Source organism: Triturus cristatus, chromosome 5_1 (genome assembly GCF_964204655.1).
Source record: "Triturus cristatus chromosome 5_1, aTriCri1.1, whole genome shotgun sequence".
In the NCBI taxonomy this organism is placed as follows: domain Eukaryota; kingdom Metazoa; phylum Chordata; class Amphibia; order Caudata; family Salamandridae; genus Triturus; species Triturus cristatus.
The window spans coordinates 707,004,201-707,148,379 of NC_140587.1; positions in this window are offsets into that span (position 1 = coordinate 707,004,201).

Genomic DNA, 144,179 nt, shown 5'->3' on the forward strand with positions numbered 1-144,179 from the left:
CCAGATTTCTTTAGGTTTTTCAGCAAAGCTGTTACCACAGAAACTCAGTGGAGTTAAAGGTCATCCACTTGACACAGAGAGCTTTCTTGCTAAGCTAACAGGTGCAAGGCTAAGTGATAGAGACCAGCTCATGGCTTCTACTTCTCAGTCTTAAAGTGTGAATTTTTAATTATCTTCCTGCTGGAAGATCAGTAGAAAGGAGAGGGTGTACTATTAGCATATTGAAAAATCTGACAATGAATCTCAGGAGAAAGAAATATCAATAAGAAAAACTGTTGCCAACGTTGTATCACTTGTTCTTTTGTGATACCAAATAAACTAGAGTTCTCAGTTTAGCTCTTGACACTTATGGCCTTTTTGTTTTGAGGAGGATCACATTTCAGAGTGATACACATCTCACTGGTCCACTGTTGATGCAGCTAGAATATGACCTGAGAATAATCTAGTACATTGTTTTGCTGAAGGGAATGTTTGTTATATATCCTAGAAATTTGTTTGTCTTTGGTGAAATTAAACTAGCATTTTCCTGCTCTTGCAAAATAAATGAAAGTGTAATAGAGGAAGAATTTAGAATAGAATAAGAATAGATAAGAGGATACATCTGGCAGACGAGACTTATTTGGAAATAGTGAATTCCTAAATTTATGTAGGTCAAAGTAAATAGGAAATAGTTTCCCTTGACAGTTATTGTCATTTACATTTATGTTAAAGTATGTTAATCCTGCATGGAATGAGTACAAAGGTAAACAAAGAACAAGATTATTCACCTGAAGTCTCAGTGAGAAAGTCCACAAATAATTTTCATTTTTTGCTGCATTAATATTTTTAATGCTTCACCTAATAGTTCATGACATGATGACTGAAGCCTGTCTACCTGAGAGCCATTGTGGGGACAGGGATCCTGTGCCATCCTCTAAGCAGCAGGGGGTCCTGAGTACACTTGGTATGAAGACAAGAATGTACATGTACTCACGAGAACCACAGTTACAGACATCAAGGAAGAAAACAAAACTTCCTCCTTCTTTTTTCCCATTTCTAAAACCAGCCAGAACTATTGCCTTAGTCAACGGTTGATAGCTGTTTATAGTAAATGAATAACAAAAATGGTTTGGTTGTAAATAATTAACATTGAAGATTTTTCCATTTTGAAATTGTGAGACCGTAAATTAAGCAATACTTAGATCTGTGGAGAGTATCTCAATCACTCCTTTTATAGTCACTGTATGTTAGACAGGTGCACCTTACCTTCTTTCTCTCCACATCTCGTTCATCTGCCTATTTTACACCTCATCTCTTCCTCTGCAGCATCTTCTTTTCACTCTTTCTTTTTTTTAATCAATTTTTATTGAGGTTTTTTATTAATACACTGGTTACCGCATGCCAAGTGGAATAAAAAGAGAAATAACCAACTGTCATGTTACAGCATTAGACAAGTGGATACCAGATGGATGTATACACACAATGAGCAGCTGAGATGATGATAAACATTGTCTCAGTTTAGAGAATGGCATGGTTTGAGTAATGTGTCCTAGGACATTCATTCGTTTGAATATTAGCAATTGAGAACCTAAAGTTTGGCATCTCTGATGCCCTGTAGGGACAGATACAATATGGAGGAAAGGAAAGAAAAAACCTCTGTCATCAGCATAGGAAACAAGGGCATAATATGAGGTAAAAGAAACAACGAAGGGGGAGCAGCATGAACGAGATCGTCAAGTGAGTATATAGGAGCAAGGAAGCAGGTGTGGACTGGGATTAGCAAGAGATGGGGTGAATGAGGTGGCGACTGCAGGATTGGCCCGAACACCACCTCTTGGCACCTCAGGAGGGGAACACCATCCCAATATAGGAGGATTTTGTCAAATCAATGGAGGCAGGGGATGGAAACAGCCATTTCATCTATGGTTGAGTCCGCCCTGGCGGTACCATCTTACCAGGATGTAGATGGGCGCTGATGATGAAGCATGTCACGATAAGTGAGCGAGGCATCTGCTCCAATATCTTTAGATACTCCAATGTCTTTGGATACTGCAGAGGTGATAACCAACATCTTGAAATAGAGGGGATTTCTTTTTCTTCCACGGTTAGAATCCTTGATTAATCAGTTGCTCTTGTGTGTGAGTATCGTCAGTGGGGAGTGCAACTGGTTTGATTGTCACTCGCTCTCCGTTGTGATAACGAACAGCCATGACTTAACAGTATCTCAGGGGCTAGAGGAGGGAGAGTCTGCCCTAACCAACTCCATAAATTGGGTAAGCAAGGTATCCCAGGCTGCTGCTCTGGGGCGATCTTTGGAGGTGCCTGGCTTTCTCCCAATGTAATGTAGTGCTCTCCGCCTCACGCCAATGAAGAAGTGCCCTGTGTCACTGGGAAGATGTTGGGGACAGTTGGACTCCCCAATGTATAGTGAGAAGAGAAGAAGCTTAGCCAACAGGAGGGCAAGATTGGCAAAATGTACCCGTACTTTATGATTCTTCCTCCACAGGGAAGATACCCAGGACTGTGGCCTCCCAGGAATTCTGCGACACAAGTTCTGTGAGGGTGGACAAGGTGGTGTGTATGGCAAGCCAATAACTAGCAATCTGGGCCATGGCCAGAGCATGTTCTGGAGGTCGGCTGCCTGAACCTGGCATCTGGGGCATGTGAGCCTGGCTGGAGGGAACATGTGGTCCAGCTGAGATGGTGTGAGATACACCCTTTGTAACACCATGTATTGGATATTTTTTAATCTTGCATTACAGAAAATAGTCTGGGGGACTCCAGGGATCTGGACCACTCAGCATCTTGTTGGGAGCATGCCAAAACCTCCTCTCAAAGTTGGTGAAGGTGTATTAGAGGGATCCCTGTGTGCTTTGTGATTGCTTTGTTTAACAATGTTACGAGGTGACGCCCTCCCCCTTAATGTCTAAGGTATTATGGCATGATTGGGGGCTCTTTGCCCACAGTTTGCCAAAGTGTCTGATTTGCCACCAGCAGCTGCCCGTGTAGCAGGAGTTAGCCTGGGGGGATTTCATGACCCTGCCATAATTGGTCACATGTAATAAAATGATAATTTTGGAAGAGACCACCCACCGTTTCAAGGAAACGTTTGTGCCACGCTATCAATTGGTCAGCTGTAAAGTGTCCCAAGGGTTCTGGGAGACCCTGGAGAGGTATAAAGGGGGAGTACCTGTCTGGTCAGTTGAGTGATCCTGGTGCGGCACTTCTGAGACACCCAAACATGATGGGACCAGGAGCAATGCATCTTTATTGTGAGGTAGAGCAGCTGTCGAAGAATATGTAAGAGTAGGGGCCCTCCCCAGTTCCAGTTTCGTATAGATGTGTGCCTGTCAACCACCACGCTACCCACTGGAGCTGCACTGCAAGGTAATAGGACTCAAAAGATTGAGCACCCAGCCTAGAATGTACTACCAGAGGTTGGAATTTATTGAGGGCCACCCATAGTCATTTACCATCCCATAGTAAATCCCCCAGCATCTGATCCAAGTCCTGGAAGAACTCCCAGTAGGGGAACAACGGTACATTCATAAGGTAGTGTAAGAGGTGAGGGAGGACAATCATTTTGGAAAGAGAAATCTTGCACCTGAGGGCAAGTGGTAGCCGCTGTCAGAATCACATTTGGGACTTGAGGGCAGTAAATGCCCTCCGTACGTTGCCCTAGACCAGATCCTGTCACAAGTGGTATAAACTGATACCGAGGTATCGGCTCACTGCTGTCATCCATGCTAACCACTCAACACCCGGGTGTATGGCCTGAGAGGGTGTGTCCTGCAGGAATGGGAAGGCACATGACTTTCCCCAATTCATCTGAAGGCCTGCTGCCTCCTCAAAGTCCCAGAAGGTTATGAAGACCAACTCTATGTCTGCTGCAGTATTCCAAAGGTTGAGTAACAGGTCGTCTGTGTATACTGACAAAACATGAGTGGTATCGTCTAGTGAAAGGCTCCAGGGTCAGTCCTGCAGTCAGAAATGGTGGGCCAATGGCTGCATAGCAATTGCAAAAAAGATTGGGAATCATGGCATGCACCATGGCCGATAGGGAAGGTGGTGAAATCAGGTGACCTACGCATGCTCAAGAGATTGGATTAATGTATAGCAACCTGGTGTACACCAAGAGGCACCTGCCAAGGCCGGCAGAAGCTCAAAAAGGTAATCTCAAGAAAAGGAATCAAGGTCTTCCTAGAGGTCTAATATGTGGCATGCCTGTGGATAGCGCAGTGACGCATGGTCCACAACATGGAAGAGCTGTCTGATGTTATTACCCGTGCTATGGCCTGGACAAATCCATTCTAATCTGGCTGGGCAATGGTGGGAACACCTGTAAACACCGCTCTGCAAGTACCTTGCCAAGTATCTTGTAGTCTGCACCCAAGATGGCTATAAGGCGATATGAGTAGAGATGTGAATGATCCCCATCCAGTTTCAATAGTTAGATGAGGAGGTACTCCTAAAAAGGAAGTGGGCAGCACACCAGTGGTAAGTGCCTCATTATAAATCTCAATGATTTTTAGTGCAAGGTGTGCCGAGAAGCGGTCATAGTACTCCATTGGGAGGCAATCTATCCCAGGGCTAGATGAAATATGAGTTTCTTCACTTCGGCTACTGTAATCAGCTCATCATGCTCTTTGCTTTCAATGGCATTAATGGTAAGTAAGGGGAGAGGGGCAAGGAAGCATTCAATTACACCAGGAGGAGGAGCAGGAGGTGCCCTATGTAGTTTATAGTAAAAGGAGCTGAACGTCTGCAGTATGTCTGATTGGGAACGCAAGACAGGACCTGAGTCCAAGGTTATTTTCTTTTTTGGGGGGATATGAGTCTCCTGGGGGGCTAGCCATGCTAGCAAGCAGGCAGGTTTATCCCCACGGTGTGGAGATGGGCTGTGTATTCTGAAAAATTACAACAGCGAAGGTGCTCCATCAGAGCAGATTGCTTCACTTTGGCGTCAGTCAATGTTTGGTGTGTGGTGTCACCTGGAATGGCACAATTATCAAGAGTGGTTAGTGTCACCTCTGTGTCTTGAAGAGCCTTGGTTAGTTCTTGGTGAACCCTGGCTATATTCTGAATCTAGTAACCCCTAGTGACAACTTTAAAGAAGTCCCAATCAACAGCACTGGTGATAGCTGTGGAGTGGTTCTCACTGAAATTCTGACTATTGTGGGCCATATGTGCATCACAAAATATTGGATTGTCTAGCTTTTCCCTGGGCAACCACCAGATGACAACCAGGTTGTGGCGCTCCCCATTGCCTGTCTACTATATGGGCGGCATGGTCAGAGAGGACATGGCCCTGGTAGTCCGAGTGTGTGCATCATGAGACTCTGGCTGGTAAGCACAAAAAGCAGTCCAGATAGACATGTAAGTCCAAACATGTAACTCCGAACAAAGTGGCCGAAATGCTGCCTGTTCTGTGTTTGGGGCATACATGAACCAACACAGGAGAATGGAATCACCGTGTAACTGGCCCTCCACAAAAGCATATCTAGCCTCTTAATCAATGACAGTGTTGTGAGCTTGGAAGCGCATTTCAGGATGGATACTGAGTAAGGTACCCTGAGTGTAGGTAGAGTATGTTGTGCCATAGATCGTGCCCCTCCAGCACTTACCAAGTCACTGGAGTTGACCACCAGTGAGATGAGTTTTCTGCAGGAAGATAATGTGGACCTGTTGTTGTTTAATGTCGGAGTAAACCAAATGACAGCAGCATCTCAAATGCATCCTGCACAAGTTTAGTTTTAGGAATCTGGTGGTTGGTCCGGATGCCATAGGGTGATGTCAAGTGCGTGTGCCAGAGGCTGCAGGGCCAAAAAAGGGCAACCCAGCCCAAGCATCCTCTCAAGCCTGCAGGGGGGGAGTGTTCTGTTTGTGCTATGTACAAAACTAACATGGTTAACAAATAATAGAACTCAAAGCAGAACATGAGCCTGTAGCTGGTAGTTGCAGGCCCAAACAGTTTCTCAAAAACCAAGCCATCGTTCAGTGGGACAAAGACGAACCATACATGGCCTGCACTAGTGTAGGGTGTTGGTGTCTTAATGTCCAAAGAGGGAGGTGGCGTGGAGGGGGGAGGCTGGAGCCCCCCAATCAGGGGCTAGAGGTGGTGGTTGGTCACCAAAGCCAACTCCCTCTGTAGTGCACAGCTACACCAGAGTGAAGGGGTGTTAAAGTAGGTCATCCACTGATTGTGGTGTGACCAAGATGCGGACAACAGCCACACGTTCCCTGAGGTGCCTGATGCTCTGCTGTCTTCGCTCATGGCTGAGCTGGAGTCAGTATCTAGAGCGGACGAGGATCGACAAAGGGCAAATGCTGTTGCAATAGCTGATTGCTTACTCTGCCTCAGTTCCTGTTGTGTGGGTGCCCCAGGAGTTCCCCCAGTCTTGTTGCACTGCTGACCTCGCTGACCCCATCTGCCAACTCGGTTGAGACATATTGTACCTATCCGGCAGGGGGCAATGGCTTCCCTCAAAATGAGTTTCCACCCAGTCACGAACCGCGGCTCGCTCTGTGAAGAACTGGGTCTGTTGTTCGTGAACGACCTTCAGTCTCGCTGGGTAGAGCAAGGAATATTTAATGTCGAGGTCTTGAAGGTATCGTTTCACATGAGAAAAGAGGAGCAATGATATAATTAGGGAAGACTGAAATCTGGAAATTTTCATATTCGAGTAGGACTGCCTGCCTATCCGCTTGCAGGATAGCATCTCTATCTTTATAATGGAGTCCTTTGACGACCACAGGGTGAGGGGATGCTCCCAGTGGGGGGCAGTGGGCTGGTACCCGGTGTGCCCTTTCCATGGAGAAGTGTGGGGAGAGGGTCTGGGCTGCCGTGAAGGATTTCCCCCATTCCTCCGGGAACTCGATCATGGATCAGGAGCCCTCAGCACTCTCTGGTAGACCAACCACACATATATTGTTCCATCGGGCCCTACCTTCGGCATCACCAGCGTAATGTTCCAGTCACTGCACCCAGTTGAGGAGGTCCTCCGTGCATTATTTTTGATTTGCTAACCATGGTTGAGTATGTCCTCATTGTTGCGTTACCCTACCGGACAGATTCCGCTGGTCATCGCGTAGTGTTCCGAACTCTACTCAAGGCTCCTCTGTTCACAGAGGTACGCAATGTCGCATTTGTGTGCAGGATAGGGTTTGGCTGAGGAGCCTTGGGACTGGACGGGGAGCAGGTCATCCAATGCCTGGTGGTCTGGAGGTCGTGGTACAGGTGAGGGGGCCATGACTGACCTTTGCCACCTAGTTCAAATCAAGACAGTAATTGCCACCACCTGCTCAAGCAGGTGATCCACCAGGGGATCAGAAAAGGCCAGTGTGTGCAGTTTGTCATGCATGGAGCAAGTCAACTGAGGTGCTGGGTGTCTGCTGGGCCCTTACACGTTCCCAGGGCTCAAGGTGCTGCGGCTTACAGAGGGATGTTAAAGAGCGCCACGGGACAGCAATGGTAGCTGACCAGCGACAGTGAAAACCAAACCCTGGTCGAGGTCCACTCAAAAGGATGGGAAGGGGTGAGTGACTCCCATGCACACCACCAGTCTCCTGATGTGTTCTACCATCCCCAGCGCAGTTTCTCCCCTATTGGGTCTGAGGTTGCCAGCCAGGACACCGGTGTCTCAACCTGCTCTGGGGTCACAGCACGGCCCCAGCGGCGGTAAGCCCAGGTGTGGCAGCGGAGCAGTGCACGGTGACAGGGGAAGCCAGATCACACCGAAATGGGCCAGGAGGGCTCCAGGGGAATCACACCACTTCGCCCACAAGCGGAGGACCCAGTGCTCTGGCCTGTATGCCAACAGCACACTGATTCGGCCCTTCTGTGGACCCAGAAGGGCCAAGAAAGATGAGCCCCACTGGTGATGAGCGACTGGGGCAGTTGAGAAACGCCTAGACAGGTCACGGAGGTACCAGATTAATTGTTGTGCTCTGCAGCTCCAACAAACTGGGGACGAGGCGCTCTGCCCCGCTTGCTGACTGCACACCGAATGGGGCCTATCGTGGCTCTGGGCACAGTAGCAGGATGATCCCCACAGGTGGCGAGCCCAGCCACAGAGTCATGAGCCGCAGCTACAGGCGGTCCTGTCATTGGGGCACAGCGGCCCAGCCGGTTCACGCAGACCCTCTTGCAGGGAATTAAAGGTGGTGTACGGTGCCTCTTCCTTGTGAGCTTTGGACCACAGAAGGCTTGTCCAGCAGAGAAAATGTGAGGGGAGGGCCGCCTGGGTGGCAGTCAGTCAGGCGGGGCAGTCCCTGCAGACCGGCAAGAAGGAGCATGAGCTTGCATGTCAATCACACTGCCAGCAGTGGAGCAGGGCCACCCACGCAGGCAAGCCCCAGGAGTAATCAGCGTGGCCACGGGGAGGTAGGCCCGGCATGCACGATAACCTTTTAGTCTCAGCTGGTCCACACAGCCACCAGCCCTCTTTAGGGATCCATCAGCAGTGTATGGACAGCAAAAGAGGCCCTGGTCGGCAGGATTCTGCTGGAATTTGCTGTCTGCTGGCCCGGAGCTCTCTCTGAAGACGTCTGCCATCTTCAGCGGCTAAGCCACGCCGTCTTTTCACTTTGTCTTGAATGCACTTCCTCGTATCTCCTTCTCTTCATCACACGCCAGATGCACAATACTCCCACTCACTGTATTTTCTTTTATTTTCACTTTGTCAATATTTTGCCAAAAGTGTACGTTCATGCAAATTTTCACAGAATCACAATTGCAACTGGAATATGTGACCATTGCCCTTTATGTTCTGAAGATAGACCAAGGACTGGGTGACCATGTATTCTGATAACCTTCCTGACCCATTGACAGGCACTGTGAGAAACTCTCTTATGCCTTCAGCCTCTGCTTTAGAGCTCTCAAGTGTGGTCTGTTAAAAGACACTTGGAACCAACTCAGTTCAAAGTATGCACTATACAATAATAATATGTTACACACAAAAACACAGAAACACAACACCCTGGAAATAGCTAACATAAATAAATATAGGGACCCGTTTTAATATTCTTTTATAACGCTTACCAGGTCTACCACCTGGAGGGACCCAACCTACTAAAAGCCTTTGGATTAGTTATACAATCTACAGGGATTAAATTTATTTCTCCATCCTAAACTCATAAAGAGGAGTCCCTTGATTCTACTGGATACTCTATTTCTGAATTTTGGTGCACTTGTAGTTAATGATCTAGACCAGGTGTCTCCACCCTCTTCTATAATAAGAGTTACTTATGTTCAATTAATAAGAGCTACTAATATTATTAGTTTTATAATAGTGACCACATCAGACAAGATTACATTAGTGTCCACCATATGCAAGATTACTACCAGCAGTCACCTCAGTCCAGCTGGCATGGTTGCAAGCTGCAACACATAAAAAGCTTTACCAATACTTATTGTCTTTACACGGGTATACATAACAGCTATAGCTGCAATGCCTCTGGCACCAAGGTAAAAAGATTTGCAAAACCTTTTCCCAATATCACATGTCTCCAAATTTCATTTTATGAGTTCTGAAAATAAACCCATTTTTGTCTAATCTATACAATCATAGGGGCTCATTGGTATGGCGGGCCGACTTCGCCAGCCCGCCATAGGCCCGGGAAATGGGACTGCCCGCTATGCATGCGGCGGTCCCGCATTGGGCATTAGGATGCCCCCGCCATACTGGCGGGCGCATCCTGCATTCCTCACATTGCAGCGGGCGGTGCTTTCAGCAGCACCCTCCGCAATGTCAGAAATGCATGTTGAGCATGTGCATTCACAACGTGGCAGGCACCGCGCGGTGCCTGCCATGTTGTGCATGCACATGCAGGGGAGTACCATAGGTACCGCCCATGTGCCCCCCCCCCCTTTGACTGGCATAGGCCACAATGTATCTCTGAGCAATCAGATGACCATTATGTTGAGCAAGGTTTCCCCCCAGGAGCACCGGGCTCGCATCCACTGTATTCTCAGTATGTAACTTGGCTTAAAATAGACCATTTTGGTTGCATTCCCAATCACATTTTTTATTCTTTTGAGGCTTTATCACATTCAGCATACCACTGGAAAGGGATATTTTATTTTGTCAAGTCTCTCAATAGGGCACCCACAGAAGTCACAATGTACCTTGAGAAATAACTGGCCATGCTTATAAATGATTGCAGCATGGTGACATCTTGTTGGGGGTATGTAGCAGACAGTGCTGGCACTTTATCTGGGTCAGGCATCATTCCCCTATCAGAGAATATGTGCCAAAAAAATGTAAGTTTGGTCTTGTGAAACTTACACTGCATCAGCAAGTAGCTGGGACACTTGTGTAAGAGCCTTGTCATGCTTCTTTTGCATTACTACAAATACCTGTATGTCATCATTGTAACTAAAAGCATGCCTGACAGGTTGAATTATTTTACGTATAACATCTTGAAATATTTCTGCACCTGACAACACTTCAAAACTCAACCTTTTGTATCTGAACAAACCAACATGACTCGAAAAAGTAGTAATGCACCTACAGTTCTCTCAACTCAAGTTGATGTTATTCAGGTCAAGATGGGAGACAATTTTAGCCCCATTCAGTTGCATGATCATGTCCGCTATGTGTGGACCACAATGTCTTTCTCTCTCAATTGCTTTCTTGGCCTGGCACATATCAACACAGATGCACACTGTACCTCTAATGTCTGTTTTTGGCACCACCGTTATGGGCAAATATCAAGCCGTGGAACATGTGGAGCGCTCAAATATGTCATGCTTGAACAGAGTTGCTAGTTCTTTCTCAATGGCTTCTTGCAAGTGAAAAGCAACTCTGAATTGCCACTGTGCAACATGGCGAATGTCCCCATTAATAATAAGTCCCACTTTGATTGTCTTGAGCCTTCCTAGGCCATGAAACAACAACAGGAACTGACTCACAATTTCAGATTGAGTGTGGAGGTTGTAATTGAGGATATGTTCCATGCCAGCAGCAGTTGCAGAACTGAGTAGGCATGCACTGGAAGAAGTTCCTTGAAGAACGTGAATTGGCACTTGCACTGATACTGCTTTATGTCACATTGTCGCTGTGAATGACACTTGACTCTGCAAAAGTTTAGAAGCAACCCATGTGTATATCTTTGTGTTTGACGGGTTGAGGCGTGGCACAGGAAACATGCTATTGAACTTTTCAGTTGGCATGATGTTAATCGATGCACCACTGTCTACAGTAAAGGATATGGGGCAACCGTTGCCCTTTACTGTAATCTTGGGGCAGTGTCCAAATTAATTTTAGTGTTTCGTTTAGTGGTTAGCCTTTGTCTTTTGTTCTTTCTTGTAAGCAGCTAAACCTACATGTGCCTGTTGTTCCCTGGATGGTAACATCTTTGCACATCCATCTTCTTTACTGGCGCTTGATAATGACGTTGAAGAGCCTTTGTAGAGTGAACTTGAAGATGATCAACTTTGTTTGGTTTCAACTTGTCGTAACTGATGTTGCTTTTTAGTCTTGTGGGCATGGCGAGAATGCCTCTGGAACCTTCTGGCATCCATTTTCTCTTCTCACTGTGACGTATTTGGTTTCTCCTTTGCAAACTGTTAAGAAAAGATTTTCTTTCCCGCATCCTTTTCACGTCTGTCCTATGGCTGGACATTTGCCTTCATGGAGAATTGAAAACCCACACTGGAAACACAACTTTTTCTTCTCTGTACATGTCAATTGCATGCATCTAACTTGTGCTTGCTTTTGATGACCAATGCTGATTCATTTTTTGCTGTCCCAGATTCCAAAGCAGCAGCTTGTCAATCTGCTCTTTCATTGGCCCTCGCAGCCATTTGTACTTTCTCTAAACTAAGCATCTCTCTCAATCTGGGTCTTCTAAAGGAGTCTGAAAGACAGCCATCGATGACTCTGACATGTTTGACTTCATCATTAAATTCAGTAAACTTACAGTGTTGGATAGGCACATCAAGTCTTTCAACAAACTCATCCATTATTTCACCAGCTTGCTGTTTTGCAGATTGAAAATGTATCTTGCATATTCGACATTAGGCATCGGATTGAACTTGGTGCCCAATGCTTCCTTTATCTGATGGTATGATATTGCATCAGACTGCAAGATTTTCTTCAGCACTTCTTTTACTCCATTTCAAGCAAGGTTCTTTAAATACCTAATGATTTTCTTAATATCTAATTTTTCTAGGGCATCTATGAAGTCATCGAATGTCATGGTCCATGCAGTCCACCTGGCGCCAATATTCTGCTTCATGGCGGTGGAGGTTTCATAAACACAGCTGCATTGTACTTTGCGCTCTGTTCTGCAGCCATTGAAAATATTCACTATTCTGATGCTTTAGTTGCACTAGATGCCACTTGCGTCTGCGCACGCATCGGCCTCTCACTGGGCTTGGCCGCCACACTCGATTCAAGATTGTGTGTCACTTCCCTCGCTCATGCTGCTAATAAGTTTTGTACTTTCATACCTGGTTATCACTGCCTTCAGCATTTGCTTTGCATGGATAATGGCTCTGTGTCATGATGTGGCACAGTATCTCTTCTTTTGGCCTTACCAGTGGGTTTCTGGCGTGCTTTCGAAGATACTCCTTCGTAGGGCCCACAATTTCATCAACGGCCGTGTCTAGGCTGGAGCAGGGCGTCGACTCCACACACAACTTCAAACTACTACATCGATTTGGACATGTGGTATGCACAAGCAGTTTGCTGTATTGTTGCACACTCTCAGGGAGAGCAGTCTCACATTTTTGGGGCATGTATCCCCCACTTGTCGCCAGCAGTAGCGTCCTTCCCAGCCCAGAAATATGCAAATGAATACTCCGCACATGGAGCTCTGTAACAGACGTCTTTATTCCTCAGCATATGGTCACTCACTGAACTCTGATTACATCATAACTGTGAATAACCACACCTTAAGACCTCCTAGCAAGTTATGTAATTCCTCTGTTGGGTCCACCCTGAACTGCAACCACCTGCTGTTTCACAATCAACTAATGCCAAAGGGGTATATTTCCTCATTTCATGGGGCTTAAATGGATGCAGTAAGTAGATTCTGTGAAGACAATTGAAGTGCAGTGTTTTGAGCCTGCTATTATGCGAAAGTGGCGCTATCTGTGCACAACACAATTTCCAATCTACTACAGATGTCTAGCTTAGTCAATCAAGGCTCCACTTATCTTTCGAAGAGGGATTTGTCACATCGGCCACCTTTTGCACTGATTTATATAAAATTGTTATAATGCCTTTATTATTTCATGTGGTGAGCAGTATGGACAGTGTTTGAAATACTGGTGGCTCTTGAGAGAAAATGGGAAACTTAGGCATGCATGCCGTCCACAGTGTAAAGAACAGAAACATCTCTACTGGAATATGATTAGGTTCATCAGGTAAGGCTAGAGGTGCCCTTCCTGGATCAAAGCACCTTATGTTGTCAGATGAAGGGCTTGTAAAAATGCATCTGACTTCTTTTTGCATGTTAGTAGCTGTTTTTGTGGTTAAATATCGAAATATATGGATGGTATACTATAGCCAGTTAGCTCTACTGTACAACTTAACTTATACACAACAGTACACACAATCGTATTGATACCCATAGTTGAACAGGTCAGCAAATGGCATACTATGGTCATAAGGGGAATGGGGAATCCATTGTCTTTTCTGTTGCTAAGTGTGACATAAATGGTGCGGCAGGGGGTAATACCAATAATGAGAAAAATGAGCTTGTGCACATAAGTAATATGTTGTATTCATGACATATGTTAGAATGCTGTATTGGTTGGTTCCTTTAGAAATGCTTGAAGAGTGGGATTCTAGTAATTTCATCTGAGAGTTATGGCTGGCACTGGGAAGTCATGCAGAGGCAGGTTGACTAAAGCTTTAACTTAAAATCAATATATGGTGGTCTGAGTGACCATTATCACATTATTTGGCAACAAGTTGCCAGGCCATATTCAATGAGCCGGGTGACATTGCACGCATCGGAAGTAGATGGACTTGGTGAGAATCTGAGCCTATTAAAGACGGCGTGGGATTGCTGTGGATCAGGGCAGCCTATCTCAGTGACAATTTGGTGGATTTACAACATGACCACCCACTCTCTTACAAAGTACTGTAACAGCATTATTGGTGACTGCTGTGAGTGTTGGTGGTGATTGCTGCCAGCAAGGCAGCTTTTCTCTTCATTGGTAGAAACTATTGTGCAGCTTGAGGTCACCTAACCATAGAGGCTTAGGTGTTTATATCAAGCACTGAACCAGTATTAGCAAATTGACAGCGGTAGTTCAAAGACCCATGTGTCTCCGCAAGCGTGAGGATTATGTTCTAATGTGAAATCCAAGATACGTGCCACACGCCAGTGCATGACCCTCGCATCAAGCCAGAGCATCTTCACCTCATTGCTGGTTGTGTGGGCACCTCTTGGAAGTTTTGGCAAAAGCACGGTGACGCACACATCTCAAAGTGTAAACATCTCTTTGAAAGACTATTAGGACTATGGTGACGTGCACACCCCTGCCTCCTGGGGATAGTACCTTATGAGATGAACTTCTGTCATTTTTATTAAAGTTTGTAAGACTATTTAGAGCACAGTGATGTGCACACCATCGAGGAAAACACTGGGCGATTTGCTCTTCAGCCATTGTAGTAAAGGCTAAATCTGAAGCGAGGTGACGCGCACCCGAATCGCTATGGAGAAAGATGTGATCGCTACAATACCACCATTTCTACCTAATCAAGGAGCTCCAATCATTCAGTGGGAAGACTGGATTTACATATTTGATAATCACATGTTGGTGTTGGATGGCCAAAGCTTTAGTCCTGATAGAAAAATCTATCTTGTTGAGCTCATTGGGGTGTGAGCGCCAACATTTATTTGAGTTTCTTCCTGCAGTATTACATCAAAATGGGTTAAGAAGACCTGATGTATATAAAGAGGCAAAAATGAGACTTGAGAATAGATTTGCCAAGGAAGTAAATGTAGTAATGGCCCGATATAAGTTTTGTACACAACCACAACATTCTGGTGAATCAATTGATTAATTTGTCTCAAGACTGCAAGAGTTTTCTATGAAATGTCAATTTTGCGACATGGGAGATGAATTAAAATGTGATCAACTATTTTTTTAATGTACAAGTAGGAAAACCCAGGAAGGATTGTGGGAGGCAAAGAAAAACACCTTTGAAGGATGCTATTGATATAGCGTAAGTAGTGGAGGAATCGGAATACTGTATGAAGGAGATGAGGTGGTTCTGTGTTAGGGACAAGGAAGAGATATTGGCTGTTTATGGTGTAGAGAAGACAAACAATAGTGTGGGTTCTGTGACCAGAGGTTTTGTTAAATCACAAAAACCTACAGGAACTAAGCAGAGCACGAAAAGTCTGCCACAGGTGTTAGCAATTTTCATGGAAGTGATTTAAAATCTTGTTACGCTATAAGTAAAGAGTGTAGGAAGTGCAGGCGCAAGGGGCATTTTGCATGCATGTGTAAAGATTTGCCTAAATCGAGGGTGGCTGTCATGGAGCATACTTTGGGGGAAACAATGGACCCGATTCACAGAACTAACTTAAGACATAATCCTAAACTTACTACTTTTGGTATTCACAGAAGTTAGGATTTTGTCTTAAGTTTGTCTTAAGACAAACTTAAGACAGACTTAAGACAAACTTAAGACAGACTTAAGACAGACTTAAGACAGACTTAAGTTAGGATTTTGTCTTAAGTCTGTCTTAAGTTTGTCTTAAGTCTGCCTTAAGTCTGTCTTAAGTCTGTCTTAAGTTTGTCTTAAGACAAACTTAAGACAAAATCCTAACTTCTGTGAATACCAAAAGTAGTAAGGTTAAGGATTTTGTCTTAAGTTAGTTTTGTGAATCGGCCCCACTGTGTGATTGTGTGTTGAATCTAGTGAGGCTGGAGGGTGGGAGAGAAGGAAAAACAGGCCCAAAGCTTTGTTGATTATGTTGGGAAGAGATAAAGAGCTGATGGTGGATATAGGTTCTAAGTACGCCATCAGCTCCAGAGGATATGTTTAAGAAAGAATGGACTAATGTTAATCTCCTACCCAAGGACATTTGCCCAAGGGGATAGCAAGGGGAAGACATCAATAGTGTAGGATATTTTCTTACCACTAATAAGTTCTTGATTTGAGAAACTGAAGGAAAAGTGTATGTTGCAGAGAGGGGACCACAAATTCCCAGATGGATGCATCAGTATGACTTGCATATAATTGTGAATCCCAGGGCCCCTAAACAGGTGATGATTGTGGAGGAAATATTTATGAAGTTTTGGAGAATTTCAAGGGTATGTACATGCGATCAGGGTTAAACCAGGGGCGGTACCAATGAAACACAAAGTCAGAAAGGTTCCTTTGGTGGTCAGGGATGAATTCAAACTAAAGGTAGATGAAATTATGAAAGAGGGAGTTATAGAACAGGTGGAGGCTTCTAATCAGATGTTAGCTGTAGTCATAATACAAAAAAGATGGTTGGTTGGGAGTCTGTTTCGACTTGCGTAGTGTGAAGTAGAATACTGTCACTGACAACTTTCCCTTACCCAACATACATGAAGTGTTATTCGTTTTGAATTAAGGTTCTTTTCAAAGTTAGATCTGAAGAGTGCTTACTATCAGATTCGACGACACAAGAACTCCAAGAATCTTACGGCATGCATTACAATTGAGTGTACAAACGCAATGGACCGCACTCCGCTAGCTCCTCCTCCGGGTCGTCCCAAGGGAAGCTGGTACATGAAGTTCTTGAGTGGTTCACCCCAGTGGGTGCAAGTAAGTACTTGTTGAACTGATGCTCTCTGATGAAGTTCTTGAGTGGTTCACCCCAGTGGGTGCAAGTAAGTACTTGTTGAACTGATGCTCTCTGATGAAGTTCTTGAGTGGTTCACCCCAGTGGGTGCAAGTAAGTACTTGTTGAACTGATGATCTCTAGACCCGATACATGTCCCGAGTTTTAAAATATCGCCCGAGACATGGCTCGGGTTTCGGGATAACTTCCCTCCTCAGTAGAGGAAATAGTCAGGGGTAGAAGAGAGAGCCGCCAAGCAACCGTCAAGGGCCTCAGTGCCCGCACAGGCACGCAGGTGTGTCGTCCAGGAGCTCGTCAGCTCAAAGCTCGAAGGAGCCATTTTATAAACAAACGCAATGGACCGCACTCCGCTAGCTCCTCCTCCGGGTCGCCCCAAGGGAAGCTGGTACATGAAGTTCTTGAGTGGTTCACCCCAGTGGGTGCAAGTAAGTACTTGTTGAACTGATGCTCTCTGATGGAGTTCTTGAGTGGTTCACCCCAGTGGGTGCAAGTAAGTACTTATTGAACTGATGATCTCTAGACCCGATACATGTCCCGGGTTTTAAAATATCGCCCGAGACATGGCTCGGGTTTCGGGACAATTTCCCTCCTTAGTAGAGAAAATAGTCAGGGGTAGAAGAGAGAGCCGCCAAGCAACCGTCAAGGGCCTCAGTGCCCGCACAGGCACGCAGGTGCGTCGTCCAGGAGCTCGTCTGCTCAAAGCTCGAAGGAGCCATTTTATAAACAAACGCAATGGACCGCATTCCGCTAGCTCCTCCTCCGGGTCGCCCCAAGGGAAGCTGGAACATGAAGTTCTTGAGTGGTTCACCCCAGTGGGTGCAAGTAAGTACTTGTTGAACTCATGCTCTCTGATGGAGTTCTTGAGTGGTTCACCCCAGTGGGTGCAAGTAAGTACTTGTTGAACTGATGATCTCTGTACCCGATACATGTCCCGGGTTTTAAAATATCGCCCGAGACATGGCTCGGGTTTCGGGATAACTTCCCTCCTCAGTAGAGAAAATAGTCAGGGGTAGAAGAGAGAGCCGCCAAGCAACCGTCAAGGGCCTCAGTGCCCGCACAGGCACGCAGGTGCGTCGTCCAGGAGCTCGTCAGCTCAAAGCTCGAAGGAGCCATTTTATAAACAAACGCAATGGACCGCACTCCGCTAGCTCCTCCTCCGGGTCGCCCCAAGGGAAGCTGGTACATGAAGTTCTTGAGTGGTTCACCCCAGTGGGTGCAAGTAAGTACTTGTTGAACTGATGCTCTCTGATGGAGTTCTTGAGTGGTTCACCCCAGTGGGTGCAAGTAAGTACTTGTTGAACTGATGATCTCTAGACCCGATACATGTCCCAGGTTTTAAAATATCGCCCGAGACATGGCTCGGGTTTCGGGATAACTTCCCTCCTCAGTAGAGAAAATAGTTAGGGGTGGAAGAGAGGGCCGCCAAGCAACCGTCAAGGGCCTCAGTGCCCGCACAGGCACGCAGGTGCGTCGTCCAGAAGCTCGTCAGCTCAAAGCTCAAGGGAGCCATTTTATAAACAAACGCAATGGACCGCACTCCGCTAGCTCCTCCTCCGGGTCGCCCCAAGGGAAGCTGGTACATGAAGTTCTTGAGTGGTTCACCCCAGTGGGTGCAAGTAAGTACTTGTTGAACTGATGATCTCTGATGGAGTTCTTGAGTGGTTCACCCCAGTGGGTGCAAGTAAGTACTTGTTGAACTCATGATCTCTAGACCCGATACATGTCCCAGGTTTTAAAATATCGCCAGAGACATGGCTCGGGTTTCGGGATAATTTCCCTCCTCAGTAGAGAAAATAGTTAGGGGTGGAAGAGAGGGCCGCCTAGCAACCGTCAAGGGCCTCAGTGCCCGCACAGGCACGCAGGTGCGTCGTCCAGGAGCTCGTCAGCTCAAAGCTCGAGGGAGCCATTTTATAAACAAACGCAATGGACCGCACTCCGATAGCTCCTCCTCCGGGTCGCCCCAAGGGAAGCTGGTACATGAAGTTCTTGAGTGGTTCACCCTAGTGGGTGCAAGTAAGTACTTGTTGAACTGATGCTCTCTGATGGAGTTCTTGAGTGGTTCACCCCAGTGGGTGCAAGTAAGTACTTGTTGAACTGATGATCTCTAGACCCGATACATGTCCCGGGTTTTAAAATATCGCCCGAGACATGGCTCGGGTTTCGGGATAACTTCCCTCCTCAGTAGAGAAAATAGTCAGGGATAGAAGAGAGAGCCGCCAAGCAACCGTCAAGGGCCTCAGTGCCCGCACAGGCACGCAGGTGTGTCGTCCAGGAGCTCGTCAGCTCAAAGCTCGAAGGAGCCAATTTATAAACAAACGCAATGGACCGCACTCCGCTAGCTCCTCCTCCGGGTCGCCCCAAGGGAAGCTGGTACATGAAGTTCTTGAGTGGTTCACCCCAGTGGGTGCAAGTAAGTACTTGTTGAACTGATGCTCTCTGATGGAGTTCTTGAGTGCTTCACCCCAGTGGGTGCAAGTAAGTACTTGTTGAACTGATGATCTCTAGACCCGATACATGTCCCGGGTTTTAAAATATCGCCCGAGACATGGCTCGGGTTTCGGGATAACTTCCCTCCTCAGTAGAGCAAATAGTCAGGGGTAGAAGAGAGAGCCGCCAAGCAACCGTCAAGGGCCTCAGTGCCCGCACAGGCACGCAGGTGCGTCGTCCAGGAGCTCGTCAGCTCAAAGCTCGAAGGAGCCATTTTATGAACAAATGCAATGGACCGCACTCTGCTAGCTCCTCCTCCGGGTCGCCCCAAGGGAAGCTGGTACATGAAGTTCTTGAGTGGTTCACCCCAGTGGGTGCAAGTAAGTACTTGTTGAACTGATGCTCTCTGATGGAGTTCTTGAGTGGTTCACCCCAGTGGGTGCAAGTAAGTACTTGTTGAACTGATGATCTCTAGACCCGATACATGTCCCGGGTTTTAAAATATCGCCCGAGACATGGCTCGGGTTTCGGGATAACTTCCCTCCTCAGTAGAGAAAATAGTCGGGGGTAGAAGAGAGAGCCGCCAAGCAACCGTCAAGGGCCTCAGTGCCCGCACAGCCACGCGGGTGCGTCGTCCAGGAGCTCGTCAGCTCAAAGCTCGAAGGAGCCATTTTTAAACAAACGCAATGGACCGCACTCCGCTAGCTCCTCCTCCGGGTCGCCCCAAGGGAAGCTGGTACATGAAGTTCTTGAGTGGTTCACCCCAGTGGGTGCAAGTAAGTACTTGTTGAACTGATGCTCTCTGATGGAGTTCTTGAGTGGTTCACCCCAGTGGGTGCAAGTAAGTACTTGTTGAACTGATGATCTCTAGACCCGATACATGTCCCGGGTTTTAAAATATCGCCCAAGACATGGCTCGGGTTTCGGGATAACTTCCCTCCTCAGTAGAGAAAATAGTCAGGGGTAGAAGAGAGAGCCGCCAAGCAACCGTCAAGGGCCTCAGTGCCCGCACAGGCACGCAGGTGCGTCGTCCAGGAGCTCGTCAGCTCAAAGCTCGAAGGAGCCATTTTATAAACAAACGCAATGGACCGCACTCCGCTAGCTCCTCCTCCGGGTCGCCCCAAGGGAAGCTGGTACATGAAGTTCTTGAGTGGTTCACCCCAGTGGGTGCAAGTAAGTACTTGTTGAACTGATGCTCTCTGATGGAGTTCTTGAGTGGTTCACCCCAGTGGGTGCAAGTAAGTACTTGTTGAACTGATGATCTCTAGACCCGATACATGTCCCGGGTTTTAAAATATCGCCCGAGACATGGCTCGGGTTTCGGGATAACTTCCCTCCTCAGTAGAGAAAATAGTCAGGGGTAGAAGAGAGAGCCGCCAAGCAACCGTCAAGGGCCTCAGTGCCCGCACAGGCACTTAGGTGCGTCGTCCAGGAGCTCGTCAGCTCAAAGCTCGAAGGAGCCATTTTATAAACAAACGCAATGGACCACACTCCGCTAGCTCCTCCTCCGGGTCGCCCCAAGGGAAGCTGGTACATGAAGTTCTTGAGTGGTTCACCCCAGTGGGTGCAAGTAAGTACTTGTTGACCTGATGCTCTCTGATGGAGTTCTTGAGTGGTTCACCCCAGTGGGTGCAAGTAAGTACTTGTTGAACTGATGATCTCTAGACCCGATACATGTCCCGGGTTTTAAAATATCGCCCGAAACATGGCTCGGGTTTCGGGATAACTTCCCTCCTCAGTAGAGAAAATAGTCAGGGGTAGAAGAGAGAGCCGCCAAGCAACCGTCAAGGGCCTCAGTGCCCGCACAGGCACTTAGGTGCGTCGTCCAGGAGCTCGTCAGCTCAAAGCTCGAAGGAGCCATTTTATAAACAAACGCAATGGACCACACTCCGCTAGCTCCTCCTCCGGGTCGCCCCAAGGGAAGCTGGTACATGAAGTTCTTGAGTGGTTCACCCCAATGGGTGCAAGTAAGTACTTGTTGACCTGATGCTCTCTGATGGAGTTCTTGAGTGGTTCACCCCAGTGGGTGCAAGTAAGTACTTGTTGAACTGATGATCTCTAGACCCGATACATGTCCCGGGTTTTAAAATATCGCCCGAGACATGGCTCGGGTTTCGGGATAACTTCCCTCCTCAGTAGAGAAAATAGTCAGGGGTAGAAGAGAGAGCCGCCAAGCAACCGTCAAGGGCCTCAGTGCCCGCACAGGCACGCAGGTGCGTCGTCCAGGAGCTCGTCAGCTCAAAGCTCGAAGGAGCCATTTTATAAACAAACGCAATGGACCGCACTCCGCTAGCTCCTCCTCCGGGTCGCCCCAAGGGAAGCTGGTACATGAAGTTCTTGAGTGGTTCACCCCAGTGGGTGCAAGTAAGTACTTGTTGAACTGATGCTCTCTGATGGAGTTCTTGAGTGGTTCACCCCAGTGGGTGCAAGTAAGTACTTGTTGAACTGATGATCTCTAGACCCGATACATGTCCCTGGTTTTAAAATATCGCCCGAGACATGGCTCGGGTTTCGGGATAACTTCCCTCCTCAGTAAAGAAAATAGTCAGGGGTAGAAGAGAGAGCCGCCAAGCAACCGTCAAGGGCCTCAGTGCCCGCACAGGCACGCAGGTGCGTCGTCCAGGAGCTCGTCAGCTCAACGCTCGAAGGAGCCATTTTATAAACAAACGCAATGGACCGAACTCCGCTAGCTCCTCCTCCGGGTCGCCCCAAGGGAAGCTGGTACATGAAGTTCTTGAGTGGTTCACCCCAGTGGGTGCAAGTAAGTACTTGTTGAACTGATGCTCTCTGATGGAGTTCTTGAGTGGTTCACCCCAGTGGGTGCAAGTAAGTACTTGTTGAACTGATGATCTCTAGACCCGATTCATGTCCCGGGTTTTAAAATATCGCCCGAGACATGGCTCGGGTTTCGGGATAACTTCCCTCCTCAGTAGAGAAAATAGTCAGGGGTAGAAGAGAGAGCCGCCAAGCAACCGTCAAGGGCCTCAGTGCCCGCACAGGCACGCAGGTGCGTCGTCCAGGAGCTCGTCAGCTCAAAGCTCGAAGGAGCCATTTTATAAACAAACGCAATGGACCGCACTCCGCTAGCTCCTCCTCCGGGTCTCCCCAAGGGAAGCTGGTACATAAAGTTCTTGAGTGGTTCACCCCAGTGGGTGCAAGTAAGTACTTGTTGAACTGATGCTCTCTGATGGAGTTCTTGAGTGGTTCACCCCAGTGGGTGCAAGTAAGTACTTGTTGAACTGATGATCTCTAGACCCGATACATTTCCCGGGTTTTAAAATATCGCCCGAGACATGGCTCGGGTTTCGGGATAACTTCCCTCCTCAGTAGAGAAAATAGTCAGGGGTAGAAGAGAGAGCCGCCAAGCAACCGTCAAGGGCCTCAGTGCCTGCACAGGCGCGCAGGTGCGTCGTCCAGGAGCTCGTCAGCTCAAAGGAGCCATTTTATAAACAAACGCAATGGACCGCACTCCGCTAGCTCCTCCTCCGGGTCGCCCCAAGGGAAGCTGGCACATGAAGTTCTTGAGTGGTTCACCCCAGTGGGTGCAAGTAAGTACTTGTTGAACTGATGCTCTCTGATGGAGTTCTTGAGTGGTTCACCCCACTGGGTGCAAGTAAGTACTTGTTGAACTGATGATCTCTAGACCCGATACATGTCCCGGGTTTTAAAATATCGCCCGAGACATGGCTCGGGTTTCGGGATAACTTCCCTCCTCAGTAGAGAAAATAGTCAGTGGTAGAAGAGAGAGCTGCCAAGCAACCGTCAAGGGCCTCAGTGCCCGCACAGGCACGCAGGTGCGTCGTCCAGGAGCTCGTCAGCTCAAAGCTCGAAGGAGCCATTTTATAAACAAACGCAATGGACCGCACTCCGCTAGCTCCTCCTCCGGGTCGTCCCAAGGGAAGCTGGTACATGAAGTTCTTGAGTGGTTCACCCCAGTGGGTGCAAGTAAGTACTTGTTGAACTGATGATCTCTGATGGAGTTCTTGAGTGGTTCACCCCAGTGGGTGCAAGTAAGTACTTGTTGAACTGATGATCTCTAGACCCGATACATGTCCCGGGTTTTAAAATATCGCCCGAGACATGGCTCGGGTTTCGGGATAACTTCCCTCCTCAGTAGAGAAAATAGTCAGGGGTAGAAGAGAGAGCCGCCAAGCAACCGTCAAGGGCCTCAGTGCCCGCACAGGCACGCAGGTGCGTCGTCCAGGAGCTCGTCAGCTCAAAGCTCGAAGGAGCCATTTTATAAACAAACGCAATGGACCGCACACCGCTAGCTCCTCCTCCGGGTTGCCCCAAGGAAGCTGGTACATGAAGTTTGTTTATAAAATGGCTCCCTCGAGCTTTGAGCTGATGAGCTCCAGGACGACGCACCTGCGTGCCTGTGCGGGCACTGAGGCCCTTGACGGTTGCTTGGCGGCCCTCTCTTCCACCCCTAACTATTTTTTATACTGAGGAGGGAAGTTATCCCGAAACCCGAGCCATGTCTCGGGTGATATTTTAAAACCTGGGACATGTATCGGGTCTAGAGATCATCAGTTCAACAAGTACTTACTTACACCCACTGGGGTGAACCACTCAAGAACTCCATCAGAGATCATCAGTTCAACAAGTACTTACTTGCACCCACTGGGGTGAACCACTCAAGAACTTCATGTACCAGCTTCACTTGGGGCGACCCGGAGGAGGAGCTAGCGGAGTGCGGTCCAGTGCGTTTGTTTATAAAATGGCTCCCTCGAGCTTTGAGCTGACGAGCTCCTGGACGACGCACCTGCGTGCCTGTGCGGGCACTGAGGCCCTTGACGGTTGCTTGGTGGCCCTGTGTTCCACCCCTAACTATTTTCTCTACTGAGGAGGGAAGTTATCCCGAAACCCGAGCCATGTCTCGGGCGATATTTTAAAACCTGGGACATGTATCGGGTCTAGAGATCATCAGTTCAACAAGTACTTACTTGCACCCACTGGGGTGAACCACTCAAGAACTCCATCAGAGATCATCAGTTCAACAAGTACTTACTTGCACCCACTGGGTGAACCACTGAAGAACTTCATGTACCAGCTTCCCTTGGGGCGACCCGGAGGAGGAGCTATCGGAGTGCGGTCCATTGCGTTTGGTTATAAAATGGCTCCCTCGAGCTTTGAGCTGACGAGCTCCTGGACGACGCACCTGCGTGCCTGTGCGGGCACTGAGGCCCTTGACGGTTGCTAGGCGGCCCTCTCTTCCACCCCTAACTATTTTCTCTACTGAGGAGGGAAATTATCCCGAAACCCGAGCCATGTCTCGGGCGATATTTTAAAACCTGGGACATGTATCGGGTCTAGAGATCATCAGTTCAACAAGTACTTACTTGCACCCACTGGGGTGAACCACTCAAGAACTCCATCAGAGATCATCAGTTCAACAAGTACTTACTTGCACCCATTGGGGTGAACCACTCAAGAACTTCATGTACCAGCTTCCCTTGGGGCAACCCGGAGGAGGAGCTAGCGGAGTGCGGTCCATTGCGTTTGTTTTATAAAATGGCTCCTTCGAGCTTTGAGCTGACGAGCTCCTGGATGACGCACCTGCGTGCCTGTGCGGGCACTGAGGCCCTTGACGGTTGCTTGGCGGCCCTCTCTTCCACCCCTAACTATTTTCTCTACTGAGGAGGGAAGTTATCCCGAAACCCGAGCCATGTCTCGGGCGATATTTTAAAACCTGGGACATGTATCGGGTCTAGAGATCATCAGTTCAACTAGTACTTACTTGCACCCACTGGGGTGAACCACTCAAGAACTCCATCAGAGATCATCAGTTCAACAAGTACTTACTTGCACCCACTGGGGTGAACCACTCAAGAACTTCATGTACCAGCTTCCCTTGGGGCGACCCGGAGGAGGAGCTAGCGGAGTGCGGTCCATTGCGTTTGTTTATAAAATGGCTCCCTTGAGCTTTGAGCTGACGAGCTTCTGGACGACGCACCTGCGTGCCTGTGCGGGCACTGAGGCCCTTGACGGTTGCTTGGCGGCCCTCTCTTCCACCCCTAACTATTTTCTCTACTGAGGAGGGAAGTTATCCCGAAACCCGAGCCATGTCTCGGGCGATATTTTAAAACCTGGGACATGTATCGGGTCTAGAGATCATCAGTTCAACAAGTACTTACTTGCACCCACTGGGGTGAACCACTCAAGAACTCCATCAGAGATCATCAGTTCAACAAGTACTTACTTGCACCCACTGGGGTGAACCACTCAAGAACTTCATGTACCAGCTTCACTTGGGGCGACCCGGAGGAGGAGCTAGCGGAGTGCGGTCCATTGCGTTTGTTTATAAAATGGCTCCCTCGAGCTTTGAGCTGACGAGCTCCTGGACGACGCACCTGCGTGCCTGTGCGGGCACTGAGGCCCTTGATGGTTGCTTGGCGGCCCTGTGTTCCACCCCTAACTATTTTCTCTACTGAGGAGGGAAGTTATCCCGAAACCCGAGCCATGTCTCGGGCGATATTTTAAAACCTGGGACATGTATCGGGTCTAGCAATCATCAGTTCAACAAGTACTTACTTGCACCCACTGGGGTGAACCACTCAAGAACTCCATCAGAGATCATCAGTTCAACAAGTACTTACTTGCACCCACTGGGGTGAACCACTCAAGAACTTCATGTACCAGCTTCCCTTGGGGCGACCCGGAGGAGGAGCCAGCGGAGTGCGGTCCATTGCGTTTGTTTATAAAATGGCTCCCTCGAGCTTTGAGCTGACGAGCTCCTGGACGACGCACCTGCGTGCCTGTGCGGGCACTGAGGCCCTTGACGGTTGCTTGGCTGCCCTCTCTTCCACCCCTAACTATTTTCTCTACTGAGGAGGGAAGTTATCCCGAAACCCGAGCCATGTCTCGGGCGATATTTTAAAACCTGGGACATGTTTCGGGACTAGAGATCATCAGTTCAACAAGTACTTACTTGCACCCACTGGGGTGAACCACTCAAGAACTCCATCAGAGATCATCAGTTCAACAAGTACTTACTTGCACCCATTGGGGTGAACCACTCAAGAACTTCATGTACCAGCTTCCCTTGGGGCGACCCGGAGGAGGAGCTAGCGGAGTGCGGTCCATTGCGTTTGTTTTATAAAATGGCTCCCTCGAGCTTTGAGCTGACGAGCTCCTGGATGACGCACCTGCGTGCCTTTGAGGGCACTGAGGCCCTTGACGGTTGCTTGGCAGCCCTCTCTTCCACCCCTAACTATTTTCTCTACTGAGGAGGGAAGTTATCCCGAAACTTGAGCCATGTCTCGGGCGATATTTTAAAACCTGGGACATGTATCGGGTCTAGAGATCATCAGTTCAACAAGTACTTACTTGCACCCACTGGGGTGAACCACTCAAGAACTCCATCAGAGATCATCAGTTCAACAAGTACTTACTTGCACCCACTGGGGTGAACCACTCAAGAACTTCATGTACCAGCTTCACTTGGGGCGACCCGGAGGAGGAGCTAGCGGAGTGCGGTCCATTGCGTTTGTTTATAAAATGGCTCCCTCGAGCTTTGAGCTGACGAGCTCCTGGACGACGCACCTGCGTGCCTGTGCGGGCACTGAGGCCCTTGATGGTTGCTTGGCGGCCCTGTGTTCCACCCCTAACTATTTTCTCTACTGAGGAGGGAAGTTATCCCGAAACCCGAGCCATGTCTCGGGCGATATTTTAAAACCTGGGACATGTATCGGGTCTAGCAATCATCAGTTCAACAAGTACTTACTTGCACCCACTGGGGTGAACCACTCAAGAACTCCATCAGAGATCATCAGTTCAACAAGTACTTACTTGCACCCACTGGGGTGAACCACTCAAGAACTTCATGTACCAGCTTCCCTTGGGGCGACCCGGAGGAGGAGCCAGCGGAGTGCGGTCCATTGCGTTTGTTTATAAAATGGCTCCCTCGAGCTTTGAGCTGACGAGCTCCTGGACGACGCACCTGCGTGCCTGTGCGGGCACTGAGGCCCTTGACGGTTGCTTGGCTGCCCTCTCTTCCACCCCTAACTATTTTCTCTACTGAGGAGGGAAGTTATCCCGAAACCCGAGCCATGTCTCGGGCGATATTTTAAAACCTGGGACATGTTTCGGGACTAGAGATCATCAGTTCAACAAGTACTTACTTGCACCCACTGGGGTGAACCACTCAAGAACTCCATCAGAGATCATCAGTTCAACAAGTACTTACTTGCACCCATTGGGGTGAACCACTCAAGAACTTCATGTACCAGCTTCCCTTGGGGTGACCCGGAGGAGGAGCTAGCGGAGTGCGGTCCATTGCGTTTGTTCATAAAATGGCTCCCTTGAGCTTTGAGCTGACGAGCTCCTGGACGACGCACCTGCGTGCCTGTGCGGGCACTGAGGCCCTTGACGGTTGCTTGGCGGCCCTCTCTTCCACCCCTAACTATTTTCTCTACTGAGGAGGGAAGTTATCCCGAAACCCGAGCCATGTCTCGGGCGATATTTTAAAACCTGGGACATGTATCGGGTCTAAAGATCATCAGTTCAACAAGTACTTACTTGCACCCACTGGGGTGAACCACTCAAGAACTCCATCAGAGATCATCAGTTCAACAAGTACTTACTTGCACCCACTGGGGTGAACCACTCAAGAACTTCATGTACCAGCTTCCCTTGGGGCGACCCGGAGGAGGAGCTAGCGGAGTGCGGTCCATTGCGTTTATTACAATTGAGTGTACTTTTCATTTTACTAGAATGCCATTTGGATTTTCGTCGGAAGCTATCGTCTTTCAGTGAATGATGTCTCAGCTGTTTAAGAGGCCTACCAAATGTTATATATTTTCAAGATGACATTCTTGCCTTTGGAGCAACGGTGGAACAACACAATGAAGTTATGAAACAAATTTTGGATAGGTTGTTAAAGGCAGGTTTCATGCTGCGCAAAGGAAAATGTGTTTTTCTCTACAAAGAGATTGATTATTTGGGTCACACAATCACAGGTGAAGGGGTGAAACAAAACCCAGAGTTAAAGAATAATTAAGACAAATGAAGGTAATTTATGGATTTGATCGAATACTACGCCAAGTTCATAGAGAACTTTGCTGTTAAGGCAGGGGAATTGAATACGTTACTGAGGAAAGGATGTGCATTCAGATGGGGTGAGGAGCACCAAATGTGTTTTGATACTTTCAAAAAAGAAATATGTTCAGCAATAATTTTGGTTCCTTTTGATGTGAAATTGAGTCCCATTTTGACAGTTGATGCCAGCACCACAGGGATGGATGCTGTTTTGTCTCAGTAACACAAAACTGTGGAGAAAACAGTAGCATTTGCTTCACCTTCATTGATGGATACAGAGCAAAATGATTCCATCATTGAGGGTGAGGTGTTAGCAGCAGCTTGGAGTGCTGAATATTTTAGGACTTGCTTGTGGGGTGTGCGTTTTTCAAATTACTGATTGACCATAAACCACTACTTAATGTTATGACACCAGGGGGGGGGCATGGCAAGGGCTCTGCGAGATTGGCCAGGCTGGCGGCTTTGCTGCAAGAATTTCAGTACACTCGTGGATAAATTCTTGGCTGGCGCATTGCTCAAGGGATAGTCTTTCTCAGTTGCTTTAGATTGGCATGTAGCGGACAAGGAAGCAGTGATAGCCAAAGATAAGGAAGCTGAGGTGGCATGGTTAGATGGTGTGGTTGAGAGTAGTGTTCGGATATTTTCAAAAGAGAAATTGGTGCATGAGCTGGAAATGGATGAAGTACTGAAGAAGGTGTGCCATATGGTGGTAGAGAGTGAATGCAGGGAGAGTGCTGTTGTTTCATAGGTAAGAACCTATTTATGTTAAAAGTTTGGATGAGTTATCTTTGAATGGGAAGAGTATTTTGATGAGGGTCAACAGATATATTCCACCAGAGAATTTGAGGAGAAGAATCATTCAACTAGCACACAAGGGGAATTTAGGCCAAACTATGACAGAGAGTAGGGTCAAAGAACATTTTTGGTGGCCAGAGATTGAGATTCAAATGACACAATGGGTAGAGAGATGTTTGGAGTGTAAGGAGAGTGAGAAGAGACTCAAAGTTGGCTTGAAGTCTGTGATGAGCAAGATAAGCATGTCATAGTGTCTGAATGGATTTTATTGGTCCATTAGCAGGATTTGACATGGATTTAAGATTTGCCATTATGTTTCTTCGAAATGGGTGGAAGTCAAATTATGTGTGAAATCTCCACAAGGAGCACTTCTGTTTTGCAAGAGATTTTCAGGACGGAGGGTTCTCCCAATACTTTAATCATTGATACTGGCATTCAACTTATGTCAGTGGTCAGGGATACATTTTTAAGTGGGAATGTCATTAAGCATCATTGCACTGCTCTATATAATCCACAAGCCAATGGTACTGCTGAAGGGACGAGCCATTTGGTGAAAATTACAATTCAAATAGCAGTGGAGAATTGTTCTAAAGTGCACAGTGCTGTTAATGAATTAATTTAGGCACATTGCACTACAGTAAATAGGGTGCTGCTACTTTCAACATTTAAGGTCATGTGAGGTCAGAAACCTAGGACCAAATTGGTACCAAGTTGGTTGGAGAATAGTGATGAGCGCATTTATCTACGCCAGCAGGTTTAAAGTCAGGTAACATTGAATCAGGATATTAGGTAAATGTGAAGGATGAGCGCATAAAGAGAGGTCTATCGAAGTTCAGAGCTCCTTTTAAGGTCAAGGAGGTGAACGAATGACATGTGATGTTGGTGAATGAGGATAAATGGAACAAACATAGAGTAGCTCTGTATCAGAAAGTAGGGGAGTGTGAAACTGCCAATGCAGAAGGAAGTGGATGCAGTGGACTTATGCTAATGGGGGATGAGGAGCTGAGTATTGGTTTGAGATGTAGTTCCCATTATGTAAGGGAAGTTGATACTAATTGGGCATCTGGTTCTGGAGGAGGGGGTTGTGGAGAAGTAAGAAGTAGGTATGTGGAAGATGGAGAGAGGAGAGAGGGTCATGCAAGGAGAGAACCGAATCCACCCACATATCCGGAGGATTATGTTCAAGAATGAATTCCATAACTTGTTTTTGCAACCTCTTGTGCTTGTTTTCCATGATCTTTAGTTTAAAATGAATGCCATAAATTGTTTGTGCAACCTCTTGTGCTTGTATTCCTTCCCTTCCCTTTATTTATTTTTGTTTGGTCGCTATTGCATTGTATTTTATTTCTTCTTTATTGGGTTAGTTTTTATGTAAATGGGGAAGGATATGTTGTATTCATGACATTTGTTAGAATTCTGTATTATTGGGTTCATTTAGGCTTGTTTGAGTTGTGGCATTCTAGAAATGTCAGTTGAGAGTTGTGGCTGGAACTGGGAAGTCACGCTGTGGCAGGTTGAATAAAGCTTCAACCTAAAATCAACATATAGTCATCTAGACTACTTTATTACCACATAATACAACTTGAAATATGCTACTGATAATCCCCTCTGCTTATAAGGGAGAAGTCAAAATGTCTGATCTAAGTTTGGGTTGCATACTGGCTCATGCTAGCCATATCATTAAGGTTCTTAGTATGTGAAAAATGTGCTTAAGTTGAGAAACGGGTTTATTCAGAGCAATACCTATTTTCATTAGCATAGTTCAACCTGCTATTGATGGGGGAGAGAATACCATTGTTTTACAAGGTCCTCTTTCTTAGAGATCTCCCTATGTTGAAAATTGAAACAACGATGTGATTAAGCATTCACTAAAGACATGAATTCCCCTTTAGGACCGAGTTTCTTCCGTTATGTTGACTAAAGTCTGGACTCCATTTTGTATTGTCATGTCTCCACGTGCTCAGCACGAGAAGAGTCCTATCTTCGTGTTAGTTGCTCTTGTAATCTTCCTAGTAACAGTCTATAAATAGCTCCTTTGTCCGTCTGGCGCATGCCCAGGCTTGACCACATCTGTTATCAGTTAATCCTCGCTTGACCATGTTTTCGCGGGCTTAGAGATGTGCTAACTCCGCCCACATATTGATTCTGTATCGAAAATGTCCATAAAAGGTAATGTTCTTCGTCTCATGTTGTATCCACCCACTTATGAGCCCCTCTGTTGTGTATAAAAGGGGACTGTGTTCGCAAGTTCTGCGTGCTACTCTATGCAATACCGAAGGGTGTTGTATGGATTGTAGGACCACCCTTAAGGGTTAATAAACTTTGTCTTTGTACTTTGCAGTTTCCGTGCCAACTTCCTTGTAGATTCCATTACAGGAGAGCGAACCCTTGTGTCCTGCGGGCCTAGCTGGGGCCTGTATTCATCAATTGGCGCCCGTCACGTGGGGCTCATCGGCGACTCGGATGCTCGAAGGACTGGTCGTGACGAAGGTGAGGAATTTGGCCGGGGATGTGATCACTGCCAGAGGCATTTTAGTCCTGGCATCCCGAGGTTTTCTTCCTTCCCTTCCGAACTGACCATCTGGGTGGCGCCGGTCCTCGACTGAGACCTCTTCTGTCGGTTCTGCCGTGACAGCCGTTTGGGCGAATTTTGGAGCTTGGCAGTTGGAATCTGGACACTCTTGATTGGTAAGAACCGTTGTACGGTACTTGCTCCGAGTTTTTGAAGCCTGGGTTGGCTATTTGAGTTTGATTTGTGATGACCGGTCATATCTTGTATTGATTACTGTGGGAATATATGCGTTGCAACATATATAGGCAGGTAATGTGGAGATATTTCTCCGGAGCTGTGTAAATTTGAACGGCGCAAAGTTTAAGTGCCATTTTTTTGATAAAACTGCATATTTTGCATTATTTTTGGACATGCCTGCTTTTAGCGCACTCCGTAAGTGGTGCTGCTGCTTTGGAAACCGGTTAAACCTCGAGGAACCTGCTCCAGCCCCCCCAGAGGGGACTCCTAATAGGGATATGTATGTGAAGCTTGGTCTTTCTTCCATAATGTACAGCACAGTATGGAGGAAATACACCAAAAAGGATCCTAAGTTGCGCTGGCCTTTGTATGGATCATTTGATATGCGTAAGATTGAGTATGTGGAACAGTGTATGTGTAAACGGCGTGCTCGTCAAGATATGTTTGAGTGGGTGCGATTATGGGTGAAGGAAGTGCGTGAGCGAGAAAAACGTGAGAAAGCGCTGTTTGATAAAGAGCAGCGGAAGAATGATCATGTGCGAGCGCAGGAAGCGAAGCGTCGGGAGGAAAGAGAACAGACGGAGAGACAAGAGAAAGAGCGTAGGCTGCAAGTGTCGGGTCAATATGCTGTTCGGCAGCCTCTTTATCCTGTCCTTACTAATCTTGATGATGATTTTTTCCTATTAGATCGTTCCCCGCCACCTTATGTGGGTGCGTCTGCTCCGACAGTTCAGGATTCTGGATCGGGTAAAGATAAGATAGACACGCGATCCATGTTATCTCTTGAACGCTCGGGTGAGCTTCGGAAACTTTCTTATCGTGCAGTTTCAAATAAGATGTCTTCTGCAGAGTTATTACCGGTTCTGGAAGGATGGCAGGATAGGGAGAAATTGTATTTTGCTGCCGTTTTCTCTGATGAAGTGGTTGCTGCCTTTCGAAAATATTCTGATGTTTTTGAGCCACAGGAGATAGTGTCGGATTCTAAAGCACTGCGTAATGGTACTTTCTCTCCCTCTCAGGTGCCTGATGCGGTCCGACGTCTGTTTGCGCTATGGGATGAGATGCTTCAACTGCGGGACAAAGCGCGCCGGAACAAGGAGGAGGAGAGCTTGACCTTGCAGGCGGACGACCAGCAGCCGTCTTCCTCCCAGTCAGATAAGGGCGAACTAGTGCATGCTAAACCCATGCGAGAGGCGGCACCTTTGTATGTTCCTCCTAAAGGAGCGGGAACTGGTGCGGATATTACTTCTGCCGATGCTAAGGGATATTTTGTGTACAATTGGGTTTATACTCCCTGGCATAGGGCTGATGTTATGGCATTAAAGAATGCATTGCCTGACCCCCGCAAGAATCCAGCGGCCTTTTACGAAGAAGTCGAAGGAGCCTTGAATTCTTGTACTATGACCTTTGCAGATATAGATCTGTTCTTTGGGCTTATCTTACCACCGGATATGTGGCGATCTGTACGGAAGGTGGATGATCAAGCCGCTTTTAAGGCTAGGTGGTCTGAGATTGAGGATGAGGATAGGGAGAGGAAGCCCGTGCAGAAACCGCCTCAGATTATCTTAGATCTCCCCGCTGCTATTTTGACCAAGTTGAAAACAATTATTCCCCCTAAAAAGATTGACTGGAACATGTTAGCCTCGTGTAAACAGAAAGTTGATGAATCAGTTGCAGATTTCTTTACGCGCTTTGAGGAGACATTTCATGATTTTAGTGGTCAGTCACTTACGGATGATACGGGCCGACACCTTTTTGCTGATAAATATGTGGCGAATTTATTACCGGAAATAGCAGCTCGTTTAAAAGCGAGTGAAAGTTCTTGGTCCACCGCGTCTCCGACATCCCTCCTGACTATAGCTCAGTATTATGAGCGTCAGGAACAAGAAGCGAAGGGGCAGGAGGAGAAGAAATCGAAAGATTTAAAAACGAAGGTGATGTTAGCGCAAGTGTATGGTCCGCCTCGTCGGGGTGTCAGTAGAGGTAGGGGAGGATTCTATGGTCCCCCTTCGGGTCGATCAGATTTAAACAGGAATCAATGTGCGTATTGTGAACAGTCGGGTCATTGGGCCAGAGATTGTCCGGCGTTGTATGCATCTCGCCAGGGGCATAATCAAGGTCCACCGAGAGGTAGAGGGGGTTTCCCGAATCTCAGAGGGAATTCTAATGATCGTGCTCGCTTTGAACCTACCGTGCAGCAGCGAGATAGACCTAATGTCTTTGATCGACAGCACCAGTATCAAGTGTCAGGGACGGACCGCTCTGGGTACCATGATTCGCAGCATGCTTAGGAATGCGTTGGATGGGGGTTAGAATCAGTTGAAGTGCCGGTTGATCAGAAGGGTCCTTATGTCTCAGCGAAGGTTTTGGGTTCTACTGATCGGTTCCTAGTAGATACAGGAGCGACTCGTAGCGCGCTGTCTAAACAATTGGTTCCGAGGGCTCCCCCATCTGGCTTAATGGTTACATCGGTAGGGTTTGATGGTACACTCTCTCGAAGCCCTCTTTCTCGACCCCTTGCATTCCAGGTTGATCCCTTTTCTGCACCCTGTCCGTTTTTGCTTGCCCCGAACACGCCTGACAACATTATGGGTCTTGATATGCTCAAGCACTTCAGAGCTACGATCCGCTGCTCCCCCGCTGGAGTACGTGTGATATTAAACGAAAATCACCCTCTGACAGAACGGATGTGTGTGGTTGCAGAGGATACTGTGTTAGCTTCTCTCCCTCGTACTTTGTGGGCCATTTCGGATACCGATGTGGGACAGATGGTGATTCCGCCTGTCCATATTAGTGTCCAGGAGGGGGCGGTGTTACCACGCCTCCCTCAGTATCGTATTTCCCAGGATTTGATTAAGGTGGGAGTAGTGGAGGAAGTTCCCTACAACGTCTGTAACAGTCCGATTTTACCCATCTTGAAGAAAGATACGGATGCCAAAGTTTATCGGTTTATCATTGATTTGAGGGAGGTGAACAAGATCGTGATACCTCAGTATCCAGTGGTTTCTGATATCACGACGTTGCTCACTTTGGTCCCGCCAACGGCGACCACGTTTTCGGATATTGATTTGAAAAATGCCTTTTTTTCGATCCCTATTCATCCTGATAGCCGATACCTTTTTGGTTTCACTCTGAATAATAGGTCTTATCGATTTTGTAGAGTTCCTCAGGGCTACACAGAAAGCCCTAGCATTTACAGTCAAGCATTGAAAAGGCAATTGGATTCTTTTGTTCTGCCTGAGGGTGTCGCCCTTATACAATATGTCGATGACATCTTGTTGGCGGCTGACACTCCTGAGCTGTGTGAGAAGAGTACGTTATCCCTGCTTTCCTTTTTGGCATTTCATAATCACAAAGTATCGAGGAAGAAATTGCAATTCTGTAGACCAAAGCTGACTTATTTGGGTCACCTTTTGTCTAAGGAGGGGCGTGCACTCACACCAGATCGTATTCAAGCAATTTTGGACACGCCAGTGCCTTCCACACAGAAGGACGTGCATGCATTTTTGGGTCTTGTTTCTTTTTGTAGGCAATGGATATTAGGGTTTTCACACATAGCCAAGCCATTATTAGCCCTTTTGACAAAAGACACACCTATTCCGCTTCCCTGGTCAAATGAGTGTGACATTGCCTTCCAGCAATTGCGACAGGCCCTTTGTTCAGCACCAGTGTTAGGGACCCCTGATTATACAAAACCCTTTTCGCTGTATGTGCATGAGAAAGATGGATGTGCATTATCAGTTTTAGTGCAGATGCACGGCGGCAAGCAGCGCCCTTGTGCATATTTTTCGGCTGTACTTGATCCTGTTGCCCGAGCATTGCTTGGTTGTTTTCGCTCGGTTGCGGCGACAGCTGTGTCAATACGCCAAAGCGAGGGAATTGTTTTATCTCACAAACTGTTGGTATTAGTCCCCCATGCTGTTGATGCCCTGCTTAATCAGACAAAAACGCAGCATTTGACCAGTGCCCGTTTAACGGGATATGAGTTGACGCTTTTGGCTCCTCATATTACGTTAAAGAGGTGTGTAACGTTAAATCCGGCTACATTGTTGCCGTTTCCGGAAACTCAGTCTGAAGCACGAAAAGCACATGATTGTATTCTTGTGACTGAGGAACAGACAAAGGGTCGTATTGATCTCCAAGATACGCCCTTTCCAGATGTTGATGGAGAATTGTGGGTGGACGGATCATGCCTGAAGCTACCAGATGGTACGACTTCAGCAGCGTATGCAATTACCACACTGCAAACAATAGTGGAGACAGCACGCATACCACAGAAATCAGCTCAAGGAGCGGAACTTATAGCATTAACACGAGCATGTGAGCTCAGTACAGGATTGTGTGTGAATGTTTATACAGATAGTCGCTATGCCTTCGGAGTAGCGCATGATTTCGGCCTACTCTGGAAGGAGAGAGGGTTTCTAACGTCGCATGGAGTACAGATAATGCATGGAGAGTTAGTTCACAACCTTTTGACCGCATTGACATATCCGAAGAAGATTGCTATAATTAAATGTAATGCCCATAAGAAAGTGGTTGATAAAGTTGGAGAAGGGAATGCTTTGGCAGACCGGGTGGCACGGGAGACTGCAATGCAGCCTGGTGCTACTGCCATGTACGTAGTGAAGTCGCAGGTAGAAAGATGGCACGATGCAAAGAGAGAAGTGCTGGAAATACAGAGGACCGCTTCTGACAAGGAACGGGAGCAATGGTCCAATGATGGAGAATTGGATGATGAGGGTTGTTGGAGAAATAAGCAGATGGATAGATGGAAGTTACCCACAGCTTTTGTACAACCTATGGTTCAGATGGCACATGGGCTAGCACATGTTGGAGCTTCCGCAATTGTAAAATTGCTTACTCAAGTCCGGGAGCATCCAGAGATTGCTAGCACGGCAAAGAGGGTAGTGCAGACCTGTATGATTTGTCTGAGGTATAACCCAGGAAAGGGTACTCGAACTCCAGCAGGAGGATTTGTGACACCTACTGCACCCTTTGAGGTTTTGCAGATGGATTACATCCAGCTTGAACGCTGTAACAATTTGAAGTATGTTCTAGTAGTGGTTTGTGCCTTCAGTAAATGGGTTGAGGCATACCCTACGAAAGATAATACTGCAATGACTACAGCCAAGATGCTATTGAAGGAGTTCTTCCCTCGATATGGCGTTTGTAGACTGCTGTGGAGTGATAACGGACCTCACTTTATAGCGGATGTTATAAAGTATGTCCTGAAGGGTCTAGGCATTACCCAGAAGTTTCATGCAGTGTTTCACCCTCAGTCTGCAGGACTGGTTGAGAAGTATAATGGTACGCTGAAGCTCAAGATCGCTAAGATCCAAGCTTCAACTTCTTTGACTTGGCCAGATGCTTTACCGCTGGCATTATTGTCAATTAGATCGATACCACATTCTCGAACCGGTCTCACGCCTTATGAGATCGTTTTTGGACGCCCAATGAATATTTGGGGTCCACCAAGGCCTAAGGCTGTGTATGATGTACCTTGTGTAATGATGAATGATTATCTGGCACAGTTAACGGATAACTTGGTTTCTATTCATCAACAGGTCCGAGAGGCGCTCCCTGATCGGTCCACAGGCGAAGGTCATAGTCTCCGACCTGGAGACTATGTTATGCTGAAGATTTTTGAAAGGACGAACAGCTTGGAGCCAAGATGGGTTGGTCCTGAGCAAGTCTTACTTGCAACGAGGACGGCTGTGCGGGTTTCCAACCGAAAGAACTGGATCCATTCCCTACACTGTCGTAAAGTGCCGCCTGGATTGGTGGAGCCTGCTGTATTGACCGACCATCGAGAAATTCTGACTGCAGAGAAAGGCCGTGCTGTGGAACCGAACGACACTGAGGAGCTCTTTCCGGACCACGTGATTCCTGGAGGAAGAAGATATCATCTCAGACCAAGGAAGTGAATTCTCCAGTATCAGGACAAGTTGTCAGAACGGCCCTTAGGTTAGTGAAACGGAGAGCCAATGTGGCAAGGGGGGGGGATCAGCCCTGCATTAGTGTAGCGACACCCGTCTTGGCCCGCTGGTGAAGAAATCAACCGCTGCCTAAGGGGAAGAGTTCTGACAACCTTTTAGTTTCAGGAAGATATTGGTTTTTTCATTCTAAAATGGAGAAAAAGAAAATCCTTTGTGCAACAGGTTTTATTCTTACAGTAGCTATTGTTGGGATAACCACATGGTTTGTTGAGGATGTGACTCCTGCTCGAGAGTTGCTTGTTTTGACTACTCCAGTGCCTGAGGAGCACTACTTTTATACCCTTCCGTATCAAGAGTTGAAGCATCGCCAGTCTTATTTGAATAACACTTTCATCCAGATGTTGCATCATACCCATGTTGCCACTAATGCTACGAACTGTTGGATATGTGGCATGATGCCAGCTCACCAGAAGAAAGGAGGAACTCCGTTCATACCTCTTCCTTTTTCTCATAATGGCTCTTGTAGAGCATGGTACACTTTGCTTTTTGCTACTCGGAAACCTACAGTGGGACGGTTACTCTTCAGACTTAATAGGGAATGTCATCAGGATAAAGATGGTTATCCACAAGCGAATGGGACAATTTGGGAATGGGAAGAGTATCGACCAGACAATGAATCGATTCCCTATATTTTCACGAACACTAGGGACACTGTGGGGAAAGACCGATTCGTGATTCAAGTGGCACAAGCTCAAGCGGACCTGTGTGTCCAGAGTGTGGGTTATATTCCTGTTGGTGTTAGTGATTGTATCACTATCTTGAACATCGACGGGTTGAATAACAGTACCTTCTTAGCATCCCATAATACATACTTCGTATGTGGAAATAAAGGTTATTATCGTTTGCCAGCCGGTTGGTCTGGAGTATGTTACGTAGCATTCCTATTACCTCCTGTATTCTTGGCACCTGCATCTTATCATAAAGATTTAAAGTTGTTGAATAATGTGACTGTAAATAGGTATAAACGTACTCTATCTATTGATGATGTTGACCAAACCGATACTAGCCTGCAGCAGTATATTGATTTTAATTTAGGATTGTTCTTCATTGTTGGAGCTGCCCTAAATAGTAGGAAAGTTCGAAGGTTAACAAGAGTTGTAGAGGCTGTGACAAATCAAACCGCTGCTGCTCTTGGGAATCTTACGGAAGAATTACAAATTACTAGAATTGTTGCATTGCAGAATCGTATGGTGTTAGATGTTATGTTAGCTGACCGAGGTGGAGCATGTAAAGTTATCGGAAGTAGCTGTTGTGTGTTTATTCCTGACCACACGCCATCAGTCTATAATGCTATCAACAAGTTGCATAAAATTGCAGCTGAAATCCATACAGAAAATGGCACTTGGACCTTTTCTGGATGGTTTTGGGCATTGATCACCACATGGGGGTGGAAGGTTTTAACTGGTCTCTGTATTATCGTAGCAATTCTGTTTTCCTGTTGCATTTGTATCCAATGTGGTCCTTTACTCTGTTCCCTATGTATGTCACTCTGTATTCCTGATAAGAAAGCTATTGCCAATGTCACTTACCAGAAACATTTAACTAAAGAAATAGAAGAAATGATGAAAATTGACATATACGATGATTATTCTAATAAACCGGATGTCTTCAGTAAATGCTGAAAGGGTCGTCTGTTGAAAATTGAAACAACGATGTGATTAAGCATTCACTAAAGACATGAATTCCCCTTTAGGACAGAGTTTCTTCCGTTATGTTGACTAAAGTCTGGACTCCATTTTGTATTGTCATGTCTCCACGTGCTCAGCACGAGAAGAGTCCTATCTTCGTGTTAGTTGCTCTTGTAATCTTCCTAGTAACAGTCTATAAATAGCTCCTTTGTCCGTCTGGCGCATGCCCAGGCTTGACCACATCTGTTATCAGTTAATCCTCGCTTGACCATGTTTTTGCGGGCTTAGAGATGTGCTAACTCCGCCCACATATTGATTCTGTATCGAAAATGTCCATAAAAGGTAATGTTCTTCGTCTCATGTTGTATCCACCCACTTATGAGCCCCTCTGTTGTGTATAAAAGGGGACTGTGTTCGCAAGTTCTGCGTGCTACTCTATGCAATACCGAAGGGTGTTGTATGGATTGTAGGACCACCCTTAAGGGTTAATAAACTTTGTCTTTGTACTTTGCAGTTTCCGAGCCAACTTCCTTGTAGATTCCATTACAGGAGCGCGAACCCTTGTGTCCTGCGGGCCTAGCTGGGGCCTGTATTCATCACCTAGTTTGTTAATTCTATCTCTCAATGCACTCAAACGTTCAAAATGTTTAGAGATGCATGTCTCTTATATTCAAGCCTTAAAAGCCTCCCATGCCTGGACACCATGCCAAACATTAAATCACAAATATTCTGTGATAGCTCGTTACACTTCTTTTTTAGTAAGGCCTCTTATTAAAAGCACCACTCATGCCATTGCCTGCCCCTGTCAGGTATCTGCACTTTTAGGTTATGGGAGAGTGATCGGGTAGCTTTTCGGGTTAGTATGTCTGCCCTTATCATTCATGTATATGCGTCTCATGCCGGCAGCCAATAGTGACTGTGTGACATGGCCTGAAAGGTTTAGCATTACTTCCCTAATTGTAGGGTGTCTGTATCACCAACCATCAATAAAATCATGTTGGGCAATGATTCTAGAGAGTGTGCAATCAGCTGATGCCAAAGAGCATGCATCTCCTTTTGATCTCTATAATGACAATTCAAGAACTATATTGAAGTCATCTCCCCGAAAATATGGTGCGGGCATCTCCTCCCCAACAAATAGTGTGGGATCTACTACTTTCATTTAGATTGCCATAAGTTGTTAAAAAATCACAGGTCATTTATATTAGGCCCACATTTGTTAATTAATGTGACAGTATGGCACAAGGTACTCCCTGAAGAATTAAATATTGGACCTGTGTTTAATGCATCATCTAAATGTGCCTAAAATCCATCTCTGTATGTATCATTATCTTCACTTCACTTGAGTGTGAATTATAAGAGAAATAACTTTGGTGTGTCTCCTACAGGAACACTATACTGGTTGATGTTGAGACAGAAGTGTAAGAACATTTCTCCATTTTCTGATTCTCTCACTCATTGGATGCAATCACCTTCCCATTACCTTAATATGGTCAATATTTGTTGCATTTTTCAAATGGACAAGCAAAAATCCTGAATGCTAACCAAATGTTGCCCTAAGTGTCTGGAGTTTGGCAATATCGAATAAACTGGGACTATAGATCGCACCAACAAGTATAGAATGATGTAACATTATCACAGACCACTATATTGTGGCAGAATCACTATTGATAGTGAATGGTTCATTTGATGAATGATATCAAACTCAGGACCGTGCAAAATGTATAAAAAACATATATTTTCTAATCATGTATGACCCAAAGGAACTATTGGAAAATGCCACACCTTTCTTGCCTTGGCAGGAACTTATTCCTGCCTAGATTTGCCATCCATCTGTGTTCTTCTGTGTCATTTGAGTGTGAGGGTATCAGACATGTATGGATTTTTTATGGGTTTATCACACAGACAATAAAGTGGGTGCATTGCATTCGATAAATTTGGAAAGCAACTAAATGTAAAATGCTGGTTTAGGATACCTGCCTTTTGATCTCTTGTAGCACCCGAGGGCTATCAGGAAACATGCCGTAATAAAACATTCTGAGGTTTTTTTCACTGCATTCCAGCCATCTCTCACCCTAGTAGGCTGGCTGGAAGATCACAATGACATTGCCAGATAGTTAGCATTTGCTTTTCAAAATGATGTAATTCCCCCCAGTTCCCTCAGGCAGGAGCATATCCTAGTCAATGCTTCACCCACATCGGTGTTCCACTTGGTGTTCCACCTGGTCTCCTGAGTGTGGTGATACCAAAGGTGTAGGTTTTCAAAGGGTTAAAACCAGTAGCGGCTGTCAGGGAATGAGGGTGGAGGAGCGGGGGAAACGGGGTGCAGAGATAAGGGAAGGGGTGACAAAATAATTTAAAACAAAAACACTTACCTCCTCCGCCGACCGCAGCTCTCCTCCACTTCTCTGGCAGTCTCGGAACAAGGAAGCACCCAGGATCCCTATAGACAATCACAATGCTGCAATGCAGCATTATGATTAGCTTCCCTAAGCCAATCACAACGCTGCAATGCAGCATTGTGATTGGTCTGAGTGCTGTGGATCGGTGCTCATATTGGGATTGGGGGCATGGGCATGTTCCCCACCAGCCTAAGGCCTGGTGGGGAATATTCAAAGTGAGCATGACTGTTTGGACGGGCCAAGAAATCCAGCCAAGCAGTCATGTGCACTTGGAGTGTGCAAACCACTCCTCTCCCTTTGCCTCATGACCAATCCCGATCTAACCCAGCCCCGAACCTGCGAAAAATGAAATGATTATAAAGTTATTATCATTTTATTTTTCCTGCTCAAAGAGCAGTGGGGTGACGCTCCTCCTACTTAGCTCGGAAGCTGCTCCTGGTTTGATCAGAGAGCCACGCACTAGACACCAAGTGCCCTATTATATATAGAGCGCACTTTCCCTATTTGCACCGGGAGCACCTTAAAAAAGATGTGTGGAGGGCAAACAAGGAAAGTGCACTCTATTACTTAGAATGCGCTGCCCCCAGAGCAGCCGTGAACTTGTGCTGCCCTGGGGGCAGCGCATTCAGGTGAAAAACAGAGCGGCTTTGAAGCAGCTGCTCCGTGTCTCACTGTGCAGACGGCAACCTGCCTGCACTTTTAAAGGGGAATAGAGATCCCCTTACAGGCGGGTGCAGGGAGTGGCTGCACCCACCTGCAAGGGTATGTCTGGGGGTCCATAGGACAAGCGTCTGCATAACAAAGTGCCCCAGGGGTGCGCAAGGTGGGTGCAAGTGCCTGCTGTGCCCTCGGGGCACTTTGTGTAATACAGCCCCAGATATGTTTTTTAATAACCCATTTATATTGTTTACAGCACACAAAACAGGTACAGCACATGTAGTCAGGAAGGCTGTTAAAAATAAGGCATTGCACATATTTTTTTTCCATTTGGTTCACTCCGTTTCCTGCGCTCACCCACTAAGGTCAAGCACTGTTCAGCAGAGAATCTTGAATTCAGTACTCCTACGCCATTCCCTCAGTGTGAGAGGGTCTGCACTCCTTTATTTCTGCTTTCCCACTACAAATCCTACTCTCACAAGAGGTATTTAGCTTGGTTTAGCTTCTGAGCAATCCATGGACCCCAAAATGGCTACTTTGGGATTTAGCTCCACTGGCTGACCCACCATTGCCACTTGCTCTTTAGGAACTTGTTGCCAAAATGTAACAATGCTCGGGAATGCCCAATTGTACCCCTTCTATGAGCACATCTCAAACAGTTACAGTTAGAGAAGGGCGCTCTACCCATATCCCATAGTTGGCCAGATAATAATAAATCGGATGAAAGAATTTCAACTGGATAGGTTTTAAGCAGGACGTGATGGCCAACGCACATGAGATCAACTTAGAATCCACCCATTCTTCAGTTTCAAGTTTGCAAAGATTCTGTTCCCATTTTTCTCCTAATTGAGTGGATTGGGCTACCCAGCGATGCGACGGCATCTGCTTCGACGTCTATCCTCTCCCCTGGCGATGCTAGTTGCTTCCACAACGATGCGAGCCATGACAGGCCTTGCGACACGCTTCCCAGTGATGCAGCGGCGTCTGTTGCAACGTCGATCCTCTCTCCTGGCGTTCCGAGACGCTTCGGTGGACCTGCGATGACTCAACGATTCTTCTGCGACACGCTTCCCGGTGATGCGTCGGCGTCTGTTGCGATATCGATCCTCTTCTCTGGCAATGCGAGGAGCTTCGTGTTGTGAAGCGGCAGCGGCAGTGCGGTGACACGCTTCTTGCTCGTGAGTCGCGCTTCCAGCTCCTTGCGACACACAGTCCCTCAGAAAGCCTTGCAAAACAGCAGGCACTTCCAAAGAACTCTTGGGGAGCTGGTGGGTGAAGTCTGTTGTCCCTGACACTTCAGCAGGAGGCAAGCTCTTTTCCAAAGCCCTTGGAGATCCTCCACAAGTTGAATAAAGTACACAAAGTTCCTTTTCTCCTATCTTTGGCAGTCAGGCAACCACTGCAGGCCAATCCCTCAAGCTTACGGATAGTCTCTCCTCAGTCTCTCTGGTTCCACTCCTCAGCAAAGGTTTCTTCTTGTTTCCCAAAGTGATCTAAAGTTCTTGGGTTTGGGTCTCAATATTTATACACAATTTCTCTTTGTTCTCTGAAGGCAGAGATGCCTTTGCCTAGTCCAAACCAGTTCTGGTCAGTCCTGGAGCACTTTGTTGACAAGACTCCTTCTTTCCTTGCAGAGTGCAGGGCAGAGACATCAGACGCACCACAGGAGGTGGAGCCAGCATTGTGGAGGGAAGGCATAGCCCTATTCAGGTCCCAGGTGCAACTCCCCCCACCCATCTAGATGCAGATCTCTCTATTCAGCCCTGTGCTGATTTGCCCTGTCTCCTGGAATCCCCCAGCCCCTGTCATTCAAACTCCAGACAAGGAATACACTGCCTAGCAGAGGCAGGTTTGGATGGTTAGACAAGAAAATACCTACTTTCTAAAAGTGGTATTTTCAAACACAGAATGTTAAAACCAACTTCACTAAAAGATATATTTTATCATTCTGAGTTCAGGCATACTAAACTCGAATTTCTACCATGTTCCTTGAGTCAGTTAGGATTATAAAATGTAATAATAATCAAACTGCCCATTGTGGCCTATGGGGAACAGGTAGCCTTGCAATAGTGAAAAACGAAAATGGCTGTAATTCACTATTAGGACATGCCACAAACACCAGGGCATGTCCTACCTTATACTTACAATGCACCCTGCCCTTGGGCCTACCAGAGTCGTGTCAGATATGAAGAAAAGGGAAGGTTTAGGGACTGGCAAGTGGGTGCACTTGCCCAGTCAGCATGGCAGTACCAGACTGCACACAGGCTCTGCAATGGCAGACCTGAGACACACTTTTACAGGCTGCTTCTGTGGGTGGCACAACCAGTGCTGCAAGCCACCAGCAGCTTTTGGTTTACAAGCCCTGGGCACTGCTGGTGCACTGTACTAGGGTCTGACAGGTAAACCAAACTAGCCACTCATGGAATCACTAATCCATACATCAATTTACAATAGGGAGAGCATATGCACTTTAGTACTGATCAGCATTGGTAAAGTGCCCAGAGTCATAAAACAGCCAACAACAGGTCAGAACAAATACAGGAGGAAGGGAAAACGTTCAGGGATGACCCTGCAAAAAAGGGCCAAGTCCAACACCCTTCCACATCATTTTAGGTCTTAATGGATACATCATGGCATAGTCCAAATTTAATTATTGTAGCTTCCTCTTCACTGTTGCGCAAGCCCTCCTGGCCACCTGGACCAACAATGTGAAGCCTGGAAAAAAGCACAATCATTCCCATATATGTGATATTCCATTTTTCTCTGGCTACACAGAGCAGTACATCTTGACCACATTAGTTCAGTAGGTATGCTGGTATAGGTATGAGAGGTTACCACATGCAGGGCATGGTGCCAACAGGCAGTGCACTCTTTCAAAAAAGAACATTGCTGAAAACCAGTGTTCTTTCATGCACTTTAACAAGAAACTCCTCAACATACTTCACCATTTTACCAATATAGGATGATTCTGAGACAGCAATGATTTGTACATTATTCAGTTGGGATCTAGCTTCCAAATCCTCATTCATGCCCTAGATCACTTCAAGAACATTTCCCATTTAGAGACGTGTCTGGTTGCATCATTCTGAACATCTAAAATTTGGTACAGTCTAATCATGCAAACACTAGTTTGCTAAAAGGCTAAGTCTGACCAGTTGCTATCATGCATGCTGAACTCACTCTATCTCCAAGCATTAGTTCTATGGCAGTATTTCAATTCCACTACTGGGTAGTGGCAATGTCTCTGGCTACTACCAGTGATCTCCTGTAGATTCACAAGTGACCAGTGAGTAATTACGTGATGCCTTTCCTATTTATGCAGCCACTGGTGGAGGAATCAAGTAAACATTTGCCAGGCTATAGAGGATTCTGCATACCAAACAATACAGTCCAATCTTTTCAATCAGTGTATAGTAGGGGGCTTTCACAGGGGACTCCTCAAATGAATGGTGTTTCTATGTGACGAACAGTATTCACAGCATCACAAATGGGTCTCTCCAACACTCCAAACTCCTCAATCAAAACCATATATAGTAAACTAGGATTGTGAGGCCCCCCTTCCATGTCTGCATTCCTTCATGTGTTTTTCACTCGCGCCTCTCATCCAATAGCAGGCTAATTGCTCCAATTGGTTTTTGCACTGTGCGCCTATCATTGTATGTGATGCTTTGCCGCCTCACTTAGACTTTAGTTCCCTCCTGACTTCATTTTTGAGGGCCTCTTCTGGCTACAACCACCAACAATTTTGTTCCATTTTACGGGTCATCGGTCGCCACTGCTCACCTCCTCGCTAACTGGTACTCACTGCAGAGCACCGGTGGCCATTCAACTGATCCCATCCTTCGAGCCTGCTGGGCAGGCCTCTCGAAATGGATGGTGCCAAAGTTGGAAAGTAAGATATAAGGTTGGTGGGGGCAGCAGTAGAATAGGTGGAAGAGTCACTAAAAAGACGGCATGTAAAATCAAATATAAAATATTTCAAAGTTTAGACAAGATGTTTTATAGTGGAGGGATTCCACTGGGTTATAAGCACTGTCTGAACAATATTGTAATGTTCTGTAAAATCAGGGTAAAAAATTGTCTCTATTGAATATTTATTTGGGGTGTACACATTTTGGGTGATTTCTTCTCTGTACATACACAAAATTATTAGAAAATTATGCAAAATAAAAATCTGTCACTTAGCACTATATTTTAGTGTGAAGCGAGTCTTTGTGAATTATTGATGTGAGGATGCATTTCACAGTAAAAAACAATAGTACAAAAACAGAAGTGGTGTAAGCAACAGCCACTCACATTTTGTCTGTTCACCTTATTCCTGCATGCTGTCTGTAAAATATTACCATGAATTGAGGTAATTATTTGACACGGTACAGTTTTGGAGCTTTTGCTTAACAGCACAGTGTGAAATTTCTGAAATTATGCAAATTACATCGGCATATTTCAAATTTTATCCAGATCTAATTTTTATGTCAAGGATATCAGGTACTTTTTTTGTTGAGGTTTGATATGAGTAAGTATGTGTGATTAGTTCAGGTATAACCTTGTGTTTTACAATGCCAAAGTGGGCATAATCTGTTTGGTAGTTATTGACAAAATAATATTTATGGATGCTCTGTCTGATTAAGTGTTGAGAGGTCTGACTGATTGCCATTTAGCTCATAGAGTGGTCTGAAAGTATTTTACTATCTGGTTTATGTTATCCTGATATTTTAGCTCTAATCCTCTTAATCTAGTTTTATGCCTTTTACCTTTCTTTGGGGCTGAACTTAGTGTGTGAATGTGTCTTTTCTAGGGCCATCTTCGGCATCCTGGGGGTACTCTCACCAATACTTCGGACACTGCATTACTTGTTGTGTTCAGTTTGTTGCAGGAGATCATGTGCCAGGCCTTTGAATACATGGGTGCAGTGCAAATACACTACTTTTGTGCCAACATCTGTGCCAAAGGCAAGAATGCCTGTGCCCTTCTGTAGAGTGAACATGATCAGTGAAGGGACATATTGGTCCAGAAAGCGATGCAAGTGGAGGGACTTACTTGGGATATACTTGGTGGTTTATTCTAGACAGCATCTCAAGAAGACTATTTATGCCTTGCTTAATAATATTACTTGGTTCCAGCATATATCGAACTCAGACAGACTGCAACACTAATAGGAACGCTATCTCGTTTTACCATAAAATATCCAAAACAGAGATCGAAAGTACATAAATTAAATTCAGGTGGAAATTCCTCCTGTAGCCAATAACAAAGGATCATGGATCCTGTGGATGGATGAATGATTGCTCGCCGGTTAAACATCAATAAAAACTATTTAATTTATTGGAACAACCACATTGGGACAAATGTACTTCTTATAAACAAATGCGCATGGAACATTTTAACCTCATCTTGCACGTGCTTGGGTCAGGCTGGCAATTCCACTACTGTGGAATTTTCTCAATGGGCTGCATGCTAGATGGATGCTTTCAGAGGGGACGGGGCTGCCTTGAGCAAACCATACGTTGCTGGCCTCTTCTACTTGCAGCATCCTACTGTGTTGGGTTGTTTTACCAGAGCTGATTTTGGTTTCCATTCTCTTCCAATGATTTCCTGGTTGGTTTTACAATTCTACTTGGAAGCAAAGCTCTCCAATACAGGGAATGAATGGCAGATTGTCAGGTATAAGATTGATTTATAAGTAGCATTTCTCCTGCAACATAAATACTACTTTTGACAAGCTCTGGTCAGATTTTCTCCTGAGAGATATCTCCAAAATATTCTCCTGATTTTGCAGGCCAAGGGCTGATTATGATCTTTCCGACCAACATCTCCGGTTTCAATACCGACCGCCTAATAACAATGTAGACGGTCGGAATTGAAACTGGCCGGTCATTCTGGCTGGATTCCGACAGGCTCAAGGAGCATATCAGCCAGTCGGAAGCCCCAACGTTATCCCTGAGGACGGAGTTTCTGCCGTTGGGATTACGATGTCTGTTTCTGGCAGGCTTTCCATGTCAGGCTCTCCATGAAATGCAGAAAGCGACTTTGGGGGTCGGTAGCTATGTCCCCATTCCTCCACGGCCTCCGGTTAAGGGCCAAGGTGGCACCTATGGTGTCACCCCAGGGATTAACAGAATCTCACATTTCTCCATGGGGGCTTGTGCTACGGCTGGTTTACGGCCGCAGCACAAGCTCCCGTAGAGAAGTGGGAGTATGTGACTGCACCATGTGAGGTCGCACTGTAATGGCGGTGTCGGGACCGCCGACCGGAGGTCGTTCGGTCCCGAGACCGCGGTTTGCCTGACATGGTAATCAGGCCCTGAGTCGTCACACTGTAATAGTTGTATTGTGACAAATTACTCTGTGTCACGACAGTCATTAATGCAGATGGCATCAATCTGTGTACAGACAACCCTTTAGAAATTCAAGCATTGGAATATATAGAGAACTTTTAAATGTACACCTTCTTACAAGTGGTGGTTTGGTCATACACACAGCCCCAGCCAAACCCTGGACTTGATTCTGTCTTCCGTTTACAGAAGAAACCATTGGATGGACCATTATCTGACTAACTTCCAGATTAGTGCTCATGTTAGCAAGAAAGAAGGTCCTGGGCAGCTGAAATCAGTGTGTTGGTAACATATCTCAATAAATATGAATATGCACTCATAATGTATGGTTTACTCAGGCACTTAACATTGAGAAATTCTGCACTCCAGACTGATGTTAGCTAAAGAACACAATTTGTACTCTCCAATAACGGAGGTACACAACTGTTCTCAGCAGCTTTTTGTGGTAAAGGAGTCTTAAATAAAGTTGTTGGTAGTGATTACTGAAAGGGCTTCTGGCTCAATGCACAAATGAATGTAGTATGTAGCACGTTTTTCCATCTGTTCTGCCTTTTGCACTACATTCTGACGTACCTCCCAAAAGAACTCAGGGGCATATGCATCAACCAAACGAATACCGATTCCTTAATAGCGAAAAATAAGGAATCGCCATTAAGGAATCGGTAAATGGCATGCATCAACAGATTCGGTAAAATTTAGCGATTCCTTAAAAATCGCTAAATTTACCGATTCCTACATAGCGGGGCACGCAAACTCCCCCTAGCAAATAGCGAGTTCGGTAATACCGAATTAGCTAATAGCGAGTTCGGTAATACCGAGTTAGCTATTACCGAATCGGTATTAGCGAAATCGCAATTTGCCGCGTCGCTCCGGGAACGTGCAGATGACATCACCAACCAGGAAATACTGCTGCCCCACCCACATTGCCTCGACAGAGGAGCAGACAGGAGCTGGGAAGGAGGACTGCCTGTGCAGAGTGAGGCCACACCGACTCTGCAAATCCAAAGCCACACACATCATGGCGCAGGAAGTGCCATCCAGCGCAGAGTCTGCACGCAAACGAAAGCGTAAATTTTCAGACAGGGAGCTCGAGTACCTAATCGAGGGAGTCTCCAGCAAACACGACCGCCTCTTTGGCAAGCTGTCCCTTAAGGTGCCTGAGCAGGAGAAGCGGCGCATATGGCTGCGCATCCGTGAGAGGGTGAATGCAGTTGGCGTCACGACCCGCAGCATCGACGACCTCAAAAAAAGGTGGTACGACCTGCGGAAGCGTGCCAAACAGAGGATTGCGGAGAGGCTCCGGGAGGCGAGCAGGACTGGAGGCGGAGCATCCACAGCACCAGCCAACACAGCCCTGGAGGACCTTGTGGAAGGGACGATAGAGCGGGAAGCCGTCGTGGGGGTGACCCAGATGGACACGTCCGGCGCAGCCACAAGTGCCCAAGGTAAGATGCATGCCTGTGCCCACACCCAGCATTGCGTAAATCCATTTCCATGCCCCCAGCCCGATCTCAGTGTGTCTGCAGCTCTGGCACAGACAGCTTAACACATGACACCAGTGCATCTTGGGAGTTGTAGTCTAGTCAGCCCAGTGTGCATGTACAGGCGTAAATCCAATGACCATACACCACATCAGTTGAACATGGATGGAGACTGTTCATGTAGTGGACCACAGAGGGAGATTAATGTGTACAACACTTGTAGTTGTAATTATCCCACTAAACATGCACTGTTTCACACACAGATGCATCACCTGGGGATTCGGACGACAGCAGCCAGCTGGTCATATCGGAAACACCCGTCGAGTCAGACCAGGAGACAGCGCAGGACGCGCATGCATCGCCAACACCTGCCACCCCAACAGCACCACCTCCACCAGCGCCACTAGCTACGGCACCTCCACCAGCGCCACAAGCAACGGCACCAGCCAAACAGGCTGCAGCTACTACAGCCTCAATAGCGTAGAGGCGCAGGTCCCAAGTTGCGCCCTTGCAGGAGATGGAAACACCCACCTCGCAATTGGCACCCAGGCAGAGCACATACACACCACCTGATGCACCACCTGGAGGTGCTAGACGCGCACGGCGGCACAGGGCTCGTCGCAGTTCCGTCTCCTCAGCCGAACAGGATGTCCCAACAACCTCTGCAATTGAGGAGAGGATGCTGCGTACACAGCGCATGCAGGGGCGACATGTGGCTAACATTAGCTGCAATATTGTGCGCCTTGCTAGGGAGATGCGCGCCATGACTGCAGCAGTCACGGACATGAGCAAGGCGGTCAGGGACATGACCACAGCGGTTGCAGAGGGCAATGCTCAGCTCAGGGAGGAGGTACATGAGCTCACCCGTGCCACGAGGGAGGGCCTTGAGTGTCATAAGAAGAGTCACCGGCAGCAAATGTTGCGTACCTCCGCCGCTACCAAGGCCATCACACGGCACAGCAACAGCACCGCTGTGTTGGCACGCCGCTCAGTCGCCCTGCAGGTGGACCTTGGGCACTTCTGCGGGGATGTCGCAAAGTCACTAGGACACATCACCACTGCTGTGGAACACCTTCAGAGCAGCACATGCAGTGCTGCTGCATTGGGAGGGGATGACACAAGTGAGGCTGCCTCCAGTGTCAGCAGCGTGTCACTGGCAGAGGCCAGCACCAGGCGCCGCAGTTCGCGTGCCTCCGCGGGGTCAGGCCGTGGTGAGGCATTGGATACACCTGAGCGGAGGCTTGGGGTACGTGGGAAGCGCCACTAGACAGTTGGACATGCATGCAGGACCATGGTGGGGCAACCATGGCCATCCAATCACTGTGTATGCACAGGCGTGACTTTAAGGCACCTTTTATTTACAATGATGCAATTGGAGCATGATTTACAATGCTAGTTTTGTTGCACAATCCTCAGTGCTACTGTGCATTAAACAGTTGCACCCCAAACCAACTTGTAATGTCTCATTTCCCCATGTTTCAAAAATTATGTTGCATAATGTATGTCCGCCTCCTATGGCCCTCTGCTGTGTTTGGGATGTGTGCCTGTCGTTGTTGGGCGGGTGGTTGGTCAGCCCGGTGGTCGTCATCCCTGTCCACCTCTATTGGTATCCCCCTTCTGGTGGCAATGTTGTGCAGCATTGCACATACAGCAATTATCCGACAGCATGTTTCTGGTTGGTATAACATGGCGCCGCCAGTCTTGTGGAGGATACGGAAGCGGCTCTTGAGAATCCCAAAAGTCCTCTCTATCACATTCCTCGTGCTGATGTGTGCAGCGTTGTAGCGATGTTCCTGCGGGGTTGCTGGATTTAAGTATGGGGTGAGTAAGTATTCCTGCAGGGCGTAGGCACTGTCACCTAGAAGATAGAAGCATAGACTTAGCATTGGTGATGTACATACATGTGTGGTGTTGGTGTGGGGAAGCGTATTTCTACGTACCTAGCAGGAGTCCCTCTCCAAATTCTCCGTTGATTAGTCGCCTGTGCATTCCACTGTTGCGGAAGATGTAGGAGTCGTGTGTGCTCCCCGGGAATTGTGCCGCTAGGTCCGTTATGATGTTCTTGGCATCGCACACAACCTGCACGTTGATCGAGTGGTATGACTTGCGGTTCCGGAATATGTACTCATTTGCAGATGGAGGGCATATGGGGATATGCGTGCAGTCGATGCATCCAATCACATGTGGGAATTGTGCCACCTGGTAGAAAGCCTGTTTGGTGCGGTCCAACTGCTGTGGGGTTGTGGGGAAGCTGATGTGTGTGTGGAGCATTGTCAGCATGGCATCTAGGAATTTCTTGAAGAAGCGTGACAGTGCGCTTTGCGAAACACCTCCGGCCACCGCAATTACACCCTGGAAACTCCCTGAGGCCAGTAGGTGCAGGCTGCATAGGACCTGAACGTGCGCAGGGATTGCATTTGTCCGGTGTGTCTGGTGCTGCAGCAATGGTTCCAGGTCTGCAATCAGGCGCATGATCATAGCGCGATTGAGGCGATACTTCTGGTACACCTCGTCCTCATTCTGCCCGAGCAAGGTTATGCGCAGTCTGAAAACTCGCTCCTGGACCCTTCTCCTGCGCTGTCCTGCTGCATTGATCCGCATCCTCCTTGCAAGCACATAGAGGGCAGCCATTTTGTGGGAGCCAACAGGGTCTCCTGGGCCACCTTTAAGGGATTAGTGATTGCCTCAATCATTTGCACATGTAGGAAAAAATTTTGCATTGTCTTTTTTTTTTTTTTGTAACTTTACCTCCAGGTTTTGATTCCCCTTATTTAGCTCTTGCAAAATAGCGATTTTAGGCATTTTCGTCATTAGCGAGTTTTGTTGCATTGGGGTGCGATTCGTTATTTGCTATTGGCACTTTCCGGGAACTAATAGTGATTTCGGTAACTGCTAATTCGGTATTTAGCGATTCGGTAACTTAGCATTTTTGGTATTACCGATTCGGTATGTTAGCGGATATTTATTTAGCGATTCGTTATTTGCTCACGTTTTGGGTTGATGCATTGGGATTGGGTATTTGGGACTCGCTACCGGGAGCTAATAAGGAATCGGTATTTTACCGACTGGATTTTGGCTTGATGCATGAGGCTGTCAGTGTCATTTTAGTTGCTTGTGGCGTGCTATCAAGATTATGTTATTGCAACAGTTTCTACTTGGTCTTTCCAACATATCCAATTGCAACAGTGCAACAAATGCAACATTATGCCGTACAAATAGTTCTGAGCGCGCAGAAATAAGACCACGTTGGTTAGCAGTGCAAAAAGGAGTGAGTTTAAGAGTTAATGCCTCGTGCGTACGTCCTTCTAAAGGAAAGAGCCTTCAGGTCTGTTTCTTTATATTCTTTAGTAAACACCAACATCTGTGCGGCTGTTACCAGAGTTTTAATGAATACCCATGGGAACACCACCTAACCCTAAACCTACGACGGCAGAAATCTATCATACTGTCTTATTTCCTATCATCGCAAATGCAATTGACGTTCATAAAGCTACACTGACCCTCATTGCCTGCATTTGAATATACTGATTGCCTGAATCAGCATGTGGCATTTGTGAATGCAATTTTTTTTTTCTGCTTGCCTAAACTGAAGCACACAAAATATTTGTAAATCTCATCTGGCACTTGGTTTCATAGCCAGTCTACTGTAACTCTAATCCTGCTAATGGCAATCTCTTCATGCTTCCCAACAGTAGTGTCTTCTTACCTGTATCTAGCTCCCCGAAGCCTGTCTGTGTCACCAGAGACCATCACAATTCACAAAACCATTTTGTGTGAGAAACTGTAGCGACCGTTGCCCTCCTGCAGCAATTCGTTTTATCGCCTTTATACTGATTCGCCGGAAGCACGAGGTCAGTGGGTTACGTCACCCGCCTGCATTGGTTGTGAATAGTGTCAATCAAACCCAAAGCCTATTGTGCCTTAGGATCATCTCCTTCTCATGTGCGTTTGATCTGCACTATCGCCTCCCTCTACCACAAACCCCACTCAAATCTCGATAACTTGTAGTTTATGGAAAACCAGGTGCTGGAGGCACGTCTGCTGTAAGTTCGCTTTTGAAATTAAATATCCATTATTTCCTATAGTGAATCGCAGTTTTTAATATTCGGTCCTTGACATTGTTTTCTCATTTTTTTCTGGGGTAATGTTGCACATGGACTAACCTTAGCTCTAAGCCTCCTTAACCATTTGGCATTTTTTTGTAAAATACCCATGTCTACCCTACAAAACCCCTTCATTGCACTAGCAAACATGATGTTTCAAATTGAAATGAATACCAAATCTCTACCGGGTGACAAATTATAGCTATTAAAATCACATTAAAACACGAGGTTATCTAATGCTTCCCTTTATGTTTTAGGGGAAGCTGTATTGCGATCACGCGATTTTGAGCTATGAACACAGCATAATATCACAATGGTAATTTTGTTCCACATCTGTCTACCAGATCATTGAAGTGCCATCTGACAGGAAAGCTGAACAGAGCTAATATGCAAAGAAGCCTGCAGGTGCAAGAGTGATATATTTACCTCCATCTGTCAGTCTGTGTTTCTGGGGAACCACTTCATTCGGAATGAAAGCAAAAAACAATATATATAATTTTTCGAGTTATTCTATCAGCAGCACATTGGGAGAAATGGGAGAACATGACACCTCCCATCAGGCGCAAAAACAAGTTGATGGACAGAATGCAGAACAATGTCATACATTCACCCCAGTAAAGAGATCTGGGCCTAAATTCATCGTTTTTTTGCTCACCATGCCACCCCAGTTTAGACCTGGCCATATGCAAATCAGTCTTGACCCTGTGCCTCATGGGAACAGTCCAGCCCAAATTGCCAAGCCAGGTCCTCCCTGGACCGGAAACAAGCATCCTAGGACCGGTTTCGGAGTTTCACCCCTCTTCAGCCAGGATAGCTTGATTCCAGTGTCATGGAGAGCACGGGACTCACGTCTGAGCATACCCGTCCCACTCGGGGTGACAAATGCAAAAACAGCAGTTGATGGACAGAATGCAGAACAATGTCATACATTCACCCCAGTACAGAGTGTACTGGGGTGAATGTATGATATTGTTCTGCATTCTGTCCATCAATAGTTCTTTTTGCATTTGTCACCCCGAGTGGGACGGGTATGCTCAGACGTGAGTCCCGTGCTCTCCATGTCACTGGAATCAAGCTCTCCTTACTGAAGAGGGGTGAAACCCCAAAACGGGTCCTAGGATGCTTGTTTCCGGTCCAGGGAGGACCTGGCCTGGTAGTTCGGGCTGGACTGTTCCCATTGGGCACAGGGTCAAGACTGATTTGCATATGGCTGGGTCCAATCTGGAATGGCATGGTGAGCAAAAAAACGATGGATTTAGGCCCAGATCTCTGTACTGGGGTGAATGTATGACATTGTTCTGCATTCTGTCCATCAATAGTTCTTATTGCACCTCCTATCAGGCCCCAATGCAAGAATTTTTTATGCCCTAGCAAAATTATATTTTGCAAGAGCTTATAATTATATTTTGTTGTTTTAGTGGTCCGCCTCCACTAACAATAAGGCTTTATTTGAAGACTTTAGACACTGGCGGAGACTGCATGGTCTTGCCTTAGCAGCAGCCCTCCAATTCTTGCTAAATCTCTAATTTCTCTGTACCCACATGACCATGGTATGTGGCAAAAAGGCATGAACACATATGGAATATTATAGAATCAATACAGATAAAGGAATCAGTACGGCAGCCTGAAGTCACATGTAATGTTATATGAATCTCGTTTTACTTCAGGACATGGTTGTGAACATCTCTCATGGCAGGCATTTAGCTGCAGCGGTCGGTGCAGGTAAGCGTGGTGAGGCGGGGCAGCGGGTTGGGAAGTCATCAGACGACAGAGTAGGTAAAATTAAATAAATCAATAAATCCTATTCCATTGTCTGTCGACATCCCCCTGCCCCGCCTCACCGTGTTTACCTGCACCGACCGCCGCTTGCTTTTAGGGTTATCGCATGAATATCACTGAATTATAGGTCTTACAAGCTATCCTTTTGTGTTTATAGTGGATGCTTTGCTTGAGCAGATATCTTACTAACATAAATGATAGAGGAGTGTGAGAGCAGAGTTTTCGGTTTACTATATGGTATGGTTGTTAGCATAAAAAGAGGCCAAGATGTGTAAACTGAAAAAAAACTAGGTGAGCACCTTCTCAGCATAGCTTGTCCTTAGTGACTTCAAAGACAAAGGAGATAAAACCATTAGCTCTACATGTATATTGATATGTGGTCACTTCAGGCCCGTGAAAATACACCACCAATTTACATGTCCACGTTATAAAGTTGACATCTTTCTTGAAGGTTAATATTTGACACACATCTTCTTGCGTGCCTGTATGGGTAATATTAGCTGAAATGACTTTTGTTCTTATATGCAAGCACATGTTCGATGTAACAGTATAATGGTTGTATTGTTAATTTTCTTTACCATTCTTGTGATGCTGATTACCCTGTTTTGTTTCCTTCTATTGATTACGGCAGCACACGTATTTTACTCAAGAATCTTATTGCTTCCATAGATATTTGAAATGGCAATTCGAGCATTTCTTGTTTTTCCCTTTGAACATGCGTGAGTTACCAAAGGAAAGGGCTCTAGATATGTTTGAACTATTTCCTTGGGCATCAGGGTTGTCATGTTCTGAGGTTGTACATACCACCAGTTACCTTGCTAAGTTAGGGGTACAGATAGTGCACTGTGAGCTAGCCAGGATTCAGGCCAACAAATCATGATGGTGTGCGTGGACTCAGTCTCGCACAGTCTTGATGTTTAGGTCGCCCAATAAATGCACAGTTTTATTGATAAAGTACGAACCATGCGACAATATGGACACTTACCAAAAGTCCGAGAGCTGTGATGTGCCACATTCATCTTGAATTGAAAGGAGTACGTCAGACTGGACATGCAATTAGTGCCTGTCTGAAATGGAATGTGGTTTCTCTATGATGCAGACTGTGTCTGAAGGGTTTCAAATATTGAATGGCTGTTGAACCGTGTTGGCCATTGAACCATCAAGCAAACTTTGAAGTTTATCATTTGTAAATAGGGGGTTGGACATAAAAAAAGTAAAGTAATACATTTTAACCATGACAATCAATTAAGGAACTGAATGGAACTGAGGAAATGAGTAACCAATACATAAGCATTAGCCCACGAAAATGCTGTACAAATATCTTCTAAAGGAATCCTATTTGCCTCTGTCCAGAAAATAGCCACTCACTTCCTGGAACACTCTTCCAAGTTTCCAATAACAGCCGCCCCCAAAGTAGAATACTCCTGAGCAAAGGCTTGAAGGACCCATCTCCTTAGAGTATCTGTTGCTGCTCAGGCGGCTCAAAAGATACAAACAAATGGGCAAATGGGGTTAGTCACAAAAGTAAACTTACATGTAAGTAAATCTACATGTGTATGTTTACTCTTTCACTTTGTAGTAGACTTTCTACTTTTGGCAATTCACCATTTCCAAAAGAAAATTTGCTACAGAGTGTAGACTTGCGTGTCTCCATCCCTCAGTTTAGAGGGTGAAGTCAAAATAAATATTTTTTACAATCATAAAGTTACTTCTACTACCAACTTTAGCACCACATTTTACATACTTCACACTTTGGGGGACATCTGCACTCAGGGCGGAGAACTCCGCATCCAAGATGGAGATCTCCACATGGAATGGAACATGAGAATTGTATATACCTGAAATAAATCAACTCAACATAAATACTGCTCACACCATTGGATCTCCTTTTTTTCCAATTCATCTTGCTGATCCTTCAGCCAACACAATCTACCAGAAGCGTGCAGACCACCCAGCTTGAGAGGAAATTAAATGTCACTGATATGGAGACAGCTCTTGTAGATATATTTGTATAGTGCAAACAAGTACATGGGCTCCCTCCATTCACTCTCAGTGGAACCTATAAGGAAGCCTTATGGCAAAAGATGCAAGACTCTTTCAATCCATTGGGGAGGACATCCTGGCAACAGCTACTATGCCCTGTGCCACCAATCAATCAGGTAAGTATACCTGCTGCTCAGCCAGTTTGACTGCGGTGTGGAATGTTAGTGTGTGATGATGCTGTGGAATGTTGGATGAGTGAGGGAGTCAGTTGGAGGATGGGCTAAGCAACAGGAGGGCTGCTCCTGGTGGGGCTCTTCATAACATCTTACTCAATAAACCTACTTATCTAATCTACTCTGGAACTGGACGTATTTCTTTGTACAACATATTTTGGCAACAAGGGTGGGTTGATGCTCCCCTAGAGTATGTGTGCTGCCATCTTGTCTTCTGTCTGCAGCATTTGCTCCGAGCGTGTATTTTCGGCTGCAGCGTTTGCTCCGTGTTGTGGAGCAACATTGAACAATTAATAAGAGGAAATGTTGTCAACAATATATTGATTAAGCAATCCGTTCGTGGTGAAGGTAGAATTTTGCTATCTGTTCTTGTGCACTAGTGAAACTGCATTGGTGTCTATTTTGAGCGTGAGATCTATAAATAATCCAGGAATTGGATCGGAGTAGCTCTGTACCAATAATCAGCAGGAGAGCACAACTTTGTGAGAAACTGTTTACCGCACAAATTACAGTGACAACTATTTTTTTTATTTATTGTTTTCTGGTGAGGAAGAGATATTTACCAAGTCTTCAGCTTCACTTTCCCTTGGAATAATTAAAGCACAGGGACCATGCTGTGGTTGGGGTGAGAGGTCGCTCACCAATGTTTTGTGTTTTTTGTATTTGTGCCGCATATGATCATTTTGGTGTGCTTCCTAATGTTTTCCGATATTAAAATTTTTTACATGCATTTATAACTTCACCATGCGATGTGTTTGTTATAGTCTTCTGACAGGTTTTTCTATGTTGGTGCTTAGTTCGCTGTTATGAATGATGTGAGGTACTTCATTATGTGCTATGTTATGTATGATGTAAGGATGTATGGATGAAATGAGCGTGACAGCGGCATGGGTGATACAGATTATATGTGCTTCTCTGGGTTTGTCATTTTATTTGTTTTGTTCTCCTCTTAAAATAAGCACATTAACATTATCAGTGATGTGTCATTGAGATCATAATGAGGTGTTAGTCACTCATTTTGTTTTGGTGTTTGTTGCTGTATTGTGATGTCTGTAAGAGGAGAAGTCATTCAGGTCTACCACTATTACGTGGGTGTGGGATGGTGTGGTAATATCACTCACTGTTGGAGTTTGTTTGCGATGACATTATTAGTAGACGTCATTTCGGTTTACCACGCATACGTGGTTTTGGGACGGTGCAGTAATATCACCCACCGTTAGAGTTTGTTTGCGATGACTTTTAGATTTTAGTGTTTTTCCACCCTTACTGTGGTTTAGGGTGAAGGGCATGGTTGTTGCCAAATGACTTATGTGAAGTGTTGTTCCACCCTTGATACGGGTTAGGGTAAAGGGCAAAGTTGAAGCCAAAATATATGTGTGTGTGAAGTGTTGTTCCACCCTACTACAGATTAGGGTGTGGGGCGTTATTTAAGCCAAGGTGGTTCACCAGTTTAGGTGGTTCATCTTTTCTGTTCTTTTTGTTCTTTTGCTATAGGTGGTCCACTACTGCGCCCTGTGGTTGGTACCCTGCTTGCTGTTTTTTTTATGTCAGTCTGGCCAGCTGGCATGTTTGTGGCATTTTTGGGGTCTGTTCGAGGATTAGTGGGGTGTGGTAGAGTGTGTATGTTGTGCTCTGGGTAGAAAGAGAGAAGGGGTTGTTATCATTATGTGCGCTTGTTACATTCATGGTCCGTTGCAATTATTGTGTTGCTTATTTAGTTATGCATAATTCTTGCAATGTTTTCACCTGTTTTTCACATGCACTTTTAGTGTGTCTTTGGTGTCCTGTTGAGCATAATGCATGCAACGTTTTCCATCTGCTATCTTTGTGCATCTGTATTGCTTCTCATTGCTATTTGGTAAACACCATGCAAGAGTCTAATGTTATTCTGTGAAAAGAAGGGAGATGTGTTATACCTGCTGCTCAGCCAGTGTGACTGCCGTGTAGAATGTTGGTGTGTGATGATGCTGTGGAATGTTGGATGAGTGAGGAAGTCAGTTGGAGGATGTGCTGAGCAGCAGGAAGGCTGCTCCTGGTGGGGCTCTTCATAACATCTTACTCAATAAACCTACTTATCTAATCTACCCTGGAGCTGGACGTCTTTCTTTGTACAGCAGTAAGTCTGGAAACATACGATCTTAACTTTTTCACCACATCATTAGTCTTTTCAATATCTCATTTATCTCTATTTTGTAAGTATATCGAATGCTAAAAGTCTTTTTAATGGTGGTGTTTGTTTTTCTTTCTTGTATGTATGTCTAATCTGTCAGCATTTGTGGTCATGATGACTTTTATAAATTGAACATAATTTTTACATCTATCGCTGCCAAATCTAGAGATCATTTTGAGACACTTTTTGTAAGAACACAGGTTCAGCAGCTGGCCTTACTGGGATCTCCAAAAATCAAATCACTGTGCCTCGAATTAGTGAGTTCACTTTGTTGAGATAAATAATAATTCCATCCTTGGATCAACCCTTAATTTAACATGTTTCTTTATGCTTACATTATACTAACTTTATTATTTGCAGTACTGAGTTGAAGTTTAGATACTAAACTATATTTGATGTATTTCAACTAAAGAAATATTCTTTTTCAAGTTACTGGGGGCATTGTGCCAGATGATGATACTGAACCATCTACACACAGAGGATGGCAGGTAATCTGAGGAGAAGATGCAATCCTCCTTCAAGCAACATTGTCAGCCACCGGCACTGCTCTGAAAGAAGAGGAGCAGGAGCTGATTCTGAAGAGGGGGAAGGACCTGGATGAGGAGGAGGATATTGTCCCCACACAAAACATCTTGAAGAAAGCCATTTCCCAACCAGGCAGCAGTGTTCCTCCTAAATTACTTTTGAGGTTTGCCAGTCCCCACATATTAGATAAGCAGCCACAGATGTTAGTTCTGCCTAGGCAACCCTCAATTCCACACAGGCCCTAACTAAAAGATGCCTCTGAACAATCTCCTATACACCACTCCCATAAAGGTGTGTCTCCGACCTTCTCTAAGTCATCTGAGGGATAGAACATCTCTGGGAGGAATAATACCCCTCATTCATCATTCTCACCCTCACACCTGCCCAGATGGCACCCACAGCCGTACTAGACAGCATTATGGCCATATCAGATGAACACATGGGGGGTTGGCATAGTCGTATGCTGCTCACTGAGATGATATGATTCACCAACACAGTCAATGTGCGGGAGCATACTCAGGCAATGGGGTCTTTTCTCCATGAAATAGATGTCTCCCTTAAATGTCTCCCTCAGATAATTAACAGCCAGACCCATGCCTTAGACAATGTTGCAAAATGTTGCCAAAGAACATCTTCAAAACTTTAGGAAAGAGAGTGCAAAGTAACATGCCTTAAGCAGAAAGATGATTGAGGCACTAAGCAACAAATCCCAAAGTTACTCTTCATGGCCAATATATGAAGAAGCTTATTCAAAGGTACCTCAACATAGGAGGGATACACCACCTGCCAACTACACAATATTTCATGGATTAGGACATGTCCACTTAAATATGTTTCCTGGAGTATGCCAAATCCCATTTCGTTGTCTGCTAGTTGGGTGTCACCCTCTGATCCAGGGTGCAAATCCTAAATATCTATGCACATGCCGTACCCAGGACTGCATCTCCCCAACTGCACTCCTCATTTGATACCCTACAGGGTTTCCTTCTTAATCCATTCTCGTCAATCTTTCACCATGGTTAAACATTGCTAGATTAATGAGTCATCATCTTTCACAACTTGAAGATGTTCAAATAATTTATTTATTGTTTCATTCAGTGTATAAATTGAGTTCAATGCATTCATGCATGCCCCATGCAGCCAAGGCATTTCAGACAGCAATTTGTCCTTTGTCAGGGGGTGTCCATGTCCCCCAATTCTTCTGTGCTCACTTGTAGAGTTTAATGTCTGATCATAGAATGCTGACAGTGAGCATGGAGGAATTGGGAAACGCAGACACAATCCTCTGGGACACTGCGGTTCCCTGCCTGAAAGAATGTGGGCATACCCTACCCACATTCTCCTGGGCAGGGAACAGAACTTTGTTCCTGCCCAGGTGGTGGAAGTGAAACATGCTGCTCCTGCCTGGATGGGAGCAAAGGAATGGTGCTGGTTCCTGATGCCATTGAAAACAAACAAAACCACTAAAAATCACCAGTTTCATAATTATTTCAAAACAATATTTCTCATGACCTAAAGTAACTTGCACCCTCACCATGCACTGCTTAAAACCTCACATACTACATCACTCATGACATGTTCTTTGAGATCATTGATAAAATCAATGCAACATCTGAAATGACATAAATGAAGACGAAACTGTACATGGCAAGGGCACAAATTATAGTTGCTTTAGGTCACGGGTTATAGTCACTTGAGATAACTAAAACTGATGACTTTCAGTGGTTTTGTTTGTATAAAATAGTATGTTTTAACTGACATTTTCACATAACTATAATACCTCTTTAACCTTTCCTTTTTTCAACGAGTTTCTTAGGTTTACTTTAATTCAAAGTAAGATATTGTTATCATATCTAACTATTATGTCACCTTAACCTTTGGTAATTTTCAGTGAATGTATGTGTGTTAAGTAAGGATTTTAGTATGCTTGACCCCAAAATGTGTGTACTATGTGGTATTTTGTGCTTATTAGATGTTAATAATAAGTGTTATGGAAAATTCAGGGTCAACTTATTTTTCACTAGAGCATAGCTTGTGGTTGATGACCTTATGTGACATAAACAGAGTTGTCTCAGGATGGTATTCATGGACAGTGTGGTATTATGCAACCTGGGAAGAGGAGACACTCCGTTCCTACTCACAGTGCACAGCGTAAGGCCCTGAGGCTTCTACATTAAAATTTGTGATTCAAAGATTTTTAACCAAACAATCAGAATTTGTCTTCCATATAATAAACAAGAACGTGTATCATTTAAAGTTGAAACCAAATATATCCAACTTGTATTTAATCACAAATCATGATAGAGAAATACAAATTCCAGAATTCATACAAATCAATACATTGCGTTGACCATCAGCATGGCATTGACATACAATTTTTGTTTAGTTTATATTTTGACTACATTTTCGACCAGCACCCATCGAATCATGTCATTTAAGGATATAGCAGATTTGACAACAAATCAAGTTGAAACAAAGGTATACTCAGCTGAAGAATCCATCTATTCTTTAATACAGGATGTTAGAACTTTCAGCTCCATCCCCGGAACACTACAACAAATGTTGCGACAATTGGAATACACTATGTGAAAAGAGCTCAACCAACGATTACATGGGGCAACGTTAATCCAGTATCATATAGTAAAATGCATACCAAGGGGCCTAAGGATAACCCTGAAACCAATGCTTTTTAAGTACAACAAAACCTTCATGATACGGTGGTACGCCATCTTGAATAAATGTTCATTAGATTTAATTCTCCTCATAATTGAGGAATTACCATCAATTTTGGGGGGAATTGGCTACCAAAATCAATGAATTGAAGGATGAAGTCGCCAAACGTATGGAGGCTGACGAATGGACAAAAACTCTCAATGACATCAATACTAATTTGGATCAACACGCTAAAGAAGTACGCGATCGGAAACTAAGAAAGATTAAGAGAGACACGATCGATTATAAGTTGGATGAGGTCTATTCATGGGCTGAGGCGTATGCTCCAAAAAAGTGTTAAAAAAAACCTGGAGTAACATCTTCAGGAGAAAGGGTTGCCACGGAACAGGATTTATCTCGAGATAGACCAGCTGCTCCATCAGCAAAAGATTTGACGGCAAGGAACACAGAAAGAGAAACTTCATCAACTGGTGGACAACAGTCTTTTTTAGATCAGGGTCACTCATCAAATCATTCACCAGACAAGGGAGAAACGACAATAAGCAACGGATCCAGAGGGGACAAAAAAAGAACTGTAGAATCGTCCATACCTCAACAGAATCTGAAAAAAACGACAGCCTAGTAATGAATATTTCACAAAGAGCTCTTAGCAGGGATGAAATTGCTGTACTTAATAAAGGTAAGGGATTTGTTCCTACCTATTCATCAAACGCTTTGGAAATGGATATAGCTTTATTCAAGTTTATGAGAAAGCTTAGATTACGGTGGTTTTTCCACACAGTAGCTTCATCGCAAACTCAGACAACTACAGAACCATCAGATAGATTGAAGCCTAAAAGTACATTCATGGCACCATTCTCACACAAAACCATAGACAACTTCGAATTTTTAGTGAAAAAAGATCTACGGTTAATCAAATATCAACCAACCAAACGCACTACTTTGACTCCGAAAGAACGCAGCATTCTACGCACCTTGAGTAAAGATGAAAATCTTGTTCTTCATCCAGCTGACAAAGGCGGAGCAATTGTGACAATGGACAAAACATTTTATGATCGCAAAGTTGATAAACACGTTTTGAATACAGACACCTACATTTGCTTGGAATCAGACCCAACTAAAGAATTCATCTCTATACTAACAAAGATTTTGGAACACGCAGTGGAGATGGGTTGGATTAATGATTCCACACAATGTTTTTTATCGACTGCTTTTCCGCAACAACCTCACATATACATGCTTCCAAAGATGCATAAGAATGCAGTAGATCCACCATTCTGACCAATAGTGGCCAGATGTGGTTCCATACATGAACCTATAGGAAAATATTTGGATCTATTTCTTCAACCCATGGTGCAATCTTGGACAACGTATATTAGAGATACCACTGATTGCCTGAACATACTGGAAACCATACACAAGGATATTACCAAGGATACACTGTTATGCACCATTGACGTAGTAGCACTCTATACTTCTATCCCCCACGGGGAGGGCATGGAGGCGGTAGAATAGATGCTGTTGAACAGCCAACAAGATGATGTAAACAGAGTCTTTCTATTACAATTATTACAGTTTTCGCTATATCACAGCAACTTTTCATGGAAAGACAACTACTTTCTACAAAGGACCAGAACATCCCTGGGCTTTCCGGCACGCCCTCGTATGCGAATTCGTTTATGGTGTACTTTGAACACATATTTAAAGCAACAAAGGAACCCAAAGGTAATGGACCAGGGACCTTGGGAGCTAATTATTCTAGACAACAGTGGTCCCTAGAGGGAAAAGATTTAAGAGCAAGGAATGAATATAGACTCAATCGTTACTATATTGGGTTGACTTGTCCAGCCGGACAGAGGTCTAATATTTACTTCTTAGCAATTTAGAAACAATTAGTACAAACAATACAAAAAGTGGGACACAAGCCTGTGTCCTACTTAGCCATGAGGTACAAAGAAAACGGCGAACAGCAAGAGGCTCAGGCAATGCTTATTGGTTTGTTTCACATGAGTAATACACAGTATTATGGGGAACAAATCGCAAGGAACACCTTGGACACAGAAGTGAATGAAAGTTTTTTCGTATAAGGTGTATCAAAGTGTCGACGGCGTTTCGAACCGTGGAGGAAATAGGCGGTTCATCATCAGGACATAAGGTGCATGCCTGTTAGGTAGAGCCTATTAGCCTGAAGGGAAAGTGTGGAAGGAAAATACATAAAAGAGGGCATTAGGGTATATATGCCTTGAAGTCAGGAAGTTAAAAGACAACGCGGTTTAAGACTCAGGAAGGTGTGAAGTTAAGAACGGTAAGTGGTAGTGAGTTCCGTAGTAAAAGGCGGCATTGGAAGTGACAGGGTACGGTGTACCGTGGATTAAAACTAGGCATGTGACCTGTCAGGATGGCTATATTGGTCAAAAACACTGTGCTTGCACGAGCAATGAAGGTGAGTTGGAGCCCATGCTGGGGAAGAGGTGAATATGATCAAGGTGATCGTGCGAGCGAGCAGACGGTGCCAGCGAAGAATAAACAGCGTGCGCACTACATGGTGGTAAGGTTTAGGACCAGTGAGGTTGGTCTGAGAACACAATGGGAGCGAAAAGGTAAAAATATACAGCCCATACTGCAGAAGGATTGTGAGCCGCTAGATGGTTACTCGGTGCCGAGGAAGTATAGAGGAACATGCCAATTATAAGTATGTGAGTTGTGACCTCTCGTGTTGAGTCAGCATGAACCGTGCACATTGAATTGAAATATTTAAATCATGGCAGAGAGAACGCTTGGCGGTGAGTCAGTTCAGAACGATATCATAAGGGTCTTATACTTGTTGGTCTAATGCGATCAATGGGTTATCGGTTCAAAACCATGCAAATAATGGAAGAAAAACATAATATAGGCACCCAGGGTTAGGTCGTTGGCGAGCGATTTTACAAACATACAGGTCTTGTAATTGGACCACAATTGGCTCACAACATAACGCGGGAATTGAGGAGCACAGCTCAGTACAATACAAGAGTGTAATTACTAGTATCAAGGCACAGAATTAGGCAAACCATGAATACGTAATCATGAGAAAGACAGTGGTGGGGGTGGGGGGCAGGGAAAGGTGGAGGAGGGACCTGTGACGGTGATCTGGCATGTACGAATTAATTACATACCTAAACGAATTCCGGTTAGGGAATGAATAGGAGGATTTGAGGGCGCTGCTGTGATGGCGGCGTCTGGGGGTGAGAGGTTGGAGTGCGCTGCTACAATGGCGGTGTCTGGGGGTGAAAAGAAGTAGTTAGAACCCATGCGGTGTCGTGGGTGGGGCTGAGGCTAGCCATGTTGGGCACTCACCGTTTGAAGAGTTCCGAAGTTAACCCGGATGATGGCAGGCAGTAATGCTTATTCGGAACGGCTCAATCACCTAGAAAAAGGGGGCAGGTTTAGACGCTGTCAGAGAGTGGAAGCGTGCGTGTGGTCCCATTTGAGTTAAGGACTCACCGGTTAAAGATTGTTGCTCAATGGCGGAATCAGTTGAACGTGTAAATGTACCGAGAGATGCATTCAATGTTGAGTTATATGGAGACGGAGCAGGGGCATTGATTGGATGTTGCCAGTCAGGTGGGATGTGGGGGAGATAGAGGAAGGACTAAAGTAGGCGGAATAAGAGAAATGGAAGAGGGGCTGACGAGTGGTAGGGAGGCGGTGACATCTTGGGTGAACAGTGTAAGGGAAGAATGTGACATTATTATAGAATCCTGGAAAAACAGTGCATTTTACAGAAACATTCAAAGAGTTATAATAGAGAGAAACATTTTTAAATCAATGATGTCCAGTCCTCAAGACGATTCAGTCCTGTGTTGAGGCTGTCAGTTCACAGTATCCATTTCAATTCTTCTTTGTTCAAAAGTTTGGAAATGTCCCCACCTCTAGGAGGCAGTTTAACCACTGTGATAATAGTTCAGCGAATGTCATTTTCTGAATGTCCATTTAGTTCAAAATGTTCAACCAAAGGTGCATTGGCTGTTTTGCACCTAATTCTACTTCGATGTTGGGAGATTCGTAGATGGAATGTTTGAGTGGTCTGTCCAATGTATATTTTGTCGTAAGGGCAGAAAATTGCATACACCACATTGCAAGTATTACAATTTGTAAACATTTTCAATTCACTTTTTATATCTTTACATACAAATTCGTTGCCTTCTATAGTGAAATCACAAACCACACAATTACCACATTTGAAGTGGCCTTTAAGCGGTGCAAGGGCCCATAAGTCATTAAGGGTATTGGAGCTTTTTTTATTGCTGGGTAGTGCTGCGCGAACAAGGTGGTCTTTGATGTTCTTGCTTTTCTTAAAAGCAAACATCGGATGTTCTAAATTTAGTGTGCCGGCATTTAGGACAGACCAGTTTCGTGAGATAGTTTTGCGTATTGCATTTGAGACTGGGGAGAAGGTAGTTACGCTTACCAAGCGTTCTGAGTTGGATTTAGTTTTAGGCTCTAATAGGACCTCTTGAGGACAGTACCATGCTCTTTTCATAGCATTTCTGACCAATCTTCGTGGGTACCCTCTACTAGTTAGTTTAGTACACAGTGTTTTTGCTTCATGGAAATAGTCAACTTTAAGGGAACAATTCCTCCTAATACGTAGGAACTGAGAGAAAGGAAAGGAATCCCTCAATGCCCGGGGGTGTTTGCTATCATAGCTGATCAAGGTGTTGCGTTCCGTGGGTTTACGGAATAGTCCAGTGATGAGAATGCCATCATTGTGTTTAATGTTGAGGTCAAGGAAAGAGATAGAATTCCTATCCTGAGTTAAGGTGAATTTCAGAGCTCCACAGTTGTTGTTGAGCCAGTGGAGGAATGAAGCAAGTGTGATCTCACTATCCTGCCAAATCATGAAGATATCATCTATGTAGCGTTTCTATTTGCCTATACATGTGCTGAATGGGTTAGTTTCTGAGAGGATATGGTTGATATCTCCACTGGCTCAACAACAACTGTGGAGGTCTGAAATTTCCAATAAGCATTGCCTGAGCCTCTTGCTGTTCGCCGTTTTCTTTGTACCTCATGACTAAGTAGGACACAGGCTTGTGTCCCACTTTTTGTATTGTTTGTACTAAATGTTTCTAAATTGCTAAGAAGTAAATATTAGACCTCTGTCCGGCTGGACAAGTCAACGCAATATAGTAACGATTGAGTCTATATTCATTCCTTGCTCTTAAATCTTTTCCTTCCAGGGACCACTGTTGTCTAGAATAAGTACTTTGAATATAGGCATATTCTACATAATGATCTTTGGAAGAGACATCTCGTAACCTACATGCGATACATAGATGATATTCTGGTGATTTGGAAAGTTGATCTACAAATACTTGAACAGAATATTGATATACTGAACCGACAAAATTCTCGTATTCAATTCACGCATCACATACATAACGACATAATTAACTATTTGGACATTCTGATTCAGAACACCGACAGGGGTTTACAGACATCAGTTTACAAGAAACCGACCGACAGAAACAGTGCATTACATTTTTCTAGCTTTCATCCACCCACTCTAAAAAAATATTTACCAGTATTTTAATTCATCCGCATTAAAAGAATTTCATCTAATAATCAAGAAACAGACTCGCTCATACAGGAGCAATGGGATAAATACATAGAAAGAGGACATCCCGTTGATATACTGGATTCAGCAAAGAAAATTGTGACTCTTCAACAGCGTAAGGATTTACTGTCAGTCACTCCCAAAACTCGCAGTCAAAGAGAAGTTTGCGTATTAAAATTCTCTCATCAGTCAAGTCAAATAAAATGGAGCATCTTACGTAGATGGGAAATTCTTGAACAAGAAGCAGATTTTATCACCGTATTCATGGACAAACCAATATTCGCACATACACGTTCTAAGAATTTCTTTAAAAATTTGAAAAACAAGGCCTTGAAAGATGCACAAACTCACACTGGCATGAAGAGATGTTGGAACTGTGATCAATGTGGGAATGTCTTCACGGGTAATACATTTTTACATCTGCACACGGGCAAAAGCATCACTTTGAAACACTCATCTGATTGTAACACCTAAGGAGTGATATATGCTATTACATGTCTTTGTGGATTAACTTAAGTGGGTCGCACATCACGTAAAATTAAAGTTCGGATAGAAGAACATAAGAGCATGATCCACACGAAAAACAGTAATTCATGTCTAGCTGCACATTGAATTAACACACAACACACACTTCCACAGCTACGATTCACTATTCTAGAAAAGATCACCGCACATTCAGGCATAGATCTACACATTCAACTAGCGAGAAGGGAAACTTTCTGGATTAAATATTTGTGGAGTCTCACTCCAAAAGGTCTCAATGATCATTGTAAAATGATGTGTTTCCTTTGAGACAATGCACCTTGCTGTAATTTTTATAAATATAATGTACATCTCTTTGTGAATCTGTGTCTGCACCCACTGAAACATCACTCAGTAAACAGCACATTAGATGAGATTTAGATCATCATGGCAATAACACACACATTCACACGATTGTATTTTGGGTTTTGTAGTACGTTTCTTTTTTCATTACATGTTAATATTTCCAAAGACCCTAGCGGAAGAGTCGCACAATATGTACTTCAGTTAAGCCGCAATGAACGTTCATTGTAATTGGGGATATGGCATTAGAAGTTATTTATGGGCATTTCGCATGAATAAAAACAGGCAGGATTTATGTACTTATATCAATTACACACATGATTACCGCAATGCAGCAACATTTTCAGTCACGGCAGTTTGTGCCTGTAGAGACTTTTACCCATCTGTTGAAATGCTTGTTTTTGTGGACTCTGGGTATCCGCTGTTATGCTTAAAGTGGAATGAACAATAAAGTTTAGGCACTGATGAACTCGGGCAATTAGTGAGAGGCGGTCCGCGGGGTGTTTACAAAAAGGCCATGTTTTACGCATTGAAGTAATGGCAGGATGGCGTAGTTTGGATGTTCAATAACGAATCTCTGGTGAGTGGAGTCGGTTGTTTCACGGTTCTTGATGTACACCGTGAAACTTGCACTTAGGAAATTTTGCGAGTATTACTGTCTGCTTGGTTTTACTTAGGTATATAACAGTGTTGCATGCGAAAGGTAAGACACCGCATGACACTTTCTTGTAGTCAGTTACATCTTGGTATTCAGACTATACAGTCTGCAACCAGTATTTTTTATTCACAACAGGAATTATCTTGGATTCGACACTAACTTGGAAAATTGATTTTCATGATAATTGAGAGGTAGTTAATTCTGGGGGTTGTTTAGAACTTATATGATCTACACAGACGACGCAGAGTTGTTTGCATGGCTTCACGTAGTAACAGATAGGTTAACCGCCCATTCTCATTCTGATTTTTATTTTTATTCACATCACGTATCTATTGCTCTTTTAAATAACAAATCGTCACGTCACAACGTTTTTAAGGAGAGACACGTTTTTGCATGCAGCAGGGGCATAGCAAGTAACACGTTTGGGGAAGGGTGAGTCACAGTGTGTGCTGACACAGATACTTTTATGTCATGTATTCCGTTTGATCTACCAGCAACTAAATAAGTCTCTTTCATTTTTTTTGTTTTCCGGCAGGAAGCTGCAGAAATTTTGTTTACATTGATGAATTGTTAAAATACTATTTTCCCTCTGAAGAAGGGTATTAACCCGAAATGCATTGGGGTGCTAGATGTATATGTAACACCATGCTGATGGTCAATGCAATGTATTGATTTGTATGAATAATGGGATTTGTATTTCTCTATCATGATTTGTGATTAAATACAAGTTGGATATATTTGGTTTCAACTTTAAATGAAGATACATGGTCTTGTTTATTATATGGAAGAAAAATTCTGATTGTTTGGTTAAAAACTTTTGAATCATGAATTTTATGTAGAAGCCTCTCGGCCTTACGCTGTGCACTGTGAGTAGGAACTGAGTGTATCCGCTTCCCAGGTTGCATTGTATTATTAGAAGGATCATAGTCAGATACTGGATTCACAGCTGCACGCACTTTTGAATACTTTTTGCACATTGATTAACTTAGGTACATAGTTATAAGAGAGGTGTGCAGGTTGACATACAATTTTTATTCAGTGTGGTATTATGCCACCATTCATCACAGACAGAAGACCCTCCAACAACATAAATGCAGCATCCAAGCTAGCAGTTCAAGAATAAATGACTGAACTAGTCAATCCCCCACCTGAATGCACTGACCTCTGTTCAGTACCTCACCCCAGGTACCTAGATGTGGACATAGATCAGGGTTAAGATCTGTATGTAAGCCCTGTTGCATTGCGAGTTTGTGCAACATGCAACAGGCTTCAACAATCTTACTCACAACTTCTAGGGAGTACATCAGCACTCCCAATAATGGCTTGTGCACAAATGTGCGCCCTATTGTGGCAGTGGGTTTCGAAGTCTGTAGGATGTGAAATGGGGAGAGAGAGCATAACCAGCATCATCTGCAACAAAAATATATAACATAATTAAAAATGTGCCTATATTCTATATTTTATACATAATGCCTATGAACATACAGTGGATTTGAGGGTAATGTATGTGCATTTTACTGCAGTGATTATTGCGTATGTTAGAGATGGCACCCCAAGGCATACATGTAGCCCCAGTGTGAGGTATTTCTATTTATCAATGAGCCACATGTCACTAAAATCCAAAGCAACCAAGTAATGTGCAAGAGGTAACCTGCAGAAGATATAGCTGCTGTGTGTATTTTCAACTAAAGGCTTTGTGCACACCAATGAAGCAGCCACTAGCATCTCAGATAGCATGCACATTGATGGAGTGCCAGTGGTGTCTGTTGTGGAAATGATGTGCTGTGTGGTTATGGTCACTCATACACCCATACAGTCACTCACACATCTACTCACAGACCCACTGAACCACTTACAGACCCACACAGGCACTTACACATCCACTCACTCAGCCACGTACACACCCATACAGGCACATACACACCCACTCACTGACCCACACAGCCACTAACACACCCACTCACACAGAAATACAGCCACTCGCATACCACTCACAGACCCACATAGCCACTTACACACTCACTCATACACACACCCAACACACACTCACATGTACACCCCCCGCAACCACTCACACACCCATGCAGTCACTCACACACCCACTCAGGGAACTACTCACACTACAAGTACTTTCCACATGGGCACTCACACACCCACTCACACACCCAGTCACACACCCATTCAGCCACTCAAACACCCACTGTGTTAAATGTATTGATGTTTTGTATTAAATGTGTGCCTTTGGTTGAAGCCGGATCCGCGGATCAGCTCACATCAAAGTCAGTTGACCCCTTAGTTGGCAGAGCCAAGTGAGAAATTAGAAAAAAGGATTTGAAAACAAAAAGAACAAGTGTTTGGGAAGAGGGTTGGCCTTTGTGTTTATGGTGTGTTGATGATAACTACGCATAGAACAGGAATCAGTCTTTTATGTGGAGTAACACCCTGTTGTATGAGTCTGTGAAATGGACTCCATCTTTTTTTTCGATATATTCCATCCATTCTAAGTTGTTATGGAATATAGAGCTCATGTTGTAATTTTGGAGAAATGCAGAAACAGCTTTATTGACATGTTTCCTGGATTTCTCTATCTTAGGCCAAAATTGGATTGACCACTGTCACTTCTGTTTTTGGCAAATGTTGGAGAACATCAAGGCAGTATGTGGGTAAAGTGACATTAATTTACCAAAGGTATCCTTCATTATGATTTCCAGTCCTACCCCAGTAATTGTGCCTAGGTCATTGCCACCACAATGCAGAATCATGAGGTCTTGATGTTTACAATCCACAATGCTTTCAACCAAAGGCAGCAATTGATTTCACTTTAACCCACTCTGGCCAACCCAAATAATGTCTATATTAGGTAAACCTAGGTCTCTGTCAATGCCACTCTTTCTGGCACTCACTATGACCCAAAACAAAAAACACTTGCACACAATGTAGACTCTGACCATTTTGGAGCAAAGCAGAAGTAATACACATGAAAAGGCTGCAGCAGAATGAGGCAGTTTTGAAAATGAAAGACAGCTAAAATGGAGTACCACAAGTAAAATATAAAAGAACATATTTGATTGGATAGTGATTTGCAGAGAACTAAAATTAGGTAGTGACTTTCACAAAAAGTAACTACCTCTGTGATTGACTTTGGACAAATAAAAAAAAATCTGTTTTTTGGGATATGCTTGGTTTCGTAACAGTCAACCACACATGCTACAGATAATGTTAAGCTAGTATGATGTTTAGAGAAAGTTATGTGAGCTTTCCACCTACTGTTAGGCAGAGACTACTGATGTTTCCAGCTAAGCTCCGAGTGGAATTCGAGGGAAAGCTATGGTTTTTTACACGCCCGGAAGACACTTGGGACTGGCTGGACGGTTGGCGCACTGTGGGCAAGAAACCACTCAAGCCTCCACCTACAGCGACCGGACCTGGCGACTGGCGACAGCAACGGCGTTCCCCGCCGCACTCTGATTTGGACTCACAGGGACCCGAGGGGTGATTATGAACACTGAATTGCGACTGGGGTTTGATTAATGGCACGCCGGCTCTTCCAGCCCAGTTGTGTGCCGCTACGGCTTTGATGGTGTTAAGTTAGGTACTAGTGAGCCCCTGTCTGCCACTTGATTTTGAACTGTTGACATTACTGTTGACATTACTGTTAATCCGCACTTTGGGCTTTTCGATGCAGCCTGGGCCCCTAGCGCAAAATATTGCATCAGTTCTTCCCACGGGGTCTGGAGGCCAGGGCGGATTTTTCAGAGTTTAGATACATTTTCTTTGGGAGTGGGGTTGCCCAAGTTCATGTTGTTGATTTTTGGTGGGCGACAGGCACTCTGCTAGTTGGGCGGTGGCGGGCAGTTGTAGGCTCGCTAGGCAGGGAGGGGGAGGGGGCTGGGTGGGTGGGGAGGGGGGGTTGTTTCTTATGTTTCTTGCATTGGTCCACTATGATTTTTGGCATGTTTTGATCACACATCTCTCTATATTCAGCTGTGCCTGGGGTCACAATGGACGCTGCCCTGAACAACTTGTTTGCCTGTGCAGTACCTGGTGGGGAGTCCCCCACTGTCACCTCTGGGCGGGGACATCCAACTTGATACTTCCCTTATCGCAAAGGACTGATGGCACCGGGTATAGGACTTGGAGTAGCCCCTTGGAATGTAAGTGGCCTGGGGGACAGGATCAAGAGGGGCATTGTCCTACGATATCTTAAGCGGCAGGAACTCGACTTGGTAATGCTACAAGAAACTCACTTGGTCGGAAACTCATGCATGGCCTTCAATAGGAAAGGTTACACTATGGTGGTGCACTCGGGGTTCTCCTCGGGTTCCAGGGGGGTGGGGGTTCTCCCATTTATCACGCACAACACATAGACCGACACTTTGGGCAGGTTCTCCGCTGTCTCGGGAACATGGGAAGGGCGCACCCTTAATATAGTCTCCGTTTACGCCCCCCCCAGTGCTACAACAACTGACACTAAGGGATGTTGGGGCATTAGTACTGGATCTTCCAGTGGGTACATTACTACTGGGAGGTGACTTTAATTTAACAATGGACGGCTTGAGCGACCGCCTCCCACCCCGTGCTGACCCACCACGGGGCTCGCAGCTTCGGGTAATTTGCTAATGCTCTGGGGATTGTTGACGTGTGGAGGTGGTTTAACCCAGCACACACTCACTACACCTTTCATTCGGGAGCACATGGCAGTCAATCCCGAATCGATTATATGTTCACACACACTCAGGATTTGCACTACTTCCATGAGGCCGGTTGTCTAGCTCGGGGCATATCTGACCACTCACCCCTGACAACACACATTGTCCTGTCGTGACCCAGGCGACCGGGCACTATTAAGATACAGCCATGGGCGCTTAAAATACCTCACATCAGGGAGGCCCTCCTGCAGGACACCGATTATTACTTTGAAGAGAACATGGGGTCTTTTAACATCAGCAGTGAAGCTGTGGGGGGCGTGTGAGGCAGTGATTAAGGGCAGAGCATTGTCCTTGACGTTAGGCCACCGAACAGAGGGCTCCCGAAGGGTGGTCGAACTAGAACCCGACATATTGGCCTTGGAAGAGGTCCTCTCGCGGGGCCCTGATCCTGACACGCAGCATTCTCTCCAAGTAAAAAAACTGGACTATAGACAGCTCCTATTGGAGGAGGCCACGATGCGTTCCCTGGCCACTAGGCATCTAATCTATGAACAGGGCGAGCGTACTGGCAAGCTTCTGGCATGGCTGGAATGTAAAGAGCAAGCGACACGATGGGTCCGAGCTATCAGGGGCCCCGATAAAGAGCTCCTTACTGATCCCCAGGACATTGCAAACGAGTTTGCCTCTTACTTTGAGGACGTTTATAGGGTCCCTGATACCTCCCAGGCTCCGCTGTCAGCGGAGCTACTGGCCACAATTAAAATGACATGCCTCACCCCGGAGGATAGGGAGGCCCTAGAGGCAGACATTACGGTGACAGAGATACAAAAATCCATACTGGGGGTACGCTCCGGTAAGGCAATGGGTCCCTACGGCCTTCCCATCGAACTCTTCAAGCCCATGTCTGTCAAATTAGCACCCCATCTTCTAGGCCTATATAATGAGTGCTACCAGTCAGGGCTCCTCCCTGAGGAGATTCGCATTGCGGCCATAGCGGTTATACACAAACCCAACAAACCTGCTGAAGAATGCAAATCGTACCGCCCAATATCCCTGCTCACAGCAGAAGCCAAAATCTTGGCCAAGCTCCTGGCCAATCGACTCCTCCCTCACATCACCAAGCTCATTCACCCAGATCAGTCCGGCTTCATGCCCTGCAGAAACACAGCCAGGAACCTCCAGCGAGTACATGGAGCCCTGGGGAGAATAAGTACCATAGAGGAGGAAGCAATCCTGTTGTCCCTTGATGCCACAATGGCGTTTGATACCATCGAATGAGACTTCCTCTTCGCTGTGCTGACTCGGGTATCATTTGGTCCATGGTTGATTGGTTGGATTAGGCTGCTCTATTCACAACCCACCACATATGTCACAGTTAACAATCACCGCTCAGACACATTCTCTCTCCATCGGGGAATGAGGCAGGGGTGCCCGCTTTCCCCACTTCTCTTTGCCCTGACGTTGGAGCCACTGGCAGTCTAGATCAGAGGTGAGCCCGAGGTGCGGGGATTCGAATGGACGCAAGACCACTAAGATCGCATTTCCCTATATGCGGACAATGTCCTCCTCTATCTGGCTTCTCCTGCGCGTTCGTTGCGGAGAGTAATGCATATATTCCATATTTTCGGAGCGCACTATGGATACCGGATAAACTGGTCCAAATCCCAGATGTATGTACTTTGGGGCGAGCCACCGTGCAGTCCTAGGGGGTACGAGATACCAGGGGCCACTCATGGCTTCCAATATCTGGGAATATATGTCACCGCAGACGCAAAAACCTTTTACGAGCGAAATCTCTTGGTGCCGCTCCAACACCTAAAACCAGACGTCCAACATTGGCGCTATCTCCCTCCCACTCTCTTGGGCCGAGCGTCCCTGTTTAAGATGATCACGCTCCCGTGCTTTCTCTATATACCCCAAAATGCTCCATACCCAGTTCCGGACTCTTACTTTGCCCAGATCGGCGGTGCGTGGTTTGCTTTGGGAGGGCTGGCCGCCTCGGATTGCCATGCAAAAACTCACCATGGGGTGGTACGACGCAGGGAAGAGGTTTGCCGGATATGCGGCTCCATTACCAGGCATCCCAATTGACAGCAATCAATAGCTGTGCATTCGGTCCGCACGGAGATCCCAATTTCCGAACAGATGTCTGGCTCATGGGTCGTGGGGGATACAATAGGGCACTGTATACCAACCCCCGCAGGCTCAACCTGACGGGCCCCACAGCATGCACAGTTGAAATATGGCATGCAATTACGCGAAAACTGGGGTGGCATAAGCGCCTAAAGAAAGCTACTCCATTATGGGAGCCGAGTATTCTGGGCTGTCTCAGTCAATGCCCCAGTTTTGATAAGTGGAACAGCATAGGAATCTCTACTGTGGGGGACATGTGGGCGAAGGGGAAACTGGCACCGTTCTCCAACCTCCAGGCCAAGTACCACCTGAAGCCCTCAGAGACGTTTCGATATCTCCAAATTAGGCATGCCATTTCTGCGGCCATGCCTACAGGATCCCCGCTCCCTGACGCTTCCCTTTTGGAGGATCGGCTAATATTAGATCCAATGGAGCACAAGGCCAACTCCCTCACATATAAAAAATTGGTAAACAATCGGACTGACCCTATGATTAAATTACGTACGAATTGGAAATCTGATCTAGGAGCTATGGAAAATGAAGCTTGGCGGGACGCCCTTGCCTCTCCGATGGAGGTAGCCATCACCATGCATCTCCGCCTTGTCCATCTAAAAGTACTCCACTAGGTATATTTCGATGATAAGCTGCTATTCCGACTAGGGAGATGACCAGACCCGCTCTGCCTTCGACACTGCAACCCAACCGGCACCTTCCTACACATACTGTGGGAATGCCCGCACATACAACACTATTGGGAGGGGGTGACACGCCAACTCACCAGAGTGGGTGACAAACCCCTACGTCCCTCTCCCAGACTCTGCCTCCTCTCCCAGATGGAGCTGGCATGGGCCGCAATTGGGTGGATGATAGTGCACAGTGTGGCAGGCACCAGGGGGTGCCCTTCATAGGGTGCCCGATATTCCCCAGCCACCCCTTTCTTCAATGGGAGCCTATGCATTCGGTCAGAACAAAGGCTCCCATTGAAGTCAATGGGAGTCCAACCAAATCATATCTGGAAGCATCCGGATGCATCGTCAGTTGGACTCTCCCGATTGGATTCAGTTGGAAACCATTCCCGAACCCATTCGGATGGGAAGCTATCCAAAACACAACAGAATAGGGCCCTTGGTTGGTCAGAAACCTTTCTGAGTCATTCGTAAAGACACGTTTCTGATCCGATTTGGAAGGAGCAAATGCCGTTAGGAGGCCTTCCAAACTGCATCAGAATCAGCCCCTTAGTTGTTTCATAATCAGATTTTTACCTTGCTAGGCCTTAAAATGGTTTATTTCACATTTCACCTCCCTACTGTGTTACATTGTATGTTTGTTAAATGTTATGTATACTTCCTAACTTTTTTTTATTTTAGTACATAATTTTACCTGCTTTTCAGAAGTAGATTTGTGTGATTTAAACTGCTTTTGTAATTTGTTACAATACTACTGAAAAGTATATTCATCACTTTAGTTCACTTATTCCTTTTAGGTTTCTTTATTTTTTGCTTCTAAAACACTTGATGTATAATCCAGATTTAAATCTTCAATCAATAAATATGGGGTGTATAAAGCGCGCTACTCATCCGTCAGGGTCTCAAGGTGCTGGGGGGATGCAGCTCCGGATCAGTCGAAGAGAGGTCTTGAGGTCCTTCCTGAAAGTGTGCAGGGTAGGGTAGCATCTGATGTTTACGGGGAGCTCGTTACAAGTCTTGGCTGCGATGTAAGAGTAGGCTCTCCCGCCTGTTCTGTTTCTGCGGATGCAGGGGACCTCTGCCAGGGTGAGGTCGGAGGAGCGGAGGTTCCTCTTGGGTGCGTGGAAGGATACTCTCTCGTTGAGGTATTTGGGTCCGAATTTGCGGAGACATTTGTAGGCGTGGGTGAGGAGTTTGAAGGTGACCCTCTTCTCGACAGGCAGCCAGTGGAGGTCTCGTAGGTGTTGGGTCATGTGTTCATGGCGCAGTGTCCCGAGGATGAGTCTGGCTGCGGCGTTCTGGATGGTTTGGAGTTTGTGTAGAAGAGTTCTGTTGATTCCGGCGTATAGGGCGTTGCCGTAGTCCAGTCTGCTGGTTATGAGCGTGTGGGTGACGGTCCATCTGCAGTCGAGGGGGATCGGTTTGAAGGTCTTACGGAGGATGCGCAGACAGTTGAAGCTCGTGGAAGCGACGGCGTTGATCTGGCGGTTCATGGAGAGGGAAGAGTCGAGGATGATGCCGAGGTTTTGTGCATGGTCTGTAGGGGTGGGCGGATTTTCGAGGGCGGGGGGCCACCAGGTGTTGTCCCAAGCGGAGGTGCAGGGTCCGAGGATGAGGACCTCAGTCTTCTCTGAGTTGAGCTTCAAACAGCTGTCCTTCATCCAGGCTGCCATGTTCTTCATTCCTTCCTGGAAGCATAGTCTGGTGTCTTCGGGTTTATTCGTGAGTGAGAGGATGAGCTGGGTGTCGTCGGCGTAGGATACAATGCTGAGCCCATGCTGTCTGTACGATTGAGGGGGGCGTTGTCGATGTTCAAGGGCATGGGGCTGAGCGAAGATCCTTGGGGTACTCCGCAGTTGATATCGGTGGGTTTGGAGAGGAAGGGAGAGAGTCTGATCCTCTGGGTTCTGACAGAGAGAAAGGATTGGATCCAGTTGAAGGCAGTTCATGAATCCCTGCGTCGTGAAGCCTGGTTTCTAGTGTGCGATGTGAAACGGTGTTGAAGGCTGCCAAGAGGTCTAGGAGGATGAGGGCCGCAGTGTGTCCCTGGTCAAGTAGCATGCGGATGTCGTCAGTGGCGGTGAGGAGGGCGGTCTCGGTGCTGTGGTTACTGCGGAATCCAGACTGGGAGGCGTCTAGGATGGAGTTCTCTTCGATGAAGGGGGTCAACTGGGTGTTTACAAGTCTCTTGGTGACCTTGGCCGTGAAGGGGAATAGAGAGATGGGCCGGTAGTTTTTCAGGTCCGTTGGGTCGGCCGTTGGTTTCTTGAGAAGGGGTTTCACCTCTTCTCGCTTCCAGTCGTCTGGGAAGATGCCGGATCTGAAGGAGGTGTTGATGGTCCGTCCTAGTTCGGGTGCGATGGCAGCAGCGGCCTGTGGAAAAAGTGGGGTGGGCAAGGGTCCATTGGGGCTCCTGAGTGGGTAATCTTCATGGTCGCGTTTATATGTTCGACGGTGGCAGGATCCCAGGTCACGATTTGTGGCTTATCGGCCGTGGTGGGGAGGGAGGTGGTGGGGTTCTGCATCTGTTCACTGAAGGTGTCGTAGAGGCTCTTGATCTTCAGATGGAAGTAGGAGCTAAGCTTGTCGCAGAGTTTCTGGGAAGGTGTGACGTCTGTGGCTTTGCTGGGGGGTTTTGTGAACTGCTGTATGACATTGAACAGTTCCTTGGCGTTGGTCGCGTTGGTCTGATCTTTGTCTCTTATGAAGGCCCGCTTGGTTTCCCTTATGCGCTGGTGGGATTCCCTAATGCGCTGGTGGTATTCCCTCAGGGCGCTCCTGTGGTTGTTCCGTGCTTCCATGGTTTTCTGTTTTTTCTAGGTTTTCTCAAGGCGTCTGCAGGAGCGTCTGTCTTCTTGTAGTTCTGTGGTGAACCAGGTGACCTTCGGGGGTGTTGTTTGGCGGCTTGTCGGTGCAGCAGGAGATTCAGCGGTGAAAGTCTGTGCCTGTGGAGTTGGTGTCGGAGGTGGTGCCAGGGGGGGTTTGGAGGAGGGTGGTGTTGAGGTGTTCCTCTGTGACCTTGCTCCAGTTCCTTCGTGAGGGGCACGTGCGGGCTTGGGTGCGACAGTGGTGATGAGGGTGAAGTGGGCGCAGTGGTGCTCCGTCCAGAGGGGGTGGGTGGTGCGGCTAAAACGGATATTTGAACCTCCCGCAAAGATGGGTTCGAGGGTGTGTCCAGCTCTGTGGGTGGGCGTGTTGACCAGCTGCTTCAGTCCGAGGTTATCGAGGAGAGTGGTGGTGTCGGGGTCGTTGTAGTTGTCAAGGTGGAAGTTCAGGTCCCCGAGTAGGATGTAGTCCGTAGAGGTGATGTCGTGGGGTGCGGCGAGCTCGGCAATGGTGGTAGCGGGCTGTGTACGAGGTCCTGGCGGTCTGTAGATGAGGGTGCCGCGTAGCGTACTCTTGGGGCTGGTTTGGATCTGGAAGTGGAGGAGCTCGTTGTTGGAGAGGGGGGTCACTCGTGCTGAATGTAGTGAGTCGGAGGGGTGTCTTGTGTACGATGGTGAGTCCTCCTCCTGGGCGGTGGGGGTGGTCCTTTCTCTGGATCTTGTAGCCATCAGGGATGGCGATGTCGGGCTGGAGGAGGCGTTGGTCCAGGTTTCCGTGAAGAAGGAAACGTTGGGGCGAGTGGGTGTCGAGCGGGTCCCAGATTTCTAAGGTGTGTCGGTGCAGGGATCGCACGTTGAGGAGCATGCATGGCGCTCACTTTGCCACTGGATTCAAGATAGCCTGGCTGATGAGGGCTGTGTGCCCGAAACCGGTCCCAGGGTGCTTGTTTCCGGTCCAGGGAAGACATGGCTTGGCAGTTCGGGCTGGACTGTTCCCATGAGGCACAGGGTCAGTCTGAATTGCATATAGCCATGTCTGAACTGGGGTGGCAGAGTGAGCTAAAGAATGATGATGGATTAAACCCAGATCAGTTGACTGGGGTTGAGTGCTTGCAATGTTCAACACTCCGTCCATCGTCCCCTTTGGTTTCGCTTGGTTCGCCCTAAGTTGGCAGGGTATGCCCAGACGTGACTCCCTTGCTCACTTTGCCACTGGATTCAAGATAGACTGGCTGATGCGGGCTGTGAGCCCGAAACCTGTCCCGGGGTGCTTGTTTCCGGTCCAGGGAAGACACGGCTTGGCAGTTCAGACTGAACTGTTCACATGAGGCACAGGGTCAGACTGATTTGCATATATCCATGTCTGAACTGGGGTGGCGGAGTGAGCTAAAGAATGATGATGGATTAAACCCAGATCAGTTGACTGCGGGTGAGTGCTTGCAATTTTCCACACTCCGTCCATCATCCCCTTTGGTTTTGCAGTGTTTCGGAGGGGCGTGCTTCAGGCGGGCCTTTGACGGTGGTGGGAGTTGTGTCGGAGGTGAAGGATCTGCGACAGGATCTGCACGTGAACTGTCCATGGGTGGTTTTCGGTGAGGATTTCGCGCAGTCAGCGTGTCTTCTGGGGTTGAGTGCGTGGAGGGTGGTTGAGTCATAGCAATGGGACGTCCGAGATCCAGGGTTCCTGTCACTGGTCGTGGTCAGGTTGCGGACGGGCACAGATGGGCTTGCCTTAGGCGCGCCTTTGGTGCGCCAGCGGCGCGACCGCACATCGGTTGCCATTAAGTAGGGGAGGAGGGCGGGATCAGGTAGGGAGGCGGGAGCGGGGACTGTGTCGGGGTGGCCGGGGCCGCAGGGGCAGGAGCGGCGGAAAACGGGCTTGGCAGCGAGGGGAGAAGAAAATAGACTCAGGGAGTCTGGCAGGGATAGAAGTGATAACGATCCCAAGTATAATACAATCCCAGAAGTAACACAGGGAAAAGCAGCAATGAGCAAAATTTACACAGCTACAAGAAAAATCACCCGGAGGCAGGTCTGGGTGCAGGCGCGAACCCTGACTGCAGAGGACTGGAGGCAGCGGCGGTGAGGCGAAGCTGCAGGGGAGAGTGCTGGCCTGGATCCACGATGTTATTGGTATTTATAGTAGGTCCAACACCCGGATTACATGGATAACCATCTGCCACTCACTGCTACTGAGGATACCTCCACACCAGAATAGAAACAAGCCTTCAGTGAGGAATCCACTCCTGCAAGTCTGGATGATGAGGAGCAGGCTGGTCCCTCTGGTCTGCAAGGGCAGACAGCTACAGTGAGTCTCTCTCGGCCCACACCTACACCTCCCACCCCAACTGTTACCACAACTCAGACTCTCTATACCTCTGCTTTCTGTGTCCAAAGAAACATCACCCCAGTTGTGTACTGCCCGTCCTGGCTGCTGTTGATTCAACACCACCAACACCTCCAGTTCAGACAGTGGGATGGCCCACACTTGGTCAAGGGCACAGGGTAGTGGGGGTAGGGGTCATGGAAGGGAATCTATGAGCCAGCAATATGAGATCACTGGGTTCATTGTCACCCAGACTAACATCAACCAAGTCTTGGGATCCCTTAATCAGTCCCAAGACATGATAGACCAGGTCCTTACAGAGCTCCAGGAGATGAACCAATTGCAGAGGGAGCACAACGTTCATATGGAAAACTCTAATTTGGGCACCCTGACTGGGGTGCTGCAGGATTCTTTTACCCACTTGCCTACTACATCTGCCTCAGCCACAGAAAAGGGGGCACTGCCACAAGAGGAAACACCTGCACCCACCTCAGTCCCTGCAACTGTGGATCCAGCAGTCCACTTCAGGAGGGGACATTCAAACGGACCACCAGGAGAAGATGGCAAGACCTCCACCACCAGCAAGAGACCAAGAACCTAATTTCCTCCAGTGTGTGACTACCATTCACTCTGTGGACTATTTTCTCGACACATTTACCTTTTTGATGCCAGTTGTATATTGTACATTGGCTTTCAAACAATTTTTGATCTTCTGTAATAGTTCCCAAACTAAAGTAATAATTGACTTTTGAATTGTTTTGTTGAGTTTTCTGTTCCCATCCTGTTTTAGTTTTTTGGGGTTTTGTTGAATAAAATCCCCCCAAAATAATCCAAAGACTGATGTTGTATTTCTTATCTCTATTTGAGAACATGTATTGGGTTTCATCATACATTTTACAAAGTTAAAATTAAAAAGATTGTCCATTCATAAATACCACAAACCCAAAACTAGTATTTGGGTAAATTTGAATAAAGATTTGTTCTTCCTGTTTATATAATACACTAGAACCCATGCATAATCCAAAACCTTCTTGCAAAATTATCCCTTACACTTCCACAACTTGACACCATTGAAAAACGGCATATGATCCAAAAAATAAGATTAAATGACAAAATCATATTGATTTATGTCCTCAGCTGGAGCCAGATCTTCTGCCTCAAAATAGGAACGTCACATCAATAACAGCATTATGTTATGTTATGTTACTTTATAGAGGTTTGTAATGCGCACAGCTACTCAAAGAGTCTCTTGGCGCAAGCCCAAAGTGAAAATAGCGAAAGGAAGGAGAAGACAGCTTAGGAAAAGAAAAAAGGCTTAGTTAAAAAGAAAGGTTTTAAGTCTCTTTCCAAAATGTTTGGGATCCTGAAGGCTGCGTAAGTCAAGCGGGAGTTGGTTCCAGGTCACCTCTGCCGTGTAAGCAAGGGCGCTGCCACCTGCCCTTTTAAGGCGGAATCTGGGGTGCAGGTGCTCAGCGTTATGGAAGAGCGAAGTTTCCTGGTAGGGGCATAGAACTGAAAGCGTTTCCTTAAATACACAAGACCTAGCCCATAAAGGGCAACATGTGCCATTACCAGGGACTTGAATTTAACCCGTATTTTCACAGGTAGCCAGTGCAGGTTACGAAGGTGCTGTCTAACGCTGATTCTCTTAGGGAGGTTGATTAGAGTTCTGGCCGCTGCATTTTGAACAGTCTGCAGTATATCTAGTAAATAGCTGTGCAGACCAGTATACAAAGCATTGGCATAGTCCATACGAGTGAGTGCTCGAGTGACCATTTCCCTTGCAGATAGAGGGAGTAAAGGCAGTAACTTTTTTTCATGATTTCAGTATGCCAAAGCGCCAAAATAATAGCAGTATTCCCTTTTGTGGCCACAGGATCATTCTAATACACTATTTCAGTGTCTGGTGGAATCTCACTGCCAACTTTGAGTGGTGTGCTACAAGAAGTTCTATCTTCAATGATGAGACACACCAACAGCTTAATCCAGTTAACACAAATTATGGATTTTGCCTATGTGAAGGGAGATTTGTATGCTTTGGGTGGCCTACCACATGCAGATGGAGCAATTTAACCAGAACATATTGCCTTGGTGGCAAACATCAACAGAGGTAAGTCTATAGCAATCTTAACAAATACAATTTAATCCCTGTGCAAGTTGTTTATGTACAAGATATGTACATCCAAAGTGTGTTTCTCTTTCACAGGATCAAACCATGTTCCCTTTGTACCTCGCAACAGCAGCATATAACAGCAAATGTCACAACGTTGAAATGTCCAAATGAAGATGACATGGTGAAGGAGCCCAAAACAGATTAAAGCAAAAAGAAAATGATTTGCATGATAGACACATTACAAATGACAATTGTTGAGTACACAGTTTTTGAAATACAAAGATAAACAATTTAAATAAACACAGTAGTCAATGTGTCAAAACGAAGATCAACAAACATCTTTGCCCTGAATTTTCCTTAACTTTCCCTTCCTAAAAAATGTCTAGTTTAGACTTTAATTCTCTTAGATAAAAAGTTGGTTTTAAATGTAATTTAATAAATGTGAATATATACTTACACTCATGTGAAGAAGTGGTCAAAAACATCTTGAGGTACGTCAATTCCTTACTGTTCACCACTATCATCTTCATTTGGCATTTCAACATCCTCATCCAGTGGCTCATCATGGTCTTCTTCCTCTGTAATGTACGGGACATTCCATGGCAGCGCTATTTTGTGAAACTTGCAGAATGCCATAGTGATTTTGCACACCTTCGGGTGAGTGGAGGAGGGCTCCACCAGTCTTATCCAGACATTGAAATCAATCCTTCAGGAGCCCAAAAGTCCACTCTACTGGCCTCCACATTCTTCTATGGGCCTCAACGAAACGCATTTCCCCTGGTGTTGGTCGATTCCTCAGCAGTGCTAACAACCATTGACGGTTAGGATAAGCTGAGTCTCCTATATGAAAGAAAGAAAAAAAGAGGCAAACAAATCACACAATATGAAATTAACAAAACATTTTATTGAGAGATTGTACTTATTAACAAGCCAGGCCCTCTCAGGTCTAAGTTGTGGCATTTACAGAGGTGTGGTGCTGTTCCGTAGTACATAGGAATCATGTGTTGATCCTGGAAAACACGCACACATGCTTGTGATGTACAAATCTGGTAAGCAGGCAACTTACATATTGATTGAATGGAAGATTTTCTGATTGCGGTACACTTGTTCTCGGTTGTGTGGTGGCACCAAGGCAATATGAGTGCTATCAATCACTCCATCCACATTTGTTAAGTGACCCAAACATATAAATCTCCCTTAACATTGGCAAGATCCTCTATTTGTGGAAACTGTATGAAGCTGTTGATGTGTCTCAAAATTGAAGAAAAAACTTCTTGTAGCACAGTGCTAAAAATTGGTTATGACATTCTACTGCAACAATGTATTGGAATGATCCTGTGGCCACACAATGGAGTACTGCCATTAATTTCACTATTGGTGTAATTGCTGTGGGATTTCTATTGCGGGCAGATCTGGCTTCAGCTGACTACATATATTAAGAATATTTAGCCTATTTAATCGGAGGTTTTTGATTATATCCCATTCTTCCATGATGGCAAGGACAGGGATTGGTCTTGGAACTTGAGGCTGTTGTCTCCCCACTCTTCCTGAGTTCATATGTCTGCATTTCAAATAAAAGAAGTGTTGTAAATGTTTGCAAATATATTTTTGAAATAAAACACACATTTCATTTAGTTTACCAAATAAATACTTTTTTAGCATAATTTTACACAACATTAATTATTGTTTTTTTACATTTTTGGCAAGTGTATTTTTTTAAAGAAATTTGTAAATAATATATTACACCTTATTTATTTTCATCAAATAGTCAGTCAATGGAGTATAAACAAAAGCGCACAACTATTGCACTTACCACAGTAACACAGTACATAACACTTTTTTGTTACAACAAATGACTAACATTAGCATTTCGTATATGTAAGCAAACTAGCCACCATTGTAAGTGGTGGTGACACACTTAATAATAATAATAATAATACTGAAACTTATAGAGCGCGACAGCTACCCCAAACAGGGGTGTCCTGGCACTAGCAGTAGAGGAAGCTAGATTGACCTACAAAGGTGAGAGAGACCGGCCTCCAATAACTCCTTAAGTTTAGCCGAAGAGCCATGTTTTCAGGGCTTTACGGAAACAGGATTCTGAAATTGCCAGCCGTAAATGGCTAGGCATATGGTTCCATAGTGTGGCAGTGTTGACCGTGAAGGATATTCCACCCCGCCGTGATTTTCTGAAACGGGAGGAGTGTAGTAGGTTGAGCGAGTTGGAACGTAGCGTTCGATTCTGCTTGTAGGGGCATAATCTGTCCTTCAGGTAGTGTGGGCAATTAACGTGCGAGGCCCTATAGGCCAGGGTCAGTGCCTTAAAAATAATTATTTTCTCGACCGGTAGCCAATGGAGCAACCGGAGGTGCGGAGAGAAATGATGTCGGAAAGGGATCCTGCGAACCAGTCTCGCAGCCGCATTCTGACCCAGTTGGAGACGTTGGATGGCATATTTGGGAAGACCTAGGTAGAGGCCATTTGCGTAGTCCAGTCTGGATGTGACTGTGGCATGGACAACTATTTTTCTGCAGTCTTCCGGAAGGAGGTGCAGAATTTTCCGTAAGTTCTTTAGTTTCCTGAAACAGGTTGCGGAGACCTGTTGAATTTGGGCTAGGAGGGAGAGATCCGACTCCCACCTTACACCTAAATTGCGAATGCAGTGAGCGGGGGAGGGCGCCGGGCCCATCTCCTCTGGCCACCATAAATCCGCATCGGGGGTACAGCCCGCACCGAAGAACATGACTTCGGTCTTTCCTGCGTTAAGCTTTAATTTATTGGCATTCATCCAGATGGCTATGTCACGCAGGCAGCCTTTGAAGTTCTTAAAAGCCTCAGCGGACTGCTCCTTAAATGAGAAGAACAGCTGGGTGTCGTCTGCATAGGAAATCACTTTCACACCCCAGTTGTTGATCAATGAGAAGAGTGGGGCCAGATAAAGATTAAAAAGTAATGGACTCAGGGCGGAGCCCTGGGGGACTCCACACCATAGCGGAAGTGGGGCCGACTCAAATGGCCTGAGGGCGACCCTCTGCGTGGGACCGCTAAGGAAGGAAGACAGCCAGGCCAGAGCCTTTCCACCAAATCCTGAACCCTGTAATCTCTTGACCAGAATGGAGTGATCCACAGTATCGAAGTCCGCTGACAGATCCAGGAGCACCAGTAAGGAAGAGGCTCCTGAATCCAGCGACCATCCTATTGACTCGGCTACCTCAAGGAGGGCGGTCTCTGTGACCTTACTTAACATTCAAAAGCACACACTTTTAGAATCTAAAAAGCCTGCCACCTGACCTTGCTGTCAGGACATTTCCAATTAGACGTAAGTCGTGGAAATAGATTAAGTAGTGTGTCGGAACCTCCATGATGGGCACAGCCATGGGCTAACGTTTGTGAAAACAATGTACAAAAGCCAATGGATGCGTCCATCTCAGTTGACAATCTCACATGTTGTGTAGATGTATGCAGCATTTGAAAAAAAGCTCACTTGCCTTCTAACACTGCAACCAACAACACCTCCTCAATGTTTGCAGCAGTTTATGACCTCTGGGGTGCCACAATGCCAGTAAAAGCAGGAGACAGTGCCCAAAACTTCTCACTAGAGGAGCCAGAGACGCTGGCTACTGAGGTCCTGTCCTTGTACAGTTAACTGTATGGCTCACCAGTGGAACAGGTACATGTTTAAAATGAAAATGTAATTCTGACTAACTTTTTTATTTAAACACATGCTAGAATGTTCCTTTTAGGTGCTGAGTGAAGGGTAGTGGTTGAAGTGAAGTTTCTGTTCTATTTGAATTACATAGAAATAATATGGTGTGTATTTTGTATACACATTATAATTATGCAACACCACAACATTAGTATGTATTTAGAACCCTGTTTTTATTTTTGAGGGGGTGTATTTCTACATTTATATAAATTTATATCTAATAATTTCACGTGAAAGCTACAAAATTAACATTATGTTAATTTTGAAAATATATCATATTTCTATTACAAAGTAACATAAATGTATATTTACATACCAAATAACATGATTTTTGCTATTTGTGTTATCCCACAAACAACTCAGCCTAGATGATATCACGGGCCTGGATTAGTACAAATAGGACATACCAAGGGGTAAGGATACTTAACAGGCTACTGCAATTTTGTTTATATATAAATATAAAAATATGTTGTTGTAACTTTTTTTAAATGCTTGTGATTAATTTCTCAAAAAGTGTTACATCAAACAAATAAAAAGTGGCAAAACATTTTTTAGTTTTTTCAATTTTTGTATCCATGCACATCAACTCCCATCAAAAGAGAGACATCATTGAAAAGGTGTGTGGGGATCTACAATTGATGCAGCATTCACTGCCGGAGGCGATGGGAGGACCTGCAACACTGGACCAAGAAGTCAGCAGAAGTCCAACTTGGTCAGCCCCCCCAACATGCAACGCTTGTGCACTGCACCATCACCCCCCTAAAGACCCACATAATTGCGGTGGCCTATACCCAGCTTGATGGGCAGTTGAGAGCCCGACAGCAGCATGAAGGGGGTAAGTTCTTCTTTGAATTTTTCATTTCAAATAATTATTTTTCTGTTACGGCAAAAAATTATGGCATCAACATAAAGGTTGACTCATTTTAAATGCACAAGAAGAGTTCTTGAAGGTGTAAGCTTTGCACAAGGTATGTGATGATTTTTTTTGTATATTCAATCTTGGAATGAATTTGATAGGCAGACATTATTGGGGAAAAAACAGGCAGGAGTGTGAACACATTGGTGACATAGTAACACATACACATAACATATTAAATTATTTTTTTACCCTTTGTTATGTGCAGATAGTAAATCATAATAAACAAAAATAGATCACTTAAAGGGACTTTTGCAGATGGAATGTTCCATCACTTATATGTTGGAGTATCGCATCTGGAAAACTCAATATCAGGAACAAAAGATGACTCATTAGGAAATAAAAAAAAAATATCAAGGTTTTTTCTTTTTTCATTCTGTAATGCACATTTTAAAAATATTTTAAAAAATATATATGAATGACTGTATTTTAAATTGAATGTAATGTTGTACCAGTGTTTAACTAAACTGAAAGTCAGAATATTTATATACTTTTTTCACAATGCTGAAACAAACCAAAATTAACTTAAGATATTTTGGAGTCAAATTGTACATTTTTAGCTCTGTTCTAAGGTGGATTAAAAATGTATCAAGCCCTATGTATTTACTTATGCTGTAGAAGATATTTGAAACTACTAAAACAAAGGTTTTTGTAATTTCTTTAACGAATAAGCAAATACATAGGTGTGATACATTAATAAGCAACTTAAGTACTGAATCCATAATATTAATGCTAATACTTGAAAAATACTTAGGTCACTTGAAGTAACTCTTACCATTGTGAAATGCCCAAACAAATTAAACAGGCCTTCAGTTTATAAAGATATTGGTACAAGATTGCAGTAAATATTGGCACACATTGATTATTATTTTTATTTATTCTTAAAAAAAAGAACCAGCCTTTTTTGCCCTGTACACACAATGTACAAAGGGATTTTTGCTTTTTTTAAACGTTTTCCGACATAAATTCTTAATTCAAAACAACAAATCAGAACCACTCAGAGATGTTTAACAGTTCCTGAAGAGAATTGAAAATGGTTAAGAGAAATGCTCAAAAGTAATATGTGACCAATAATGGGAAATAACTAGATTGTGACCAAATAGTTTTTGAAGAAGTGCCCTACATGCTGGAGATAGTGATAAAAATAAACCAAAGTTTAAAAGACTTGAATCAGGGGAAATCAGAAAATTTGGAAAATGCTTTACGTAACAAATTCATGATCAGTTATACCAATACAGATAAAATAAAACTATTGTATATGTCTTTACAGCATCTTCAGGTGCAGGAGATGGGAGTGTGGCCCAAGAAGGCAAGGAAGCAGCTGGCCCATGTGTTTTGGGTGGTGAATACACCTGACACAGATGGACGCAGTGGCACAGAGGGTGAGAGGACTGGAACGGAGGCCACCAGCTCATCATCACCTTCGGAGGCCTCCTCAAGTGACCACTCTCTAGTGGTGCTGGACCCTACAGGAACTGTCCCAACCTCATCCTTGGCCACTACTCAAAGATCCATCTCCACCCTCCTTCTTGCTCTACCTCAGTTGGCCAAACCCAGCCCCCTAAAAGGGCTGGGGTCTCCTTCGCCACTGGCATCCAATCCCTCCCCCTTCATCCCAGCTGTACTGAGTGAGGAGATTATTGACCTCTTACGCAGCATCTCTGTAGGCCAGACTGCTTTAGTGAACGGCATCCAGACTGCTTTAGTGAACGGCATCCAGGGCTTTAGCTGCCAAATGGGACAAATAATTGCTTTTGTGGACGCCATTCATATTTCAATATCTGACATGTAGTGAACGCTTGTAGAAATAACCTCCTCACTCACCCCAGCCTTCCAATCAGCCAAATCTTGTGCCCCAACAGAGATTCCCTTTCTCAACCCAAATTCCAACTCCCACCCAACCCAAAGCACACTCACTAATTTGCAGGCACCCACTCCAAAAGACACACAAAAAACACAAACAATCATACAAACAACTTACACACGCTTTGACACTACACCCATAGGCACCACACCCACCACAACCACCACCAAACCCACACCTACCACAACCACCACCACACCTACAACCACCAAAACACCCACCACAACCATCACAATAACCACCACACCCACAGCACCACAACCATCACCTCAAATACCACCACACCCACAACCACCACACCCGCAACCACCAGCACACCCACAAGCAACACAACCACCAGCATACCCACAGCCACCAGCACATCCACAACCACTAGCACACCCACAAGCACCACAGCTACCAGAACACCCACAACCCCACCACACCCACCACAGCCACACCAACCACTCAACAACATACTCATCCAAACCAACACACTCACACAAAAGCATATCTACACATAAAACAACACCAATCAAAGCCAAACGCACACACTCACCCAAATGCCACACACCATCCAAATCACACACAACCAAACATACACAACACACACCAGACCCATGTAAAACTGCCAAACATACAGATACATGCACATCATCCACTCGAGCTTCCTCTGCCTCCAAAACCCAATCCTCCCCCACCTCACCCTTCCTACCCATACTCCTGATTTCACATCTTTCCTGTCCTTAAACACTGTAAAAACATCCTTGAGGTGCCTGCTCTGTGCCTAATAGATGTCCCTTCTTGAGGAGGTTACCCTTTGACAATATGTTTAGGAGGCAAGTTATGGGCTACAAAACCACAGACTGTTGGACTTGGAAATCCTTTTGTTCTCCTTTTATGATATTTTTTTAAATAAGACTTTCAGAGAAGTATCTTGTTTATGAATAAAAGCATTTTACTATTACAAAGTTTGGCGTAACACTATTATTCATTTACAAGTAGTTGATTATTTAAAATGTTTATGATGAAACTGTGAAATACATATTCTTATTTAAATGTATGACCAAAGATACAAAAGGGTTTTTTAAATTTCATATTTGTACAGTTCAAACATTAGTGATAAACATTTTGTACTGGACATTAAAATTTTGGTGCAAGTATTCATCATGATAATGGACACCAACTAAGCAATATTTTTCTTAGTTTTTTTAAGTGTCAATACAAGTGAGTTTATTTTAACTTGATAAGTGATAAACATAAACCACATTTCAATTACACCTTAAAAAACCCCAAAAAAACTTCCAATTTAATAAAATACAGAAAATGCACCACACAAGGGGAAAATAACATTTATAAATATATGAAATGATTTAAGTTTTACATTTATTTTAAAAATAAAATGTTTGACCTTGTCTAGTGCAATTGCTACATTATATTACATTTAAATTATTCCAGTAATGTGTAATGCATATGTTTATAATTTGATAGTTTCTGAAATATAATTGAACACACCTGTATCGACACATTTGGAATTTTTGTCTAATTTAAAACGTTTTTAAGTGTTCATCATAGTTGTCAGGGCGCATCAGCCTTGCGCACACTGAACGACGCTCATTACGCTCTTGTTATAGTGGGATTAACCGTTCCTATGACTTTTGAGGTGTCAGGAGGCAGTGGTGTTTAGCATGCCTTTGACATTGTACTGTGATAATAAAAGAGCTGTTTTGGAATGCTCTGATCTAGTTTTTTTGGACCGCATTAAGATTCAAGTACTCCGGTGGTATTAGTACAAGCTTGTTATTGTACATAGCCACATTTTCATACATCGTATTTCTATTTCTTTATTTGTAGGAGAGATTACTAGGGGGTGTCCATGCGGATATTGGCCATTGCATATCAGAGTATTCAACCCTTAGTGGGGTAGGTGAGAAAGGTCTCTTATGTTCTCACTTGAGTCAGCGGGTTCTGTTGACATACACAAGTCTTACTGCATATTTTCTCTTTTATTAGAGTCGTGTTGTAAATTTCAAAACACCATCTTCTCTCTCCTGATCCTGTTACATCTTTTTTCCTTTACAGGTCGCGTGTTTAAAATGTCTTGTTTGTTTTGTTTAGCGGTGTAAACATTGTGGGCGTTACCACTTCACAGGACAGCATATTTACAGTGTTGTTCTTTGTGTCATCCCCAGATCTCCCTCCCAGCTGTTCCTATCCTTTCCTTCCCTCGCTTGACTATCTCACTAGTCCGTGTGTATACATTCCGGATTTGGGGCAGTCGAGAGGTGGACCCTATTGAGCACCAGCACAACCCTGAGGATTCTGAAAAAAGGGAACCTGACAATAGTGAACTATATCCTAGCACTCAGCCTCCTGCATGTTGGCCAAGAGATATCCCAATGGCCCTTAAGAGTTTTTTGCTTGTGCTTTACGCAACCTCCGCCGTGCAACAACCGGATGGGATTGTTCCCACTGGAGTGGGGTAAATGTTCCATGCATTGCATCCAGGTGTTTTCTGACCGAATGGGGAGGCGAAGGAGAGGTGTCCTATTTGAGAAAGGGCAGATGCTTTATACTTATATATAAAAGCTGTATGAGCTGTGTGGGGTGATGGAGGGTCGGGTGGTGGTCAGAATTCGCTAGACATGTAATTGTTTTCCATTCCGCATCGTGCATTGTTAAATTGCAAAATCTCAGTGAGTAACCATGTACCAAATGTAACTATTATGAAACTGGTAAATAAAGTAAAAAAAAAGAGTGTTTATCATCATGAAGGAAGCTTGCACCAAATTTCAAATTAAAATAAAATTATACAGGTGTGTTTTTTTAAATGTCTTAAACAACAGCATTAGACACATAGGGTCCCATTACGATGTCGGGTGGAGTTTCCTATGCCCGACATCGTCTCGGTCATGGGACCGACCATCATCCGGTCGGCGGTCCTCGTCAACTTATTAGGATGTGACAGAACACTGTTCGTTTGCATTCCTATATTTTACAATGAGAGCATGTATTCAGGCCAGAATTCATGCTCCAATTGTAAAATAGGAGGTGCAGTTCATCCCTGCACCCCGTGGCAGGGACCTTAAGGTTGATCCCTGCCATGGGGTGCAGGGATCAACAGGGGGGCGCCATAGGTGACCCCTCGGGCTCCAACCAGAGGCCGTGCACCCAAGGGGGCCCTGCTAAGGGCCCCCAAAGTTGAACTCCAACAGCCTTTCTGTATCGGAAAGGCCTGGGTGGGAAGGCTGCCGAAACCCAACATCATAATCCCAAGGGTGGAAAGGCCGCCCATGGGATTACTGGCCGCATTCCAACTGGCTGACTGGCTCTCGGAGCCCGTCAGAAGCGAGTCGGAATGACCGTTCGGAATCCTTTCCGACCCCCTCCATCAAAATGAGATGGTCGGAAATGATTCTGACTGGCATATTAGGATGAGGTCAGGAAGGCTCCAACCAACGGTCGGAGAAGTTTCCAACCACATCATAATTGGTAAAATATTGATTGTCCAAGAGATTTAAAAATGCACATTACAAGATATTTAAAACTGCACAAGTCCATAGCTAATGTGAACACACAATTCTAATGAAAACAAGTAAAGCGGAAGCATACCTTCAATTCCGGAGATGACAGGGTTGATTTGCTTTGTGGTCAAATAGCAGCAACAAAGGAAGGACTTGGGTGATCGAGTTAATGTCAGAAACTGAAGTGGAAATTGTAAAAAAAGTGAGTTTTGATCCTATATCCCTTAGAAACAGCCAACTCAGGTGTGGAGGTTTACCCGCCACAGTGACATCACCGGGAAGGCACATCATGATTGGCCAGGCAGAAATCTTGGCTGTACTCCCTCCAACAGCCACTTTTGCCTGCGGTGCCATCGACGAGAGTAGAACATTCTGGCGGTGGTGATGGGCCTCGGACGGACTAACGACCATAGAGCTGCAAGCATTTCAATTGAGTGGGCGGACCTCCTAGTAGGCGGGCAGAGAATCTGACGGAGAACAGACAATGGGACCAGACCCACCAAGATCTAAATCAGACCCTTTGGGCCCGATTATGAGTCTGGCGAACCAAGGACTGCCAGACTTGTGGTGGTGTGGTGGTCTTGTGACCGCCACATTATGACCCTAGTGGTCGTGCCAGCCTGGAACCACCGATTCCGCCAGGGAACCACTGTTCCCTGGTGGAACCACTGTTTCCTGGTGGTTGAACGGCGGTTAAGAGGCATCCATATGCTTGACGGCACCTCTGCGGTCCTGACAAGCATATTACGACTTTCATCTCCGCCACTAATTTCATGGAGGTCTTTCCTCTATGAAAACAGTGGCAGAGAGGAAAGAAAGAGGCCCCTGCAGGCCCCCTTGTGCCTCTCGCCTTGTGGATGCACACTGGGAGAATAACATGTACCCCCATGTGTGCATCCACAGAAGTTCCAGCACGGCATTGACTTTTGAGTCCATGTCATGCTGGAACTTCCTGTGACGCTCTCATTGCTGTGCCTATTTTATGGGCACCACTGTGGGTACGACAAAGGAAATGCCCGCCAATGACTAGAAAAGTCATTATGGGGCGGGCGGTCCTCACACGGCTTTGTTGCAGCTGCACCAGCACAGAGCCGATGCAACTGCACTAAAGTCGTAATAGGACACTTTGTGTTTTGCGTTTGTAAAAAGTTGAATATGTTATGTTATGTTCATTTGTTAATTGTCTTTTTTAAATTGTATAACAATAAATGTGTTAATTAAGTGTATTTATAAACTTGTAAAAATGTATATCACTAAATTGAACTTATAGGTGAAATTGTAGTACAAATTATATTTGTTTTTAAACGGTGAAATTCACAAAAAGTCAAAAGTTTACAGGGACATTATAGTAAGGAAATAGCATTAAAAAAACAAAGAAGCTCACTGAAAAAACCAAAGGTAACAGGAACATTATAGTTACTAAACATAATTTTAAAAAACCTTGGTGACTCACTGGAAAAAACAAAGGTTATAGGAGCATTATAGTTCAGATTTTGCACACACCAAACCACAGATATTAAGCAGTTGTAGTTACTTAAGCTAACTATATCTTATGCTCCCGCAATGCACTGCTTTTTAACTCACAAATTACATCACATATGACATGGTCTTTGACATCACTCATGACATCACTAATGACATCTCAAATCACATCACAGATGACATCATTGATGACATCATTTGGCATAGTAAACTCCAATATACTTCATTAAAAAAACATTACATTTTAAGAAGATGACACAGGTGAGAGACGTACAGCACAGAGCTCACTGTAACCTTATCAACTACAAGACTCACCTATCACGTAAGAGACAGTTCTCAGCGGATAGAACTGTATTTTCTAAACCACTACTGTAAACACTAATGACCAAAGTAAAACATCTATCTGCATAGGCTAGTCTATTGCAAACCACAGCAACATCACTCGTAAACCTGGAAAGAGGTTCTAGTGCAAATGTCAGATTTACATAAATCACTACAGCATACAACCAGTTTGGAGGTATTAGCAGACAGGTCACTGTGTGAAAACCACTAATAAAATTATTTTTTATCCCGGAGATATCTATGAGCACAGAGGTGAGTCTGTTGTAAATGTGTACTACATTAAGCCATCAACCTTGAGAAAGTTCTTTGTGAACGGATGAATTTATTGTAATGTACTACTACAGTCATTCATCACAGAGGAGAGAGGTCTAAGGAAACGGGTCAGTGTGTCATAAAACAGAATTATACTCAGACATCACTGTGAAGTGAAAGTTCAATGAACAGCTTAGACTGCTGCGTAGCACAACCATACACGTACATTAGCAGGTGGCATGTGTCAGTGTAGAGGCTAATTTACTGATAAATAGTACACCCGCTTAACAACATAATTATAGATCAGGTGACATATGTTAGAAATAGTATCACTGATAATACAGAAAGAATAGTAATTTAACTTATGCAGTAGCTTAGTATATAACTTCAAGTCTCAGAAACTTATACAAAACACTTGCACTCAGTGTAGATGTCATCAGTGATGTCATCGGTGATGTCATTTGATCTCACTGACCATGTCATGAGTAATGTAATATGTGAGGTCATAAGCAGTGCATTGCAGGGGCGTAAGTTATAGTAGGTAGTTAGGTAACTATAGCTGCTGAGTATATATATTCAGCAGGATCAATATCTATCTATCTATCTATCTATCTATCTATCTATCTATCTATCTATCTATCTATCTATCTATCTATCTATCTATCTATATATATATATATATATATATATATATATATATATATATACTATTACCTACTGGCGGTCGCGAGTAGGTAGTTATAGTTAGGACCTTGTTTCTATTAAAAAAGCGTTTTTTGTTTCCCCAATAACTTTGGCGCCGGTTGACGAATCTTCGCGAAATTTTTAAAACTATTGGGGTGCTCCAGTCAGCTCCTATCCTAAAAGTTTCAGGGTGATTTGTCAAGCGGGGGCTGAGAAAAAAGGGGGGTCCCAAAACACATTTTTCCCATGGTAATTTCCGTTGGAAACTTTAGACAAAGCTGCAGCCCGAACTGCTCAACGGAATTACACCAAATTTTGCGAAAAGGTAGCCCTTGGTTCAGAAAGAGACCTTTTTGTTAAATGGTGTAAATCCGTTCAGTAGTTCCTGAGAAATTTTTAAAAAAGAGGTCAAAAAATCAAATCCCCATAGGAAACTTTAGACACAGATACAGCTGGAACTACTAAAAGTAATTACACCAAATTTGGCAAAAAGGTAGCCCTTGGTTCAGAAAGAGACCTTTTTTTAAATGGTGTAAATTCATTTGGTAGTTTTTGAGAAAATCAAGAAATAAAGATAGTGATATATATGGCTGCGGTGGATCCACGCACCCTGCCGATCACAAGCTGCATTCTAATTCGCTGTCAACACTTCAAACCAGGAAGTGTTGGCAGCCATGAGGCACAAGAAAACAGTAAAACAAACGTGCAAAACAAGAAAAGGGGGCAGGGTAGAAACACCCTGACCCCCTAGGCCTGCTCCCGGGGCCCAAAAAAGCATTTGTTTAAAAAAAGAATCGGCGCAGGGTGCGCGAATCCGACCGAGGGCTTCCGTGCTTTGTTTAATTGAAGCCCTGGGTGGGCCAGGTCCCAGGGGCAGTAAAAAAAAGTGTGGGGGTTCCCCAATCCCCCCCACACTGCCCCGGGGACCACCACCCCATGGGGCTTTGCATAAATATTTGCAGGGGGCACATGGTCCCCCCGCAGCCCCGGGGACTGCCACCCCCTGGGGCTTTCATTAATCATAATCGCGAGGGGGCACATTGCCCCCCCCAGCCCCGGGGACCACCATCCCCCGGGCTTCTTTTTTAAAAAAATATACCTGTGTGGGGGGGCTCGCCCCCCCAACCGCCCCGGGGAGCGCCACCTCCCCGGGGCACTAATATTTAAATGCGGGGTCTGTAACAGACCCCCTAGCCCCAGGGACCATCACCCTCCGGGGCTTTGCCAATGTTGGGCCGGTGCCGCGTGGCCCCCCTCCTGGAGCCAGTGATGGCCCTGGGGACCACCACCACACAGGGCCGGCTCCTGCAGTGTCCTGGGGTGCCCACCCCTGGGACATTGCAGTTTGCTCTAGGCCTGGTTAGTCAGAGTCAGTTACCACCAGTAACTGTCTGAAAAAGTTGTGGGCACAGGATGATTTTGCAAGAAGGCCTCTTTCTGCTCCTCTGTTGGTTCTTTCTGCACATGTCTTGCTTCTTCCTGCACTTTTCTCCGTCTTTGTGGACTTCTGTTGCTTCTTTCTGCATTTCTTTTGCTTCTTTCTGTGTGTTTTTGCTTCTTTCTTCACATGTCCTACCTCTGTAGGCATAGTTAGAAACTAGCATTTGAAAAACCTTTGAAATTCACTGAAAAAACCATAGGTTTCAGGCACTTTGTAGTTAGAAATTAGCATTTTTAAAAACGTTGAAATTCACTGAAAAAAACATCGGTTTCAGGCACGTTATAGTTAGTTGGACATCTCACTCATACAAAACCCATGAAATATCCCTGTTATAGTTAGTTCAGCTAATTATAACTCGCGCCCCCGCAATGCACTTCTGATTTTTTTTGTGTGAAATATTTTTATTAGGTTTCAAACATCAAACATCTGGCATTTTATATCTCGACAAGTTACCTCAGTGTACATCACAACAGGGAGTCCTTGACGTATTGTTCCCAGTGCCCCAGTCATCACAGTTATGCTACTGTGTAGTTACTATCAGTAATCAATTCCTCAGTTTCCCCTTTCTCTGTAACATTCAAGAATCGTAAATGGGGTAATTCTCTGTCCACCATCAAAGCAAGCCCTTGTCGGTTAACTGATAGCCGCATCAATATCTAACCAAGCCAGTCCCACTTCCTCCTACCTCCCCACCCTCCCCTTGCCACCGGTGTGTCCCGTCTTCATACTGTGAGGAGAAATAAGATGTTACACTACTCAAGGTTACTTAGCCCAGTAACTTCAGGATTGCTCAACCCAGCCTCTTATCATTCCATTTCTACAGTAACGCCACCTGGGACGTCAGGGGTTCCCCTATTAGTCCAGCAGCTCAGGGTGTCCTCATCGGTATATCTAGAGCCGAATCTTCATCCTAGTCTACTTCGGGAACCTGCAGCGACACTACTAAGGACCCCACACCTTCACAGTCTCTAGCGCTTTATCATTGTTAGATCTCTTCGCATGCTGAAGCCGAACTGTGCTTTCACTTGTTGCCCTTTTAATTAATTCTGCCTTCCACCGTGCAAAGTTGGGCCCTTGCCTGGATTTCTAATGCGCTGTTAGATCCCTTTTAGCCAGCAACAATCCTAAGTCCAAGAACTTACTCGTGACTTTCACTTTAGATGTGTGTGGGAACCAGTGCAGTAAGCATGTACTCTATCCATCTTCTGTAATGTCACAGAGCAAGCAAACGACCTCCTCCCAATACATTCCCAATTGCGGACAACTCCACATCATATGATGAAACTCCGCCCCTTCTAAATTACAACGCAGACATTGAGCTGTATCCACTTTAAAATACCTATGGATCTTAGCCGGGGTTAAGTATGCCCTATGTAATATATAGAAGTGAATCAGTTGGAACCTGGCATTACGCGAGCTCTTCCAAGCTCTCTCGACTAGCTGGGCCCATGTTGCCTCAGGAATCTCCTTACCGAGGTCTGCCTCCCATTTCCATTGCAAGTGGTTCAAGGGCTTCGTCCCCTCGTTCACCATCCGTCTATATAGGTCTGTGGTTCTATTAGCCCCCCTCCCCAATGACGTTGAATTGCCGACACCAGGGCGGAATGCAATAAGAAATCTCCCCTGGGGAGGCTGTACCTATCCTGCAGGGTCTGGTATGGTAAGAGAGCACCGTCTTCGTATAAGTCTCCCAATACTTGTACCCCATCACCTCCCATGCGGCCAGGGCAGACCAATCCCCCATGTGGAAAAGCGGTGCACATGCCCAAGGGGATCTCTGGAGCATATGGGCGGGCAATCCCAACTCTACGCTGGCTCCTGTAAAACACAGCCTCAGCGACCGCTCCTTGTGAGAAAGGGTCCCAAGTCGCAGCCGCTGTTGAAGAATAGTAAAGGACAATATATGACGTGGGATCCACTGACCTTCCGGGCCATCCGGGCCCCTAAACTCCCTGGCCACTGCCTGGGTATGCCATTGCAGTTGAGCTGCCAGATAATACAGCTCGAAGTCTGGGACCACCCACCCCCCTTCCGCCCACGGTTGCATCATCGTGGTCAATGCTACCCACCGCCTGCTGTTTCCCCTCCTACCATGGAGCGGAGCGTCTTGAATAGTGAATTCGGTATCCAAATCGGCAGCATCCTAAAATAATACAACAACCGGGGAAGTGCCACCATCTTCAAGAGTGCTACTCGACCTGCCACAGAGAGCGGCAGAGTGCCCCAAAATGTTAGGCTGCCCTTAATTCCTCTCATAGCTCTGCCTATATTACCTTCTAACAGGTCCTCCGGTGTATGATAAATATTAGTTCCAAGGTAGGGCAAGCAGCAAGGTTCCCACCGAATATTCTCCACCTGGGTGGGAGCCGTCATCGATAAGTCCACAGGAAACAGGCATGTCTTTGCCCAATTCACCCATAGCCCTGAAGCCGCACCGAATGTGCGCAGTAGGGTCGTTGCCCCATTCAGGGCCTCTCTTGTGTTGGCCAAGAACATAAGTAAATTGTCTGCATAAAGTGATATATACTGCATGTCTCCGGGTAAATCTAGACCGAGGTAGTGCCTCCCCGACCTGGCGTGCGCGGCCAGCGGTTCAATGGCCAATGCAAATTACAGAGAAGAGAGTGGGCACCAAGTTGTACCCCACCCAACTGAACAGGAAGAGGAAACCGTTGCTCCCGTCCGCACTCGAGCCTTGCGGATCTATAATGGATCTCTGTCCACCCCATGAAAGCCTCCCCCAGACCCAGCACTCGCATGACTTGAAACAAATACGGCCATTCCAGGCTATCAAATGCCTTTTCGATATCTATCGAAAGGACCGTTGCAGAAGGCACATAGCTGTGATCTTCCCCCAAGATGCGAAGTAAGCGTTGTACATTAGTAGATGTATTCCGGGTGGGGATAAACACCGCTTGATCATGGTGGACCAATTGCACCATGTACGGGAGGAGTCGAGTTGCAAGAATCCTACTCAGAATTTTATAGTCAGTGGTTAACATTGATAGTGGGCGGTATGCTGTCCTATCAGTGGGGTCCTTCCCAGGTTTCAGTAATGGGATAATAACAGCCTCCCGGGTAGATGTCGGCAACATTCCTACTTTCCGGGCCTCTTGAAATACTGCCAGCAGCCTTGGTGCCAAACTGTCTGCGTATACCGAATAGAGGAAGCCCAACCACCCCCGGTGTTTTGTTGTGTGCCATATGTTTGATTGCGCCCCTTATTTCTCCTATCGTGATATCCTGCCCTAGCAAGTCCGTGTGCTCCTCTTCCAGCTGCAGAAGTGCTAATTCAGACAAGAAATCCCCTATGGCGTCCCCAGTGTCCTGCAATTTGCTTTGATAGAGTTCGGTATAATAATCTAAGAACAGTCCATTAATCCCTCGCTGGGTATACACAATCCTCGCCATCGGATCTGTCAGACCCAATATAGGTGTGCCCCGGGGGTTCGGGTTAGCTAGCCATGCGAATAACGTGCCCGCTTTGTTCCCCTCCGCATGCGCCCTCGCCAGATATGATCTGTGGTCAGAGCAACGCAACCTTTCCACCTGCGTGGCTACTGCCTACCTAGCCTCTGAAACTTCCCCTTGTGCACACGGGTTCTCTGGGCGAGTTCTCTCAGCTGTTCGTAACCGCTGCTTCGCTGTATCTATGTCGTTTAATAGCGCCTTCCTCACTCCCACCATTTTAGCGATACATAGGCCTCTCACCACTACCTTAAAGGCGTTCCACTCCAGCGACGATGTTAAAGCTGTGCCCTCGTTCTCTCTAAAATACTGGGTGATACCCGTTCTAATTTCCTCGCGGAAGACAGGGTCCTCCAATGCCTCCGGTCATAACTGCCAGGTCGGTGCCACAGATCTCTCCTGGACCCAGTGTATCTTGACCAATAATGGGTTATGATCTGACAACGTTCTCGCGAGGTATTCGCTGTGGCCCACTTTAACATGAATGTCAGGGGTGCAAAATATCGCGTCTAGATGCACATGCAATTCGTGTAAGGTGGAAAAATAGGAATAATCCCGCTCCCCCATATGGTGGGCGCGCCATGTATCCACTAACCCCATCTATTCTGCCATTCGCGCCTGCCTTTGGAGAACCTGTGTATAGGGGCCTCAGGCAATGGAGGGTGGGACCTATCCATCTCGGTAACCACTATAGAGTTGAAGTCCCCTCCCATCAGTACTGAGCCAGTCAGGTAAGACGCTAATCTCCCTGACAGATGACTAAAAAAGGGTATCTGATCTACATTAGGGGCATATATATTACACAGTGTCACATCTGCACCATTAAGGCGACCCGCCACTACCACAAACCTCCCTTCCGGATCCACCAAATGTTGTGTCAGCTGGAATGGGACTCCCGCTCTAACCCATATCAGGGCTCCCCTTGCAAAAGCTGAATATGTGGTATAAAAAAGTTGCCCTCTCCATCTGCGCTTCAATGGCAGCACTTCAGCCCGATTAATATGAGTCTCCTATAGGAAGGTTTTGTGAACCCCCCTGCGCACCAAATAAGCATGCACTTTATGGCGTCTCACCATCGTATATATCCCCCGCACATTCCAGGTAATGCATTTTAATTCAAGTAATGTTCCCATGCTGGAGTCTAAATGAGTCTCCTATAGGAAGGTTTTGTGAACCCCCCTGTGCACCAAATAAGCATGCACTTTATGGCGTCTCACCATCATATGTATACCCCACACATTCCAGGTAATGCATTTTAATTCAAGTAATGTCCCCATGCTGGAGTCTAAGTCCCACAAACAACCTCTCACGCCGCACGAACACACCGGTGGCCCTAACTACCCCTAAAAGAAACCCAATTTTCCCCAACAACCCCTCCCCAGAAAAGGCCCTAAAAATCTAGTACCAATCCAAACTAACACACTAATTGCTCCTCTGGTAGCTACCGAGGAACCACAAACAAACAAAAGTAGGGCAGGCGGCCTAGAACCGTAGAGGTTCGACGTACTATACCGCCATTATTCTGCACCGTTCCCCCATTAATAATTAAGCCCCAACATCTCTTGAGGCAATGCAATATAAGGTAACCATGCAATTCAAGCACCCATTCACCCCCGTCGACCCCTCCAACATTTGTCCAAAGGTTGCCCACAGGAGGGTGAGGAATTAGCAAAAGACAAAGCAAACCCCCCCCCCCATAAGCACTCATAGATTGGTTCTGCAATATTAGGCGTCAGCAATCTCGTCCGCTGTCCCAGGCGTCACGTGAGGTAAGTGAACACTTTCCGTGTCCGATTCATCGGATTCCGTCCCCATGGAGCCCTTTTCTGATTCCGTCGCCTCCAGTGATGTTGCTCCTTTTCCTTGAAATATTGCCGTGACAGCCAGCAATGCAGCCGATCATTCTGTCTCAGTTTGAGTCTCCGTGGGTTTCCGAGCACCAGGACGGCGCCCACTAATGCGCCGTGACCGGTGCAAGCGCTGACCCTCTGCTGGTGCACCCATACCGCGGCCTGCTTCACCCGTGCCCGCTCTGTAAGATTCCAACCATGTCCAGGCGTCCTCGGGGTTCTCGTGAAAATATGTTTTACCGTCCATGGCCATCCTTAGGCGCACGGGGAACATCAATGAGTACTGGAGGCCCTCTTGTCGGAGTGCCCTCTTGACCTCCAAAAACAAAGCACAATGGCGCTGTACTTCAAATGTAAAATCTGGAAACAATGTCACGTTACAGTTGTCTACTTTGTAGGGGCCCGATGATCGAGCCTTGTTCAGCAGGAGGTCCCTATCCTTATAATGGAGTAGCCTCGCCACCACCGGTCTGGGCGGCCTGCCAGGTGCCAGCGGCCGAGCTGGCACTCTATGTGCTCTTTCCAGGGTATAAAAGCACATCAGGCCTTCAGGGGCAACCTCAGTTCTCAGCCAATTTTCCAAGTAATCCACCATAGTGGCCCCTTCCACCCTTTCCGGCAACCCCACCACGCGTACGTTATTTCTTTGGTTCTGTCCTTCAGCATCTTCAGCCCTCCGCTCCAGGGTTTGCAATCGGTGCGTGATATCCGCCACCTGAGCTTCCAGTGCCTTTTGGGCAGGTTCTAGGGTCCCCAAAGTGACTTCTGTCTGATTTACCCGATCAGTTAGCTTAGCATGATCTGCACGAAGAATGCCCAGCCCCTGCGCCACATGTGCAATGTCCTTCTGAAGAGCATCCCTAGTGTCAGTGATGGCCTTAAGAATTTGGTCTCCGGGTGCGGTGCTATCGCTTCTTGCTTTTCTTGCGCCCCTGTTTCATCCTCCTATTCCGGGGGTGCTCCCCCCTTTTCCACTCATGGGTTTCCCATTGAGGGCTGCTTTGCAAGTCACAGTACCAGCGCGGTCTCTCAAAGAACAACTTGCGCTACACGTGCCGGTCTCAGGTGCCAGGCTAGTTCCTCTGCCAGGAAAGTCTCTCTCCGCTGCCTCTGCAGCAAGCCTCACATCACACAGCCCTCTGCCATCCAGGGCCGCTCCCAACCAATACCTGGTTGCTTCTGGTCAACCTACCAGTCTCTACCACAGTCTCCCTTCATCGCTAAGGGCCCAGGTCTAGAACATTTTCCCCCGTCAGCTCACTCCACTCTCCCTGGGAAGGAACCGCACTCAGAGGCCGGGGCCGTGTCCCAAGGCCCGCACACATCTACGTCACCTCGCTCCAAGCCCATCAGCTTCAGTCAGTGTGACATTGCACCATCTCCTCCTCCGTAGTGCAGCTGCCGGTGGTGTACCCCAATACTTGGTGTTCTAGGTGCCATGGCTTCCACTCAACCCCCGCAGCAACAGTCCTCAGCTGTGGTACAGTCGAGGTGGCAATCTAGCCCGATCTCAGCCGCTCCAATGAGGCCTAGAGTTCAGTCCCCTCAGAGAAGGCCGCCCCTGGGCCATCTGCTGGCGCTTTCTTCGCGGCCCCGCCACTGCCCATTCCACAGCCCGGCCGCCTCCTCACCAGCTTCTGTGGCCTAGCAGCCACTCCTCCGCGAGGTCTCCGTCCACCGGCAGTGCCCTTCAGCTACTGCCGCTGTTATCAGGGTCCTCAGTGACGTCCTCTGCAGTATCCGCGGCGCCCAGTCAGCTGCCCACCACTCTCTTGATTCGGTGCAGCAGCACTCGCCGGGACTTCCCTCACCGCAGGGCTCACTGCCCGTCCGAACTTCCATAATGGCGGACTGTGCCCCAAGAGGGCAGTCTCATCGTGTGTCTGCTTTCTCCGGGGGTGCCGCAATTGGTGTTCATGGGGTGAGGCGCCGCCCACTCCCCATGAGTCGCCGCTTTACCGGGTGATAACTGTGTACACAGCCGTGTTCTCTCGGCCCCCGGTAAGCCGCCACTTTGTCAGGGCCCTCCGCATCTGCTCAGTGGCCGTCAGCCTCGGTGCCTCTGGATTCTTGGTCCATCGGTGCAATAGGGGTCTCGCTGGTGCCACGAGTAGGCAGTACTTGCCGCACTCCACCGCTCCCTCACGATCTCCTGGTCATCTCCTTCAGCACTGTTGCCAGGTTCATGAAGCCGCCATCAACGCCGTCTTAGCCGATCCCCAAGCGATCGCGTCACTTCATCAGGTTGCTGGCCATCAGGGGCGCCCAGTCGCTCAATCGCCATCGGCAAATGTTCCCAGCCACTACGAGCACTATCACGGGTACTCAGGGGATCTATTCCAGTTCCCTAACCAGGATAATTATTGGGGTCAGCGCGGAGCTCCGAGCTCACGCGACCTGCCTTATCGGCTCCGTGGCCACGCCCCTCAATGCACTGCTGATGATGTCACATATTACATCACTCATGACATGGTCAGTGACATCACTGATGACATCTCAAATTACATCACTGATGACATCACTGATGACATCATTCAGTGACTGTGTGTTTCTCTAAAGTTTAAATATGTTTAATATATGTAGGGGAAGGCGTATTGAAGAATGAGTGGGTGTATAAGTGTCTGAATGGATGATTTACTAGGTGTGTGACTGACTCTATAAGTGAGTAATTAAACATATCTTACTGAATGCATGGGTTAGTGACTAAACTGTGTGAATATCTGTATCTGTCTGTTTGTTGGTGTGTAAGCGGCTTCATGGGTTTGTAAATAACTATATGAGTGTCTATATGAGTTATTGATTGGTTGTCTGAGTATCTGTATGGGTGCCTGAGTGTTTGTGTGGGTGGGGTGTGTGTGACTCTGTGCATAGATGTGTGAGTGGGTGATTCACTGGGTGCATGGTTTCAAGAGTGCATCTGTGATGGACTGTATGGGTGGGTTAGTGTGTGTATGTGTGTGTTAGTGAGTGAATGTATATCTCAATAGTATATGTGTGAGTAACTACATATTTGAAGGGCAGTATATATGTGTGTTAGAGCATATAAATGGCTATAAGTGAGAGTGTGTGATTATGAGAGTAGCTGTATGGATGAGTGTGTGCTTGTATCAGGGATTGTATAGGAGTGTAAGAATGTGCTAGTATTGGTATGAGTAAGTGAGCTGGTGTGTGTGTAACTGTATAGGTGAGTAAATGGGAGTGTGATTAATTATTTGCATGACTGTCTAGGTGTGTGAGTACCTCTATGGATGAGTGGCGGTGTGTGAGTGTCTATATAGGTGTATGAGTGTATAGGATAGTCCTGTACTGAGTGACTGTAAGTATGAGTGACTGTACGGGTGAGTGAGTGGATGTGTGTGTAGACCTAAGAATCAGTGAGTGGGTATGTAGTTATTGATGTTGGAGTGTCTATGGTTTTGAGAAAGGCAGTCTGTAATTTATAGTAGGTATATCAAAAGTTATGTTAGGGTGTGAGAAGATGCATAAAATTATCACATGGATGATGTCATCAGTCATGTCATTAGTGATGTCATTTGAGATGTCATCAGTGATGTCATCAGTGATGTCACTGACCCTGTCATGAGTGATGTAATATGTGACGTCATCAGTAATGCACTGCGGGGGCGTGTGTTATAGTTAGCTGAACTAACTATAACGGGGGAATTTCACGGGTTTTGTAAGAGTGAAATGTCTAACTAACTATAACGCCCCTGAAACCTATAGTTTTTTCAGTGAATATATATATATATACACACACACACACACACACCCACACACACACATCCAGTGGCAGTTGGCAATGGGTGGTTATTGTTAGGTGTTTTTAGTTTTGCTAATACCTTTGGCCCCGTTTGACAAATATCCACAAAACATTCCACTTTGCTACTTTTTGAATAGTATGCGAATGGAAAAGGTTTGGCTTGATCTGGCAGGCCGAGAAAAAAGGGGGTCCCAAAAAGCAAAATCCTCATGCATTTTCCATAGACTTCTTTAGGAAGCACTACCGCAAAAACTGCTGAATGGAATTACACCAAATTTGATAGAAATCTAGATCTTGGTCAACAGATTGTGCTTTGTGTGATTTTGTATAAATCTGTTCAATATTCTTTGAAAACTTAAGGTACAAAACTATATGTATATCTGAATGGTTGGGTCCGCCAGGGTCTCTTGAGAGTCTTGCCAGAGCACCACTTTAAAAATAGAGCATTCTGATTGGCCCAAGGATTTTTTCTCCCTTGGGCCATCTTGCTCCCATGGGAGTCAGACTCCCGCAGGAGAGAACACTCTAATTGACTGCCAGCAACGTGAGAAAAATGTTGCTGACAGCATTACAGGACTCAGGGCCTAAGTCTGTGATACTGAAATTTAAAAAATAGAAATAAGGGGGCATGGTAGGGATACCCTGTCCCCTTGGGGCACATGAGGGGACCCAATAGGGACACCCCTGGAGCCAAAATAACCAGAAATGGAGAGTTTTTCCATGATCCCACGGGACTCACGTGGGATTGTGAAAAAAATGGTGGCTTGGGGCCATATTTTTTAATTTAGAAGAGGGGGCACATGGTCCCCCACCCCGAGCTGTATTTTGCCACAGGAACTCCATCTACCGTGGCCAATTCAAATAATATGGGCCATAAGCTGTATTCATCTCCGGGGACCTTATCCCCGTGGTCCAAAATATTGATTAAAAGAAAGGGGCTGTTCCCCTCCTCCATGAGCCTTTATTGGCCCCCGACTCCCCACACCCGTAGTTGTCTCACTTGCTGTGTCCCGCGCAGCCCACCCCCGGGACAGAGCAGTACCCATGCCCACTTGGTGTGGGCAGGGAAACTGGTGATGTCATCAGTGATGTTATTTGAGATGTCATCAGTGATATCATAAATTATTTGTCATGATTGATGTAATAATGATGTTATATGTGAGGTCATAAGCAGTGGATGGTGAGGGCGCAAGTTATAGTTAACTCTGCTAATTATATCTAGTGAATTTCTGTGTGTTTTCGAATTCAAAACATTAATGTTGTCACTGACCTATTCACCTAACTATAACTCTACTGTGAGCTTTGGCTTTTTCAGTGGATTTGTAAACAAAACAGATATATTCATCATACCTAACTGTAGCATTACTTTAACCTTTGTTTTTTCCAGTGGAAAAAAATAATAATAATATATATATATATATATATCAAGGGCATTCAAGTGCCCGAAACGCGTCATACGGCTTATGGAGAAATAAACTGTTTCTGCCACAAAGTTTGGGTCCGTGACTCTCTTTCCAAGGAACAAGGAAGTAAGAGGGAGTCTACTTGCTGATTTATATATATGATATATATACATTATCTACTGGCGGTCGCCAGTAGATAGTTATAGTTAGGACCGTGTTTCCATAGGAAATCCGCAACATTCTATTTGAAATAACTTTGGCGCCGTTTGACGAATCCTCGCGAATTTTTCAAAACTAATGGGGCGCTACGCTCCGCTCCTACCCTGAAAGTCTCGGGGGGATTCGTCAAGCGGGGGCTGAGAAAAAAGGGGGGTCCCAAAACGCGTTTTCCCCATGCATTTTCCCATAGGACGTTTAGTCCGAGCTACAGCCCGAACGGCTGAACAGAATTACTTGAAATTGGGCAGAGAGGTAGTCCTCAGGTCAGGGATGTGCCTTTTGCAGGTCTGGTGTAAATCTGTTCAGTAGGTCCTGAGAAAATAGCATTTAAATCAATATATATATCTGTAAGCGCGCTCCGTGCGCTTACGGTAAGCTTACCGTACGCGTACGGTGCCGTGCGCGAGCTCAATTCTGATTGGTGGTTACATGACTGTAAACATTCGAATCGGTCGAAATCAGAAAGTATCGGCCGCCATTTTCTGTCTCTCGCACGGAAAAACAAAGGTTGATAACATGAAAAGGGGGCAACGAAGAGAGTTGCAGACCCCCTAGCGTTCGTCAGGGGGTTCACGAAGGACCAAAAAGTATGAAAAATAAATTTAATAATTTTTAAAAAAAATCGCGGAGTGCGCGTACGGTAAGCTTACCCTACGCGTACGGTAAAAAACGATTGATATTTTGTAAAAAATGGCGAGGCGTGCACGGTACGAAATGCGCAACGTGGGTGCTCGGTGCGCGAAGCGCACCGAGTGCCCACAGCGCGCGCACGATGCGCTTCGCGCACCGTGCGCGCAAAATTAAAAATAAATAGATAACTTAGCATTTAAAAAACCGTACAAATTCACTGAAAAAACCATAGGTTTCACACACGTTATAGTTAGGAATTAGCATTTAAAAAACCTTGCAAATTCACTTAAAAAACCATAGGTTTCACACAAGTTATAGTTAGCTGTACATTTAACTCGTAAAAAACCAATGAAATTCCACGTTATAGTTAGATCAGGTAACTAAAACTTGCGTGACCGCCACTCTATCAAAAGGATGATGTCATCAGTGATCTCATGAGTGATGCCACTGACCATGTCATGAGTGATGTAATATGTGACGTCATGAGCAGTGGATTGCGGGCGCGCGAGTTATAGTTACCTGATCTAACTATAACGTGGAATTTCATTGGTTTTTTACGAGTGAAATGTACAGCTAACTATAACTTGTGTGAAACCTATGGTTTTTTAAGTGAATATATATATATATATATATATATATATATATATATATATATATAATGGCTCCCACTGCACCTAAGACCAGCGCACTCGCGGACGGGTGCTTTATCGCGCCGAGGTGCAACCGCGCTAAAATGTTCGCTCACTCCTTTGTCTCCATCCGGATTAAGGAAAGCACTCGCAGGGGTTGTCTTACGTATTCTTTATTTGGACCGCTTTAAAACATGACGCGTTTCGGCTTGCGCCTTAATCTGATGTTTTTAGATCATCAGATTAAGGCGCAAGCCGAAACGCGTCATGTTTTAAAGCGGTCCAAATAAAGAATACGTAAGACAACCCCTGCGAGTGCTTTCCTTAATCCGGATGGAGACAAAGGAGTGAGCGAACATATATATATATATATATATATATATATATATATATATATATATATATATATATTCACTGAAAAAACCATAGGTTTCACACACGTTATAGTTAGGAATTAGCATTTAAAAAACCTTGCAAATTCACTGAAAAAACCATAGGTTTCACACATGTTATAGTTAGCTGGACATTTAACTGATAAAAAACCAATGAAATTCCCCCGTTATAGTTACTGTAGGCAACTATAACTCACGCGACCGTAATCCTCTGCTGATGCTAATACTGTATTTAGACACTTATTTGCCCATGTCTTCTTCCATTAAATTTTAGCTATACATATATTACAAATATTTTTTTTTCATAAAGACACATATGTCATCAGCAGAGGATTACGGTCGCGTGAGTTATAGTTGCCTACAGTAACTATAACGGGGGAATTTCATTGGTTTTTTATCAGTAAAATGTCCAGCTAACTATAACATGTGTGAAACCTATGGTTTTTTCAGTGAATTTGCAAGGTTTTTTAAATGCTAATTCCTAACTATAACGTGTGTGAAACCTATGGTTTTTTCAGTGAATTTGTACGTTTTTTTAAATGCTAAGTTACTTTACGCCATTTGTGGTGTGCGCGCCCACTTAACGCAGTTCGTTCCGTGCGCACACGGTGCGCTTCGCGCACCGTGCTCGCACAGTGAGCACGCGGTGCGCTTCGCGCACCGCATGTCCACGTTACGCTAGATGGGCCCTGAACGCACGATGTGCTTCGCGCACTGTGCGCACATGGAGGAAACATATGATGAGTATCGTTGTGACAGGTAAAATATATGTTAAGTAATATGTGTATAAGCCATGCACAACTGGTGCGCGGCGGGCACCAGTTGCACAAGGGGTGGGGAGAATGTGGATATTATTTTTTTTTTTTAATATTAGCTAGCGTACGCGTACGGTAAGCGTAATCGGCGAAATTTTCGAAAAAATTAAAATTGTTTTTTTTTACTTGGGGGATCGTTGGGGACTCCCTCGACATGGCTAGGTGCTTGGGAGCTGTCTAAACAGTCCCTTTACATGTTTTTTGACTTTGTTATTCAACACCCTGTCACAGTGCGAGAGAGAAAATGGCGGCCGCGGCTTCCTGTTTTAGACCGATTCGAATGTTTACTAAGATCTAACGGCCAATCAGAATCGCGCTCGCGCACGTCACCGTACGCGTACGGTAAGCGCACCGTAAGCGCACCGTAAGCTGGCTCAGATATATATATTGATTTAAAGGCTATTTTCTCAGAATATACTGAACAGATTTACACCAAACCTCCAAAAGGCACTTCCTTGACCTGGGGACTACCTCTCTGCCAAATTTCATTAAATTCTGCTCAGCCGTTCGGGCTGTAGCCCTGTCTAAAGGTCCTATGGAAAAATGCATGGGAAAAACGCGTTTGGGACCCCCCTTTTATCTCAGCCCCCGCTTGACGAATCCCCCCGAGACTTTCAGGGTAGGAGCGTAGCGTAGCGCCCCACCTATTTTGAAAAATTCGCGAGGATTCGTCGACCGGCGCCAAAGTTATTCAAAATAGAATGTTGCGGATTTCCTATGGAAACGTGGTCCTAACTATAACTACCTACTGGCGACCGCCAGTAGGTAATATATATATATATATATATATATATTATAAATTCACTGAAAAAACCAAAGGTTTCAGGGGTGTTATAGTTAGGAATTGGCATTTAAAAAACCTTAGAAATTCACTGAAAAAAACATAGGTTTCAGGGGCGTTATAGTTAGCTGGACATTTCCCTCATACAAAACCCTAGAAATTCCCCTGTTATAGTTAGTTCAGCTAACTATAACTCGCGCCCCCGCAATGCACTGCTGATGATTTCACATATTACATCACTCATGACATGGTCAGTGACATCACTGATGACATCTCAAATGACATCACTGATGACATCACTGATGACGTCATCCATTGAGTATGTGTTTCTGAACAGTTTTAATATGTTTAATATATATAGGGAAATGCCTGTTGAAGAATAAGTGGGTGTACAAGTGTGTGAATGGGTGATTTTCTAGGTGCGTAACTGACTCTATAAGTGAGTCATTAAATGTATCTTTCTGCAGACTAGTGACTAAACTGTGTGAATGTCTGTATCTGTCTATCTGTTGGTGTATAAACGGCTGCATGGTTTTGTGAATAGCAATATGAGTGGCTCTATGGGTTATTGATTGGTTGTCTGAGTATCTGTATGGGTGCCTGAGTGTATGTGTGGGTGGGGTGCGTGTGACTCTGTGCATAGATGTGTGAGTGGGTGATTCTATGGGTGCATGGTTTTAAGAGTGCAACTGTGATGGACTGTATGGTTGGGTGAGTGTATGTAAGGGTGTGTTAGTGATTGAATATATATCTCAGTTGTACATGTGACGGTAACTACATATGTGAAACACAGTGTATATGTGTATAAGAGTAAATAACTATCTATTTGTGAGAGTGTGTGATTGCGGGACTGGCTGTATGGATGAGTGTGTGCTTGTACTAGTAATTGAATAAGAGTGTCAAAAAATGTTAGTATTTTTATGAGTAAGTGAACTTGAGTGTGTTTAACTGTATAGGTGAGTCAATTGGACTGTGTTTAATTATTTGCACAACTGACTAGGTGTGTTAGTACCTCAATGGATGATTGGCAGTGTGTGAGTGTCTATATATCTGTATAAATGCATATGATAGTCTTGTACGGAGTGACTGTAAGTATGAGTGACTGTAAAGGTGAGTGAGTGAAGGTGCATGTAGACCTAAGAGTCAATGAGTGGGTATGTAGTTATTGGTATTGGAGTATCTATGGTCTTCAAAATGGCCGTCTGAAATTTTGAGTTGGTGTATCAAAAGTTATATTAGGGTGTAAGAAGGTGTACTAATTTATCACATAGTTGACGTCATCAGTGATGTCATCAGTGATGTCATTTGAGATGTCATCAGTGATGTCATCAGTGATGTCACTGACCATGTCATGAGTGATGTAATATGTGACGTCATCAGCAGTGCATTGCGGGGACGCGAGTTATAGTTAGCTGAACTAACTATAACAGGGGAATTTCTAGGGTTTTGTACGAGGGAAATGTCCAGCTAACTATAACGCCCCTGAAACCTATGTTTTTTTAAGTGAATTTCTAACGTTTTTTAAATGCCAATTCCCAACTATAACGCCCCTGAAACCTTTGGTTATAACTTATCTCTGAAGATATCATGAAAAGCATTCTTTTTTAAAAGTAGGGTGCACATTAGTTTTGTGGAAAAGCATCTTTGTGATTGGTTAAGAAAAAGCAGTTTCAACGTGGAGTACATATCAAAGGATAAAATTTGCTCAGATCAACCACACCTGCTACTTGCATTTGGAAGGCACTGTTCGAACTTAAAACAATCGTCAACTTTTAACCTGCACGTGTCGTTAAATATTCAAGAAAATGTTACAAAAAATATCGTTAAGTTTTAAAAAATTGATGAACTTTTAACCTGCACGTGTTGTAGAATGTTCTAGAAAGTGTGTTGATAGAATACGTTGCACTTCTGACTTCTATGTGTTGTTGAATATTAAAAAAACGGTTCATATGGAAAATTAAAAAGAAACCAATAGAGAAGTTTTGAAACCTAAAAGAATCAAGGAACTATTCTAATTTATTCTTTACATGTATTTATGTGTGCAGCAACAAAATTATAGACACAACAGCACTAGGAAGAGGAAGAAGCAGGGAGTGGGGAGAGATGGGCAGAATGACACACATGCACAATTAAGTACAACACACATATAGACTAACAATGGCCAAAATGAAACACACCAACAAGCAGCACAAGTCACACAACCCGCCAACATAACACCACTGAACGAGCATAGAAGTGAAACCACGCTGCATTCATACAGGATGTGTAAAAAGGCCAGTCGTTGGTGTTGTGGGATGTCTGCAACCGTGGTCATCATGGATGAGATGCCCAGCATGTGGCACATGGTCGAGTTCACTGTGTGTTATGTTGCCAAACGGCTGCACCTCCCTCCCACGAGCCCCCACACTTTTGTACGGTGCGCTGTTGTATCTCGTGCACTCGTACGGCACACCATTGTAATGCCTATTTGCGCATGTCCTGCTACATGCCAACTACAACATCACAGTGCCGTTTGGAGGTGGTACATGCCAGTTTACAACATCAACTGCTGCGGCTCTTGTAGCAGGCCACACCAGAACACAGAGACACACTACCGCACTTCCTGTACACGGACATGTACGAGACACCCCGTTCCCCTTGCCGGATAGGCACACCCCTGCACTGACCTGTGAACCCCAGACCAGCACACGCCAGTTGTGCATGCAGGAGGATGCGTGCGTAGCTACACATCCAGGCTCACTGCCAACGCTGAGGTGACAGCACACTGTGATGTTGCAGGGCTCGTGCCAATCATGCTAAGACAATGACCACAGGGACACACTTACTAAGATGTGGGTTTGGGGGGCATTGGCGGTCCTGGAGTTGTTGAGATGAGTCTTCTGGCCCTCATGGGTATCCCTGTATCATGCTCATTGACTCTATGGTACCTGTGGGTGTTCTGGTGTGGCTCTTGGCTGTGTTCCCTTTCATGGTGCAGGTAGTTGTCCTGCTTAACACCAGCAGAAATCAGGTGTAAAATCCCTGGTGCTAACGTGTCTTATCGCCGGAATTTGTTTCGCATTGCAATTGGTGTGAAAGTTGTGATTTTTTTCGTGTGCAGAACAATATACGAACTGAGCAGTGTATCTCATCAAGATCCAGCACCTGACGCACTATTCCCAATCAATATAAATACAATGAGATTTCTTAATAGATTTTGTGTGTACACTGTAAGTGCAGCCAATAACTCAGTGCAATTTAATACAGGATTTTAGTATTTAGAATAAATCGGAAAGGTGCACCTCGTGTCTTTTTGACGGGAACGGCTACTCTCCATTTCATTATCAGCACTTTAACGGAAGTAAAGTTGAGATAAATCTAACACACTATTCAGAAGTTGGTGCAAACTGCAGATATCACCAGTATTCCAGTGATAAGTGCCCCAAAATTTAACACCATGGTGGGCTCCATCAAATAACAGTAATAAGAACAAGAAAGAGTCACACAGCAGTTAAGAGAACAACCAAAAACGTTATAAATTTTTTTTTCAAACTTTCTTTTTTATAATAATAAATATATAAACGAAAAACTATTTTCAAACTTTATTTTTTTATTAACATATATATGAACAATAAACTAATAAACAAAATGTAACAACAATAATAAAAAACAACAAGGCGGAACACTACTGTGGGGACAATGGATGTCGACGACAGACCTGGAAAATAAGAAAGATTGTTAAAAAAACAACAACATGGTATTCTCAACAAAATACCACAAGAAACAAATCACAGATATATAAAATGCATACAGCTAACAAAATTTTATAAGTTTAACTTACAAAAACTGTAAGTGTTGCCGCTTTAAAATATTTACCGAATCTGAAGAAAATGTTTTGCAGAAGGCACCACACCAACAATGTTTTTCTTCAGTGGTGAGGAAATGTTTTACTTTTTCCAAGGAGCAAACAAAGACCAATGCCACCTTCGTCACTCGCAAGATTTGCCAAAGAGTTCTGTTACGAGGAGATCCTAACAAAAAATACTCGTGCGGCACAGCAAGTATGATGAAACACCTAAGAACCCTTCATCCAAATAATCTTGCACGAGAAGAGTGCAAACAGATGAGAAACACTCCTGTTCTGTATCTGTAAAAAAGAATCACAAATAAATGTATATTACTAACTTTCAAATTTATACTATTCCATTACTGTACAAACACATTTTATATAAAAACTGACTATGAAACCATAGCCCTGAACCACAAGTGTGACGATCATTAAAACACTACGGGCCTCATGTAGGTAAATAATAATTACCGATTCTTAAATACTGAACCGTACCGAATCGGTATTTAAGAATCGGTAAGTTATATGTAGGTAAAAATTCGGTAATAATTACCGAATCGGTAACATTCGGTAATCAAGAATCGGAATTTACCGAATCGGTAAATACCGAGGTGGTATTTACCGAATCGGTAAATTCCGAGGTGGTATTTTCCAAATCGGTAAATTCCGAGGTGGTATTTACCGAATCGGTAAATACCGAATCGGTATTTACCGAATCGGGTTAAAAAATCACATGACTTAATGAAACAGCCAATCCTGTGCAACCACACCCCACCCAACCAGGAAGTGGCCACACCCAGGCAGGTGCACACAATTAACAGACTCTGGAGAGGCTTGGAGTGCAGATGAGAGGCAGGGAGCCAGTGCCTGTTTGTGCAGCAAAAATAACATCACGTCGACGCAGAGGACAGTGAGAGATGGAGGGGAAAGGAGGAGGAAGATGAAATTCAGCCCCAAGGAACTCCAGGTGCTGGTGGAGGAGGTGGTGAAGCAGCACCAGAAGCTGTTTGTGAGGCAGTCCCTGCAAGTGCCTGAGGCTGAAAAGCGCAATATTTGGCTGGCCATCCAGGCGCAGGTCAATGCTGTGGGAGTGACCCACAGGGACATAGAGGTCCTCAAAAAGCGCTGGTATGACCTGAGGATTGTAACCAAGAGGAAGATGGGGGAAAGCCAGAAGGAGGCCAGCCAGACTGGAGGTGGAACCAACAGGGCACCTGCCCTCACCGAACTGGAGGAGCTGGTGGGGGCCACAATCGAGAATGAGAGCGTCGTGGGCCTTGGGGATGCTGACAGCTCTGCCAGAGCCGCCACCCAACAAGGTAAGACAAATGCACAGCAATGTAGCCCCCCCTACCCCTATCCCACATCCCCCATTGTGAAATGAGTATCCCACTCCAGTCCATGTGTTAGTGCAGACAGGCAATGCATTCTGGGAGATGTAGCCAGGGAAACCCCAACCATGAAGTAAATAGAACAGGACAACAAGGCATGTTACACACATTAGCCACAAGGAGGCAGAGGACAAAGTTAGAGTGTAACATGAATTTATTGTGATGCTTGCAATGCAGCCCTTCAGGTACACTGAGCCAATGTTGCATTTCTGTCCACAGATGTGACATCGCGCAGGACAGGACATGCTGCAGGAGAGAGGGCACACCGGCCACACTGTTCAGCACTGGCCAGCACATGTTCAGCCCAGGGAGCAGTGCCACAGGCAGCCGCACCACTAACACAGGCAGCCTCACCTCAACCAGAGCCAGCCTCACCTCAACCAGAGCCAGCATCACCTCACCCAGAGCCAGCATCGCCACTCATGTTTGAGTCACCGGCCACATCACCGCCTGCATGTGTGAGAATGAGGAGGCATGCTGCCGCCAGGCTGCGAGCCTTAGACACCTCGTCTGACGACAGCAGGGGCCCTGAGCAAACAACTATGCCCCAGGATGGGAGCCATGCCACTGTGCCCTACACCTCACAGGCAGAACAGACGGGTGCAAGAGGGCGCCGCAGGTCGCGTGTCCAGAGTCCACCAGCAAACATTGACAGCCATGGTGTCTTCTCGGGGCTCGAGGGCCAAATGTTAAAACAACAGTGCCTGCAAACAAAGACAGTCATGTCAGTACAGAGGCATATGCGGTGCATGAAATCTACATTTGTCAACATGGACAATAACATTAGCGCAATGGCAGCGGGCATTCGGGACATGTCCCAGTCAATCCAGCAGTTGTGCAGCAAATTAGATGCTGACATAGTTGCACGGCGCCGTGAACGGCAGAGGAGGGACACTAACACCAGGGCACTCAACCGTCTGGCAACTGCCACTTCTCTACTCTGCCGGCGCTCTGTGTCGATGCAGGAGGGCCTGACACACTGCTGCAGCGACGTGTCTCGGGGGATGGTGCAGGTCACAAGTGCACTAGAGGTGCTATTAACAAGTCAGGCGGCGGCAACTGCTGCAGGGGATGCTGCGGAGAGCATCGACTCCAGCAGCAGGAGCAGCATCACACCCCCCGTCCCAGAAGCACGCAGGAGCAGCAGGCGGCTTGGGGTTGGCTGTAGTGAGGATGCTCAATCCGTGCCATCCCACACTGCAGCGCGTATGCGCAAACATTGATGCAGCCCTGCGTAGCCAATTCCCAATGGGTGACGGAACCCTGGACTTACTCCTTGTAAATATGCTATGTTGCCAGATTGGCTTGATCTTGTTTTCATGGCGTAGTGCCGCATTAAAACTACGTCATGACATACCGCAACTGGCTGTGTCCCCTTACTTACTCAGAAATAGTTGCATGTGATCTCTGCCCGTCTCTCTCTCCCATCTATTGCAGTTGGCACTCCAGCTGCGTTGCCCTCTGGTGGCCTGACTCATCCTCGTTGTCCTCAAAATCTGTTACTTCCACCTGTGTACCTCTCTTCGTGGCAAGGTTGTGCAGCATTGCACAAGTGGCAATGATCTTGCAGCAGTTGATCGGTGTGTACTGGCGTGCGCCTCCGCTCTTGTGGAGGCAGCGGAACCTGCTTTTCAGTAGCCCAAACGTGCGCTCCACCACATTGCGTGTTGATTTATGTGCCACGTTATATCGTCTCTCACTCTGGGTTGATGGGTGTAGGTAGGGAGTGAGGATGAATGACCGGCAGGCAGATGCACTGTCGCCTAGGTGAGAAAAAGGGAACCATCAGTCACATGCCTCTATACACTATGATTTGCAGGTTTCATGGGGCGTCACTGTTACTTACCTAGCAGGTATCCCTCTCCAAATTCTCCGGAAATCAGTCGTGTGTAGATCCCACTGTTCTGGAAGATGTAAGAGTCGTGGGTGCTCCCAGGAAACTTCGCTACAATATCAGTGATGATGTTCCCTGCATCACAGATCACCTGCACATTGATGGAGTGGGTGGACTTTCTGTTCCTGTAGATGTGCTCAGTGTCAGCTGGTGGGCAGATTGGGATGTGTGTGCCATCAATACAGCCAATGACATGGGGGAACTGTGCCATGTGATAAAAGTCAGTTTTAGTTTTCTGCAGTTCAGCCTGTGTGTTTGGGAAGCTGATGTAGTGGTGCATTCTCTGCATCATGGCATCCAGGAACTTCCTGAAGAAACGGGACAGGCAACTCTGGGATACACCGCCCACCGCAGCTATCACCCCCTGGTAACTGCCAGATGCCAGTAGATGTAGGCTGCAGAGCACCTGCACATGTGGTGGTATGGCATGCGCCCTTCTTGTTGGCTGGTCCAGGAGTGGGTGCAGGTCCCTGATCAGGTCCATGATGGTTTGGGGGTGTAGCCTGTACCTTTCATGTATCTCTGCATCAGTCAGTTGGAAGAGTGTGATGCGCTGTCTGTAGATGCGTTCCTCCCGTCTCCATATCCTCAGACCTGCTGCCTGTAGCCGTAGGCGCCTTGCAATGACATATAGAGTGGCCATGTTGTCCACGCTGTTGCATTTTGGGATTGCTTATATGGTCTGTTGATGGTTACCACCTGCTTTCAATCAGTGTTAATTACCGACTCTTAATTACCGAATTTCATGGATTTCTTAATTACCGATTTTTCCTACATGTCATTTTCAGTTTTACCACTTCATATTTACCACTTCATATTTACTGAATCGGTAAATATGTATTCGGTAAATATGAATCGGTATTTTAGAATTCGGTAATTATGAATCGGTATTTACCGCTTCATATTTACCGAAAACTGGTTTTTGGCCTCCTACATCTCACTTGTCTAAATACCGGTCGGTAACGGCATATTTACCGAATTTCGGCCGTTACCGACCGGTATTTAGCTACCTACATGAGGCCCTACATGCTAACTGACTAAATGATTACAGTACTATAAGGAGACACACTGGGTGACTCACAGGGTGTTTGCTAGAAGAGTATGAATGCTAACTAGGGAATAGAAGGTGTGAAACACAACTGTGTAGGTGATTAGAGGACTGCATCCATACTGCATAGGCATTTAAAGCAGTCCATGTGCTAAGGCCTGGCTCACTGCATGACTACTTGGGTACTGACTGAATGATTATCGTACAGCAAGGAGAGTGCCTAGGTGAATTTATATGTGCTAGGCTTTTCGCACAGGGGATAGATTAGTACTTGGTACTGAATGGGTCACTAGAGGAGTGCAAAGGCAGTGACAAGTGCTGGACTGTATGGATACTGACTAGGAAATTGAAAGTGTGAAAGACAAGTGTCTAGGTGGTTAGAAGACTGCATGCATAGTGCATAGGGGTTTGAAGCAGTCCATGTGCTAAGGCCTGGCTCAGTGTATGAATACTTAGGCACTGACTGAATGATTAGAGTACTGCAAAGATAGTATCTTGGTGAATTTATAAGTGTTTGGGTTTTAACACAGTGAATGGATTAGTACATGGTGCTGAATGGGTCACTAGAGGACTGCAAAGAGAGTGACAGGGTATTTCCTGGAAGTGTATGGATACTGACTAGGGAATTGAAGGTGTGAAAGACAATTGTGTAGGTACTTAGAGGACTGCATACATAGAGAATAAGGGTTTGAAGCAGTCCATATACTAAGGCCTGGGTCACTGGATGAGTACTTGGGTATTGACTGAATGATTAGAGTACTGCAAGGAGAGTGCCTGGGTGAATTTATTAGGGTTTGGCGCTGTGAATGGATTAGTACATGATGCTGAATGGGTCACTAGAGGAGTGCAACGGCAGTGACAGGGTGTTCGCTGGAAGTGAACGGATACTGACTGGGGAATTGAAGGTGTGAAAGACAAGTGTGTAGGTGGTTAGAGGACTGCATGCATAGTGGATATGGGTTTAACGTAGTCCATGTGCTAAGACCTGGCTCAGTGCATGAATACTTAGGCAGTGACTGAATCATTAGAGTACTGGAAAGAGAGTGTCTAGGTGAATTTATAAGTGTTTGAGTTTTGGCACAGTCAATGGATTAGTACATGCTGTTGAATGGGTCTCTAGAGGACTGCAAAGGAAGTGGCAGGATGTTTCCTGGAAGTGTATGGATACTGACTAGGGAATTGAAGGTGTAAAAGACAAGTGTATAGTATGTCAGAACACTTTTATTTGAAGCAATCTATTTGGTACTTAGAAACTGACTAAATAATCAGACTACTTCTAGGACAGTGCTTAGGTAAAAGTTTTAAATTTTCAGTTCTGCCACAGTGAACAGAATAGTACATGGTACTGCACCTTAGTATCAAACCCTGACTCATTTTATCAATGCATAAGCAAAGACTAGCTTCTAATTCTACTAAAACTTGACAACATGAGAGGTTTTAAATTAGTTATCTGTTAGCAAATACACGATGTTACCAAATGCTTCTCTCACAGTGGTTCTCAAATGCACACAGACTCACAGTGTAATTCTAGACAACAACCACTATACCTAGGAGTTTACCAAAAACCATTCACTACTGTGGAAGTGGTAAGCGAACTGCACACAATCTTCATATTTCAGGACTGCACTTGTGTCAAAGCCTGACTCATTTAATCAAAGCATAAGCAAAGACTGGCTTCTAATGCTACTAAAACTTCACAACATGACCGGTTTTAAAACAGGTATATGTCAGCAAATACACGATGTTACCAAATGCTTCTCTCACAATCCTTACCCAAATGCACACAGACTCACAGTGTGATTTTAGACAAGCAACACTATACTAGGAGTTTACCAAAACTCATTCACTACTCTGGAAGAGTTAATGGTACTGCACACAATCTACATATTTAAGTACACCACATCAGTGTCAAAGCATGACTCATTTAATCAACGCATAAGCAAAGACTGGATTCTAATCCTACTAAAACTTCACAACATGACAGGTTTTAAAACAGTTATCTGTCAGCAAATACATGATGTTACCAAATGCTTCTCTCACAGTGATCCCAAATACACACTAACTCACAGTGTGATTCTAGACAAGCACCACTATCCCTATGAGTTTACCAAAACTCATTCACTACAGTGCAAGTGGTAAGGGAACTGCACACAATCAACATATTTCACAACTGCAATTTACTGTCAATGCCTGACTCATATAATTAAAGCATAAGCCATAACTGTCTTCTAATGCTACTAAAACTTGACAACATGACATGTTTTACAACACCTATCTGTCAGCAAATACACGATGTTACCAAACACTTCTCTCACAGTGGTTCCCAAATACACACAGACTCACAGTGTGATTCTAGACAAACAACACTATCCCTAGCAGCTTACCAAAACTCATTCACTACAGTGGAAGTGATAGGGGAACTGCACACAATCTACATATTTCACGACTGCTCTTTAGTGTCAATGCCTGACACATTTAATCAACACATAAGCAATGACTGGCTTCTAATGCTACTAAAACTTGACAACATGACAAGTTTTAAAACAGTTTTCTGTCAGCAAATACACGATGTTACCAAACGCTTCTTTCACAGTGGTTCCCAAATGCACAAAGACTCACAGTGTGATTCTAGACAAGCACCAGTATCCCTAGGAGTTTACCAAAACTCATTCACTACACTGGAAGTGATAGGGGAACTGCACACAATCTACATATTTCACGACTGCTCTTTAGTGTCAATGCCTGACTCATTTAATCAACACATAAGCAAAGACTGGCTTCTAATGCTACTAAAACTTGACAACATGACAGGTTTTAAAACAGTTTTCTGTCAGCAAATACACGATGTTACCAAACGCTTCTTTCACAGTGGTTCCCAAATGCACAAAGACTCACAGTGTGATTCTAGACAAGCACCACTATCCCTATGAGCTTACCAAAACTCATTCACTACAGTGCAAGTGGTAAGGGAACTGCATACAATCTACATATTTCACGACTGCAATTTACTGTCAATGCCTCACTCATTTAATGAAAGCATAAGCCATAACTGTCTTCTAATGCTACTAAAACTTGACAACCTGACTGGTTTTAAAACAGTTATCTGTCAGCAAATACACAATATTACCAAATGCTTCTCTCACAGTGGTTCCCAAATGCACACAGACTCACTGTGTGATTCTAGACAAACAACACTATCCCTTGCACTATGTCAAAACACATCTAGAAGTAGTACTACATTTTAGTATAGAAACAGAACATAACTCATTTCACAAATTCATAAACAATGACTGGTTTCTAATTCTACCAAAATATAAAAACTGCACAGTTATCTGTCTACAAACACATGAAAAACACAAATGCCTATCACAGAATGGTTTCTACATGCACACAAATTGTAGAGAAAAAAAGTACTCCCTACACCTTAGCAGGAAAAATACATTAGTCTGATTAAAATCAAAATAGTCTACATACATCCCCTCACAATTAAATAACTCATCTTTTAAGTTCTTTTGTAGATTAAGGAGTATATCAATCACTCACCATATTTTCTTTTACAGAATCTCTGCACTGTGCACCTCTCAGCAAAAGCAAAGAATGGAAAAGTTTCCCTTTCATTTTCCACACATATACATGTAATCATCAGATCACAATCCTTCGCACATAAACTCAAAAGCAAACACATTTCTATTGGTTAAACATTTCAACCCTTTCCAACTGAAATACATTTCAACCCTTCCCCCAATCTGCCTTCTGCCTGTTACCATAGAAACAGGTCATGGAACACTGCACTGAGCTCACAGGTCACAAGTTCAGCACACAATGTTCCTACACAAGACAGGAAGTGTGCTTGACTTTTCAACATATCAGCTTATCATATATAATGTTCCTTACAATCTGTTTTTGTTAACCAATAACAATCATACCTTTAAAAAACAAAAATATCCACCCTACCTTTCAGTGTAGAAAGTTGTTATACAACCAATGATTTCTTATCGTTTTTCAAAAAACGTTGCCGTGGATCCGCGCACCCACTGCGAGAGAATCCGTGCATCCAAGGCGATAGGATGCGCGCACCGCGCGTGCATTTCACCGCATTTTTTTTTTTTTAAAAAGGGGGGCCATAGGGGGTTCTTCAGGGACCCCCTAAGCAGATCTAGAGGGTCAGAGTATTTCCACTCTGCCCCCTTTATATCTTTTACACACTTATTCCCCTTCCATCTTCAGCCTCGCTTCTACCGAGGCAGAAAATGGCTGCCAACAGTTCCTGGTTTCGAATGTAGAGAGACGCTCGACAGCCAATTAGCATTCAGCGCGCGATCGGGAGGGTGCGCGCTCCGTTCGGGGAGGGTGCGCTTACGGTGCGGGTACGGTCCACGGATCCTCCGCGGCCATAGATATCACTAACTTTTTTACTCTAATTTTCTCAGGAACTACTGAACAGATTCACACCAACTATGCAAAAGGCACGAGTCCGACCTGAGGACTACCTCTTTGCCAAATTTGGTGTCATTCCGTTCAGCTGTTCGGGCTGTAGCTGCGACAACAGATCCTATGGGAAATTGCATGGGGAAAACGCGTTTTGGGACCCCCCTTTTTTCTCGGTCCTCGCTTCACGGATCACCGCAAAACTTTCAGGTAGGAGCGGAGCGGAGCTGGCCAAAAGTTTGGAGAATTTCGCGAAGATTCGTCAATCGGCGCCAAAGATATTCCCAATAGAATGTTGCGGATTTCCTATGGAAAATAGGTCCTAACTATAACTATCTACTGGCGACCGCCAGTAGATAATATATATATATATATATATATATAGGAACACCACATCCGACTCCTTCACACTCGAAACCGGATACTGACACAGGGGGATTTTGGCAATAAAGTCATTTATTCCATCATTTCGCTGCAACGCGTTTCGGCAAAAACTGCCTTGATCACACAGTGATCACTCCATGTTTAGCGTGCATTAAATTAAAATATATATATATGCAAATTCAACCAACATCGTAATGATGGCTAAACAAAAAAAGCCTTACAAATTCATTTAAAAAGCCAAAGGTTACAGGGACGTTATAATTAGGAAATAGAATTTTTTTAAAAAGCGTAAAGATTTACTGAAAAAAGTAAAGGCCACAAAGACGTTATAGCAAGGAAATAGAATTTCTAAAACCTTAGAAATTCACTGAAAAAACAAAGGTTACAGGGACATTATAGTTAGGCTCAGATTTCACTCGTACAAAACCAGTGAAATTCAGCAGTTAAGTTACCTGAGCTAACTATAACTTATGCCCCCACAATGACCTAATGACCTGCTTATGACCTCACATATTACATCACTGATGACAAGGTCAGTGACATCACTGGTGATATCACTGATGACATCTTAAATGACATTGCTGATGACATCACTGACACAGGGGAGTGGCGCAGAGTGGAGTGGGGTACAGGGGAGTGGCATTGATTGGAGTGACATACAGTGGGATAGCGTACAGTGTAGTAGCAGACACTGAAATAGTGTACAATGGAGTGGCATAGAGTGAAGTGGCATAGTGTGGAGTGTCACACACTGGAGTGCCGTAGAGCGGAGTGGCATAGATTGGAATAGCATGCAGTGGAATAACATAGAGTGAAGTGGTGTGGAGTGGAGTAGCATACAGTTGAATGGCATATGGTGGAGTGGGGTAGATTGGAGTGGCATAGAGTCGAATAACATAGAGTTGAGTGACTTAGTGTGTAGTTGCATGCAGTGGAGTAGCGTTTTGTGGAGTGGCTTCAAGTGGAGTGGCATAGAGTGGAATAGTGTACAGTGGAGTGTTGTAGAGTGAAGTGGAGTAGAGTGGAGGTGCATACAGTAGAATAGCTTACAATGGAGTGGCAAGAGCTTAGTGTGGTAGAGTGTAATAGTGTAGAGTAGAGTGGCATAGAGTGCAGAAGCGTAGAGTGAGGTGGTGTAAAGTGAAATGAGGTACAGTGTAGTGTCATATAGTACAGTAGCAGAGAGTAGAGTGGTTTAGACTGGAATAGTGTATAGGGGAGTGGCTTACAGTGGAGTGGTGCAGAGTGTAGTGCCGTTGAGTGGCGTAGCGTATAGTGAAGTGACATACAGTGGAGTGGGGTATATTGGAATGGGGTACAGTGGAATGGTGTACAGTGGAATAGTTTAGAGTGGAGTGGTGAGAGTGGAGATGCATACAGTGTAATAGTACAGAGTGGAGTTGCATTCAGCGGAGTAACGTTGAATGCAGTGGCAAAGACTGGAGTGGCATAGAGTGGAGTGGGGTAAAGTGACACAGAGTAGAGTGGCGTAAAGTGGACTGACATAAAGTGGAACGGAGTTGCATACAGTGGAATAGTGTAGTGTGGATGAGCGTACAGTGGCGTGGGGTAGAATGGAGTGTTGTACAGTTGGGCAGCAGACAGTGGAATAGCATGTAGTGGAGTGGTGCACAGTGCAGTGGTGTATAGTGGAGTATGTCTGAGTGTAGTATCATAGAGTGGGAAAGCATACAGTGGAGTGGCATACAGTGGAGTGGCATACAGTGGAGTGGCGTACAGTAGAGTGTTGTAGAGTGGACAGGCAAAGAGTGAAGTGAGAAAGAGTGTAGTGGCATACAGAGGAATATTGCAGAGTGGAGTGACATAGAGTGGAGGGGCATACACTAGAGGCGTATACATTGGAATAATATCCACTATGTGGAGTAGAGTGCAATGGCATTGAGTGAAGTTGGGTAGAGTGGAATAGCATGGAGTGTAGTAAGGCAGAGTGGACTGGCATAGAATGGAGTGGTGTAGAGTGAGGTGGTGTACAGTGGAGTGGCATACAGTAAAATGGCATACAGTGCATTAGTGTACACTGAAGTGGCATACAGTGGAGTGGCATGGAGTGGAATAGAGTGGAGTGTCATAGAGTGGAGCTGTGTATAGTGGACTAGCGCACAGTGGAGTATTGTAGAGTGGAGGGGCATACAGTGGAGCTGCTTACACTGGAGTGTCAGAAAATGGAGTGAAGTAGAGTGTAATCGTGTACTGTGTAAGGGTGTAGAGTTGAGTGGTGTGCAGTGGTTTAGTGTAGAGTGGAGTGATGTACAGTGGAGTGATGTAGAGTGGACTGGTGTAAAGTGTAATAGCGCTGAGTGGAGTGGCAAAAAGTGGAGTGGCATAGAGTGGAGTGTAGCAATTGAAACTGGCTTAGCATGAAAGTGATGTAAATGTAATGTGGCAGAAAAATTATTATGTGTAAATGGTAATTTTTGGAAGTGTGTGTGAATAGATTTTCATGTTTTTCAAGTGATACGGAGGATTCTTGCACTGATTTGTTCTGTTGTAGTTTGTTTTTGATTAATACATTGACGGGTGATAACCAATCAATGTACTGTGTGCTATATTGCTGGAATCTAGTGACCCATTTAAGACTCATTACATTGTTTTAGGATACTCGTATTGTAATTTGACACGGGTCTTAAATATATATTATATATACAATTCACAGAAAAACACATAGGTTTCAGGGGTGTTATAGTTAGCTGGCCATTTCACTCATACAAAACCATAGAAATTCCTCCTTTATAGTTAGTTCTGCCAACTATAACCCGCGCGCCCGCAATGCACTGCTGATGATGTCACATATTGCATCATTCATGGCATGGTCAGTAACATCACTGATGACATCACGGATGACATCTCAAATGACATCACTGATGACATCATCCAGTTAATGTGGTTTAGTTTGAAATTTAAATATGTATTATATATATATACACCAATCTGTATTGAAGATTGGATGGAGGATTTAGTAGCTGTCTGACTGTCTGTTTAAGTAAATAATTAAAAGTGTCTCACTTAATACATGGATTAGTAACTAAACTATGTGAATGTGTGCATCACTCTCTGTTGTTGTAACATGCTGCATCAGTTAGTCACTAACTACATGAGTGTGTATATTAGTTATTGATTAGTTGGGTGAGTATTTGTATGGGACACTGAGTTTGAGTGTGGTAGGATGGTGTGTGTGTAACTCTATGCATAGATGTCTGAATGGCTGATTGACTAGGTGTATAGGTTTAAGCGTGCATGTGGAAACAGTTGTTTGGGTGAATGAGTCTATTTATTTGTGTGTTGGTGAGCGAATACATGTTTTAGTTGTACATCTTCAACAAAGTAAAAAAATAAAATGCATGGTATGTGAGAGTTGGTGTATATAAATAAGTATGTGTAAGAGTCAGTGATTGTGAGAGTAACTATATGAATGAGTGTACAATTGTAATGGTGATTTTCTAACATATTAACAATGAGTTACTATGTGTTTGAATATATTAGGTGTTGTTGGATAATTGTGTAAGTGAGTAAATGTAAGTGTGATTATTTTTTTTCATGACTGAGTAGGAGGACTGCATAATCGACTAAGATGACTGCTGATGTGTCAATGTCTATATATGTGTATAAGTGCATTTGATAGTGTTCTATTAATTAGTGACTGCATGTATAAATGATTCTGTTGTTGAATGGGTAGTTGTGTGTGTAGACTTAGGAATCAGTGAGTCGGTATGTAGTAACTGGTATTGGTGTGTCAATGGTTTCAAATATGGTACAATGTATTTTACAGTGAGTGATGAAAGGTTATACTAGTGTATGATGAGGTGTATCAGATTGTCACGTGGATGATGTCATCAGTGATGTCATTTGAGATGTCATCAGTGATGTCATCAGTGATGTCACTGACCATGTCATGAATGATGCAATATGTGACATTATCAGCAGTGCATTGCGGGCGCACGAGTTATAGTTAGCAGAACTAACTATAGTGGAGGAATTTCTATGGTTTTGTACGAGTGAAATGGCCAGCTAACTATAACACCCCTGAAACCTATGTTTTTTTCTGTGAATCTTTAAGCTTTTTTAAATGCTAATTTCTAACTGTAACATCTCGGAAACCTATGTTTTTTTTCTGTGAATTTCAAAGGTTTTTTCAATGCTAATTTTTAAGTGTGATAGTAGTTATACCTATTTTTTTGTACTGATATTCTACAGTTTTTTAACTGTTTATTTATACATTTTTTATTCATTAAATAACATTATATATTTTTCTGAAAATTGCAAAAAAAAATTAAAAAGAATTCCAACTGAAGTATTGATTAATTTTCTTGCTTTTATTTTTTATTTTAATATATTTATATTATTTTCTTTTTAAAAAATCCACATTTTTTTCGGAGTCGCGCACTCAAAGCGTACACATCACGGTGGGTGCATGCATTCTAGCCGCCATTTTAGAAAAGTCGTGAAGGATCCGCGTACGGTGTGCGATGGCTGCGTGTTTTTCATTTACATCATATACATTTAATATTACGTGATGTGCGCGATTGGTATGCGACCAGTCTGTGACACCTGCTCCCGCGCATTTGTGACACATGCGCATCATGGTATGAGATGCTTGCGCAGTTGCGGGTCCCGCGTGACGTCCTATACGTGCTGGGGCGCGCTGGGTGCGCGACTCCCGCAAAAAATATTTATGTTCCAAAATGATATGTATGTGTCTTTAATATACATATTAGGGCAAGAGATTATCTGAGATATTCATAAAAAATAATATATTTGCACTTATAATAAACTTATATTATTTTTAAATATATTTTCGCAAAGTCGGGTGCGTACATCGTGAGTGCAGAGCTGCTGTAGAGCCAGAGAAACCAGGTCAGCAGAGCCGTTGTAGAGCCAGAGAACCAGGTCAGCAGAGCTGCTCTAGAGCCTAAGAAGCAGGTCAGCAGAGCTGCTCTAGAACCAGAGACCCAGGTCAGCAGAGCTGCTCTAGAGCCATAGACCCAGGTCAGCAGAGCTGCTCTAGAGGCCGAGAACCAGGTCAGCAGAGCTGCTGTAGAGCCAGAGAAACCAGGCCAGCAGAGCTGCTTTAGAGGGCAAGAACCAGGTCAGCAGAAGTGCTTTAGAGCCAGAGAACCAGGTCAGCAGATCTGCTCTAGAGCCAGAGAACCAGGTCAGCAGAGCTGCTCTAGAGCCAGAGAACCAGGTCAGCAGAGCTGCTGTAGAGCCAGAGAAACCAGGTCAGTAGAGCTGCTTTAGAGGGAGAGAACCAGTTCAGCAAAGCTGCTCTAGAGCCAGAGAACCATGTCAGCAGAACTGCTTTAGAGCCATAGAACCGGGTCAGTAGAGCTGCTTTAGAGCCATAGAACAAGGTCAGCAGAGCTGTTGTAGAGCCAGAGAACCAGATCAGCAGTGCTGCTCTGTAGCCTAAGACCATAGAACAAGGTCAGCAGAGCTGTTGTAGAGCCAGAGAACCAGATCAGCAGTGCTGCTCTGTAGCCTAAGAACTAGGTCTGACAGTGACTGATTGACACTGACTGACACTGATTGACTAACACTGACTGACACTGACACTGATTGACTGAAACTGACTGACTGACACTGACTGACTGACACTGACTGACTGACTGACTGACTGACACTGACTGACTGACACTGACTGACTGACACTGACACTGACTGACTGACCCTGACTGACGGTGACTGACTACTCTCTACTACGATACTACTCACTCTCTACTACTCACTCTCTACTACTCACTCCCTACTACTCCCTACTACTCACTCTCTACTACTCACTCTCTACTACTCTCTACTACTCACTCTCTACTACTCTCTCTCTACTACTCACTCTCTACTATTCTCTACTATTCACTCTCTACTATTCACTCTCTACTCTCTCTCTACTACTCACTCTCTACTACTCTACTACTCTCTACTACTCACTCTCTTCTACTCTCTACTACTCACTATCTACTACTCACTCTCTACTACTCACTCTACTACTCTCTACTACAGTCTCTCTACTACTCTCTACTACTCACTCTACTACTATCTACCACTCTCTCTACTACTCTACTAGTCACTCTCTACTACTCTCTACTACTCTCTCTCTCCTACTCACTCTCTACTACTCACTCTACTACTCTCTACTACTCACTCTCTCCTACTCGCTCTCTACTACTTGCTCTCTACTACTCTCTACAACTCACTCTCCACTACTCACTCTCTACTACTCACTCTCTACTACTTACTCTCTACTACTCTACTACTCTCTACTACTCTCTCTACTGCTCACTCTCTACTACTCACTCTCTACTACTCTACTACTCACTCTCTACTATTCTCTACTACTCACTCTACTACTCTCTAGCACTCACTCTCTACTACTCTACTACTCACTCTCTACTACTCTCTATCATACTACTCACTCTCTACTACTCACTCTACTACTCTGTACTACTCACTCTCTACTACTCTCTCTCTACTACTCACTCTCTACTACTCACGCTCTACTACTCTCTACTACTCTCTACTACTCACTCTACTACTCACTCTCTACTACTCTCTACTACTCACTCTCTACTACTCACTCTCAACTACTCGCTCTCAACTACTCTCTACTACTCACTCTACTACTACTCTACTACTCTCTCTTACTCTCTCTACTTCTCACTCTCTACTACTCTCTCTACTGCTCACTCTCTACCGCTCTCTACTACACACTCTCTACTACTACTCGTGTATTTAATAATTGCTTGGATTGCGGGGTTAATTATCGACCATAGATCCCGTCCATTATGCGCGGATACATTGTCTATATAGCTTACTTGAAGGGGCAGTTCTGATTACCTATCATTTCATCGCATATTAGTTGTTCGTTTATTAATTACCCTGTCAGTGTGCCATGTTCGCATGTTTTTTTCTTCCTAATTGGTCATTTTCCCTTCTTGCTCTGTCAGACCATGAGTATCTAAACACAAGTGGCAAACTAAACAAAACAAAACATATTTTTGAAAAGAACTGAGCAGAGAGACGAGATTGAGCAAAGAGAACTTCGAACACCTACAGAATTAAAGACCTGTATTATCAAAATAAAAACATAAATTTAAGAATTACGAAATTGGATCAAATTCAGATAGCGCATTCATCTGGGATGCACAAAGGAGAGAGAAATGTTCTCAACATATATCTCAAGCAAATGTTCATGCAATGGTCGAACAGGAGGATTTGATAAACTGCAAAGATTGGTTATTCTACTCCAAACCATGAGATTTAATCGCGCCTTTTTTTCTCTGCCTTAAATTATGCCCATTAGCCAATTTATTCACTCCCTTCGCATCCATTTAGCAGGAGCGATTTTGTAATGGTCACATTTAATTTATCTGGGTGCAATAATTTGTGTTTCCCAATCATGGCGCAGACTTTGGTTCATTATACTATTGTTTCACTTGAGTGAGCTAGAAAAGTTTGGATTGATTGACTTTAATTAACTAAAACTGGTTCCAGGCTGTGCATCCATTGTCATGGTGGCTGGCCACAGAGCCCTAAACTGTTCAGTAATGGCAGTGGAAGGACATATCAATATAAAACCCTCTGTGAACACTTCATGTTGAAGTTGTGAATGTTCCATCAGAAATAAAACAACAAGTAACAGAACAAAAATAGCACAAGGAAGAATACATTGAAAAAGAAAAACCCTCAAAGGATGAGACAGAAATGTACAAATTTGAAAGTATTTGTTCAGTATTAATGTCTGCATAGCGTGTTAACTCTGTCATATGTCCTAAACCATTTTTGTGACAGGCTGAAAATAAGTATTCAATGTGACCTTCTAGATCAAAAACTATTTTAAGAATATGAAATGTTTTGTTTTAGGTAAGTACTAAAAAGCAAAACGTGGAAGTATATAGGTTGATTAGATGTATTTTAAGGTTATGTACTGTCTCAAATGTTAATGTCACACATATTTCTCTTGTAACCATATTCATTCATTTTCACGAATACAAATAAATGCAACATTACACAATTTGCCACACAGTGGATCGTGTGATCGAGTTTGGGAAAGCCAATTCTGTGCACTGTACCTGCAGAGTGTGGTGAGAGGGTGTGTCTCTTGACATTGATGGGTCTAATGTATTAGCACTGTACCCCTGATGGCAGCACGTCTTTGAGAGAATGAACCAATATGGCTACTGGAAGTCCTCATCGGTGAAGATGGCTCGTTTCGAGGGTTCCGCATCCTTCTCAAGGTGCTGCTTTGCCAGTGGTCAGGTTTTCTGGGTCACACCCCTAACACTGAAAATAGTGGCCACTCGAGATTTTCAAGCGATGGCAATAATTCCTATCCCTGGTTCCAAAACTAGATTAATTATTTGTTTGATTGTAGTTTCCTCTTCCTTCTCCGGGAGGATTTTTCCAGTAGGCATGCCTGTTGTGTGAACATGCTGGCTCGCCCAGCGGTCCACTGTGCTTGTCACACCAGGGCGTTGCATACCATGTAAACATAGTTTGATTCATTAAAGTTTCCGGTGGGGCTCTTGTCAGGGACGGTTGAGTTGATGAGCGTTTCTACTGACATCAAGTAAGTCCTTTACAAGTAGCTGCATTGGGCCAGGCAAAACCTGACATTTCTTGAGTGCTGCCTCTAACCTGCTTTCATTCTGTCCCATCGTCGAAATTTGGTTACAGGCCTCTTTAAAAATGTGTCTCTTATAGTCTAACTGAATCGATTTTACTGCTGAACAGTAGGGCCGGCCTTTTTTGTGGTACAGAGGCCCACCTGGCTCCTGGTCTGGGGGCGGGGACAAGGGCGTAAGGCAGGCCTGGCCTACATAGCTCCTGTGAACAGGGGGGGCAAACCTTCAAGGGGCCCACCTTTTAGCCCAAAGCCAATAAATGTGTGAGATATGGGAAGCTCAGGGGCCCCTCATCATGGGGCATAGCAGCAACAGCCGGTGATAATTATCGCTAAGCGCACTTAGCGCTAGGATAATTATCGCCGGCTAGCGTTGATTTTTATCGCTGAGATAGCGTGCTATTAGCAACGCTTATGTCAATAGCGATAAAAATCCTCACGATAAGTGGCTAACGTGAGATTATCGCTGGAAACCCAGCGATAATCTCACGTTAGCTTGTTGATAGGGACAGACAAACTTAGCCATGATATCCTCCTTCCATAGGATATCATGGCTAAGTCAGAAAAATACCTGACGTAAAAAAGCAGCGTTAACCGCGGTTAGCGCTGCTTTTTTTGTCTCTAACAGGGTTAGTGATATTCTTGATAATAGGAGAAATGTCGCTTAGCGACATTTCTCCTATTATTTTACTCTGGAACGCCCCCTTTGCATCTCATTAGAGATGCAAGGGGAAGCGTAGAGTAAATGGGTGCTAACATGCAAATTTGCATGTTAGCACCCTGTTGTTGATAGGGTGCTAGTTTTATCTCTGCTTTTTTGGCTTTTAAAACCAAAAAAGCAGAGATAAAGCCCTTGTTGATATGCCCCCATATTCTGCAGGCTGCCCTATCATTGTGTGCTATGCCACAGGGTGTGGGGGGTCTTTTATTACGACAGCCTGTCTGGATGTGATGTGAGGCCATGTACTTTGCAGGGTGGGGCCCTTAGGTTTCGTTATGCCCTATGCAAAGATGGAGAACGGGGCCAGGCCCCTATTTTCAATTAAACCACACTGTCCTCACCACAAAAAGTGACTCAGTATCTCAATGAGTAAGCGCATGAGCCGATGTCAACGAAGATCAGAAACAGAGCAGTGATTACTCTGCTTCTCAGCTGCCCTTTCTGCACTCATGCTTAATACACGTTCACCAAGTTATTGAATCTGCTGTAGACATTGCAGTACAAATGCATTGAAACTGCATTGAAAAAGGGTGCAGGGCTCACATCTGCAACCAGCCGCGGTCCGTGCATGTAACAGTGGTTGGGCAGTGGGGCTGTGTAAGGGGGGATTTCGAGGGACGATGCCCAGAAAAAAAATAATAATAATACATTTTCTCTCTGCATCGTCACTTGAAATCCCCCTTAACCCGGCTCAACCACTCTTACCTGCACGGACCGCGTCTGTCTGCACTGTGCATGAGCACAGACAGTATAATGATAAAGCCCTTTTACACTAGAGGTGCTCGTCACCCGCCAGAGACCATCGTTTTTTTTTAGCACTGGGTAATGATGCTCCCAGTTCTCTCACCAAATTGACTAATTTACCACAGTGTAACAACTGACCTAATATTGAATTACTCTCTGATCTCTTACTGATGTTTGACTTGCCTTGACAAGTTGGCAACATTTAATCAAACGGCAATGTACACACTGTGGTGTGTTAATTATTCACGGGTAATCTATGAATAATTTAGTACACATTCTATGCCACCCCCAGCAGTCAACTGGCAGTATTTGCATTCCCTTTAATATTTCTGAAGCCAGTAGACTTCACATTCCCATTGAGAGGACCATGTTAGACAATAAAGTCTTCTCAGGTTGTCTGGAGCGATATGTATGGCATTGAAAATACTACGCATGTCTTGTCCACGCAGCCTTTACCACACTTGCCTATATCAACAATATATGATAAGTAAGCTATTTTCACTGAAAAAACAAAGGTTAAAGTGACATTATAGTTAGGTGAACATTTCAGTGACAACATAAGGTTTGAAACTAAAAAAAACACTGCATTCACCAGGTATAGTTATTTCAAGTAACTATAACTTGTGCCCTAACTTAATTATTACTGACCCTATCAACATGCACTGCTAATTACCCACATATTACATAACTCATGAAATTTTCTAGGGCATAATTGATAATATCACTGCAACATTTGCAATAAAATTATTGGTGCGAAAACTGCATGGATCATGGCGAAACTGACATTTCTTTTAAATATTTGGGCCCAGGGGTTCCCTCTGGAACCCTTCCACAGGACCTGGGGGGCAGGGTATCCCTACCCTGCCCTCTTATATATATAATTATAAATTGTACGACAGGGAACTAAGTCCTGGCATGGGTGCTGAAAGTGTGGGTCTTATTTTGGCCGGCCATCAGGGTATTTTTGCCAAAGGTCACTATTTCTGTATTGTCGGAGTTGAGCTTCAGACAGTTGGCTTTCATCCAGTCAGCAACTTTCATCATGCAGATGGTGAACTTGTTTCTTGTGTTGGGGTTCTTGTCAAGAGGGAGAGTATATGTTGTATGTTGTCGGTGTAGGAGAGGATGTTGATGTTGTGTACGCTGATGATGTTGTCCAGAGGGGGCATGTACGTGTTGGAGAGGGTAGGGCTGAGTGATAAACGTTCCGCAGATGAGTTTGCAGGCTTCCGAGGATTAAGGTGTCAGGCTAACAACTTGCATTCTATCCATTAAGAAGGAGCAGAACCAGTGATGAGCGGGACCTTGGATGCCTATCTTGTGCAGCCGCCTGATGAAAATGGGGTGTAAAACCTTGTCAAAACCTGTAGAGAGTTCCAGGATAAGGAGGGCGACCATGTCTCCGCTGTCAAATATCATGCAGGTTTTGCTTGTGGCAGCAATGATTACTGGTTTGGTGCTGTGGTTAGGCCTAAAACCAGATTGTGTGGCACTGAGAGGCTGGTGGTTGCTGAGGTGGTTGATGAGGTGTCAGTTGATTAGGTTCTCTATGATCTTCGCCAGGTATGCTGGGAGGGAGACAGGTCTGTAACTGGAAAGTGTGGCTGGGTCATTTGATGGTATCTTAAGCAGAGGCCTCACAGTGACATGTTTCCAGGTGTCTGGAAAAGTGGCTGAGTGAATTAAGACATTGATGATGGGTATTAGTGCTTTGCTGATTGGTTGGTGTCCTTTGATAAAGGCGTGGTGAGGGTTAGGGACAGAAAGGGACCCCAGAGTGGATGGTGCTCATACTAGAAGCAAATTCGATGGTGGGCCACAAGGTCAGGGTTCATTCTTCAGCCGTAATGGGAAGATGAGCTGCAACTGTGACAGGGTCTGGTGGTGGATCAAAGTTGCTGTATTTGGAGGGCATTTTGTTACCTAAGTATCCTTAGATCTTTCTGCAAAGGTTTTGTGAGTGATGTTGCTGGAGGCGGCAGGAGGAGCCGCGAAATCTTTGATAAGGGTGAAAATGTCTGTGCTGCTGTTAGTGCAGGTGGTGCACTTGGTGTTCTGTATCTGCCGGTGGTAGTATCATGGGGCACATTTTGAAGATGTCTTTTTCTGTGGTGTCTTGACTTGGTCTATATTTGGGCTCCAGTTGCTTGCAGTGGCTTTTAGTCAGCCTGAGTTCTGCCATGTACCAGATGGCCTGTGGTCATGATCTTGCCTTTGGGTTGCACTTGAGGGTAGCTACTGTGTTGGTGTATGTAAAGACCCAGCTATTGAGGTGATTAATGGCTTTTAGTAATTTGCTGTTGTGCTCAGGCTGGGGTGTGGAGAGGGCAGACGCCCACTCCTCTTCTGTGAAGCATTTGGTGGTAGGTCTTTGGTGGTGTGGAATGGGTTCACTGAGACTGACGAGGGCGAGGTCTGTCGAGTTCATAGTTGCTGGCTTTTCGACTGTGATGTTGCTGATTGAGGAGAAAATTGGGTCTGGTGGTGTGGGTGAGTTTTGTAAAGTGTCGGATGAGGCCAAGGTTTCTGATGTTTTCTAGTAGGGCCATAGAGTTTGGGTCAGTGTGGTCTTCTAGGTTAAGGTATAAAGTGAGAAGGAAGGTGCTGATTCAGTGGCAGCTTGTAGGTAACGGTGGCAGGGGGCGTGGAGTATGAAAGAAAATAAAACGTACTTTCTTGTTGCGTCACCAGTCACCAGCCTCAGCCTCTTCTTAGACCTCGATGTTCTGCTGGCTCCCGGCAGAACCCAGGCTCACCTAAGCCAATCATGATTCTGCCGTCGCCATGAAAGCAGCCTCGCAATTGGTCTGAGCACTGTGGTTCAGCACTAAGATGGGGACTGACAGCCTGTGCATGTTCTCCACCCAGGCTGTGCATTACAGTCCGGTGGAGAACATGCAAAGTGCACATTACTGTTTGGCCAGCCCAAGACAGCCGGCCAAACTGTTATTTGCACTTCATGCAGCAGCAACCATTCCTTCTAACTCAACGTCACCGGAGCCCGGCCCACCCCTTTCTAACCTGGCTGGAAGATACTAAAAAATAAAAAATGATAATAACCTCTGTTATTATCATTTTATTTTTCCTTTTACACTGCTCCGAGAGCAGTAGGGCGATGCTTCTCAGCCTTAGCAGAGGAGCCGCCAGTGGTCTGATGTTGATGATGAGGGTGTGACGAAGTCCGTGATATAATTGGTGAAATTTGCGCGGGGTTCTGGTGGTCTGTATACAAGGATTTTACCCAGGGAGAAGTTGGCTGTGATGGATATCTTGAAATTGAAGTGTTCCATGTAGCTGTTGGGGGTGTCTGTGTAGTTCTTTCAGCTGATGGTATCTTTGAATATGATGGCAACTCCATCTACAGGCTTGTGCTGACTGTCTTGTCTGGTGATCCTGTAGACGGGGTAGATGGTTGTAGCAAAGTCCGGTGCATAAGTTGGGTTTAGCCATGCTTCCAGGAGGATGAGCAGGTCCGGAGCATGGCCGTGCATTAGGTCCTGTATCTCTGTGGTGTATTTGGTGATTGAACACGTGCTGAGGAGCATGCATGTGAGTGTTGCATGTTATGTAGTTGGTGTTTGCCCTGCGGGAGGATGAGTGGGTGGTTAGTTGGTGTGAGTATGAACATCTGGGGTGCTGTTGGCATGGTAGGGATGAGTGTAGGGTGATGGAAAGTGCATGAGAACATGTGAACGCTCCATCTGTGCTATGTGGTGCAGTGTGTCAGAAGTGTGGCATTCTGCGGCTGGGTTTGAGAGCATGGAGGAGTGCTGTTATGTTATGTTAAGGTATTTTTAAAGTGCATGGCTGCCCCAGCAACGGGACGTCCCAGCGGTAGTGCCAGGTGCTGACAGGTGCAGACGAGCTTGCCCCTTTACCTCTGCCCATCTCTGAAACCTAAAATTACCCTTACCGCCCTCTTCAACTAACCAGCCCTAAACTTACACTTAACTCCCTTTACCACTGCCAGCACTTTAAAATCTTTTTTTTTAAAACATAATAGCTATGTTATTTAAAAAAAATACTTACTGGTTTGGTAAAAGTATGAATAATTACCTGTGTGGTACGTACTTGCATGGTAAAGGATGAATGGTAAAGGCATTATGGGGTAAAGACTTCATTGTAAAGACTGCTTCTCTCTTGAGAGGCATATCATCGAATGACCTATTGCACATGGGCCTCCCAATAATATATGGTTAGATAAGACAATCTTATTCTACTATTGCTTCAGTGTGACCGGGGCTTCTCTGTTCCTCTGGGCACGGTCCGTTTACTGAGGCCTGTATTATGAATGTCCCTGAAAAATGTGTGTTATTTTCCCACACTGGAATTACCATTAACTAGGGTCCCAGTAGATCCGGGGATATAATGGGAAGTAGACAATTTTGGGGAAAAACATATAGAATGTAGTGTATCACTGCTAACTTTTGCACCCCCCCCCCCAGTCTTTCACATGGAGATTTGAGCTGCATTCATAATATAAACTTGGAATTCCTATGAGCCAGTTACTGGGTCCAGCCTAATTTACGGGCCACTTGTAATGAGGTCCTTAGGGCATTAGATGCTGATTCTTAAGAATGCTAGAAAGCTCTGGAAATAGTATAGAATTGCTGGTAATGCCACCATCTTCCCCAGTCCTATGGTACCGATTTTTGAAATCAGATACTTGATCCAGCAGTTTACTCAATGTTTAAGTCCTATAAAGGCACAAGGCTGCAGTAGGTAATCTTTCGTGAGGTATATGTATATCCCCAGATAGCTATTAAAGCCCCAGGCTTCTAGACTCGGAGCTACCTTACCCGTTAGGATGCGTATTAGCAAAAATGTAAGATTTCTCCCTGCTATAACACAGCCCTGAAATGAGATAAAACTGTTCAGTCTCTTCCATTGTCACTGTATGGTCTCTTTTACAAAGCAGATAAGCATATGCCTTTACTCTTATCACAATAGTATTAGAAGGTGGAGTTGCACACTACGTACAAGCATGTTCCTGTCCTTCTCAGGCAATGCATCATCTTGCATGCAAATCAAGGTAGTCATTACACATGTTCTGCTGGGGGAAACATTTATATGGGTACATGCCCAACAGGCTTCTTTACCAAAAGGAGGCATTGCACACTGTTCAAAAGCCTGTTCTAGCCATTCCTTACCCAAGTGCGGCTTCTCGGGTGATAGCCCCACTGTTTTTCTGTCTGGGTCTCATCAAATATGTTAGCAGGTCTGTCACAAGCTCTAGCATGTTGCTTGTGGTCAACCTCCAATTGTACTACATTGTCCACCACAAGTGTTGGGTATAACTTTCATGACATTCATCATATCAGCAAATGGTAGCCACAGGCAATGTATAGGAGTAGCCATGTGCATTAACACACAGGACAGTTTTCTCAATTCATGGCCCCAGAAGATCAAACAACTTAGGAAAAATAAATATAGTGAATGGAAGAGGAACCCTGTTACTGTATGTCACAGGCCCTTTAAACAGCAGAACCCCAGCCACAGCGCCAGCAATGCCTTTGACCAGGCCATGGCCTCCCTATTTATTTATTTATTTTATTTATTTGTGTATTTTATAAAGCGCACAGCTGCCCCAACGGGGCGTCCCGGCGCTAGAAAACTCAGAAACCAGAGAGCAAAGGAAGATAGCAGGCCTGATCAACAGAGTCTCTGTACCCTTTAGGAGCTGAGTTGAATCCTGTGAAAAAACACCTTTTTACAACTAAGGTGTGCTGTGTGAAAATCCCCATGGCACTCACCCCAACTCCACTTCCTTGGAAACCCACATCACTGAAACGGATCTTAAGACAGCTTTGTCTGTCAACTTGTCACCAAGTAGTATTATGTTCCTGCCTTCTACCGCCTCCCTAATGACCTCTATTCCAGGTCAACCCAAAGAATATAAGTCTTGAAGAAGGAGATCAGATCAGAGTTTCATTTCCCACTAGCCTGCACTGTCTGTGCTCCACTGCTGTCTTCGCTGCATGCAGCGCCCCACAGTCCCAGTCTGTCATGCCTGGACTCTGCAAAAGCTGTGTGCCGCCGGTCTCCAAACTACTGCTCCATTCACTGCCTGCTGATAGGAGGCCCCAGGCAGGAGGCCTCTGTTTTCCCTGGGGTTCTGTTTGTACCATGCTCAGCCACACATGTGGTAAAAAATTACACATCACCCTGTTCCCTGGCCAGCAGCTGTGTTTCATTTCTGTGTCCCCATTGCCTCTTACTTAAGTCCTGCTACTCAGACAGATATTAGAGGGGGTGCCCCATGTTTTGGTTCTCAAGGATGGGCAGAATCGCACATCGAGGAGCACCGTTTTCAGAAAAATACACGATAATTAGTCATTAGCCAAGGGGACCACTTACCAGACATGTCTTCCCTTGCCTTTTTCAGGCCACTCCCACATCAACCATAATTTACTAATAAAATTATTTCGGGAGTAATGCTGTACTTGCTCACTTTTCATGTTTATGAATGTTTATATTATTAAGTTATCTACAATCTTTGCCTAATGGTCCCAGGAACAAAGGCAGAAATGCTGCTAGGACACGAAAATGTAGCAGATTCTGTTACTGTTTCTCTTGATCTCGTTCATGATGTACATGCCTTCTACCCCATATTAGTGATGACTTTTCAACTAAAAACAGAGCAGGTAAATATGCATGTTGTGAATGTGAATGTGTGCCGTTTCTGTTTATTGCATTCTTCTGGCCTTCTAAACCTTTATAATTATATGGTATGAAAATAAGAAAGAAAACACTATAAAACTTTGCAGATTCCCATAAAAAAGACGGCTAATGGTAACTCCACACGCGCCTAAAGATAAGGAGAAAAAGGAGCAGCGAGCAGATGGAGAATATACTAAAATATCAATGTTAATTCAATTCCTGAACAATCTAGCGTAGCCTCTGCCACCAACAGGGCCGGCTTTAGTGCTGGTGGCGCCCTGTGCAACAATGTGTGTTGGCACCCCCCCAATGACCACCTCCACCACGGATTCTCTCACTAGCACCCTTTAACAGTGACCAAGTCTCCATAACCACACTCTCAGATGCATTGAATTAGTTGTATAGTGCCACTCATACCAGTGTAGGGTGTCCGAGCACTTTGCATCACACACACATTACACAGAGACAATCAATCATAGGTGTGTAAATCCGTGTATAGGAAATGTTACATAAGCCAAAGGACTAACAGTGTAGGAGTCACATGTCATCCATACTGGTAGGCAGTATAGTTTAAGAGTGCTTTGTGTGGAGAAGCACAAACTCAGAGTCGAAAAAGAAACAGCATAGTTGGGAGTTTTCATTAATAATAAGAATCGATTTCTAGCCAAATTAAGCCTTTTTGCAACATTAATCAATGTTCTAATAATCTATACTTTGCAGTGTGTATGCAGTTCTGGGATGAAAGT